This window comes from Manis javanica, chromosome 17 (assembly GCF_040802235.1).
Source record: "Manis javanica isolate MJ-LG chromosome 17, MJ_LKY, whole genome shotgun sequence".
Taxonomy (NCBI): domain Eukaryota; kingdom Metazoa; phylum Chordata; class Mammalia; order Pholidota; family Manidae; genus Manis; species Manis javanica.
This window is the reverse complement of record NC_133172.1, coordinates 16,155,791-16,284,344: the sequence shown is the minus strand read 5'-3', so window position 1 is coordinate 16,284,344 and position 128,554 is coordinate 16,155,791. Positions and strand designations below refer to the sequence as shown.

Genomic DNA, 128,554 nt, shown 5'->3' with positions numbered 1-128,554 from the left:
GCTTAACAATGTGCTCTTAAATAAACAATGGATCAACAACCAAATTAAAATGGAGATCCAGCAATATATGGAAACAAATGACAACAACAACACAAAGCCCCAACTTCTGTGGGATGCAGCAAAAGCAGTCTTAAGAGGAAAGTATATATAGCAATCTAGGCATACTTAAAGAAGGAAGAACAATCCCAAATGAATAGTTTAACATAACATTTATTGAAACTGGAAAAAGAAGAACAAATGAGGCCTAAGGTCAGCAGAAGGAGGGACATAATAAAGATCAGAGTAGATATGAATAAAATTGAGAAGAATAAAACAACAGAAAAAAATCAGTGAAACCAATTGCTGGTTCTTTGAGAAAATAAACAAAATAGATAAGCCTCTAGCCAGACTTCTAAGAGAAAAAGAGAATGAACATACATCAACAGAATCAGAAACAAGAAAGGAAAAATCACGAGACCCCAGAGAAGTACAAGGAATTATTAGAAACTACTATGAAAACCTATATGGTAACAAGCTGGAAAACCTAGAAGAAATGGACAACTTCTTAGAAAAATACAACCTTCCTAGACTGACCAAGGAAGAAACACAAAATCTAAACAAACCAATTACCAGCAACGATACTGAAGCGCTAATCAAAAAACTACCCAGAAACAAACCCCCCGGACCAGATTGATTTAACTCGGAATTTTATGAGACACACAGAGAAGACATAATACCCATTCTCCTTAAAGTTTTCCAAAAAATAGAAGAGGAAGGAATACTCCCAAACTCATTCTATGAAGCCAACATCACCTTAATACCAAAACCAGGCAAAGATGTCACCAAAAAAGAAAATTACAGACCAATATCCTTGATGAACGTACATGCAAAAGTACTCAACAAAATATTAGCAAACTGAATTCAAAAATACATCAAAAGGATCATATACCGTGACCAAGTGGGATTCATCCCAGGTATGCAAGGATGGTGAAACATTTGAAAATCCATCAACATCATCCACCATATTAGATGCTGGAAAAGCATTTGACAAAATTTAACATCCATTCATGATAAAAAACTCTCAGTAAAATGGGTATACAGGGCAAGTACTTCAACATAATAAAGGCCATATATGATAAGCCCACAGCCAACATTATACTGAACAGTGAGAAGCTGAAAGCCTTTCCTCTTCGATCGGGAACAAAACAGGGATGCCCACTCTCCCCACTGTTATTCAACATAGTACTGGAGGTCCTAGCCATGGCAATTAGACAAAACAAAGAAATACAAGGAATCCAGATTGTTAAAAAAGTTAAACAATCACTATTTGCACATGACATATTACTGTACATAAAAAACCCTAATGACTCCACTCCAAAACTATTAGAACCAATATCGGAATTCAGCAAAGTTGCAGGATACAAAACCCACAGAAATCTGTGGCATTCCTATACACTAACAATGAACTAATAGATATAGAAATCAGGAAAACAATTCCATTCACAATTGCATCAAAAAGAATAAAATACCTAGGAATAAACCTAACCAAGGTAGTGAAAGACCTATACCCTGAAAACTATAAGACACTCAAGAGAAATTAAAGACGACACTAGCAAATGGAAACTCATCCCATGCTCTTGGCTGGGAAGAATTAATATCGTCAAAATGGCCATCCTGCCCAAAGCAATATACAGATTTGATGCAATCACTATCAAATTACCAACAACATTCTTCAAAGAACTGGAACATATAGTTCAAAAATTCATATGGAAACACCAAAGACCCCAAATAGCCAAAACAATCCTGAGAAGGAAGAATAAAGTGGAAGGGATCTTGCTCCCCAACTTCAAGCTCTACTACAAAGCCGCAGTAATCAAGACAATTTGGTACTGGCACAAGAACAGAGCCACAGACCAGTGGAACAGATTAGAGACTCCAGACATTAACCCAAACATATATAGTCAATTAATATATGCTAAAGGAGCCTTGGACATACAATGGGGAAATTATAGTCTCTTCAATAGATGATGCTGGCAAAACCGCACAGCTACATGTAAGAGAATGAAACTGGATCACTGTCTAACCCCATACACAAAAGTAAATTCAAAATGGATCAAAGATCTGAATGTAAGTCGTGAAACCATAAAACTCCTAGAGAAAAACATAGGCAAAAATCTCTTGGACATAAACATGAGCGACTTCTTCATGAACATATCTCCCTGGGCAAGGGAAACAAAACCAAAAATAAGCAAGTGGGACTACATCAAGCTGAAAAGCTAATGTACAGCGAAGGACACCATCAATAGAACAAAAAGATATCCTACAGTATGGGAGAATATATTCATAAATGAAAGATCCAATAAAGGGTTGACATCCAAAATATAAGAAGAGCTCACACACCTCAACAAACAAAAAGCAAATAATCCAATTAAAAAATGGGCAGAGAAGCTGAACAGACACTTCTCCAAAGATGAAATTCAGATGGCCAACAGACACATGAAAAGATGCTCCACATCACTAGTCATCAGAGAGATACAAATTAAAACCACAATGAGATATCACCTCACAACAGTAAGGATGGCCACCATCCAAAAGACAAACGACAACACATGTTATCATGGTTGTGGAGAAAGGGGAACCCTCCTACACTGCTGGTGGGAATGTAAATTAGTTCAACCATTGTGGAAAGCAATAAGGAGGTTCCTCAAAAAGCTCAAAATAGACATACCATTTGACCCAAGAATTCCACTTCTAGGAATTTACCCTAAGAATGCAGCACTCCAGTTTGAAAAAGACAGATGCACCCCTATGTTTATCGCTGCACTATTTACAATAGCCAAGAAATGGAAGCAACCTAAATGTCCATCAGTAGATGAATGGATAAAGAAGATGTGGTACATATACACAATGGAATATTACTCAGCTATAAGAAAAAAACAGATCCTACCATTTGCGACAACATGGATGGAGCTAGAGGGTATTATGCTCAGTGAAATAAGCCAGGCAGAAAAAGACAAGTATATCAAATGATTTCACTCATCTGTGGAGTATAAGAACAAAGAAAAAAAAACAGCAGCAGATTCACAGAACCCAAGAATGGACTAACAGTTACCAAAGGGAAAGGGACTGGGGAGGATGGGTGGGAAGGGAGGGATAAGGGTGGGGAAAGAAAGGGGGTATTATTAGTAGAATGTATAATTAGCATGTAGGTTGTGCATGGGGAGGGCAGTGCAACACAGTGAGGACAAGTAGTGGTTCTACAGCATCTTACTATGCTGGACTGTAATGTGGTGGGGGGGGCACTTGGTGAAGGGGGGAGCCTAGTAAACATAATATTCTTCATGTAATTGTAGATTAATGACAAGAACAACAAAAAAAGCCAGCCCAGGAATAACACCTACATACCTGCATGACTGAGAATATCAACAGGAAATATGTTGGCAGAATAAAGGAGAGCACTTACTTGTCTACCCCACTCCAATACAATGGAATGAAAGTAAAAGCTGAAAATAAAAGTTAATACTTTTCTTCCCTATTACCTCAATAATGTCCTTTAGATTGAGATGTGTAAATGTACAGCACTATAGCTCAGTGCCTTATCATAGTAAAGGAAATAAATACTGAACTAAATAATGTCATAGGTTCCAAGGATCTGGAATATCACTGTTGCTTGAATCCTATGCTAATAAATGGCTCTGAGGTGGGCTATATTTTACCAGGCAGCCCGGTGTTGAACAGGAATATACCCAATATATTGGATACAGAGGAGAGACTTTCCAAATTTAAACTTCTCAGTTCTTAAAGCAATTCTCTCTTCATCTACCTCTATCCCTATTGGATAAAAAATATATATTGTATCACTAATTGTCAGAAAAATTAAATCTAAGTTTTTGCCTTCTTTTGTCTGGAGTCTGTCCAATCTCTGAATGGTTATTTCTCAGCTATACTCAACTAACTAGATCAGCACTGGCCCAACAGAAATGTAATATGAGCCACATATGTAACTTATTTTTCTAGTTGCCACATTAAAAAAGTAACAACAGTTGAACTTAATTTTCAGATATTCGATGAACTATATCTAAAATGTTATTTCAACAGGTAATCAATACAAAAAATACTGAAACATTTTATATTCTTTATTTCAGACTAACTGCATTTCAAGTGCTCAATAACCACCTGTGGCCAGTAGTTACCACATTGGACAGCTAGAACTAGGCCTTTATCAAAAGGAACAGAGAAAAATTGCTAAAAATATTAAAGTACTCCAGGAAAATCAAAGAAGGAGACCAATCAGAACAAATGATACCCATTGAAACAGAAGTCAAAGAAAAATAGAATTTTTCTAAAGTTCTAATTGTATGACCAGCACAATAAAAAGGGAGTGTTCTGGAGATTAAGAAGAAAAAGATAAAACTCAAGGAAAAAGAAAATTATTGGAATGGATGTGGTAGACACTTTTAATATCTATCTGAAAAATTAAAAGTCAAATAACAGCAGTTCCAATAACCTCATTTGAAGAAGTAAAATGTCATACTGTCAAGAAAAGGGGAGGGAAGAGGGACTCAGTGTTACCAGTAACAGTGCAGGACCCTTATATTTTTCTCTTTCAGTGTGGTTCTCTGGATGCCTTGCTATTGTGTGGGAAACCACTTAAAGAACTAAAACCAGGAACAGGTAAAGGAAGTCTCTCAAAGGTGAGAGTGTAAATACAATCTCTTTGGAGACAAATTTGGCAGTATCTTCAAAAATCTAAAATGCAAATGCCCCAATCCATGTCCATATGTGTATTTATCTTGTATATTATAAATAACGATAGGGATAAAATTGATCTTCAGTAGTGAAAATGAAATATAAATTGACATAAAAGGCATTCAAAGAAAGGTGGGTAGAAAACCAAATATAATACAATAAAAATAGTATTTTTAAAGTTTTTTCATAATTCATTTCTCAAAGAGGAAACCTCCAATCATTACTGCTTGCACTTCTGTTCTTGTCACTCTGAAATATTTGTCACCAAGGACCATTTATTTTGAAATTCTAAAGGTCTGACTATCCCTTGTACTCTTCAAAGTCTCTTGCATGTGACATTATCTTTCTTCCAAACAATTAAAACCTTGTCTTAGTTCTTCTATTTCCTTAGACATTCATAACTCTTTTCTGTCCATATTCTCTCTTCATAACTGATCTCATTACTTCCCAAGATGTCAACCAGCCCTTCTATATGGCTGATGCAAGTCATCCGTAGTCCTGAAGATCTCCTGATATTTAGTCTCATCTATCCACTTGGATTTTTCACCTGAATCTCAAATCTTAAATGTCCCAATCCAACTACATCATATATATGTATATGATGATATTTTTAATCAAACCAGCTCTGTGATTTCCCTTTATATGTAATTGGCACAGTTTCCCTTCAATTCAATCAAGCTCAAAACTAAAATTTCAAATATTCACTAGACTTTCATCTATAGTGTCCTCAAATTTTATTGTGGAACATTATGTGAATACTATGTGGGCACATTATTTTCATGCTTCTCAAATAAACATTATTTGAAGTTTTTGATCAAATTTGTTGTCCTCTGTAATGGTCAAGCACATTTTTTTGCTGGGTTTATTCCTAGGCACCTAATTTCTTCTTTGTTACTTCTATTGTAAATTGTGCTCTTTGATGTACATGTTCTCATTTTTCCTAATACATAAAAATACAATTGATTTTTGTTTCACATTACATCTCCTACCTTGCTTTAAATAATTTTTCTATAGATTTATATTCTCTTGGGTTTTCTGTATCCTCTAAATAATGACGTTAGTTCTTAGTTGTTTATTGTCTTCTGGCCTTCTCTCCTTCCTTCTTCCTTTTATACATCCATTTCATATGCCTTGCTAGAACCTCAGCATATATATATATATATATATATGCTGTGCACAAACACACCTACACCAATCACAAAATCACAAAACTGAGGGATTCTTTAGAGACTGAATGAATATAAAATTAAAGAGGTAAATGGCATCTCAGACTATCTGCCATCACAGTATAACAGCAACACAAAGGGCAGGACCTCATGAGTATTCCATAAGCAGAAGGAATGGAAGGTAAAGGAGGAGGTGGCTCAATCCAAAATCAAGGGATGGATAAACCTGTAGACACAATGGAATATTCTTCAGCCTTAAGGAAATCCAGCCTTTTATGAAAAAAATAGATGAACCTGGAGGACATCATGCTTAGTGAAATAAGCCAGATACAAATTCATATGATCTCACTTACATGTTAACTTTAAAAAAAAAAAAATAGCTGAACTCAGTAAAAGAATGTAGAATGGTGGTGACCAGAGGCTAGGGGGAGTTATGGGAGAAAGTAGAGATACTGATCAAAGCATATAAACTTTCAGTTATAAGATGAATAAATTCTGAAGTCCTAATACACAGCATGGTAACTAGTTGACAAAAATGTATACTTGTAATTTGTAGAAAGTAGATCTCAAGTGTTCTCACCACACATACAGACACACAAATGGTAACTATTTGAAATAATGGATGTTAAATTAGCTTGATAATCATTTCACAATGTATAAATATATCAAAACACATCTTAAATACGTACAATTTTGTCAAACCTCAATAAAGCAGAGGAGTAAAAATGGGGGAAATGTATAAGGCTATAAAACCCTCAGCATAAAAATGTAACTCTCAAAACATACATTGAAGAGTAGTCACCAAATAGTGATTACATCTGGAAGTAGATTATACATGAGCTTCTTTCTGAGGATAATGGTGAATATGAATGGGGACACCAATAGTATGCTTGAGGTATCTATTAAGGAAATAACTGACAAAGCAAACATTATCTAAATGTTTATTTTTTTCACCATGAAAATTTAAATATACAGAAGGAAACAGAGAATAAGAACCTTACCTATAAGCCCACAACCAGTTTAAGTTTTTAAGAATTGGCCATAATTGTTTAAGTGATTAAAGAAGTGATTAAAAGGTATCTCCCTTTGCATCCTTTCTCAATCTCATTTTTTCATCCCCAGAGGTCACCACTGTTCTGAATTTGATTATTTCCATGAGTGTTATTATACTATTTCCATATTGTATTTGGCTTTGGAAAATATACCTAGCATTGATTTGCATGTTTTCAGAATTTATATGAGTGGTACCATATTATACAAACTACTCACTAGTTCAGTTTCATTAATACTGTTTTTTGAGATATATCCATGTTGATAGAAGTATCTTGACTTCATTCATTTTAACTTAGGTTCTAACTTATATTCACCCTGGTTTTTTTGATTATCTTAAACTTTGCAATCACACAATGCTGAAATGGACCCTTCATATACAGTTCCCTGAATACATGAGACTCTATAGAGGTATTAAGTGTGGAACTGCTGGGTCATAGAGTATATCCACACCTTCAACTTCACTAGATATTGTTTAATTATCCTAAATACTACTTCCAGTAGCACTGTATGAACATTCCTATTGCTTTACATCTTCCCACTAATTGGCACTGTGATACTCTTACAAAAATGTGATTGATATACTTCATTATGGTTTCATTTACATTTCCTTTACTACAGTAATGTATATAGCCAATTATTCTAACACCCCCAAGTCCATCCTTTACTGGTATGAATTACATGCAAAATTCCTACAAATGGATCAGATTCGTTTTCTTGCTGTTCTTAAAAGTTCACAGTTCACATGAATTTCAGAACAAAGTTGTGAAAGGGCAAAAAGGTCTAATAAATAATTTTGGGTTTAACTGCATTGAATCCATGAATTAGTAGTAACTGAATACTGAGTCTCTTCAGCCTAGACTATATACTACTAAATATTTTATTAGTTGTTTTCTGGATCTAGAACATCTACTTTTTTATATGTTATTACCTATCTCATTAACTAACTCCATGGGGACAGTCTTTGTATTGATCACTGTTGTGTCGTGTCCAAAACAGTGTCTGGTCAATAGGAGCTACTCAATATTCACTGAATGAGGAAATAAATATGTATATAAATACATGTGTGCATATGTCTGTAGTTTTTCTCCCTTCAACCCCTTTGACTTTCAATTTTACCCACTGGATAAAAACTTTACAAACCCCATGATTTTTCTACGGTGTGGAAAAGTTTAAATGCTATTAAAATTATCTAGATTCACCTATACAATTACTTGAGATTGGTGTTTTATGGGACAGCATGAACGTCTATATTTTTTTGGAGTTGTGACTCTTTATTCTTTTCTATATCTAAATATAAGTTGTGTATTCTTCTTAGTGACTCATTTCTTTTAATTGATTCATTGAATTCTCTTTAGAAACTCCTTAAAACTGGTTTTAAATATCACAGTTCTACTACCTGTGTCTATATTGATTCCTCACCTACAGTCTCCCACTTATATTCTAAAATTCGTAGGTCTTCCCAATTCTGATCGTTTGCTTCCCAAGGATGTTTTACTTTGCCCAGGATTTTAAGGAATCCTGCTTCAGTTGTGAGGGTTATTTTTTTGTGTTTGTAAAACAGTGCCTGGTGCATAACACTCAGTGCATTTTAGCTATAACAATTTATTGAATATCAGCTATTTCTGATGCACTATGTAAAGTACTTTACATGCAAATTTCTTAATATGCTCATTCTACAAGACTTTCATTTAATATACACATTTCTACAATATAGTATCCTTTATTATCCCTATGTTAAGAATTAAAGAAAACCCTGAGGTTTAGATGAATCAAGCAAAGTACTCACTCAGTCACATAATGCCACCGTAGTTGTAGAACTATGATTTTCCAGAATCTAAGCTCCAAGGAAATACCTAGTATCCAAAGTGGGAGACTGGAATAAAATAAGGCTGAAAGGTATATAAGAACCAAATAATGAAGCACCTCATAGACAGTTTTAAAGACTGTAGATGTTAGCAAAACTAAGAACAATACAAAAACCCAAAAAAAGTTAACTGGAGGCAGTGATGTGCATATTCTCTATTTCAGAAAGATGAATTTGGGTGCATGATGGGAAATTAATTTAAGGGTACCAACAGTTGATGCTGGAAGACCTGTTGGAAATCTTACAGCAGTGCTTGATTGATCCAGGTGAGATGAATCTTTTACTAGGGTAACATTAGAGATGCAGAAAAAGTAGGAATTCTGGGAATATTTATGAGACAGGGTTTACAGGACTTGGTGATTGACTGGATTGGGTGGTGAGAGTGACTCCCCAAGATGAATTCTCTGATGATGAGCAAGGTGTGCATGCTGCCTGAAAGTTTTCTTGCATTCTTTACATTCATATGGTCTCTCTCCAGTATGAATTCGCTGATGTTGGGCAAGGGATCCACAGTAACTAAAAGCCTTTCCACAAACATTACATTCATATGGTTTCTCTCCAGTATGAACTCTCTGATGTTGAGTAAGGGATGAATCATTGCTAAAAGCCTTCCCACATTTAATACATTCATAGGGCTTTTCTCCAGTATGAACTCTTTGATGTTGAGCAAGGTAAGCAATCTGGCTGAATGCTTTCCTACATTCCTGACATTTATAAGGTTTTTCTCCAGTATGTATTCTCTGATGTTGAGCAAGGTGTGAATTCTGGCTGAAGGCCTTCCCACATTCCTTACATTCATAGGGTCTCTCTCCAGTATGTATCCTCTGATGTACAGTAAGGTATGCACGAAGGCTAAATGCTTTCCCACAGACACTACATTCATAAGGTTTCTCACCAGTATGAACTCTCTGGTGTTGAGCAATGGATGATCTATTGCTAAATGATTTCCCACATTCAATACACTCATAGGGTTTCTCTCCAGTATGAACTCTCTGATGCTGAGCAAGGTAGGCAAACTGGCTGAAGGCTTTCCTACATACCTTGCATTCATAAGGTTTTTCTCCAGTATGAACTCTCAGATGTTGAATTAGATGTGCATTCTGACTGAAAGCTTTCCTACATTCCTTACATTCATAGGGTTTCTCTCCAGTATGAATCCTCTGATGTTGAACAAGATTTGATCTCTGGCTGAAGGCTTTCCCACATTCTACACATTTATAAGGCTTCTCTCCAGTATGAATTCTTTGATGAAGAGTAAGAGATGAGCTCTGGCTGAAGACTTTTTCGCAGTCATTACATTTTAAAAGTTTCTTCTCTGTATAGATACTTTTGGGCTCAATGGCCACTAAATTTTTTTTGAAGCTCTTCTTATGTAGGTCATGTTTATGTACTTTCTCCTCTTTGGTGATTATCTGCTGTGCATGAAGCAGTGTGTTCAGATGGAAACTTCCCCAAGATTTGTTATACTGTTGTCCTCTTTTATCAACAGGGGCTTCCCCATGAGTGATTGTCTCTTCTTTGAAACATGCCTTCTGAGTCACTAGTTGCCTCTCAAAATGGGCCTCATATTTCCATTCGTCTCTCAAACTAGAGTACTCAAGATCACAGCTTCTAAGTTTTTCTATTATCTTCTGAGATGACTGTGCTTCATAAATGTCCTCCTTTGGGGTTAATTCTCCAGTCTCATCCATAGATTTCCAGCCTAAAAAAAATAAGAAAAAATGTCTCCTCTATTATGTACTAGAAGGTGTATTTATGAAAGCACATTCATAAATTAAATTATGTGAATTTAATTGTAAACAAAACCCATAAGAACACTGGCTTTCATAGTTCTGAAGTATGCAAGAAAAGAAACTGAAAATAGGTGACACAGAAACTTGAAGAGGCATGGTTAGTATTATTAGAAAATCATTAAGGTAAATCTCAGGTCAAGAAGGAATTATGAAGGTGGTTGGACTTGCTTATAAATGTATTTATGTATGAATGCTACAGGCACTGAAATAACCTCCACAGCTGCTTCTTTCAAGAACATTCATTGAACTCAATGCCAGCTACTGTTTTTGATGTTTCTGATACCACAGGAAACAAAAAACATCCTTACCTTCATGGACCTTATATTCTTGGGGGGGCAGGAAATAAACACTAAATAAGTAAATTTATTGTATATTATAAACTAATTAGTGCTACAGAAAAAAAAGCAGGGCAAAAGAGACCAAGGTTATTGGTGAAGTCATTAATAAGTTAACATTTAAGCAAAGATTTGAAAGAAGTGAGTAAGTTGCCTTACTAGATATTTGGAGAAAGAGCAGAAAAAACAGTATAGAACTAGAAGCATATGTTTGATATATTTGAGGTATAGCAAGAAGGCCAGTGTGGCTGGAGAGGAGTAGTAGCAACATGAATTCAGGAGATAAAGGATAAAAGAATAACCTTCAGAGGCCTCCTAAGGATTTGGCTTTTACTGTGAGTGGGATAGCCACTAAACAGTTTTGAGTAGAGGAATGATTATCTAGTTATAGTTTAATGAAAACATGGGGAGGGGAGGTGAAAGGGGAGAAGCAAGGGGACTTATTACTGTAGTAATCCAGGTGAAATGATGATTCAAACCTGAGAGATATGAATGGAGGTATAGAGAGGCAGTCAGATTTTTAGGAAAAGCCAAAAGGTTATCCTAACAGATTGAATATGGAATCTAACAGAAAATGATAAGACAAACATGCCTTCAAAGTTTACGGTCTGAGCAACGGAAAGATGGAACAGCTATCAACAGTGATAGGCAAGGCCTTGTGTTCAGCAAATTTATGTGGTGAGGTATGGAAGACCTGAAGTTCAGTTTTGAACATAATAGGCTTGAGGTGTCTTTTAGACTTTGAAATGAAAATGCTGTGAAGGCAGATGGACAAATGAGACTGAGTTTAAAATAGAGGTGCTGCACTAGAGATCTTAAATTGGGAGTTGCCAACATGTGATGGTATTTAAAGAGACTGTATTAAGAGAATGAATATAGATAAAGAGAAGAGGAAAGGAGCAAGGAATGAACCCTACAGCATTCCAACACTAAGATATTTGGGAAAAGAGAAGCAAAGGAGTTAAGAAGTAATGAGTGTAAATAAAAAGAAAAGCAGGACTGAACATTAATGCCATATGACATTAAAGATATAAAAATCAACTTGTTCAACAACACACTGAAAAAGAATAAAGTACATTAAAATAACACACATAGGAGTTGGAATATTAGTCAAAAAATGTCACAAAAATAAGAGCTAATAATAGTAACATTAAAAAGAATTATGTATATGTTGCGACTTACAAAACACACAAATGAATCACTAAATAAAAGATGCATGATAGAATTCAGAAGTTATGGGAGAGATTGCTATAATACTTTATACTTTATTTTTTCAAATAAGAACGTATTCATAATTTTAGAATCCATTTTAAAAAGCAATAGAAGAAAGCATACAGAAAATAACCTCAGAAGACACATTTAACATTAACAACAAAGAGGGAAAATACCTAGAAATAAAAGTACAAGAAATGAGCAAAAGCTTTACAATTCTAGTGAGACCCTCCCCAAAATTTTCTGAATGAAGGGAGAAGATGCAGACTTTTCTTTTGTATATGAAGAATCAACAGCATAGAGCCATGAATTTTCATGAAATTTAACTGTTATTCCGTTCAATTACAGAGCCCCACTGTGATTTTTTTTATAAGAATTGTATAATAAATAATTTGGCAGGTCTTTGCCACTAGTTCCCAGGAGGTAGCCTTTAAAACCTCTAAACTCCCAGAAGAGTGTCTTTGTTATTCATGTTGAGCCTCTTGGACAACTCATAGCTTTTACTAATAAGGTGACTCATGATACACCCCTCAATAGTTTTTGCTGAGATGAATCAGGATGGAAGCTAGTCATGCCTGAAAAACCAACCATGTGATTAGAGGGTTGGAGCTTTGAGCCACCAGGATATCAGCCTGACTTTTGGAAGGGGAAAAATGGGTGGAAGTTAACCTACACTGGGCAATAATTTGCTCAATCATGCCTACGTAATGAAACAAAAAGCAAAACCTCTGGACAACTGAAGCTCAAGAGACCTTCCCACATTGGCAATATTCTTTTGAAAACTGAAATGCCTAAAAGGGCCTCTGAAGACAACAGAAGGTTCATGTTTGCAGCCTTCCCAAATCTCACCCTTGCTGCCTTTCCTTTTGGCTTGTTCTGATTTGTGTCCTTTATTAAAATAAAACTGTATTCATAATATAGCTCTTTCCTGAGTTCTGTGACTCATTCTAGTGAATTATCAATTCTGAGGGGTGCATGTAGGCACCCCCAAGTTTGTAACCAGCTGGGCAGAAATGATGATGGCCCTGAGGACCCCCAAATTTGCACCTGGTGTCTGAAATGAGTAAGTAGTCTTGTGGAGCACCATTCTGTCAATTTTGCAGTTTGAGAGTCTCACTGCAATTTTTTTTTTTAATCCTAAAATTCATCATTAAAATAAACACATACCTAGATAGACTGTATGTTAGCCCATAAACAAGTATTAATCAATTTTAAAAGACTGAAATCATACAAATTGTCTCTTCTATTCATAATGCAATGAAGCTAAAAGTCAACAGCAAAATGTTATCTGGAAAATTAGATATGTAGAAATTACACAACACACACTTAACCAATAGGTCAAAAAAGAAATCACAAGGTAAGGTAAAATAATCTTTAGAAAAATGAGAATAAAAACACAACATACCAAAATATTTGAGATGCACCAAAACCAGTGCTAAAAGGGAAATTTGAACACAAATGATTAAAAGAGACAGCTGTCAAATCAACAACCTAACTTTCACCTTAAACTAGTAAAAGCAAACTAAAACTAAAGCTAAAAGATGAAAGAAAAGACAAACCAGAGAATACAAAAATAACAGAATATAATTTTAAAAATCAAGAGTTTTTCTTCAAAAAGATGAACAAAACTGACAAACCTTTAGTTAGAAACCTTTACTAAGAGAAAAAGACTCAAATAACTAAAATCAGAAATGAAAGTGGGATCATTAGTACCAATTTTACATAAATAAAAAGGATTATGAGACTACCAATAGAACACCTATATGCCAAATTTGTCCAACTAGATAAAATGACAAACTAAGAAATACAACATATGAAGACTAAAACATAAAGAAATAGAAAATCTGAAGTCCCAAAGCTAGTAAGGCAACGGATCCAACAAAGAAAAACCTAGGGCCAGATAGTATCACTGGTGAATTCTATCACACACACTTACAGAATTAACACCAATCCTCTTCAGACCCTTCCAAAAAATTGAAGGGAAAAGACTTGCAAACTCATTCTACGATGTCAGCATTACCCTGACACCAATGCCAGATTAAGACACTACATGAAAACTATAGACCAATATCCCTTATGAATATATATGTAAAAATCCTCAACAAAATACTAGCAAACTCAATTCAACAGCATATTATAAGGACTATATACCATGAACAAATGAAATTTATTCCTGGACTGTAAGGACGGTTCAACAAAAAAAACCAATGTAATATGCTATGAAGAAAAAAACCTCCACAATCATTTCAACTGATGCAGAAAAAGAATCTGACAAAATTCAACACCGTTTCATGATTAAAACACTCAACAAAGCAGAACACAAGGGAAGAATTTCAATGTAATTAAAAGCCATATATGAAAAGCCCACAGCTAACATTATATTCAACAGTAAGACTGAAAACTTTCCTGTAAGATTAGGAAAAAGATGAAGATGCCCACTTTCACCACTTCTAGTCAATATAGTACTAGATGTTCTAGCCAGAACAGCTATGCAAGAATAGAAAACAAATAAAAAACATCCTGATTAGAAAGAAGTAAAATTATCTCTGTAGATGACATGATCTTATATGTAGAAACCCTAAAGATGCCACACACACACACACACATACACACACACACAACCTGTAGAACTAATAAACAAATTCAGGAAAGTAGCACGATATAAAGCCAACACATACAAATCAGCAGCATTTCTATACACAAACAAGGAACAATATGAAAAGGGAATTAACAAAATGATTCCATTTACAATAGCATCAAAAAGAATAAAATACTTAGGAATTAACCAAAAATGTGAAACACAATGAACACTACAAAACATTGCTGAAAGAAATTTAAGGAGACATAAATAAATGGAGACACCCTATGTTCCTGGATTAGAAGACTGAATACTGTTAAGATGTCCTCATTACCTGAAGTTATGTACAGATTCAATGCAATTCTCATCAAAATCCCAATGTGAAAGAAAAATCAATTCATATGAAACCTCACTGGACCTTAAAAAGCCAAACAACCTTGAAAAGGAAGAGCAAAGCTGGAGGTATCAAACTTTCAATTTCAAAACTTTCCACAAAGCTACAATAATCAAAATAGTGTGGCACTGGCATAAGGATAGACTTGTAGACCAAAGGAATAGAACACAGAGAGCCCATAAATAAATTCTCATATATATGACCAAATGATTTTTGACAACGATGTCAAGACCATTCACTGGGGAAAGGACAGGCTTTTCAACAAATTGTGCTGGGAAAACTGCATACCCACGTGCAAAACAATTAAGTTGGATATTTACTTTACCTCATATACAAAAATTAACCCCAAAGTGATCAATGTAAGACCTAAAACTAAAATAAACTAAATGTAAGACCCAACACTAAAATACTCTTAGAAGCAAACATAGGGAAAATTCTTTATGACAGTGTACTTGGTGATTACTTCTTGGTTATAAAACCACAAGAATAAGCAACAAAAGAAAACCATATATATTTTTGAAAATACAACAAATACAACTATTCCTAAAAGAGAGACCAGAAGATAAAGTACAACAGCCAGGCTACATCTACATATGCGAGAACTCAGCATCTCACAAAAAGGATAAGATACAAAGCCGTGACCCAGGGGGACCTAGCTCACTGGCAGGAAGAAAAGAATCAGAGTGGGGAGGGAGTGGAAGCACAGGTCTGCTAAATAACAAGCCCTAGTAATCTGATCCGGGAGCACAGACACACATCACATGGTGTACTTGATATTAGAGACATGGCAAAGTAAAATCCAAGATGGAGAATGCAAGTGGGTCCCCACAGCAGCTCCCCTAGGACAAAAGAAAAGCGGGCACTTTTTTAAAGTCTTAAAGGGACAAGGGTTCAACAGCTGGGCAGAATCGTCCCAGCATACTCAGCCCAGCAGGCTGGGAATCTTGAGAAACTTCAGGCTCCCTAAACCTCTGGGGGTTAATGCAGACCCGAAGACCCTCATGGCATTAAGCAGACTGCTGTTCATTACCCCCAGCCAGCACTGCAAGCAAACCAGCTGACCCGCCACAGCTGCAAAGCAGCCATAGAAGAACCCTGCCCACAGCAACCACAGAGTCTTCTCCCAGCGTGCAGCTAACCGAGACAGACAGCAGAAGCCAGAGCAAGTTCCGGAAGGCACAAAGGGGCGCTGTTCTCGCAGGAGCACACACACAGCAGGCTGTGATCCCCTGCAGTGCGCTAGACTATCCCAAGGGCCGCACTGCCCACAGCAGCTCAGGAAACTAACCCAGAGACTGCACCCAGTGTGCGGATAAACAGCCCAGACAGCGGAAGCTGGAGCAAGGTCTGGAAGGCACAAAGTGGCGCAGTTTACAGGAGTACACACCCGGCATGGCTGCAACACCCTGCAGAGTGCTAGGCTATCCCGAGGGCCACCTGGCCCATGGCAGCTGAGGAGATTATCCCAGAGACTTCTTTTGGTGTGCGGGTAGATGGCAAAGGCAGCAGAGAAGGGCAATGCAACCAACAAGCAGGAAGGGACTTTGTTCTCCCAGCTGACACACACGCCACCTGCCTGCGACCACTTCTATCACCATGAAAAGGCAGAAGAATCTGGTCTAATCAAAAATCACTCAGACAACCCAAGAGAGAGGGCCTGTTGACATAGATATAACCAATCTTCCTGAAAAAGAATTCAAAATAAAAGTCATAACCATACTGATGGACCTGCAGAGAATTATGCAAGAGCTAAGGGATAAAGTCCGGAGGAACATAACAGAAATAAAAAAATCTGTAGAAGGTCTGAAGAGCACACGCAACAAAGTGCAAGAGACTGTTCATGGAATAGAAATCAGAGAACAGGAATACATAGAAGCTGAGGCAGAGAGAGATAAAAAATCTCTAGAAACGAAAGAATATGAAGAGAAATGTGTGACCAATCCAAATGGAACAATATTTGCATTACAGGGGTACCGGAAGAAGAGAGAGAAAAAAGGATAGCAAGTGTCTTTGAATAATTGCTGAAAACTTCCTCAAGCTGGGGAAGGAAATAGTCTCTCAGACCATGGAAGCCCACAGATCTCCCAACACAAGGGACCCAAGGAGGACAACACCAAGAAATATAATAATTAAAATGGCAAAGATCAAAGACAAGGAGAGAGTATTAAAGTCAGCCAGAGAGAGAAAAAAGGTCACCTACAAAGGAGAACCCATCAGGCTATCATCAGACTTCTCAACAGAAACCTTACAGGCCAGAAGAGAATGGCATGATATATTTAATGCAATGAAACAGAAGGGCCTTGAACCAAGAATACTTGTATCCAGCACGATCATCATTTAAATTTGAAGGAGATATTAAACAATTTCCAGAGAAACAAAAGTTGAGGGAATTTGCCTCCCAAGAACCACCACTACAGGAATTTTAAAGGGACTACTCTAGATAGAAGCACTCCTAAGGCTAAATAGATGTCATCAGAGAAAATAGAATCACAGCAAAGAAAGCAGACCAACCAAATACTACCTAACATCAAAAAATAAAATCAACTATCCAAAAAAAAAATGTATAAACGACAAGTATTCAAAGGATAGGAAAGCAGAAGCTTCCAAAAAGCAGTCAAAGGAAACACAAAAGAGTATAGAATAAAATATCTAACATACAAAGAATAGAGGAGGAAGAATAAGAAGCGAGAGAAATAAAGAATCATCGGACTGTGTTTATCATAGCTTAATAAGAGAGTTAAGTTAGATGGTTAGATAGTAAAGAAGCTAACCTTGAACCTTTGGTAACCACGAATCCAAAGCCTGCAATGGCAATAAGTACATATCTATCGATAATCACCCTAAATGCAAATGGCCTGAATGCACCAATCAAAAGACACACAGTAACAGAATGGATAAAAAAGCAAGACCCATCTATATGCTGCTTACAAGAGATTCACCTCAAACCCAAAGACATACACAGACTAAAAGAGAAGACTGGAAAAAGATATTTCATGAAAACAATAGAGAGAAAAAAGCAGTATTGCAGTACTTGTATCAGACAAAATAGACTTCAGAACAAAGAAAGTGACAAGAGATAAATAAGGACATTACATAATGATAAAGGGGTCAGTCCAACAAGAGGATATAACCATTATAAATATCTATGCACCCAACACCTACATACGTGAAACAAATACTAACAGAACTAAAGGAGGAAATAGAATGCAATGCCTTCATTTTAGGCGACTTCAACACACCACTCATTCCAAAGGAGAGATCAGCCAGAGAGAAAATAAGGACACAGAGGCACTGAACACCACACTAGAACAGATGGACCTAATAGACATCTACAGAACTCTACACCCAAAAGCAGCAGGATAAACTTTCTTCTCAAGTGCACACGGAACATATTCCAGAATAGACCACATAAAGAGCCTCAGTAAATTCAAAAAGATTGAAATTCTACAAACCAACTTCTCAGATCAAATAGGTATAAAACTAGAAAGAAATAGTGCAGTGATAAACATAGGGGTGCATCTGTCTTTTTCAAACTGGACTGCTGCATTCTTAGGGTAAATTCCGAGGAATGGAATTTCTGGGTCAAAAGGTATTTCTATTTTGAGCATTTTGAGGAACCTCCATACTGCTTTCCACAATGGTTGTACTAATTTACATTCCTACCAGCAGTGTAGGAGGGTTCCCCTTTCTCCACAACCCCGCCAACATTTGTTGTTGTTCGTATTTTCGATGATGGCGATCCTTACTGGCGTGAGGTGATATCTCATTGTGGTTTTAATTTGCATTTCTCTGATGACAAGCGATGTGGAGCATCTTTTCATGTGTCTGTTGGCCATCTGAATTTCTTCTTTGGAGAACTGTTCAGCTCCTCTGCCCATTTTTTAATTGGATTTAATTGGAGAAAGAGGAAGGAAGGAAGGGAGGAAGGAGTAAAACATTGGGCAGAGGTAGCAGGTGGGAGGTGCGTTAGGGAGTGGTATTGACAGAGATGTTTACAATGACCCTAATTTTCTTTGGAACTTTACTCCTCCATTGTACCTTTATGTTTCCTATGTCAATCTGAAAATCCTTTCTATATCACAAAGCCTCTTAATGTCCTCTTCTCCAAATATTTTCTAGCTTCTTACTTGTATTTTTGTTAAAGACCATCATCTTCCCAGTTACCCAGAGTCCCTGGCCTCTCACCTTTCTCTGAGCTTCCTTTATGTCAACTTTCTTTTCATATATGCCTTTTGTATTGTACCTCTGCTACTAGCCCATTGATTATTTATATAAATGAATAACACCCTAGCGTCATGCAAGTACCCTGTGTTAAAGTACAAATTCAATAAATGTCCATTAAAAGAATGAAGGAATGTATGAACTGAATATTAGGAGAAAAGCGCTGCATTTGGAGGTATACTACTATTATAATAAAAGCAGCAAACAGCTTTTGAGTTCATAATATGAGACAGGAACTGTTCAAAGCAGTTTAAAACTATTATCCCATTTTATAGATGACAAAACAAAAGCACAAAAAGGTTAAATAACTCGCCTGAAATTTACTGCATGTAAGTGTCAAAATCTGAGACTATACTTCAGTTACAGCTATCTGTAGAGCTCAAAAATTTATCAGATTAGGAAAAAGTTATTTAAAGACTAGAAGTGGCTTATGAAACTCAGAAGAAATTGGACTCAGAGAATAGATAAATGAGTCATTAGAAAGGAGATTCGAATTGTGAAAGGAGAAACAATTAAGAATAACAAATTTGGGAGAACACTGAAAGTCCCAAGTTTCTACTCAGACCTAGAACATTTGAGAAGAATATGCTAACAAAGAAAGAATGCAGAAGAGGTGATAGCTTTGGGTGGAGCTGCAAAGGTTGTCTGTTTCCTCTTCACTCACCTGGGCACAAGCCTTTTGCCAGCTCTCTCCTCACCATCCAGGGCTCTTTTCCTTGTTCCAACAATAATATCACACTTGGCTTGGAAAAGCAAAGTCCTGCATATATGAAAGGAAACAGAATTTGGGCATGCTGTGGATATTCTAGAATGTACATCCAATCTTTTAATCACCAAGAAAGAGGAAGCTTAAAGTCAGCCAGAGAAAAATGTATAAATGACAAGTATTCAAAGGATAGGAAAGCAGAAGCTTCCATTACATTAACAGACCCGTTCACTGCCAACTCCACAGATATTGTTAGTTTGGCACAGGCAGCAGACACTCAGCCAAGCAGTGCAGTTGCTACGCAAAAATTCACAGTGGTAGTGGCAAAGAGTCCCCTGTGACCAGAAGCTATTTTGCACAATATTCTTACCCAGTGACACCAAGAGCCTGTAGTTCTCCAACATCACACTACTATACAGATGTCTCTGAGAAGAATTTAGACAATCCCACTCCTCTCGGGAGAAGTCTACAGACACATCTGTGAAGGTCACCAACTCCTAAAATGAAATAAATAAATAAGGTGAGATAACCTCATCTCTTATCATACTCCCCTGGTTCATTCTGCCCCAGGCATACTGGGCTCTCCCAGATATTACATCCTCGAGTCAAGGTTTTTGTACTATTCAAATCATTCTGTATAAAAATAACAATGCTCTTCCATTAACCCTGTTTCATTGTTCCCCATGGCACTTAATTATTTTGTTATTTATTGTCTGTCCCCCACCTCCACCAAAGTATGTTTTCATTTTGGTCATTACTATATCCCCAGTTTACAGAACAGCATCTGGCACACACAAGGCATTCAGATATTTGCTGAATAAACTGAATTAATGGAGGAGTGGTCTGGAAAGTTCAAGAAGCTATAAAAGGATCAAAAGTGAGAACAAAAATTGCTATAGCTCTGAAAATTGTACTAGACCAAGAAGAGCAAATAATTAATTCCATTAAAATTCAAATACTTTAATCCAGCACTTAAAATTTTGTGTAGAGAAATAGGTGTTCCACTCATAATACTGCTTTTGCCTATAGGGGCTGGGCAAAGTTCTTAACAAGTTGGGAGTTAAGCTGTGATTCAGCTGGGTTCTAGTTTTGTATAATGTGACCACCTGCTGATGGAAATATACATGTTTGTGTTTATGTGTATGTATGTGTATATACACATATGTGTATGTGTATATATACATGTGTATGTGTATATACATATATATATGTATATTTTCTTTTTACAAAAATAGAGGTGAATCTGTCCTGGCAAGAAAAAATTATTTACTGGGTATTTGATACAATTTCTGTCATAGTTAAGAGAAACTCTATAGAATAAAAATTCTTGAAGGGTTTTTCAACACTCAGTAACTTTTTTTCTTATTTCATTATATGAAGTAGTTTGTGAATTTCTTCACCTCTGCCACCTAGCAATAACACCCCTCATATGTTGCAGAAATGTTCCTGTTAACAGTTGAGTTTGCATGGCATATGCTTCCAAAAATGTTTCTCTTAGCATATATAAATGTATATAATAAATGTATGAATATTTATATACATGACATACACATTTTTCCACTGACTGAGCTAATTACAATGTCAATATAAGGAGTTTCAATTCTAACCTTAAATATTTGACTTCTAACAAATGACCACTTAAAATATTTGACCTCTAATCAAATACCTGGTTTCAAAACCATTCATATTATAATCAAACCCAGGCTGAAGTCAACAGTTCCCTTCACCTTATTGCACTTAAAGAAAAATGACTTCCAGCTGAGAGGATAGTTCCCCTAAAACCTGTCACACAGTGACTCTTATTTCCCACATCCCATGTATCACAGCACCTGGAGGTGAGCCTGGTAACCTCTTTGCTCCTTAAACTTGTTTCCAAACCATTATCTCCTTCTCCTCCCTAAAAGACACCTAGCTTTAAATCTCATAAAATCAGACTATATCAGTCACCATCCCTCCTTGTTCCAGATACCAATTCTCTTGTCTTTCTTTGAACACTCCAGCACCTGGCTCGTTGACACTCTTATGTACTCTTATCATACATAATTTTTGGTCATTTCAATATCCATATAAATAATCCTCCCAACAACCTGGCCTCTCAGTTCTCTGTTCCCTCTCCTCCAATAATCCTGTCCTCCACACTTATACCATTAAGTCATGGTCATGCCCCAGACCTTGTCATTACTATTTAGTACCAAACCCTCCATAATACCAACTCTCCCACTTGGATTTTCACCTCCTATATTCCAACTTTGGCCTCTGGCACCCCAATTAGGGTAACTTTGACCCCACTGGAACCTCAAATCATTGATCTTACTACCTTTTCACTGTTCCTCATACCCACATACCCTCTCTTCTAGCACAACTGTCTGTTAAAATCACCCCCATGCATACACTCTCAACTTTCCTGTTCCTCTCTCTTTAAAGTGTATTCCCCTGGTTAAACCAAAACCATCTCTCAGCATACTGTTTTTGTACCCTGCACAGATGAACTCTGTTGGAGAAAATCATACCAACCGTGCTAATTTATCTCACTTTAAACTCACGATATCACTATCCTCCAGTGAGCCAAAATGTACTGGATACATTTCTCCTTTCTCTAGTATATTCATTCCTCCTCTCTCCCAAATGACCATTCAGTATTTCCCCTCTCCTCAATCTTAATACCTCCTTCCCATCCTTATTCTTGGCTAATGATCTTGCTTTCTGTTTCACTGAAAAAACCAAAGCTATTCTAGGAGAATTTCCACAAACTCTCACATCTACATATCTACCTGCACCTGTGCCCATATGCTGTAACTTGTTTATTACTTAAATGAACAGCTCACTTTCCCAGCAAAGGCACCCCCTCCACTTGTACTCTAGACTGAGCTCCTCTCTCCTATTCAAGCACAGTGTTCCAGCAATTCCCTCCTCCCCTTTTCAAGTTTCATTTTCTACTGAATCTCTAACATCAGCCTGCAAACGTATACCCATCTTTAAAAAACCTTGTCAACCACAATTTCTCTTTCAGTTACCACCCATTTCTCTTTTTCCCTTACAACTAAGTTATTTAAAAGTTGTCCACACTTTCTATTATTCCTGTCCCTGCCGTGAAGAGGAACGACACAGTAGTACATGCGTGTGTGACATTATCACTTCGGCTGATCTGCTGAGAACAGACTAAGGGAAAGTGAGGGTGGAGGTACAGAGACGAGGTAGGAGAGCACAGCATATACTCTGGATAAGAGCGGATGGTTCAGACCAGAACAGAAGCAACGATGGTAGAAAAAATTGGTCAGATGTTGGATATATCTTGAAGGCAGAAGAAACTGCTGTCATCAAAGTGGAGGCTCACACAAAAAAAAGTGAACCCAGGTATTAGGGAAATGGCCTAGCTGATGTTCATGGAAAGACAACAATAGAATCTATAAAAACTCTGGCATATATGAATAAAGTCCATTCTGCTTCTACTAAAAACAAAAGAAAACAAAATAAAAACAGCCTTTGTCGCTAGACTTTTGCTATCTGATGTCCTTGAAACATGGTAGCAGTCTGCTCCTAAATCAGAGAAATGAAAATGGGCTAATAAATGAAAAGTGGCTGAACGATAATAGAAAGGGCTAGGGGGAACCCAAGATGGCCACTTGGCTCTTCCTGGCTCCCTGGCAAATTCTGTTTTTACCTCTTCCCTTTGGACACCTGCAGTTGGACTTCATTCTACTGCTACTTAGTATAGGTTATCAGCAAGTTCTTGTAATTCTATGTTTTCTGGATGGGTAGAAGCTTTACCTATTTGCCATGCCACCATCTCATCTGTAGCTAAGATACTGATAGAGAAAATTATACCAACCTCTGGAATTCCTTCTCCCTACATAGTGATAGGGGATTTTTGACTCGACAAATTACCCAGCATGTATATGCCTTCTTGCCAATACCACAACATACCATCCACAATCCTCTGGATTAGTAAAAAGTATAAATGGAATTATAAAGACCTAGCCAAGTTTATGAAAGCCTTAAAAATTCCTTGGTCAAAAGTCTTACATACAGTCCTTTTGAATCTGAGTTACACTCCCTTTGGAAAACATAAGCTTTTCTCTTTTGAAAGTGTAACAGAACGACTTATGCATCTTTCCCCAGTGGCCTTACTCTTTAGTTATAAAAGGAGCAAATCCTTACTTATTGCCAAGAACTTATTAAAGCTGTTAATAAAAATCACTCTTTAGCAAAACAATAATTTTAAAAAAACAAGGAAAATGACCTCCACCTGACAGAATCCAATCTGCAGATTTTGTGTACTGAAAAAGACTTCTCCACAAAAGTTTTTTACAACCCTACTGTAAAGATCTCTTTCAAGTACTTCTTGTGAAGCCAAACTCCAGGGACTTGACTCCTGAATCCATGTTTCCTACCTAAAAAAAAGCTAATCCAACTGAATGGTCCAGCACTCCCTCCCATCTCTGATCTCAAACTCCACCTGATTAGGAAGAAAAGCCACTGGCATCTCCAAATGGATTGCTTCCACCCGGACCAGACTTGTATATTCTAAAATATTCAAAATCACCCTAATCTATATTTCTTCTGTTTCCTTTCCTGTCAGAAACCTAAAGTCCAAGCACCATCATAAATTTTTTAGAACTTCTTTACTGAGGCTATTACTATTACAAAAATAAGGGCCCTGAGTGACCCAACCCCAATTTAGGGGAGATAGTAAAATGATGGCTCAGGACATAGGGCTCATGATTTATGAGTGCACTTGTTGCTCTACTTTTAATTAAACTTTATACTTGTTGTTCTTCCCAATTATGTAAGTCTAGAAACCAGAGCCGAAATGACTGCTGGGCAGACTGAGTTAGCCACCTATGCCTTTCCAGAAAAACTTATCATTTTTAAGAAAACTGAAGATCCCCATGAGAGTTGACTGATAGTGTCTGTCTGTCTATCTGACTCTCTCTTTCTCTCCCCCTCTTGTTGCCCATTAATTGGCCTGGGATATCTCACTTCATCCAATGTTACCTTAAATTCTCTCCTCCGTGGGACATGACTTCTTAGGAATGAGCCTTCCTAGCAATGTAGGACAATGCCCTCAACATAAAAGGGCCATTTTAAAACATACTTAAATTCAAAACAGACATTCATCAGCAATGATTTCTATGAAATATTTTGATGAAAAGGGGGAAATAAGGAAAAATTCTGAAATGTCCTCAATTAGGCAATGTAAGGGCCAGAGAATGAGGGAGAGAGAAAAGGGAAGGTCATCAGTCAATAGCTGCGGGCTGTAGCTAACCAGGAACTCCACATGCCTGGATGAAGACATTTCAACAATCATCTAGAAGGTGCCCAGAATCTCCACATCACCCCTGTGTATGACCAGTAACTGGCCACCATCCACAACCAATCCAGGAGCCTTCTCTATGGACTAACTGCTTCTCCCCAGACTTTCCCCACTTCAGATTAGCCCACCTTCTTTATCTGCAGCCAATGTAATTTAAAGAACTTTTTTTCCTTGAGACTCTTCATAAATGTGCCCTGTTTCTTGAGTCTGGCAGACACGCTGGTTCCGTTAACTGGCCTTGCGGCTGGTGAAGCGGAAACTTCCTGTCCCAGCGAGGTGGGGCAGGGACATGGGACAAGCATCATGATTAATTTTTCCTGCCTATAATGAAAAATGCTGAGATATGAATAGTATAGTAAGAACAGGAGGGACTCCATCTTAAGGCTAAGGTTCCATTTTAAAAACCAGGGAGTTAGGAGGTGATATTCCTAATGTATTTTATGGTAATTAGACAATAACCAACCCTATCTTAAGGCAGGGCAAGCAGTCCTAAATGATGTCCCCACTGCTTGAGGGTAATCACTGTCTTGGAGAAGATAAATTTTTTTAGAACTTGTTTAATCAGGCCATTGCTATTACAAAAATACAGGCCTTGAGTGACCCAACCCCAATTTGGATCAAGAAATTCCTTGTGTTAAGTTTACCTGACAGAATATCTAGAGGACAGACTATGGACAGTGACATAATGAATCTCACTGGAGACAGACATCATAAGACCACACGTCAAGCCTATGCCTCACCCCCATCACCTTTTGCCCCATTCTTGAAAGCCTTAAAAGACAGAATCCTAAGTCCTTAAGCACACCTCCTCTCTGAGGTTGCCCGCACTCCCTTCTAAGTGTGTACTGTCTTATATCAAATAAACTTTGTTGCATAAGCTAACTGAACTTGTCTTTGAAATCTCCATGATAAAGACAAGAAATCTCCAAACTCCACCTCCAATGGTAAATGTGTAAGAATAGAAATAGGTTAGCATAAGCATAGCCACCTTAAAGGCCTAGAAGCCATTTTCTGAGTATGTGACTTAGAAAGAAAAACTGGAACTGGGTGAGGCCTTGAAAAACAAGTTAATCATGAACACCAGGTGGTGGGCAGCTGTGGCCTTTAGTCAGCTAACCTTGGTCAGCTAATCTTACATACCAAGCTTATCGTGCAGAACCTCCCTGACAATTGAGGAGTGGTCTTATCTTGCTCCTGCCTAACCCCAGGATGGATGTCTTGCAAGAATAATGTGCAGCTGTGGAAAATTACTATGAGTTAAGTGTTTTGAAAATGCTATATAAACCCTTGGCTTTGAGTGCTTGGGGTCCTTGTTGAGACCCGCTGCATCGGGCTGACACTTGGACCCCAGCTAGCTGGCTGAATAAAGACTTTGCTTGAATTTACATCTCTATGCCTGTGTAGTTTGTTCTCTGGAGAAGCCTCGGAAGCCCGGACCCTAACAAAATGCTTTTGTCATTTTGCTATTTCATTTAATTTTCTAGACTTAAGCACTAGTCTTCACTCTCTCTGTTCTACTTCAGAGAAGTAGGGAAGAGCTCCTGAGATCTGTGATTTGGGCTTGCAAGTTCCCATCACATGGGTAACCTGGACAGGACTGCAGCTGTATGATCGTGCTCATTAGTAGCCTGCCTGAAAATCTCCTTTCTTTGCCTTTAGCAAGTTTTCAGAACATAATTTCACTCCATCCAGTGCTCTGCGGCTCCCCCAAATCCTGGGTTGTTAAAGGCTTAGTCGCCATGCTCTGCAGATTCAAGCGGACACTGGATGCCAGGTAAGCCTGGCTTTAGCAGTTGGCAAGCAGTTTGCCCTATGCCAAGCAGGAGTTCAATGAGCTTTCCTTTCCTCCCTCAGTTCTTCCTTGCTCTGTATGTATGGCCTGTGCAGCTGCTGCCATTTGCTACTACTCTTGCTTTAATGAATTCTTTCCTTTCCTACAGTCCTCCCCCAATCCAGGTTGAGGTTTTATCTAGTGCACAGGGAGAGACCTCCCCAGACACAGCTGCCAGACACCACCAGGACTCAGCCCTTATCTGGCTAGATCTGTAAAGGCTCAATAAACCCTTTTATTTCAGAGATCGTTTGGTCTCTAGAGTTTTTTATTTGTCAGAGCTAGTGTGGCTAGAACTGAGTGAGTAATAGACAGGGTGGGGCAAGTTGGATGAGGACAGAGAGACAGTCAGGAACCATACTGAGATAGGCAAGGGCAGGGCTTGACCTATAAATCAGATCCAAGTTATACAAAGTTAAGTACTTGAGCTCCGGCTCCTCACCCTAACTGAAGAAAAGTGTTTCCTATTTCCATTAAAAAGGTTGGGCCATTATAGGATTGCAGAAGCAGGATTACCTAGAGAAAGAATTCAGCTGCTAATGACTACTAATGCTAGAGGCAAGGCCACACTAGTCTACACCAAGATGAACTCCAGCGGTGACCTTTCACAGACCTTCCCCTCATTATGATTCTAAAAATCTCTGCTCACACCCAGGAGCAGAGATGTAACATGCTAATAAGACACGTGATGATGTATGAGGAAGCATGTTCTGCCAAATGAGCCTGCGTGTCCAAATTTCTGAAATTCTTTGCCTCTGCACGCTTAGATGTCACCCTTTCACGCTGCAACTTAGTTAAGTCTTCCCCAACCCCTCCTCAGAGAGCCAGACTGAGAATTCTCCCCTTTGTGCTATCTCCCTTGTGTTCAAGCATAAGCCCCAGTAAAGCCTTGTCCAAGCCACATTTTGAGTCTGAGCTAATTGTTCTAGTGTGAGGAACTCAAGGACTCTAGGTGGGTAACAATACAATACAGGGCCCTGCAGACAGTGCAAAGACTTCAGCACTTATCCTGAATAAGATGGGAATCCACTGGAGTGTAGACCTGATAGGTCGGTTACCCAGAAGTGACAGGACTGGCCGTCCGGGAAAGTTTCACAGAAGGAAAGTTGATTTCCGCTTGTTTTGAAAAGCAGGAAAAGATTTCATTAAAGCAAAAACACGCACTCACCTGGTACGTGGCTTTAAGAAGGCCAACAGCCATTCTTTCCTCCGCCTGGCTCTTCCCGTGGGAAATGGCGGTGCCCTTAGATGACTGAGATGGGGAAGAGAACACGAGAAACTAGGCTTTCCTTGAGCATCCAGAATCACCAGCCTAGAATTTCTCCTCTTCTCTATCCTCCTGTTGCACCCTTCCCTCCAAGAGAGAAAGCATAATGGGGACCTAGGAGTTTGTCCACATACAATTTAACCCATGCCTAAATCACTCCCTAACTCTTTACTGTAACCACAGATTCATTTACATAAAGATACACACCTAATAAATAACAGCACCAAGATCAAATAAAGGTCTTCCTGACTCCAATCTTTCTCCTCTCCAAAAGATCAGTGGTTCTGAAACTTGGTGGCACTAAGGCATCATCTGGCTAACTTTATAAGGTATTGTGGCAGAGTCTCACTCAGTCCCTCCACATATTCAGATATTGTTAAAAACTACAGCGCCAACTACCCATCACAGTCAGTGGCCACGGGTATGAGCAGTCTCACACCGTCAGCCTCTCCCACAGCCCCAAGCCTCAAACACTTGGGCATAACCGACGGTCTCATTCACACACCCGTCGCAAAGAAGCCGAGGGAACTGGAACAGAGAGGGACAGAGAGTACCTTCCCACGCCCACTCACAGTCCCACGCTCTGTGGCACCAAGCGTAGACTCATTCGCACCCACAGTTACACAAGCACGATGTGTTCAGGCAAATCCGGTGGACAGTCTGACAGTACGGTACCAACACAGTCACGGCGGAGGGCCCGCTAGCCGACGTCCGGGTGACCCACAGGCCACTCAGCCCACTGCCTACCTGCAGAGCTGAGCTGCGGGAAGATCCGGCCCCCGCCCCAAAGGCTCGGGCAACCTCCATTCGGGCCCACCTCCTGCCCCGGGTCTGATGGAACCCAGCCCCCGCGGGCCCCGAGAGAAGCTCCTCGGCCTCCGGAGGACACAAAGGGGCCGCCCGCCCGGTGCTCGCTGTGGCCGCTGGGAAATGTAGTTCAGACCAGAAAGAGCCGCAGCGCGGCCAAGTTCCCCGCTCTGGACTCGTAACACCGCCCCTACTGCCGCCTTCCCCCCCCACCGGCCCCCTCCTGGCCCGACCCAAGAGCCCAGAAGCCCCGATTCTTCTCAGCTCCAAGCCCGGCTCCGTCCCGCTGGCTGGGCCGAGCCGCACTAGCGGTCAGGGACTGAAGTGCGCAGGCACCAGTGCTCGGCCCGCCTCCCTCAGCCACCTGGGCGGAGAGCTCGGAGGCGCCGGCGGCCGCCGAGCGCGGGGCTGTGTGTGAGCGCGCGCCCGAGCGTGTGTGCACGAAGCTGGTGGGAGTCTAGTTCCTAGAAGTGAACTAAGGAACCCGAGGAGCGAGGGAGAGGCAGAGGGACAGGGAGGAGAGTGCACAGGCGCATTATGCTTCTGCCCAGCCCCGCCTGCCCTAGCACGATCCCTCTCTAGGAGAGGTTTACCTTGAAAACCAGAGGGGTGGAGTCAGGTGGAGAGCCGTTACCCTGTGCGTGTGGTTGTATTTATGATTTGGGGGTCGTGGGTGTGAATGTGTCCCCTCCTCCTACAATGACTCTTCTGCCAGGTATCTTAAAGTTCCCTTATTCTCTACAAATGTCACATCTCCAAAGAGGCACCTCTTCCCCAGCGCTTCATGGTCCTTAACTCTATACCCCCTTAGAACAATAGTATATATATAAATTTTTTTTTATTGTCTCCCCATAAGTTCCGTCACCTGACTGTACTCTCGCGAGCTGGTGCAGGACCGTTTGATTCTGTCATTGTGTTTCCGTTGAGTATGTAAAACTGTTAGGGTGGGCATGCTGTGTTTCTGTGATCATGTGTGAAAATTGTGTTAGTGTGACACTACTGATGATACCTGTGAGAATGTGGTATGATAGAAAGGGACTGACTGGTGGAAAGTGCAGGAGTGCATGACAGATCATGAATGTGAGTTTGTGTGTGGCATTCTTCCCTGTGGTGTCTGATTGGGAATTACCTACTGTGTGCCAGATGCTCTTTGAGGTGCTGGGATAGAGAAAATGAACTTTAGAGAATAGCAAACAGAGGCTTAATATACATGTAAACGGATAACAAATTTGTATCTACGCGAGGGAATGAAGAGCACCAGAGGTAGTAACTCCAGGATAAAATGTAAGACTTTTTTCTTATAATTTAAATCTCACCGAAAGATAAAATACTGTTTAAAAAATAAAAACAATGTATCTTACATATATCTATCTATATATATACATCTTACATAAGATATATATACATCTTACATATATATATATACACACACACAGACAGATATATATCTATCTTACATACAGAGGCAAATAGATGACAATGATAGCACAAAGACCAGAGAAGTAAATGGAAATAAACTATTGTAAGGTACACACTGTAAGTGAAAGATGTACACTCTAAGCCCTAAAATTATCACTAAACTAACAAAACAAACAATTATAACTAATACTCCATCATGGTAAATAGAATGGAATCACAAAAAATACTCCAAAAGAAGTCAGAAAAAGAAGGAAACAAATTACAAAATGGAAGGCTCTTTTTTCTTTCAGAAAAGCAAGGCAGAGGCTTTTATTTAGAGAGAAAGCAAAAGGACAGAGTGTAAAGGAGTGCAGAGAGCATCAAGAGTCAGGAAAAAGAACTAATAAAACTTAGCTAAACCTTAACAGCAGACTATTCCGGAATAGTAAGAGATTCAATGTCTAAACTTAGAGAGAGGCTAGATCAAAGGAAGAGAGAGAGCGAGAGGCCAGCCAAGGGCTATTTGAATCCTGGTTTACTAAATCCCCATGGTTTACAACCCTGATATCCACCCTGGCAGGGCCCTTGCTTATTTTTATACTGCTTCTCACTTTAGGCCCTGTATCTTAAACCAGCTAATAGCCTTTGTTAGGGAAAGAGTGAGTGTTGTTCAGGTGCTAATGCTGAGCCACAGTATCATTCACTCACACAGCAGGAAGAAACAAACATTCCATGATTGGAATGGTCAAAAGAAAGTGGGGAAATGTAGAATCTAAGCATTAGTAAGATTAGTAAATTAGTTTAAGCATAGCCATCTTAGAAACCTAGAAACCATTTTCTGAGGGTGTGACTCAGGAAGAAGAAGAAAAAAAAAACCTGGGCCTGGGTAAGGCCTTGAAAAACAAGTTAATCATGAGCACCGGGTGGTGGGCAGCTGTGACCCTTGGTCAGCTAACCTTGGTCAGTTAATCTTACATACCAAGCTTATCGTGCAGAACCTCCCTAACCATTGAGGAGTAGTCTTATCCTGCCCTTGCTTAACCCCAGGATGTATGTCTTGCAAGAATAATGTATAGTTGTGGAAAATTACTATGAGTTAAGTGCTTTGAAAATGCTATATAAACCCTTGGCTCTGAGTGCTCGGGGTCCTTGTTGAGACCTGCTGCGTCGGGCTGACACTTGGACCCCAGCTAGCTGGCTGAATAAAGACTTTGCTTGAATTTACATCTCTATGCCTGTGTAGTTTGTTCTCTGGAGAAGCCTCGGAAGCCCGGACCCTAACAAGAGCACCTGGCTCACACCAGGAGGGGATAAGAGTCCCGGGGTGGTGCATTATCTAGGGGTTTTATAGGCGGTTGAGAGACAAAGGGCTAGGGATGTACACCTGCTAGGTGGTCCCAAAATGTTTATCTTTGAGGAGACATTAAGTTTCTTATTAGTCTTCCGGGTTATTTACAAGAAATTTACTGCTCTGATTTCCTCCCAGGATAGCAACTTCCTGGTCTGAGAGCATATCACTCAAGACTGCCTGCTTTGCTCCCAAGGTGGGCTGAGTTATTGTCTGTTAAAGAGTATGTTAAGAAACTTACTTTTTAACTTAATTACATTTTTAAAAACCATCTTATTTTCAAGACAGAATCCTTCCTGTTTTTATTACCTTGTTTTGGGCTTGCTTGTTAAATTGCCCAGGTTACAAATCACTTGATTAGAGCTAGAGGAAGAAAAGCAGCACCTAGGTAAAGTCAGAAAAATAAACTGGGACCCCAGCAGGTCAAAGCAAATCTCACAATGGATTATATTGCTTGGTTTTTTTCCAGAGACTCTCACCCTACTCTGTCCAAGTCGATGGTCCCTGTCTCATTTCCCCCTCTACAGATGGGGACCCTAGCTGCTGCTAGGCAAAGGGGGCGATGACCACTCTCCCTGCTTCGTGCTGAGAGGGGGCGCAGTAAAGGGTGCAGTCTCCATCCCTGGTCAGTCGAGAAGGCCTTGGAAGATGGGCATTTCTATCTTGGGTTCCATTTCCATCACCATTTGCAATTTTAAGGCCTTAAAAGGATTTAGAAAACCAGCTCCATATCATAGTAGTCCATGGGACTTCTGGGCCTGACATAGCTTGGACTTGCTTTCAGAGGTCCTGGAGTGAATCAGAGACATTTTGTGAATAATTTGGAATGTACACATAACACTGAACTTTAATTACAGCACAGGTTCCACTAAGACAGGGACTGTGGATGTAGTCAGAGTAGGGTGAGGGCCTCCAGAAAAGACCCCTACCAAAACTCCATATTAAACAATTAAACAAAGACAGAGTCACATTAATTCTCTAAAGTAAAATATCAAACTAGGAATATAAGCATTCTTCAGTGAAGATTAGTTAAAACTAAAAAGCCAGGAATAACCTGGCCAGGAATGTTTGAACATCCCCCAGGTAAGAAAATACCTCAGCATAGCCCATGTCTTGTTTGTGTCAATTAAATGAGGCTATTGTAAAATTTACTTTAGCCTGCTAAAAGGCCCAGTTTATCTTCAACTTTACCCAGATGCTGCTTTTCCTCCTCCAGCCCTAATCAAGTCAATAACTCAGCTCACTTTGAAAGCAAAGCAAGCAGCCTTGACTGATGTGCTCCCAAACCAAGAAACTGCTATTCTGAGAAAGGATCAAAACAGTAAATTTCTTATGTTAACTCCACAAAATAGTCTGGAAAACTGATAAGAAACTTAGTGTCTCTTTAAAAATAAACACTTAGAGACCATCTGGTGGATCCATCTCCCTAACTCTTGGTCTCTCAACTGCCTATAAATCCCCTAGACAACGCACCACCACCAACTCTCTTGTCCCCTCCTGACATGAGCCGGGAGCTCTGTTCTTTCACTTTATCTCTGAATAAAAGCCTGTACCTTGCTCTCCTACCTTGACTGTTTGTGAAGCTCATTCTTTGGCTTAGTGAACAAGAACCCCGGCATCACCACCCTGTGCTGCTGTTGAGATGTCTATTGTCATTTCATTTTGCATAACTGCTTGGAGCATTAGTTTTACTTTAGTATTAAAAGTTTGAGTAAAATTTTGAGTAAACCTTTTGAGTAAAATTGGTTAAGGATTTGATATGCCAAATTACATCTTCTAAACCAAGAGACGGTATACAAATAGAGGCTAAGTGATTATATCAATGAAAAATACTCCTAGTCCATTGATGTTGGAGGTGTGGGAATTTTGCAGGGTGTGGGATAAGATGGAAGGTTTGTATAATAATTAATTAATTATAAATTATCTGAACATTCAACTTAAGAGGACTCAGTGTCAAACTGGATAAAGAAGCACAACTCAACTGTGTGCTGCCTATAAGAAATCCATTTTAAACATAACTCTACCAATAGGATAAAAGTACAAGGATGGAAAAAGATACACCATGCTAATGCTGTAAAGAAAGCTGGGATGACCTTGGGTTTGGCAATGAATCTTTGATGTGACACCAAAAGCACAAGCAACCAAAGAAAATTGGACTTCATCAAAATTAATAATATTGTGTATCAAAGGACATGATCAAGAAAATGAAAAGATAACCTACAGAATAGATTAAAATATTTGTAAGCCACATATCTGATAAGGGTTTAATATCTAAAATACATAAAGAACTCTAATGTTCAACAACAGAAAGACAACCCAATTCAAAACTGACAAAGGACATGAATATGTATTTATCCAAAGATATACAAATGGCCAATAAATGCATATAAAGATACTCAACATCATTGGTAATTAAGGAAATGCAAATAAAAGTATGAAAACCCCTTTAGACCAACTAGGGTAGATTTTATCAAAATAACTGAAAATAACAATTGTTGGTGACATGCATAGAAGTTGGAACCCTTGTACACTGAGAGTGAAAATACAAAGTGCTGCAGTTGCTATGGAAAACAGTTTGGCAATTCTTCAAGAAGTTTGGCAAAGAATTACCATATGACCCAGCAACTCCACTCCTAGGTATATACCCAGAGGAATTAAAAGCCAGGACTTGAACAGATACGTGTATTCCAATGTTCATTGCAGCAGTATTGAAAGTAGTCAAAAGATGCAAACAATCCAAGCATCCATCAACAGGTGAATGGATGAATAAATATGGTATATGCATAAAAAAGAATATTCAGCCATAAAAAGGAATAAAGTTCTGATACATGCTGCAACATGGATAAACCTTGAAAAAAATATGCAAAGTGAAATAAGTTATACACAAAAGGACAAATATTCTACTTATATGTAATATTTGGATTAGGTTAATTCATAGAGAAAGAAATAGATCAGAGGTTACCAGGAGCTGGGGGAAGAAGGGAGGAATTGGAATTATTTAGTGTATGCTTAGTTACAAAGTTTCTGTTTGGAGTGATGAAAGTTTTGGAAACAGATAGTGGTGATTGCACAACATTGTGACTATAATGCCAATGAATTGTACACTTAAAAATGTTCAAATGGCAAATTTTATGTTACGTATTTTACAATAATATAAAAATTTAATGTAATACACCAAAAATAGTTGAATTGTACACTTTAAATGGGTAATTGTATGGCATGTGAATTATATCCCAATAAAGCTGTTTTTTTTAAAAAAGCTGGAGTAGCTGTATTAATATCTACAAAGAAGGTTTCAGAGCAAAAATATTACAGAGACAGATCACTTCATAATAATAAGGTGGCCCATCATCAAGAGGAAATAACAAACTTAAATGTGTATGAACCTAATAATGGCATCAAAATACATGAAACAAAAACAGCTAAAACTGGAAAGAGAAATGACATCAGAGATTCCAAGATCAATACTCAGTAATTGCTAGAACAAGTACACAGAAAATCAGTTAAAACATTTGAAACACTATCATTTGACCTAATTGATATTTATAGAGCACTGCAGCCAACAACAAAAAATACTCATTTTTTCCAAGAGCACATGGAACATTACAGATATAGAACATATTCTGGGCCACGAAACAGGACTCTTTCCACAATGCAATTAAATTAGAAATCAGTAACTGAAAGATACATGGATAATTTCCCAATATTTGGACACATACACATTTCTAAATAACTCACAGATTAAAGAAGACATAAAAAAGGAAGTTAAGCAGTATTTTGAACTGAAAGAAAATAAGAACATGTTACATAAAAATTATGGGATGCCACTGAAGCAGTAGTCAAGGGGAAATTTAGAGAACTAAATACCCATGTTAGCAAACAAGGTCTCAAATCAATTTTTTCAACTTCTACTTTAGGAAATTAGAAAAAGAAGAGCATATTAAATACAATGTAAGCAAAATAAAGGAGATAATAATAAGGATCAGAGCAGAATCAATTAAGTAGAAAACAGAAAAATAAAGAAAAATCATTGGAACCAAAAGCTAGGTCTTTGAGATTAATAAATATGATAAAACTTTAGCCAGACTGATCAGGAAAGGAAGGGAAATAACAAAAACTACTCATATCAGGAATGAGAGAGGTGACATCACTATAGATTCTGCAAATGTTAAAAGTACAACAAAGTATATCATAGCAACTTTAATCCAATACATTATGCAATGCAGATGAAATAGATTTCCTGACAGATACAACTATCAAACTTTACTAAAACAGAAGTAGTTGACCTGAATCTGAATAGCCCTATACCTATGAAATAAATCAAATTTATAATTAAAAATCTTCTTACAAAAAATGCCAGGCTAAGATATCTTCACTGATAAATTCTGTTAAACATTTTTATTTAATTTTAATTCCATTAAACATTTAAAATTCTCTCAAGCATTTAAGGAAGAAATGTTAACAATTCTGTACAATATTGAAGAGGGAAATTCTTCCCAACTCATTCTACGAGCTATTTAGACAAAAACATTACCCCCCAAAATTACAAACCAATATATTTCATGAACCTATTTGCAAAATATTAATAACATTTTAGCAAGCTGAACCCAAAAGTATATAAAAACAATAATGTACAATGGTCAAGTGGTGTTTATACCAGGAATGTAAAATTGTTTTAAGATTTGAAGCCCAGTGTAAGTCACCATATTACTAAAAGAAAAAGACAATACTATCATCTCAGTAGATTCAGGAAAAGCATTTGGCAAATTCAACGTCCAGTTTTCATAAAGACACATCAGAAAAAGAAAAAAATATCCTCAACTCAATGAAGGCCAACTACCAAAAATCTTCAGCTGACATCTCAATTAATAGTACAAAACTGAATACTTTCCCTCTAAAATTCAGTACATGGCAAAGAAATCCACTGTCCCCTCTTCTGTTCAATATTGTATTGAATGTCTTATTAAATGAAATTGGGAAAGAAAAATAAATAGCATATATTTGATAGTGCAATGAAGCATTCAATTTCATTTTTTGATGTTTGGTCATAACTTTTTTTTTCATATAAATATATATATATATATATATATACATGTGGTATCATTAATCTACAATTACATAAAAGACATTATGTTTACTAGGCTCCCCCCTTCACCAAGTCCCCCCCACATACCCCTTCACAGTCACTGTCCATCAGCATACCAAGATGCTGTAAAATCACTACTTGTCTTCTCTGTGTTGCACAGCCCTCCCCGTGCACCCCCACACACCATACATGCTAATCATAATGCCCCCTTTCTTTTTCCCCCGCCCTTGTCCCTCACTTCCCACGCATCCTCCCCAGTCCACTTCCCTTTGGTAACTGTTAGTCCATTCTTGGGTTCTGTGATTCTACTGCTGTTTTGTTCCTTCAGTTTTCCTTTGTTCTTATACTCCACATATGAGTGAAATCATTTGGTACTTGTCTTTCTCTGCCTGGCTTATTTCACTGAGCATAATACCCTCTAGCTCCATCCATGTTGTTGCGAATGGTAGGATCTGTTTTTTTCTTATGGCTGCATAATATTCCATTGTGTATATGTAGAGATATTCTTTATCCATTCATCTACTAATGGACATTTGTTTTCTTCCATATCTTGGCTATTGTAAATAGTGCAGCGATAAACATAGGGGTGCATCTGTCTTTTTTAAAACTGGAGTGCTGCATTCTTAGGGTAAATTCCTAGAAGTGGAATACCTGGGTCAAATGGTATTTCTATTTTCAGCATTTTGAGGAACCTCCATACTGCTTTCCACAATGGCTGAACTAATTTACATTCCCACCAGCAGTGTAGGAGGGTTCCCCTTTCTCCACAACCTCGACAACATTTGTTGTTGTCTGTCTTTTGGATGGTAGCCACCCTTACTGGTGTGAGGTGATATCTCATTGTGGTTTTAATTTGCATTTCTCTGATGACAAGCCTTTTCATGTATCTGTTGGCCATCTGAATTTCTTGATTGGAGAACTGTCTAATCAGCTCCTCTGCCCATTTTTTAATTGGATTATTTGCTTTTCGTTTGTTGAAGTGCATGAGCTCTTTATATATTTTGGATGTCAACCCTTTATCAGATCTGTCACTTATGAATATATTCTCCCATACTGTAGGATATCTTTTTGTTCTATTGATGGTGTCCTTTGCTGTACAGAAGCTTTTCAGCTTGATATAGTCCCACTTGTTCATTTTTGCTTTTGTTTCCCTTGACCAGGGAGATATGTTCAAGAAGAGGTCACTCATGTTTATGTCTAAGAGATTTTTCCCTCTGTGTTTTTCTAAGAGTTTAATGGTTTCATGACTTACTTTCAAGTCTTTGATCCATTTTGAATTTACTTTTGTTTATGGGGTTAGACAGTGATCCAGTTTCATTCTCTTACACGTAGCTGTCCAGTTTTGCCAGCACCATCTGTTGAAGAGAATGTCATTTCCCCACTGTATGTCCATGGCTCCTTTATCAAATATTAGTTGACCATATATGTTTGGGTTAAGTTTGGAGTCTCTATTCTGTTCCATTGGTCTGTGGCTCTGTTCTTGTGCCAGTACCAAATTGTCTTGATTACTGTGGCTTTGTAGTAGAGCTTGAAGTTGGGGAGCGAGATCCCCCCACACACACTTTATTCTTCTTTCTCAGGATTGCTTTCGCTATTCAGGGTCTTTGGTGTTTCCATATGAATTTTTGAACTATTTGTTCCAGTTCATTGAAGAATGCTGTTGGTAATTTGGTAGGGATTGCATCAAATTTGTATATTGTTTTGGGTAGGATGGCCATTTTGATGATATTAATTCCTCCTAGCCAGGAGCATGGGATGAGTTTCCATTTGTTAGTGACCTCTTTAATTTCTCTTAAGAGTGTCTTATAGTTTTCAGGGTATAGGTCTTTCACTTCCTTGGATAGGTTTATTCCTAGGTATTTGATTCTTTTTGATGCTATTGTGAATGGAATTGTTTTCCTGATTTCTCTTGCTATTAGTTCATTGTTAGTGTATAGAAAAGCCACAGATTTCTGTGTGTTAATTTTGTATCCTGCAACTTTGCTGAATTCTGATATTAGTTCTAGTAATTTTGGAGTGGAGTCTTTAGGGTTTGTTATGTACGATATCATGTCATCTGCAATTAGTGACAATTTAACTTCTTCTTTACCAATCTGGATTCCTTGTATTTCTTTGTTTTGTCTAAATGCAGTGGCTAGGACCTCCAGTACTATGTTGAATAACAGTGGGGAGAGTGGGCATCCCTGTCTTGTTCCTGATCTCAGAGGAAAAGCTTTCAGCTTCTCACTATTCAGTACGATGTTGGCTGTGGGTTTATCATATATGGCCTTTATTATGTTGAGATACTTGCCCTCTGTGCCCATTTTGTTGAGAGTTTTTATCATGAATGGATGTTGAATTTTGTCGAATGCTCTTTCTGCATCTATGGAGATGATCATGTGGTTTTTGTCTTTCTTTTTGTTGGTGTGGTGGATGATGTTGATGGATTTTCGAATGTTGTACCATCCTTGCATCCCTGGGTTGAATCCTACTTGGTCATGGTGTATGATCCTTTTGATGTATTTTTGAATTCAGTTTGCTTATATTTTGTTGAGTATTTTTGCATCTATGTTCACAAGGGATATTGGTTGTAGTTTTCCTTTTTGGTGGGGTCTTTGCCTGGTTTTGGTATTAGGCTGATGTTGGCTTCATAGAATGAGTTTGGGAGTATTCCCTCCTCTTCTATTTTTTGGAAAACTTCAAGGAGAATGGGTATTATGTCTTCTCTGTATGTCTGATAAAATTCTGAGGTAAATCCATCTGGCCCGGGGGTTTTGTTCTTGGGTAGTTTTTTGATTACCTATTCAATTTCATTGCTGGTAATTGGTCTGTTTAGATTTTCTGTTTCTTTCTGGGTCAGTCTTGGAAGGTTGTATTTTTCTAGGAAGTTGTCCATTTCTCCTAGGTTTTCCAGCTTGTTACATATAGGTTTTCATAGTATTCTCTAATAATTCTTTGTATTTCTGTGGGGTCCATCATGATGTTTCCTTTCTCGTTTCTGATTCTGTTGATGTGTGTTGATTCTCTTTTTCTCTTAATAAGTCTGGCTAGAGGCTTATCTATTTTTTTTCTCAGAGAATCAGCTCTTGGTTTCTTTTATTGTTTCTATTGTTTAATTCTTCTCAATTTTATTTCTTTCTTCTCTGATCTTTATTATGTCCCTCCTTCTGCTGACCTTAGGCCTCATTTGTTCTTCTTTTTCCAATTTCAATAATTGTGACATTAGACTATTCATTTGGGATTGTTTTTCCTTCTTTAAATATGCCTGGATTGCTATATACTTTCCTCCTAAGACTGCTTTTGCTGCATCCCACAGTAGTTGGGGCTTTGTGTTGTTGTTGTCATTCGTTTCTATATATTGCTGGCTCTCCATTTTAATTTGGTCATTGATCCATTGATTTTTTGGGAGGATGGTGTTAAGCCTCCATGTGTTTGTGAGCCTTTTTGCTTTCTTTGTACAATTTATTTCTAGTTCTATACCTTTGTGGTCTGAAAAGTTGGTTGGTAGAATTTCCATCTTTTTTAATTTACTGAGGCTCTTTTTGTGGCCTAGTATGTGGTCTATTCTGGAGAATGTTCCATGTGCACTTGAGAATAATGTGTATCCTGTTGCTTTTGGATGTAGAGTTCTAGAGATGTCTTTTAGGTCCATCTGTTCTAATGTGTTGTTCAGTGCCTCTGTGTCCTTACTTATTTTCTGCCCAGTGGATCTATCCTTTGGAGTGAGTGGTGTGTTGAAGTCTCCCAAAAATAAATGCATGACATTCTATTTCCTCCTTCAATTCTGTTAGTATTTGTTTCACATATGTTGGTGCTACTGTGTTGGGTGCATATATATTTATAATGGTTATATCCTCTTGTTGGACTGAGCCCTTTATCATTATGTAATATCCTTCTTTATCTCTTGTTACTTTCTTTGTTTTGAAGTCTATTTTGTCTGATATTAGTATTGCAACACCTGCTTTTTTCTCGCTGTTGTTTGCATGAAATATCTTTTTCCATCCCTTGACTTTTGAACTGTGTATGTCTTTGGGTTTGAGGTGAGTCTCTTGCAAGCAGCATATAGATGGGTCTTGCTTTTTTATCCATTCTATTACTCTGTGTCTTTTGATTGGTGCATTCAGTCCATTTACATTTAGGGTGATTACTGAAAGATATGTACTTATTGCCATTGCAGGCTTTAAGTTTGTGGTTACCAAGGGTTCAAGGTTAGCTTCTTTACTATCTTACTGTCTAATTTAACTCAGTTATTGAGTTATTATAAACACTGTCTGATGATTCTTTATTTCTCTCCCTTCTTATTCCTCCTCCTCCATTCTTCATATGTTGGGTGTTTTGTTCTGTGCTCTTTTTAGGAGTGCTCCCATCTAGAGCAGTCCCTCTAAGGTACCCTGTAGAGGTGGTGTGTGGGAGGCAAATTCCCTTATCTTTTGCTTCTCTGGGAATTGTTTCATTCCTCCTTCATATTTAAATTATAATCATGCTGGATACAGTATTCTTGGTTCAAGCCCCTTCTGTTTCATTGCATTAAATGTATCAATGCATTCTCTTCTGGCCTGTGAGGTTTCTGTTGAGAAGTCTGATGATCGCCTGATGGGTTTTCACTTGTAGGTGACCTTTTTTTTCCTCTCTGGCTGCCTTTAATACTCTGTCCTTGTCGTTGATCTTTGCCATTTTAATTATTATGTGTCTTGGTGTTGCCTTCTTGGGTCCCTTGTCATGGGAGTTCTGTGTGCTTCTGTAGTCTGAGAGGCCATTTCCTCCCCTAGTTTGGGGAAGTTTTCAGCAATTATTTCTTCAAAGACACTTTCTATCCCTTTTTCTCTCTCTTCTTCTTCTGGTATTCCTATGATGCGAATATTGTTCAATTTCAATTGGTCACAGAGTTCTCTTAATATTCTTTCATTCCTGGATATCCTTTTATCTCTCTCTGCAGCAGCTTCTCTGTGCTCCTGTTCTCTGTTTTCTAGTCCATTAATGGTCTCTTGCATCTCGTCCATTCTGCTTTGAAGTCCTTCCAGAGCTTGTTTTATTTCTTTATTCTCCCTCATTAGTTCTTGCATATTTCTCTGCAAGTCCATCAGCATGGTTATGACTTTTGTTTTGAATTCCTTTTTAGGAAGATTGGTTAAATCTACCTCCCCAGATTCCTTCTCAGGAGAGGATGTTTAAGGTGTCTGGGTTAGCCTGGTCTGCATCAAATTTTTTTGCCTTTTCATGTTGATAGATGCAGTGGTATGCTATTGACTGGTCTGTCAGCTGGGAGAGCCAAGACCTTTTCCACTTGCTCCTGTCTTTTGTTTACTGGGACAACGGCGACCCCTAGCGGCTTCTGTTGGGCAATTGCATGTACACTGGGTCTGTTTCTTGCCCAGCCCACTATGGAGGAAGCTCCCTTGCTGTGGGTGTGGCCAGCCTCAGGCAGCTACTCTGCTATGGTGGGACAACGGAGTCTGAACAGATGGGGTGGCTGTTTATCGCTATGAGGGGTCTCAGAGCTGCTGCCCAGGGGGTTTCGGTGCCCAGAGTTCCCCAGAATTCCCACCTGCTGTGCTGGGTGTCCCAGGATGCTTCCGTCCCACTGTGGGGTCCCTGTCCCTTTAAGACTTTCAAAAAGCACTTGCTTTTCTTTGTCCCAGAGGTCCCAGCTGCAGAGATCCGCTCACAGATCTTACTGTCCTGTTTCCCTAGTATCCAGCACCGCATGCACTGTGTGTCTGCACTCTGGGTGCGGATGGCTAGGGCTGGGTGTTTAGCAGTCCTGGGCTCCCTGTCCCTCCCTGCTTCAACTCCTCTCCTACCACCAGGAGCTGGGGTGAGGGGCGCTCGGGTCCCGCCAGGCTGCAGCTGGTGTCTTACCCCCTTTGCGAGGCGCTGGGTTCTCGCAGGTGTGGATGTGGTCTGGCTGTTGTCCTGTGTCTTCTGGTCTCTCTTTTAGGGAGAGTTGTATTTGTTGTATTTTTAAAAAGATATATGTTTTTGGGAGGAGATTCCCACTGTCCTACTCACGCTGCCATCTTGGTTCTGCCTCCTGGTCATAACTTTTTTTAAACAACAAAACACTTGAAGGGAAAACGATCTAGGATTCATTTTTTTAAGATAATTCATCCCTACTTAAAGACATATTGCCTTACAAGTAATATCTATATACAAAAAAGTTATTGCCCTTGGTTTAACAATGATAAATAAAAGTATTAAATTTCTTCAATTGAGCAAGGTATGCAAGGATTTTGTTGTTGTTGTTGTTATGTTGAGCACTGAGAGGAGGATAACCTACTGGAATATAAAGATAAGAGCTGAATGAGCAGACCACAAACAGAAAGGAGTTATTTTCATAGAACCGGTATTTTCCTCCATCCCATCTCCATTTCATGTCAGTAAAAAAACACCAATGACCATTTGGTTAAAAAAAAAGGGAATATGCTTATGCATATACACCAGTTATTTTATGTACAATAACAGAATGAGAAGGGAAAAATGAAACAATAGAGAAACTGTACTGTAGTAGTCAGTTCGTGATGAAACCAAATTGCAGTTTTCTAATTGAAAATGTCTACTTGTTCTGGAGAGACAGAGTTCTGGAGTAAAGTAACAGGTTCCCTTTTAGTAGATATGTCCTGTCTGCTGCTGGGACACATCAATTGTATCTTCAGTCTCAATTTCCAGAAGCACAGGTGTGTCTGCTTCATTGGCTGACTGCCTGTCGCACTGAAATCTGATCTGCCGAACTGAGGAACCCCATAGATAACAACAGGCTTTCAAAAGTTTACTAAGTGGTGTATGCCTCTTAATCTTCGACTGCACCACAGGACCATCCTGCTCCAGCATCTTCTAATTAATATTGTTGTTCTCACTCTTGACCCTTCTTTGGGCTTTCCATCAGGCTTGGTGAGCTCCAGAGTCTCCTAAGCAGCTGCTTCCCTAGGTCTGCACTGAAGGTTACTTACACATGTAACAACATGTATGAATCTCCAGGGAATTATGCAGAGTAAAAAAGCCAACCACTCAAATTACATACTTTAAGATTCCTTTACATTATATTCTTGAAAGGTAAAATACTAAAGATAGAGGGGACTGTAGTTGGCGGGGGGAGTGGTTGTGACTATTAAAGGACAAGGTGAAGAATTTTTGTGATGATGGGAATATTCTTAACCTTGACTGTACTAATGTCAGTATATAGTGATACTGTATATAGTTTTGGAAGATGTTATCATTGGGGAAAACTGCATAAAGGGCATATGAGATATCTCTGAATTATTTTTTACAACTGCATGCAAATCTAGAATTACTTCAAAATAAAAAGTTAGATTAAAAAAAAGCTAGGCCAAAAAGAAAACAAATTCTAAGGTAGTAGACCAAAACCCCACTACATTAAGTAAATTCACTAAATATGTCAAATTAGAGTAAGACGGTTTTTAAAATAATTTTTTAAATATTTTTAAAATAATGCTGTTTAATAAGAGATATTTTTAAAAATAAAACAGAGTACAAGCAAAAGGGTAGAAAAAGATGAACCATGTACTAGTCAAAAGGATGGTGAAGCTATCATAATATCAAAATAGACTAAGACAAAAAGCAATATTATAAACAAAGGGTAAATTCCATAACTTCCTGTTGGATCAACCCAATGAGAAGCTATCACAACTCTAGATATATATCATCCAAGTTTGACATAAATAAAAGGAGGAATAAACAAATCTACAAGTATAAAAAATGAAATCAGGAATCTAGATTGGACATAGGTTTTTCTTCTCATCTTTTAAAATGATTAGCAAAAATAATTCTACAATAGATCGAAAAAAATCTATTGTTGGTAAAGACACATGAGACAAATAAGCATGACTCATTTGGAGGGCATGTTCTGTCCGTGCAGTGTTTGACTGGGAATCTCTTGTCTCAGATACAGATTTACATTTCTCTGAAACACTGCCGATTTTCATGTAGCGATAGGAAGACTATCTTCTGCATCCTAGAGATAATATAGTCCTTTGGACTTTGTATGGTTTCATGGTAAGCTTAAGAGCCAGAAGCCTCTCTGGTACCTTCAACCACTACAAGTTCCTGATACCCAGCATGCTATAGTCTAAAGCATTTTGATTTCTTTGCCAACACACTATAGCAAAAAGTGTTGGCTAGTGTTTCCATAGATATTTCCTCCAGTTTTAGTCTCTACTGAAAAATTGCAGGGAATATTCGATTTTCATTGTCAATTTTATTTTAATTCTTCTGAAGTCTGAGTGGAACCCATATGAAATGCTGAAAAAATCAGATCTTTAGGGCAGGAGTGACATATAGTCTAGTTTACTAGATTTTTTTAGGTTTTGCTCCTCCTTACTTCCCTACCTTCCCACTTAAACTTTTCAGTTCTGATGTTGAGGCTGCTTTGAATTCTTGACATCAACTTCCATTTGATGGCTCAATGTCTTTGCCTTCTTCAACAGTTTTTTTCTAAATTACCTGTAATACCTTTGTCCATGTAACGCACACTGAATGTGGAGTAACAGGGAAAAAGAGCAGGGGTGTTTTAGTAATACAGACTCAAGAATCCGTATAATTTTGGTTATTGGTTTATTGACATAACTTTATAAATTTCAATACTGTAATGGGCCAACGGCAAAATTAGAAACACAAAGAAATTATCAAGCAGTCTCTGAAAAAACTGCAGGGTCAGAATCAAACGGTCACGGGAACGTGTAATGCGACTATGGCCATACAAATGGTCGCAAATTCGCAAGACCCCAAAAGTCACTGGACCTCAATGTTTTTCGACGCATAGACTCCGCATCCCATGTTCCACGGCCGCAATCTCCCGCACACTGTCACACAAAGCCACTCCTCCCTTTTCTGACTGCCGCCAGGAGCCTGAGGCGCACGCTGCTCAATCTCATCCCATCAGTGGCCCCTCATCTTTCCTCACCTTCACCCTGCTGAAGCCCAGTCTCGGGTGGGGCCTAAACCAACGGGACTAAGAGGACTCTGAGGTGCTTCTTTCACGGACGAGGCACCGTAACCCCGAGAACCCAAAGATGCAGCCAACTGTAAGGAGGAAGCGACTTTTTGCAGAGAACAAACTCGGGCTGCGAAGGCCTCTGGGAGATGTAGTCCGGGGCAGGAAAGCTGCGGACTTTTTCAGATCCTTCTGGGCACCAACTTGCACTCCTAAGACCCTAGTGGGGACCTCCAGGGAGGCCGCTGTCGCACAACTGAGGGGCCGAGCCTGCTCGGCAGATGTGGGCGCCCTTAGCCGCCGCCGATGGTTATTCCACTCCTCTAAACAGGAAGACCCGTCCCGCCAGGGCGAGCCGCGGGGGCCTCTGGGAAGTGCGGTCCTGCGTCTAACGGACCGAGGCTGTGCTGCCTCAGCACCACTGCTGCTGACCTTAGTGGCGCCCCTGCCTCAGCCCGCGCTGACTGTGCCTCTTGGGGGGCGTGGGGAGTTGGGCCTGTGTCCGCCGGCTCCGGGGTGAGTTCTCCGGAAGGCGCGAGCTGTTGGTCAGGGGCTCGTTATGCTGGGCGGGAGCAGGGGCCTGCGGGCTCGGTGCCTGTGTTGTCGGAGGGGGACGCGGGGCAGGGCTGCGCGGCTGGCGGTGGTGCCCTGAGGCCGGGGAAGCGGCGTGTGAAGGACTGTAGTGTGTGGCGTGATGGGACTGTATTTGCCAGTTATATGTGACAGTATTGGATCGTGGGTTATGGTAACTGGAAGTCTGTTTCTACAGGAGACTTCAGTAGTCTCAACGCTTGGAGTACTTATTTATTTTAAATTTTACTTTCGTGTATTAGCCACGTTTTGTATGCATATTAACTTTATGCTCCTTGCCCCTCCACTCCCCCGCGCCAATCGCAAAATACAGAAAAGCTCAAAGAACACAAAAATTATGCATAATTCTACCCACCATCAAAATGTACTTCCCTTCTTTTCACCTCTCTCTGAAAACATACACATGCATTCATATATCACGATATATGTGCAAAATAGCTTAAAATTTGCATTCACACTGTACATATAGTTCTGTAACCCATCTTTGTCACTTAACAAAACAGTATTAAGATCTTTCCATTTAAACAACTACAAAGTTGTGTCATTTTCAAGTTTTACATGGCATACATTTTAATGCATTGCCATTATAAACAATGTTTATCAGTAACTATTTGTCACATGTTATAATGCACTTAACTATTTTTTTGAGCGGGGAGGGACATTGTGCTCCTAGAAGTGGAACTGATACACAGGATGTATGTGCTTATTTACTAAGGTCAACCTAAATCTATCTAATTATTCTCCCTTAAGGTTCTAGTAAGCTATAGTATTGACATAGTATAAGATTCCCTATACTAATATGCCCTTGATAGCAATAGTTATCATTAATGATAATTTTGTTAACCTTATGGATCTAAAATATTTAATTTTCAGTTTGATTACGACTGAAGTCAAGCATTTAAAAAATCTTTTTGTCAATTATGTGTTTTCTGAAGTGTTTTTCTAAAGCAGTGTTCTATTCAAATTTAATTTTCAGATTCCTCAGGTATTAAAGATTCATTCATTCATCCACTCATCATTTATTGAATGCTGTCTATGTAACAGAACAATACTAGAGGCTTGGATTATAGCATTGAACAAAATATACTTTCTGCTATCATGGTGCTTATATTGTCGTGGATCAGTTAATTAGTGAGGTAAGTAAGTTAAATATACCCCACATGAAAGAGTGAAAAATACTAAGAGAAAAAGTAAAGTGGGAGAATATGTAGAATTTGGGATGGGAGTTAGAGTTTTAGTTGGGGTAGCCAGGGAAGGCATCTGGAAAGGTAATAATAAAGATATGAAGGAAGTCAAGGAGCTAGTTATGCATATAATAGAGGGAAGGTTATTCCAGGGAGAGAGAATAACAGTTATAAAGGCCCTGAGGTGGGAACATGCCTATGAAAATGAAGAGGCCAGTGTGGCTCAAACAGAGCAAATGAGAGGGAGAAGAGTGGGAGATGAGAGTAAAAAGGTAAGTGGAAGAAAGAAGGGCAGATCAGGGCGTTATGGGCCTTATTAATGATTTTGGCCTTTACTCTGAATGAGATGGGAAGTTATTAGAGGGTTTTGAGCATGTGGGTAGCTTTGACTGCTCTGGTTACAGGACTCCAGGTGGACCGACAGGGGAAAGCTGTGTGGGGTGGCAAGGGTAGAAGCAGACATCAATTACGAAATTACTGCAATAATCTAGGGAAAAGATGTTGGTGACCTAGATCAGAGCAGTCAAAATGGTGAGAAGTAGTCATGTACTGGTTGTAATTTAAAGATAGAGCTGACATAATTTGCCGACAGGACTGATGTGCACTGTAAACATGACAAGATGACATGATATATTTTTTAATTGATTAATTAATTATATTAAGGTATTATTGATATGCACTCTTATGAAGGTTTCACATGAATAAACAATGTGGATACTACATTCACCCCTGTTATCGTATCCCCCCCATACTCCATTGCAGTCACTGCCCATCAGTGTAGTAAGATGCCACAGAGTCACTATTTGCCTTCTCTGTGCTACACTGTCTTTCCCCTGATTCTGTGCCAATCATAATACCTCTGAATCCCCTTCTCCCTCCCTCCCCACCATCCCTCCCCCACCCCTGCCCTTTGGTAACAGCTTGTCCCTTCTTGGAGTCTGTGAGTCTGTTGCTGTTTTGTTCCTTCAGTTTTCCTTTGTTGTTACACTCCACAAATGAGGGAAATCATTTTGTACTTGTCTTTCTCTGCCTGATATTCTGAGCATATCCTCCAGCTCCATCCATATTGTTGCAAATTTCAGAATTTGTTTCTTCCTTTGACTAAGTACTATTCCATTGTGTATATGTACCACCTCTTCTTTATCCATTCATCTACAGATGGACAATTAGGTTGCTTCCATATCTTGACCTATTGTAAATAGTCCTGCAATAAACATAGGGGTGCATATGTCTTTTTGAATCTGAGAAATTATACTCTTTTGGTAAATTCCTAGGAGTGGAATTCCCAGGTCAAATGGTATTTCTATTTTTAGTTTTTTGAGGGACCTCCATATTGCTTTCCACAATGGTTGAATTGGCCTACATTCACACCAGCAGTGTAGGAGGGTTCCCCTTTCTCCACATCCTAACCAACATTTGTTGTTCTTAGTCTTTTCGATACTGGCCATCTTAACTGGTGTCAGGTGATATCTCTTGTGTTTTTTATTTGCATTTCCCTGATAATTAGTGATTTGGAGCATTTTTTCATGTGCCTGTCGGCCATCCGAATTTCTTCTTTGGAAAATTGTTCATATCCTCCACCCATTTTTTAATCGGGTTATTTGCTTTTTGGGTGTTGAGGTATGTGAGTTATTTATATATTTTGGATGTTAACCCCTTATCGGATATGTCATTAATGAATATATTCTCCCATACTGTAGGATGCCTGTTTGTTCGGCTGATGGTGTCCTTTGCTGTACAGAAGCTTTATAGCTTCATGTAGTTCCATGTGTTCATTTTTGCTTTTGTTTCCCTTGCTTGAGGTGATGCATTCAGAAAAAAAGTTGTTCATGTTTATATTCAGGAGATTTTTGCCTACGTTATCTTCTAAGAGTTTTATGGTTTCATGACTTAGATCCAAATGGTCTTTGATCCATTTCGAGTTTACATTTGTGTATGAGGATAAGCAATAATCCAGTTTCATTCTCTTGGATGTTGCTGTCCAGTTTTGCCAACACCAATTCCATTGTGTTGACAATGGAAAGTTGAAAACTTTAAGGAGGATGGGTATTAGATCTTCACTAAATGTTTGATAAAATTCAGCAGTGAAGCCATCTGGTACAGGAATTTTGTTCTTAGGTAGTTTTTTGATTACCAATTGTTGAAGAGGCTGTCATTTCCCCATTGTATGCCCATGGCTCCTTTATCATATATTAATTGAGCATATATACTTGGGTTTATATCTAGGCTCTCTAGTCTGTTCCATTGGTCTATGGGTCTGTTCTTGTACCAGTACCAAATTGTGTTGATTACTGTGGCTTTGTAGTAGAACTTGAAGTCAGGGAGCATAATTGCCCCAGTTTTATTCTTCCTTCTCAGGATTGCTTTGGCTATTTGGGGTCTTTTGTGGTTCCATATGAATTTTAGAACTATTTGCTCTATGTCGTTGAAGAATGCTGTTGGTATTTTGATAGGGATTGCATTGAATCTGTAGATTGCTTTAGGCAAGATGGCCATTTTGACAATATTAATTCTTCCTATCCATGAGCACGGAATGTGTTTCCATTTATTGGTATTTTCTTTAATTTCACTCATGAGTGTCTTGTAGTTTTCAGTGTATAGGTCTTTCACTTTCTTGGTTAGGTGTATTCCTAGGTATTTTATTCTTTTTGATGCAGTTGTGAATGGAATTGTTTTCCTGATTTCTCTTTCTGTTAGTTCATCATTAGTGTGTAAGACTGCAACACATTTCTGTGTAGTAATTTTGTATCCTACAACATTGCTGAATTCAGATATTAGATCTAGTAGTTTTGGAGTGGGTTCTTTAAGGTTTTTTATGTACAATATCATGTCATCTGCAAACAGTGATAGTTTAACTTCTTCTTTACCAATCTTTATGCCTTTTATTTCTTTGTGTTGTCTCATTGCTATGGCAAGAACATCCAGAAATACGTTGAATAAAAGTGGAAAGAGTGGGCATCCTTGTCTTGTTCCCGATCTTAAAGAAAAGGCTTTCAGTTTATCGCTGTTAAGTATCATGTTGGCTGTGGGTTTGTCATATATGGCCTTTATTCTGTTGAGGTACTTGCCCTCTATACCCATTTTGTTGAGAGTTTTTATCATGAATGGATGTTGAATTTTGTCAAATGCTTTTTTGGCATCTGTAGATATGATGTGGTGGATGATGTTGATGGATCTCCATCCTAAATTTGTTCCTGAGTTCTTGAACATTTTCATCTATAGCAGTCCCTCCAGAAGGCACTTGTTGGATTGACCCCTTTATCATTATGTAATGTCCTTCTTTATCTCTTGTGGCTTTCTTTGTTTCAAAGTCTGTACCATCCTTGCATCCCTGAGTTGAATTCCACTTGATCATGGTGTATGATCCTCTTGATGTATTTTTGAATTTGGTTTGCTAATATTGTGTTGACTGTTTTTGCATCTGTGTTCAGGGATATTGGTCTGTAATTTTCTTTTTTTGTGGTGTCTTTGCCTGGTTTTGGTATTAGGGTGATACTGGCCTCAGAATGAGTTTGAACGTATTCCTTCCTCTTCTACTTTTTGGAAAACTTTAAGGAGGATGGGTATTAGATCTTCACTAAATGTTTGATTAAATTCAGCAGTGAAGCCATCTGGTACAGGAATTTTGTTCTTAGGTAGTTTTTTGATTACCAATTCAATTTTGTTGCTAGAAATTCGTCTGTTCAGATTTTCTGTTTCTTTCTGGTCATCCTTGGAAGGTTGTATTTTTCTAGAAAGTTGTCCATTTCTTCTAGGTTATCCAGCTTGTTACCATATAGATTTTCATAGTATTCTCTCATAATTCTTTGTATTTCTGTGGTGTCTGTAGTGATTTTTCCTTTCTCATTTCTGATTCTGTTTATGAGTGTAGACTCTCTTTTTTTCTTGATAAGCCTGGCTAGGGGTTTATCTATTTTGTTTATTTTCTCAAAGAACCAGCTCCTGCTTTCATTGATAATTTCTATTGTTTTATTCTTCTTGGTTTTATTTATTTATGCTCTAGTCTTTATTATGTCCCTCTTCTACTGACTTTGGGCCTCATTTGTTCTTCTTTTTCTAGTTTCATTAATTATGAGTTTAGACTGTTCATATGGGATTGTTCTTCTTTCCTGAGGTGGGCTTGTATTGCAATATATTTCCCTCTTAGCACGGCCTTCACTGTGTTGCACAGATTTAGCATTGTTGAATTATTGTTGTCGTTTGTCTCCATATATTGCTTGATCTCTGTTTTTATTTGGTCATTGATCCATTGGTTATTTAGGAACATCTTGTTAAACCTCCATTTTTTTGCAGGCTTTTTCATTTTCTTTGCATAATTTATTTCTAGTTTCATACCCTTGTGGTCTGAGAAGCTGGTTGGTACAATTTCAATCTTTTTTAATTTACTGAGGCTCTTTTTGTGGCCTAGTATATGATCTATTTTTTTAAATGTTCCATGTGCACTTGTGAAGAATATGTATCCTGCTGCTTTTATGTGGAGAATTCTGTAGATATCTGTTAGGTCCATCTGTTCTAATATGTTGTTCAATGCCTCTAGAGTGTCCTTACTTATTTTCTGTCTGGTTGATCTGTCCTTTGGAGTGAGAGGAGTGTTGAAGTCTCCTAGAATGAATGCATTGCATTCTGTTTCCCCTTTTAATTCAGTTAGTATTTGTTTCACATATGTAGGTGCTCCTGTGTTGGGAGCATAGATATTTATAATGGTTATATCTTCTTGTTGGATTGACCCCTTTATCATTATGTAATGTCCTTCTTTGTCTCTTGTGGCTTTCTTTGTTTCAAAGTCTGTTTTGTCTGATACAAGTACTATAACACTTGTTTTTTCTCCCTATTAGTTGCATGAAATATCTTTTTCTATCCCTTCACTTTTAGTCTGTATATGTCTTTGGGTTTGAAGTGAGTCTCTTGTAGGTAGCATATAGTTGGGTCTTGTTTTTTTATCCATTCAGTAACTGTGTCTTTTGATTGGTACATTCAGACCATTTACATTAAGGGTGATTATCGACAGGTATGTACTTATTACTTATTTCCATTGCAGGCATTAGATTTGTAGTTACCAATGGTTCAGGGGTAACTTCCTTACTATCTAAGAGTCTAACTTAACTCAGTATGCTATTACAAACACAATCCACAGATTCTTTTTTTTTTCCCCTCCTTTTTTTCCTCCTCCATTCTTTATATATTAGGTATCATAGTCTGTACTTTTTGTCTATCCCTTTTTATTACCTCTGGTGACAGCTATTTAACCTTAGGAACATTTTCATCTATAGCAGTCCCTCCAGAAGGCACTGTAGAGATGGTTTGTGGGAGTAAATTCTCTCAGCTTTTGCTTATCCAGAAATTGTTTAATCCCTCCTTCAAATTTAAATGATAATCTTGTCAGATAAAGTATTCTTGGTTCCAGGCCCTTCCGCTTCATTGCATTGAATATATCATGCCACTCCCTTCTGGCCTGTAAGGTTTCTGCTGAGAAGTCTGGTAATATCCTGATGTGTTTTCCTTTGTATGTGATCTTATTTCTTCTCTGGCTGCTTTTAATAGTCTGTCCTTGTCCTTTATCTTTGCCATTTTAATTATTATATGTCTTGGTATTGTCTTCCTTGGTCCCTTGTGCTGGGAGATGTGTGCCCCTCCAAGGCCTGAGAGACTATCTTCTTCCCCAGATTGGGGAACTTTTCAGCAATTACTTCCTCAAAGATGCTTTCTATCCCTTTTTCTCTCTCCTTCTGTTACCCCTATAATACGAATATTGTTTCACTTGGATTGGTCACACAGTTCTCTCAGTATTCTTTCATTCCTAGAGATCCTTTTTTCTCTGTGTGCCTCAGCTTCTTTGTATTCCTCTTCTCTAGTTTCTATTTCATTTATCGTCCCCTCCACCATATCTAATCTGCTTTTAATACCCTCCATTGTGCTCTTTAACGATTGGATCTCTGTCCTAAATTTGTTCCTGAGTTCTTGAATATTTTTCTGTACCTCCATGAGCATGTTTATAATTTTTATTTTGAAATCTCTTTCAGTAAGATTTATTAACTCAGTCTCACTCAGTTCTTTCTCTGGTGTTGAGATTTTGCATTGAACCAGGTTTGTTTAACATTTCATACTTGTATATGGCACCCTCTAGTGCCCAGAAACTCTACTCTCAGCCCCTGGAGTGATGCCGGAGGTCACAGGGTTGGTGCTTGTGCCTGGGGGGAGGAAAGAGTTATTTCCTGCTTCCCAGCTGCAGTGCCTGTCTTCACTACCAGACCAGTGGGCCAAACACAGAGGTATAAGCCTCTCTCCTTTGTGTTTGTAGCTGCCATTTTCCACAACCAGCTAGAATCTCCATCTCTCCAGGTATTCACTTGTCTTAGCTTTCCAATCCCACTACTCACCAGAGCACCATGCAGTATAGGTTTGTGCTCCCACAGCAGATCTCCAGGGTTAGGTGTTCAGCAGTCCCAGGCCTCCTCTCCCTCCCTGCTCCATTTCTCTTCCCCCAACCAGTGAGCTGGGGTGGGGGAAGGGCTTGGGTCCCACTGGGTCACAGCTTTGATAGATTACCCTGTTCCGTGAGGTCTGCTTTTTTCTCCAGGTGTATGCAGTCTGGTGCAGCCTTCTTTCCTGTTGCTCTTCCAGGATTAGTTGTATTAATTATATTTATGTATTACATGTGGTTTTAGAAGGAGGTCTGTATCTTACCTCGCACAACATCTTTAATCAATTTTGTTTATTTGACATGCTATTTTTTGATCCCAGGAACTTGAAGAATGGAGTTATTATTAACTGAGAAGGGAAAGAAAGTAGGAAAAACTGATTTGGGGCATAGAGAGATAGATTTTAGTTTGGAATATGGCATAAAAAGTGTGAAATCCTCAGTGACTTCCATGGTGATATTAAGTTGGCAGTGTGACATACAAGTCTGAAGTTCAGAATAAAGATCTAAACTCTAGGCTGAAGGCATATATTTGGGAATTGTTAATATATAGATGATATTTAAAGTCAGCAGACTGAATGAGATCATTTAGAGGACAGGTTAAATAGAAAAAGGTAGAGGTAAAAGACTTATCTCTGGGTCACTCCAACATTACAACATCTGGGAAATGAGGAACTGTCGGCCTCCTCCCCATCTCTGACCAGTAGACAAAGGAGGTGACATGATTAGATATCAAAGACCTGAGTAGGCCAGCCAGGAGACTCAAGGCATACCAGCTCAAGAGTGGTGCTGGAAAGGCACCTCTCATATTTATTGATCAGGCATCACATTCTTGAGTGGGTTAACAAGTTTCTAGACACAATGATTAACATGCTTTACTACAGGAATGTAATTGCCTCCAGGTCACTGTGGCAAGTCATCCCTGGTGCCAGGCAATGAGGGGGTAGAGATAACAACAGATCTCGGTTTATATTTGTGAGCTGTGGCATGCACCACAGATAACAAGGAAGGCAAACAATTCCCATAGAAACAGAATGATCTCTGGGTGGCAACCCACATTTTCCTCATTTTTAAATCAAAAAGGAAGAGAAGTCCATTATTCCACCGCAGCTCGGTAAAGAAAAGGAGCGACAAGAAATGCCTCATCAGGGGGTGTGAGGTGCTAAGCCACGCCTCAGTTGACCCCCTCATCTCTCGACCTGTTGGCCCCTGCAACTGTGCCTGTCTTAGGTTGTTCCTCCCATGAGGAATCTTACCTTTCTCTGGCTAGCCAGCCATCTCTTGGGGCCATACAGGGAGTAAATGCAATAAGAGTAAAGAGGCATTCAAAAGATTTATGCAAACACTTTGTCATCTCCTTAATTGCTGCAGAATTTAAAATATACAGTGATCTGTCACATGGACTCAAGAATATAACATGCAATTATTAATTTTTTGCCATGACTTCTTAAAATATAGCATATGCATGAATCAACTTTATTAAGCCAGCAATCAGATAGTGCACCCATGTTACTAAAATGGGAAGGCAAATGCATAAAAGAAGTAGGCTTACAATTATTGGCCATAGCCAGTGAAACCAAAAGAACCAATCAAGTAATCCAGGTAATTGTGAAAACTTATCAATAATATGGTGAATATCATCCAACGGGTTTTGAATTGTCTGTGAAAAATCAGATATATTAAAACAACACATTCCAGGAAATTGTTCACAGCCCAAATGTTCTTTCAGCAACAAATAGTCTGTAGTAGCATGGTTCTGAAGCACAGCCACTCGAACTTCTCCAAGTTCCTGATTAAGTTCTGACAGTATGGAAGCAGTCAGATTTGTAGTCTTGCTGTAGGCACAGTCCAGCTTAGATATTTCCTTCTGCATTCCTACGAGTCCTGGTACAGGCAATACAAATGCAGCTGAGACTGCAACGGCAACAGGGTCCAACAATTTCAAGTTGTCACCACAATCTGGAGGAAGGGCTCGGGTCACTCTTCTGTGTTTAAATCCAGTATGATCTATAAGGGCTGGGAGAATACATCCTATACCACAAATGCCTTGATAATGTGAGGAAAAGGCTTGATAGGTTTTGTTATCACACAAAAACACCCAGCCATTTGGGAGTCTATATCCATATGGTCATTTTACATGAATAGTAGAATTACAGTAAGAAGGTATATTAGTACAATGGATACATATACAACTAGAAACTATAGTGGTGCTTACTGGTAAATTCAATTGAATTTCTTGAGTAAGAATCTTGGGAACTAAAGTAATATTTATTCCAGAAATATTAGTAAACACTGAGAAAGGGAGTCCTATGCCTATCAAATTCTTCCTTAAGATTCCACTAATAGAGGAATGACTTGCTACACAAAAAGATGTCTTGTTAAGCCCTTGATTAGCCAATTGCAACCACATATTGGGTGAAGAATATTCACTCTCTGGGGTTAGTGAAATGTCCAAATAAACATAACTACTTTTATGTATTTGATCAGGGCTTCTCTTCTAGAATTTTTCACAAGAATAATTGCCAATATCATTCTGGGTTAAAACTGTTTTATAAATATCATAGCGGGTATTGTCTCTTTTAGACTGATCAGTAGCATTATCCCAAACAAGTTTTCCTCTATCTTTCTGTCTATGTATTTCATTACCATCTTTTTTCCAAATCACTGGGCCTATAGGAGTTGAACAAGTGGAGATACAATGAAGTACTACTCCCCAGCCGAAGTACAGAGGACTGCTACTACTAGCAGTAATAGTACAGGCCTGGGTTATGTATATGTGTATAGAGATTAGAATCAAAAACTTCATTATCATGTAGGGATCATCACTCCAGTGATGGAACCAGTTGAGGGACATCGCCTGGGACAGCCGTCTCAGATGGCGATGTTGCTGGGAGTTCCTCTTTATAGCGTATCTTGATCTGCTTTCTAGGCGGCCAGATCAAGCGTTGGTCCTCTGTAATGACACAAACAAACCTTTTGCCCCACACCTTAATATGACCTTTATACCATTGTGAAGAACCTATTGGAGACCACCATACAGGAACTGCTGTTGTTTTAGAAAAAGAAATATTGTCAGAAAAATGCACTTCCATAGCTGATTGTCACCCTTTTAAAGACCAAAATTAGGGATATGTAAAGCATGTATTAATCGTTGATTTGCAGTTAATTTTATCATATTGGGCAGTAATCCTCCTTTTTGTTTTAATAAATAATGTTTAAGAGTAGGATGGCAATGTTCACTTAGAGCTTGGTCTGTAGAACTGTATGAAATACCTGTTTTATGAGTGATATTATATAGCTGAAAAAAATTTTTTTGGCATAGAGGAGAGGTAGACTGCAGCATTGTCAGTCACCTTAAGAGAAAAAGCTTAAAACATTTTGTCAGCAACATTTGAAACAAAAGCCACAAAATTGTCTTCTTTAGTTTACTTAATCCTATGTAACTAATACTTGTTTTGCTGAAATCTAGTTCTTTACTAGTTTAGGAGTAATAAAACAGTGACTTTAAATGACAAAAGACTTACAAATGACTATGGTTAAAGACTTGATGAGAGCTTACATAAGATAGTTGACATAAGAAATTTTGGATATTTTTGTACCACAAAACATTCAGTAACAAATACCTTTTGACAGTGCTTTCTAGGTAAATATATATCAGATAAATAAGCCAAATTAGCCAAATATTTTTCCTGATGAGAAAAAATTCTGATATGTTCCAGGGGCCCTCTGTAAAATATCAGAGTTAAGCAGAGGTAAAAGCACCTTTTTGAATTTGATTTGGAAAGTTGTCAAAAGAAAGTTTCTTTGGCATTTACTTAAATAAGATTATAGGTTGCCATGAAGCAATACTTATCTATTTAACTAGAATGACAACAAAATACTTCAAAGGCAGATATAGAAGTTTACACAGTTGTTAGCAAAGTTTAACATTTAGTCCTTTGATATTAGAATCTCATTTTCTTAAATACTCAGACAATTCATTGAGATTTTAAGCATGAGAAACTATTTTGATAAAACAATTAGAAAGCCTTTTGTAATCTTTCAACATTAAGAGCAGACTAACAGTTTAAGAAAACTTTGTCTTTTTTTAAAAAATTTATTTGAAGAGTAATGTTTAATTTTTTATTGAGGTACATACAATAAAATGCACAAATCTTTGTATACAGCTTGATAACTTTTGATATGCATATCACTCATGTAAAAATTTTTGTTATTTTAAAACTAATATTCTTTGATTATTTGAATTTTGTTACATTGAGTATGTATTCTTATTTATTTATTTTTTTGAGAGGGCATCTCTCATATTTATTGATCAAATGGTTGTTAACAACAATAAAATTCTGTATAGGGGACTCAATGCACAATCATTAATCAACCCCAAGCCTAATTCTCAACAGTCTACAATCTTCTGAAGCATAACGAACAAGTTCTTACATGGTGAACAAGTTCTTACATAGTGAATAAGTTCTTACATGGTGAACAGTGCAAGGGCAGTCATATCACAAACTTTCGGTTTGATCACACCTCATGAACTATGAGCAATCAAGTCAGATATGATTATTCATTTGATTTTTATACTTGATTTATATGTGAATCCCACATTTCTCCCTTATTATTATTATTATTATTTTGTAATAAAATGCTGAAGTGGTAGGTAGATGCAAGATAAAGGTAGAAAACATAATTTAGTGCTGTAAGAGGGCAAATGTAGATGATCAGGTCTGTGCCTATAGACTAAGTATTAATCCAAGCTAGACAAGGGCAACAAAATATCCACGGATGCAGAAGATTTCTCTCAAAACAGGGGGGGTGAGGTTCTAAGCCGCACCTCTGTTGATCCCCAATTTCTCACCTGATGGCCCCTTTGTGACTGTGCCTGTCTTAGGTTGTTCCTCCCTTGAGGAATCTTACCCGTCTCTGGCTAACCTGTCATCTTCCGGGGCCATACAGGGAAATGTAAAGTTGGTAAGTGAGAGAGAAGCAATATTGTTTGAAAAGGTTAGCTTTTTACTTCTTTGAAGATTTATGCCCTGTGGCTTCTATGCCCAGCATTGAAAACTTTGTCTTTTTAACTGAAAACAAAATTTTAATTTTGCTGTGTACTTGATATCAAGACTCACTTGCTTTAATTTCACATAGCATGACTATATCAATTTTTCCTCAAGCTTTCTACAACTTTCTCTTTACATTCAGTGTTCTCCCCCTTTAAATAAATAGCTGTATTTTAGAACAATTACCTTCTTTTACCCTCAACAAAATAAATTTCCATTCTTTATACTTTCTCTTATTAAAACACATATCTTTAGCACACTGAAATATTTTCCTTATTATGTTAAGTAGTTTTCATTAGAACTTAAAACCATTTGATACTTTAACTTTCAGTGAACACTGAAACATAGGCCACTGTAAACTGTTACACTAGCATTCTTCAGATTGATACATCTATGAATATATATTATCATTTTTGGAAATGTGCTTTATAGTACAATTTCTCATTAGGCACAAAATATGTCTATATAACTTAGCAAACTTTAAGAATTTTGGTTACCACAAAAATTCTCAGGCTGTTTGCATATATATATATATATATATATATATATATATATATATATACACTATTATACATTAATACAGTATTATTATTAAGATGTTTATTTGCTACACTTGTTTACTTATTTTTAGCAACCATGCGAGATTACTTACAAAATTTTTAACAAATATTAGACAAAGTCAAGCTTTTCTTCAAGCATCTTGAAATGTTTAATAGGTAACATCAACTTAAGTAACTAAGTAAACTTTGGCAGCTGATAACTATAAGGACATGTCTGTTTCAGTTAAACTTAAATTAGCATTAATGCTTAATATTTTTTATTAGATTTTCTGGAAGTTTTACAATGCCCAATTTTCAGAAGAAATATGAAGAGTTTAATTGAGAATCATAGCCAGGTATCATGGAGAAACTAGAATTCTGGATCGAGTTTACATCTCAATGACTAGTATTAGGATTTAGTATAGATAAGATTGCATTATTGAAACAATACTTTTCTCTAAAATCACCCTCATTTTTATTAGAAGTAACTAGGTTAAGAAAATAAGTAACACTTGGCTTGATCATTTGCATAAGTGCAGCAAGAAGAGCAATTGATTACATAGGCTCTTTTAAATATGCTTTGCTGGAACTTTTTGTAAGGAATTTCAGATTGAATTTTTAAGGGCTTCTTGAGGCCAGAAAGCCAAGGCAGACTTGCCATCAGGTTGTGCCTGCAGTACCTGTAGATTTGGGTAAATTCCTCTCTTCTTGAGGTTCCCAAGACATTCTTGAGGTTCCTGCCCCTGCCAGGAAGTGACCTTCCTTGCTCACCTAGTAAGGCTGCTGGGAACTCTGTAAGCAAGGTACCAGGCCAGTTCTTCTAAGGGGCTTTGTTGGCTTTATAAAGTCAATCTTAGTTCCTTAAAGCTGTCATATCTGAGTTTACACACGTGTCTCTCAGGTATGACGTTCCAGTCAAAGCCTTGGTAATATAACCAGTGTTTCTAATTGGTCTTTTTACAAGGAAAGCAGATTCTTATTGAACTTGTGCAAATAAACATACTGCCATGAAATATAAAAATAATCACTAAGAGTTTTTAATTCTGGAGGGATAAGGTAGAGAAAGAATGTCTCAATTCTGCTTATAAAGGCAGTCATTTACTAAACTGTTGTCAGCTTAAAAGAAAAAGCTTAAAACACTTTATCAGCAACATTTGAAACAAAAAGTCACAAAATCATCTTGTTTAGTTTACTTAATCTTATGTAACTAATACTTGTTCTGCTCAAATCTAGTTCTTTACTAGCTTAAGAGTAATAAAACAGTGACTATAAATAATAAGACTTACAAATGACAATGGTTAAAGATCTGATGAAAGCTTACTGTAAGACAGTTGACATAAGGAAATTCTGATATTTCTGTAACATAAAACATTCAGTAACAAAGTTTAGCCTTATTCTTTGTGACAGTGCTTTCAAGATAATTAAGCAGGTAATTATATATCCAATAAATAAGCTAAATTAGCCAAATACTTTCTCTAATGAGAAAAAGTTCCTCTGATATGTTCCAGGAGCCCTCTGGAACATATCAGAGTTAACTAGAGGTAAAAGTACCTTTTTGAATTTGATTTTGGGAAGCTGTTAAAAGTTTTAAGGCACTTGCTTAAATATGATTATAGGTTGCTATGAAGCAATACTTATCTATTTAACCAGAATGACAACAAAATACCTCAAAGGCAAATAAAGAAGGTTATACAGTTGTTAGCAAACTTTAGCTTTTAGTCCTTTTAATATTAAGATCTCATTTTCTTAAATACTTGAACAGCTTATTGAGACTTTAAGCATGAGAAACTGCTTTGATAAAACAGAGAACTTTTTGTAATTTTTCAGTATTAAGAACAGACTAACAGTTAAGAAAACTGTCTTTTTAACTGAAAACAAAAGTCTAATTTTACTGTGTAGTTGATACTGAGATTCATTTGCTTTAATTTTATATAGCATGACCATATTAAATTCTTCTACAAACTCTCTACAACTTTCTTTTTATATTTAGAGTTCTCTCTCTAAATAAACAGCTGTACTTTAGAACAATGTTACTTTCTTTTATCAAGACACATTCTTTAGTATGCAGAAATGTTTTCCTTATTACTTTAAGTAGTTTTAATTAGAACTTAAAACTATTAGGTACTTCAATTTTTAGTGAACACTGAGAGGCAGGCTATTGTAAACTGTTACACTAGCACTGTTTGGACTGAAATTTATGAACATTTTATAATTTCTGTTAACTATGAGCTTTACAACATAATCTCTCACTAAGCACAAAGTATATCTTTTTAACTTAGCAAAATTTTAAGGTTTTAGGTTACCACAAAGATTTTTAGGCTGTAGATAGGTATACACACTGTAACACAATTAAAAAGGTGTTCACTTGCCACACTTATTTAGTTCACTCATTAGTAACAACTATGCTAGATTACTTACAAGACCTTTACTGAATATTAGACAGAGCCAAGCCTTTAAGCATTTTATTCTTAAAAGTTTAGCAGATAATATCAACTTAAATGACCTTAGGTAAACTTAGGAAGCTGATAACCTCAAGGACATGCCCGCCTCAGCCAAACCCAAATTAGCATTAATGCTTAACATTTTTTATCAGATTTTCTGGAAGTTTTATAATGCCCAATTTTCACAAGTGCTTATTTTTAAATCAATTTTTATTAATACCATCTGGAGGTATGAAAATATTTTTCATTTACACACCTAGACATACAAACATACAAACTGAGACACGACTACAGTCAGCAACACCTCCCACACAAAAGCATATACACAGACAGACAAACTGATATAAAGACTTGAGTCACTGATATCCAATTGCTTTCCCTCTCCTCAGCTTCATGTCTGTGGCTTCTGGAACCAGAGGGCAGGGGAGCATGTTCCAGTGGGGGAAGAGGGTGGTGAAGGCAGAAGGAGAGGGGGAGGGGTTGGAGCAGCTACCGGAAGAGGAGAGCAGGACAACAGTATGGTTGAGAATGTAGGACTTTAAGATGGCAGTGACACGTGTGCAGACAGGACTTAAAGATGGTGGTGGAGAGAGGGGGAGGGGATTGCAAGCTGAGGGAGGCAGGCAACAGGTTTTCTGGCAGATCTGAAAAGGAAGAAGGACTGGGCAGACTAAGAGGCTGACAATCTTTAACTGGAGATCGGGCCAGGAGAACCTGAGTCATTGAACACAACATAAAGGACTGGGCGGAAGCACAAAGTCCAAAAAGCCTGCACATATGGGATTTCACTCTACTCTCCGCTCCAGTGGCAATAGTTAATCAAGTTGGTGAGGAAGCCAAAATTGAAAGTTTCCTCAGGGGGCCAGTGAGATTGATTGTCCATGGGATACTGAGGCCCGGCCTCAGAGCAAAGAAAGACTAGCTTCCGTTTGCAAACTTCCTGGGACAAATATAGAGCAGCCAAATTAGAAATGAGACACCGCAATGGAGTCAGCCTCTGCTTTCGAGGGCTGGTTCCCCATGTCTGTGTCACCCTCCCAACTAATCCCGCTGAGAGGAGTGCCCAGCATCCCAAGCACACCAAGTCAGGGGAGACGTCTTGGGAGCCTGGGTGAGGGATGTCTCCCACACTGCAGGGCCAGGGGCGGACCAGATGCCCGCAGACATCCTGGGGCCTGGGGTAGGGATGTCTCCCATACCACAGGGCCAGGGGTGGGCCGGATGCCCACAGAGGGTGGGCTGGATGCCCAAGGGGCCAGATGCCCTCACCTGGATGTACATATGATTTCTAATGGACCAGGTGAAATGGAGTTAGGGAGGGAAACAGACCAGGGGAAACTGAGGGACTCACTGGAAAATAGTCCATGCAGAGGAGAGCAGGCTGAGGTCCTGGGTTGGGGAAGGAGGGGGCGGGGCCACCGGTGGCCAGTTGGGGCCCCACGCTCATGCTCCTTCCCGGGTTTCGGCACCAAATGTAAGATAAATTTTAGCCAAAATAAGCAGGCGAAGAGAGGCAACAAAGGGCCAGGTAGTTTATTTGAGCGCAACTCCCGGGTGATGTTCCATGGTCTGGGTATTACAGGCCAGGGAAGTCACACCCGGTCAGGGAGGTTAGGGCTTATAAGGGGTTAGAAGGGGGAGGAGTGGGCAGGCTATCCTAGGGGGTGTGGAGAGGTATGATTGGCTAAAGGTGACATAATAGACAACTAGAAACTTTTTTCCTTCCAAGAGGGAGGAAGCTGACATCCGGGTCTTAGTTGGCACATCAGAAGGATGGAATTCAGGAAGAGCTGTCCTCTTTCCGTATAAGGCACAGACCTTGGGGTCTGGTCTGTTCTCCTTTTATGGTATCTCTCTGTTCTGTTTGCATGTCCTTATTTTTCCTTCCTCCAGCCTAACACAATTTTTATTAATACCATCCGGAGGTAGGAAAATATTTTTCATTTACACACTTAGACACACAAACATACAAATTGAGACATAATGACTACAGTTAGCAACACTTTTCATATAAAAACATATACACAGACAGACAAACTGATATAAAGATTTGAGTTACTAATATTTAATTGCTTTCTTTCTTTTTAGCTTACTTGATTAAAAGTACTTCAGTTTTCAAGAATACACTCTAAGGGCAAGCAGTTTACATAACTGGGTTAAGGTTTAGATGGCCCCAGACTAACAGGGCCGATGAAGGCTCTGAACTGATGATAGGGACTGTGTGTGTAAAGCCAGGCTGCATTGCAGAAGATAAATTTCTTCTATTTCAGGGAGTTTAGTTTAAGACTTCTCAATTTTCAAAGATAATGATGAACCCAATAAGTAAAATAGATGTTCATTAAGGGAATTTAGAAAACCAGCTCCATATTGTAGTAGTTCATGGGACTTTTGACTATTTTCTTCCCTTGTGACAAAATATATTTAGCTGCATGCATACTTCTTTCAGGGGCCAAGCCTTTCTAATCAGAGTTTGTACTGGGGACAGGTTTGTATGCAGAAGATAGGATACTTCTTTTTTAGAATTTAGGGATCGAATTGCTCCCAGTTAGTTTTCCTAGTTTTTCTGCCCGAGCTTCAGTCATTCCTCGAGAGGCCCTGCCTGTCTGATAAATGCAGGGACTGTGTGACTTTTTGCTACTAAAACCCTGATCTGAGTTACAAGCTTGTTTTGCTTCCCTGGGGCTGCAGACAAGGAAATGCTTAGCTCCAGGATGACTGCCTTTAAGGAAAGCAGTTAATAGAATAGAGCTATTTACATGTTGATCTGAGGGTTCAGCTTGATTACTTTACAGGCTCTATTTACATTCACAGGAGAAAGTAAAGCAGGCCTAAGAGGACTGCTTTGAATGGGGTGCAAGGTAAGAAAGCAATCTTTAAGGTCAATGATAGCCATATTTCAGTCTTTTGGAATCAAAGCTGGAAAAGGGAGGCCTTGTTGTAAAGGTCCCATAGGTTTAAGAACCGCATTAATTTGCCTTAAGTCATGTAAGAGTCTCTAATTTCCTGACTTCTTTTTTATAACAAATACAGGGGAATTCCACAGGCTTGTGGAAAATTCTAATCTGTCTAGCTGAAGCTGTTCTTCACCTTGTGTAATAATGCCACTTTTTCTTTATTAAGGGGCTATTGATCCACCCAAACAGGCACAGGGATAGTGTTTGCCTGTCTGTGAGCCTCTTTGAAATCTCTTAATGCATTACTCCCATCAGCTTGTCTGAGGGTTCCCTGTGGAGGCAACTGATAACAATACTTTTTAATATATTTATGAGGTTGAGCAAAGCTCTTTTTAGAAGTTTTCACTCCTGGTGTTTTCAGGAAGGCACGGAGTAATTTTAAGTAATCCTCTGGTTTATCTTCTTTGGTTTCATGTTGGCCCATTATAGTGTCCCTAACTTCTCAATCCTGTTCCCTATTTACGCTTTCCTGGGAATCTTACCTGATCGATGATCTTTGGAGCTTTTTGCCACCCTTGAATTGCAAGTGCCACCAGCGGAGGTTCTCTACCCTGAGTTTTGACCGTCTTTCAGGTCCCTATTCGGGCGCCACTTGTTGGCCTCCTCCCCGTCTCTGACCCGCAGACAAAGGAGGCGACGCGATGAGATATCTAAGACCTGAGTAGGCCAGCCAGGGGACTCAAGGCATACCAGCTCAAGAGTGGTGCTGGAAAGGCACCTCTCATATTTATTGATCAGGCATCACATTCTTGAGTGAGTTAACAAGTTTCTAGACACAATGATTAACATGCTTTACTACAGGAATGTAATTGCCTCCAGGTCTCTGGGGCAAGTCGTCCCTGGCGCCAGGCAGTGAGGGGGTAGAGATAACAAGAAACAGATCTCGGTTTAGATTTAGTGAGCTGTGGCATGCACCACAGATAACAAGGAAGGCAAACAATTCCCATAGAAACAGAATGATCTATGGGTGGCAACCCACAAGGAATCAGCAAAAGAGACTGAAAGGGATTAACTAGAATGGTTGCAGGAAAACTAGGTGAGCATGACATCCTGTACATCAAAGGGAGGAATGTGTCTTAATGAGAGCTGTGTCAGATGCTGCTGATAGGCCAACTAAAATGAAGACTGAAAAAGGAATGTTGAATTTAGCAACACAAAAGTCACTGGTGACCCTGAAGAACAGTTTCAATGGAGTCTGAGGTTAAAGAGAGAAACGAGGAAGAAAAACTAAAGATTCCAATTATAGACAACTCTGAAGTTTTTCTCTAAATGAAGGGAGTGAAATGGAGTGTAAGATGGATTCAAGAGGTAAATAATAACTCTTTTTAATGTACTGACCAAAATGATTCAATAGAGAAACTTGATGCAGGAGCAAAAGGGGAGAAATGCTATAGACATGTCCTTATTTAGAAAGAGCAAATGTTAGGGTTTTTAGGAGAGTGGAAAATAATAAAATAAACACTTAGGAGAGTGGGACAGAGAATAGAGTAGAAAAATATTGTATGATTTACAGGTAGCATTGAACATCCACTTGATGTTAGTATTTGTGCATTTGAAGTGAGCCTATTCTGTGTAGTTACTTAATTTATCTCCTACAATGTTTATCTGCATGGTTGTAGCCACAAGTAGGGGAGGGTAGTTGGATTTAACCAGAGTATTGATTTCATGAACTAAGGAATTATGTGAGAGAGAGGCAAGAGAGTCTAAGTTGGGAATAATTAATAACCTTCATTGACCATGGATTTTAGGCCAGGTAAGTAGAAAAGTGAGGATAGGAATGGAAGGAGGGACATTGAGAAATTGGTAGAATGAAGGAATGGAACTTCCTGGTGGGGCTGAAAGACTTGGATTGAAATACTAGAGGATGTGAGATGGAGAGGTAGAAGGATATTTTCCCCTCTACTTGTCAGATGTTTTCAAAATAGAACAATTCCTCCTTTTACTACCATACTAGTTTTAGAAAACATGGGAGATTATTAGCTGTGTTTCACTGGGGGTAACAAAATAGTGATACTTGAATTCTTTTATTCCTTCTTTACTAGCTGGAATATTTTCCTAAAAGAAAAATTCCCCTCATCAACTCTTTGGTTACTTTGAGATCTAGTTTGTACAGGAAAGGCAGAATAAACTAATTCTTTCCTTTTATATGTTTTAGGCTATTGAATCCCCTAGCATTTCCCAGTAAGTTGCTATCATGTTACTGTTATATACTCATAGACTTTAACATATTTGCTGTATTTCAAACCATTGTGTTATTTTCTTTTTGAAAATCAAATTTTCCCATCTTTGGCTATGTCTTCAAGATGGTGTCTAAGTCTTTTTTAACACATTCCCAGAAGTCTTTGATAATGTCCTATATTTTTGGTATGATGGGTTATTCCAAGATAATTTTGTACACTTCTCACTCTAAGCATGGAATCAGGTGTTTTGTCATGGCTTCCTGATTTTTCTTTTTATTGGGAAGTGGTATCTTGAGCCCACAATTACAATGCTTATTACTGTTGGCATGGTCATTGTTTCTAGGCTGTAAAGAGGAGACAAAATGGAGTAAAATGATCAATGAAAAGCAAATTAGTCAAAAAAGGGAAAATAAACAAAAAGCAAGAATAGAAAATAGTTACAATGATGGTTAATATTAATCCAACTATATAAATAATCACATTGTGTGAATGGTCTAAACACACCAATTATAAAAAACAGATCATGTGTGGGGGGGCTAATTTTTCTCTAGAACTAATTTTTCTCTGAGTGGTTAAGCCACAGATATGATATATGATTAGGTCCATTTTTTAAATTTTGCTTTTGATATTTAGGTATAGCTTTTGTTTTGTAATTATGTAAGACATTTACATGATTGAAAAGTCAAGTACACACAAAAAAGTATATTAAACTGTATACAAAACAAATGTGCAGAACAGAGAAATCTTGTTTTTATTCTCTTTGTATCTCTACTGCTTTGGTTCTCTGTACTCCTGTTAATAACTGTTTTAATAACCTTATTTTTTGAGTTGTATTCCATTTTTAATGTAATCAAATATGTTTTTTATGTGTATATTCATGCCACCCCTCTTAGATAAATTGTGGCTTACTCTTAATGTTCTTTTTTCATCTCACTTCTTCAGCTCTTTCATCCTAAATAAATTTTAAGAGTGGCTGGACAAACTGAATGAAAAACCTTTTGGGAATTATGATTGGAATTATGTTAACTTTATGGATGATATTGAGAAAATTGTCATCTTTACCATGTTGAATTTTCCTGTTTTTAAGCATGGTATTTATTTAGGACCACTTTTATGAATTTCAATAAGTTGAATAAATTTTCTTGATTAGGCTCTTAGCTTTTGTTTGAATTATTCCTAGTACCTTAGAGTTTTGTTGCTTTTGTAATTGTGAAAATACCACTCAGATCTCTTACCATGTTTAAATTGCTTCTTTCCTGGCTAATCATTCCCTTGGCTGTAACCTTTGACGATCTCTCAGAGTTCCTATAAAGTTGATTCTGATAGGTCTTGCCAAATTTTTCAGAGAAATTGACTGCTAGAGTTCCCTACTCTTCCATTTTTGCTGATGTCACTCCTATTCCTTTGCTTTTAACCTATCTTAGTGTTTATATTTAAGATGTGTTTCTTATAGACACATATATTTGGGACTCTGTTTTTATCTATTCTGACAATCTCAGGGGTTTTTGTTCTGTTTTTTTTTTTTTAACATTTAGAGAACATTTTATACCAAAAAAAAAGTCATTTTATATTTAAAACACCAGCAAAAGGTTCTTCATTAAACATGCTTACAAGGAGAGGAAAGTTTACCTGAAATAAAAGAAACTATAATCCTGGGGTTCAATGGCTGTGCAATTAATTTTAAGTATAATCATATGATTCAATTTAACTGTCATGTTAAAAAAAGACACCTTGGAAAAAAAAGACATCTTGCATTCTGTGGATTTTCTAGTTTCAACTTTTAGCTTTAATATCTTCAGATCACCAGAGAATTTGATTATATTGGGTATTTCATCCAAATGGGAACACACCTGTTCTTGATCTATTACTGTTTTTATGATTCCAGCAGTCCTTGATTCAGCAAGTATATCCTGAAGTATACAGAGAAGTATTGACTAGTTTAATCCCCAGTGTTGTCCAAGGTTCACTGATTATTTTTTCTTAAAAATATTTGAACCCTCTTTGGGAATGCCTTTCATGGAAGGCTTTCCAAGGTATGAAGCTCCAGTCCTGATGTTATTGAGGTCAGACTGGTGGTTTTGCCTGAGATTTTGTTATCACGATCTCTGTTTTTTATTTATTTATTTATTTTGATATCATTAATGTACAATTACATGAGCAACATTATGGTTACTAGACTCCCCCCATTATCAAGTCCCCACCACATACCCCATTATAGTCACTGTCCATCAGCGTAGTAAGATCTATAGAATCACTACTCTGTGTTGTACTGCTTTCCCCGTGCCCCCCCGCCACATGATCTGTTTTTTATAATTGGTGTGTTTAGACCATTCACACAATGTGATTATTTATATAGTTGGATTAATATTAACCATCATTGTAACTATTTTCTATTCTTGCTTTTTGTTTATTTTCCCTTTTTTGACTAATTTGCTTTTCATTGATCATTTTACTCCATTTTGTCTCCTCTTTATCATAACATTTATACTTTAAAAATGTATTGTTCTATAGTTTACAATATGTATTTTTATATAGTATGTAAGTATATTTATATAGTATATAAGTATATATACATATTATATAATTATATAATATGTATATATACTTATATAATATAAGTATATTTATATAGTATGTTCCAAATCAACAGATACTGTTGCAGAGTGATAAATGGTGCAATTTGGGTAAGCTCCTGGGATATGGCAGTAAGTAAATCCAGATAGAGGAATATCCCAATCAAGGAATAAAGTAGTTCTTAATTTGACTTAAGGACAAGAAGCACTGGTCATATGAAAGATGGGCAGATCAGTAATCAGGAGATGGGTTCTACATAGGGGGAATGATATGCAGTGGGTTTTACAGGAGTGGAAGCTCTGTGTTTTTAAAGACACATAGTTATGTCCCCTCAACCCATGTGATTTAAACATGTATTGCCAAATAGGGTGGTAAAACCTGGAATCCAGGGACACATAGAATAATGGAGAGGAGACTAGGGAAGAGTTGGGGTGGTGGTGGAAACAAAATATTCAGTTATGCACCATGGAGCCATATCCCCAGTGTGTAAGTTAGCTCAGGCTATCTAAATACAGCCAGGGGTAGGGCTCTCAATGAATTTTTTGATTTTTGGCAAAATTTGGATTCAAGCAGGCAGAGAAGATCCTGCTGCCTAAATTGTTATATGTGTATTTTAACTGTGTCAGAGCTCATTTTAGGAGGGAATATGCATAGTTCTGAAACTGAACAAATCAATATACCTCACAGTAAGTTCTTTGTGAAAGGAAAAAATATAACATATGCTATGAATAGAGCATCTAGTCTTAGAGTTGTTTCTAAAGTATTTCCCCAATTAGACTGCTTAACTTTGAATTCCTCTAGTATATTTTTTTCCTGACTGCAATATATGTAGTTTACTTAGCTATAAGATATCATATTAACCTAACTTCAGGTGGGGGGTATTTTTGAACCCATGCCAAAATTAGCTGAGGGATTTTTGCTGTGTGCCTTCCCAGCATAGCACTTCTCAAAAGTTTATTGTAATGGAGGGACTTTGAGTTTCTGCTCAGGGACATACAGAGCTGGAACGAGCTTTGCTTGACTCTTACAATAAGGAAAAAATTGGACAAACTACAGATTAACTTTTTTTAACCATTAGAGAACTGAGGTCACAGGCCAACCAAGTAACCTGAACTCTGAAGAAAAACCGATACCTTCTAGGAGAAATAGGACTGGAACCTCTACCATCCTGGGGTGGATACAGCCAAATATCATACAAGCCAGTAGAAAGATAAAGCTAAACTTTTTAAGCAAACTGTTAAAGGTTGGATGTGGGCCAACAAGAATGTAAACTACTGAGGGAATTGCAAATTTGGGGACTTCAAAGCTCCTGTCTTAGTAAGTGATGAAAAAAGGAGGCAGAAAATAAGTAAGGCCATAGAAGACCCAAAAACATTAATCAACCAACATTCAGGAGTTCATTGTCAATTTTTTTTGGTGTTCAGAAATTAATGACATTTATAGACAGCAGAATATATGTCTTCCTCAAGTACACATGGACATTCACCAAGAAAGATCATATTCTGGGCCATAATACAAACCAATAATTTCAAAACAATACTCATTTAAAGTATGTTCTCAGACCATAGCAGAATAAAACTAGAAATCAAGAACAAAATTATCTGGAAAATCTTCAAATAATCGTAAATTCAACAGTATACTTTAAAAAAGCCCACGAGACAAAGAGAAAAATCTCATAGGTATTAAAAAATACATTGAAAATGTAACATACCACAATGTGTGAGATGCAGCTAAATCAGTACTTAGAAATTTATAGCACTAAATGTTATAAGTAATTAGAAAAATAAACTCAAATCACTACTAACTTCCACTTTAAGAAACTAGAGAAAAAAGACTATAAACGATTAGAGCAGAATTGAGTAAAATTGAAAAACAAATAAAAATAAATCAATGAGCCAAAAACTAGTCCTCTGTAAAGATCAGTAAAATGTTAAGTCTCTAGATAAACTGACCATGAAAAAAAGAGACAAGATGCAATATTAGGTTCGAAAGAGGGATCATCACACTTACCCACAAATCCTGCAAGGATAAAGAAATACTATAAACAACTATGCCAATTATTTCTCCATCTTAGATGAATAGACACATTTTTTGAAAGACACAACCAAAATTCACTTAAAATTCACTGAATAGTTGTGTATCTATTAATGGAATCAAATCAGTGGTTAGCAACCTCTGACTCCAATAGCAAAAGTAGCAAAATAAAAAATAAATGAGCAGAACTACATCAAACTAAAAAGCTGTACAGCAATGAAAATCAGTAAAATGAAAAGACAACCTACTAAATGAAGGAAAATATTTGTAAATCATATATCTGATAATGGGTTAATATCCAAAATATATAAAGCATTCATATAACTAATAGAGAAAAACCAATTAAAAAATAGGCAGAAGATCTGAATGGACATTTTCCCAAAGAAGACATACATATGGCCAAGAGGCACATGAAAAATACTCTTACATCACTATTCAGTAAAATGCAAATCAAAACTGAAATGAGATATTGCTTCACAACTGTTAGAATGAATATTATCAAAAAGACAAGAAATAACAAGTGTTGGTGAGAATGGAAAAAGAGAACCCTTTTGCACTGTTGGTGGGAATGTAAATTGGTACAACCACTATGAAAAACAGTATGGAGGTCCCTCAACAAAGAAAAATATGATCCAGCAATTCCACTTTTGGTATGTATTCAAGGAAAATGTGAACACTAACTTGAAAAGATACATGCATGCACCCCCCTCCCCCATGTTCATTGCAGCATTGTTTACAATAGCTAAGATATGGAAACAACTTAAGTGTCCACCAGCGGATGAATAGATAAAGGAAATGTGGATATCTATACAGTGTTATATGATTCAACCATAAAAAATGAAATTCGAGGTTGCATAAGTGTACACAAATGTCAAAATTCATCAAGCTGTACACCAAGATTTTAGCATTCTATAATTACCTTGATATAAAAAAAATTTTTTAAATGAAATATTCCCTTTTGCAACAACATGGATGGACTTTGGGAGCATTATGCTAAATGAAATAACTCAGAGAAAAACAAGTGCCATATGATCTTACTTGTCTGTGGAGTCTAGAAAACCAAAAACCAACACCCTCCACCCATCCACCCACTGGCCCCAGCAAAATACCAAGCTCATAGATAAGGAGAACAAATTGGTGATTGCCAGAGGTGGAAGGTGGTGGTGGAGTGGGCAAAATGGGTGAGGGAGTCAAAAGGTACAAACTTAGAATAAGTAAATTATGGGGATGTAATGTATGGTATGATGAACTGTAGTTAATACTGTACTGCATGTTTTATTAAAGTTGTGAAGAGTGGATCTTATAAGTTCTCATCACACAAAAAATTTTTGTAACTAAGGTGACAGATGCTAACAATTTATTTTTGTGATTATTTTGCAGTGTATCTAAATACTGAGTCATTATGGTGTATGTCTGAAAAGTAATAAAATATGTCAGTTACACCTCAGTTAAGAAAAAAACTAAAAACTGCACATCCAGATAATTTCACAGATGAAATAGAAAACATCTCATGAGGAAATTATAACAATTCTATATAAACTCTTCCAGAAAACAGAAGAGGGGAAATATTTTCCAACTCATTTTATGAGGCTAGCCTTACACTGATACCAAAACCACACAAAGACATTCCCAGAAAAGGAAACTATGGACCAATATTTTTCATGCATGTAGAAACAAAAATCCTCAACATTGAATTGAAAATTTTAATCTAACAATAACAAGTATAACATCATGACCAAATGAGTTCATTTTGGGAATATAAGATGAATTTCAAATTTATTATTTGAAAACCAATTACTGTAATTTACCATAATAAGAGTCTGAAGAAGAATTATATCAGCTCAATAGGTGTAGGAAAAAAATGCTTAAAATTCAACATTTATTCATGAAAAAATAATTCTTGGTAAACTGGTAATAGAAAGGAACAGCCTTTAGTAAATGTCCTCTAAAAAAAAAAAGGTGAGCTTACGCTGACCTGGAAGACTGGTAACAAGGCAAGAATGTCCTCTGTCACACCATTATTCACCATTGTGCAATAAAGCAAGAAAAAGACATAAAAGACATACAAATTGGAAAGAAGAAATACAATTGTTTATATTGGTAGACAACATGACTATCTAAGTTGAAAACCCTGAAGAATCTACAAAAAACTCCTGGAACTACTAAGTCAATTTAGCATGGTTGCAGGATACATAATCAGTATACAATGTCAATCATTTCTCTATTCCATTAGCAATGAACAACTGGAATTTGATATACAATTAAATGCTATTTTATAGCACCCCAAAATAAAATACTTAAAAATTAACCTCATTAAAGATGGTGGCATGAGAGGAGAGACAGAGGCTTCCTCCTAAAACTGGATACAATCAGAAAATTTAATTGGTGCAACTAATCCTGAGAGAGCAACAGGAAAGAGGATGGCATCAGAGGACTGCATACACTTGGAGAAAAGAGCAGACTTCACCAAACGGGGCTCCGCAGGACCCGAGCCCTTCCTCAACCCCATCTCACCAGTGGGAGGAAGAGAAATAGAGCAGGGAGGGAGTGGAAGGCTTGGGACTGCTGAATACCCAGCTCCCGAGATCAGCGGTGGGAACACAAACCTACATTTCATGGTGCTTTCATGAGACTCACATGACTATCGGGTTGAAAAGTTAATAAAGGCAGAGTTCCTGGGAGGACTGGGATTCCAGCCACTTGTGGAAAGCAGGGATCCATATCTGGCTGCTCTGGGACAAAAACATACCTGTGTGACCGGCCCACTGGCTCAGGCAGTGGAGACAGGCACAGCAGCTAGGAGGCAGGGAACAGCTCTTCCCCCCCCCCTACACCCAGGCACCAGTACCGCTCCTCTGCGACCCCCGACATTGCTTCAGGGGCTGAGCAGCTCCAGAATAGAGCTTCTGGACAACAGAGGGCGCCATATACAAACATAAAATGCAAAAGGAACCTTGTCCAGAGTAAAATTACTAATACAACTCCCAAGAAAGATTTAAATGATATGGACCTCATGACTCTTCCTGAAAGGGAGTTCAAAATAAAAATCATCAACATTCTAATGGAGGTGCGGAAAGACATCCAAGAACTCAGGAATGAATTCAGGTCAGAGATCCAATCGTTAAAGAACACGATGGAGGGTATTAAAAGCAGGCTGGATACAGTGGAGGAGACAATAAATGAAATAGGAACTAGAGAAGAGGAATACAAAGAAGCTGAGGCACAGATAGAAAAAAAGAATCTCTAAGAATGAAAGAATATTGAGAGAAGTGTGTGACCAATCCAAGAGGAACAATATTCGCATTATAGGGATACCAGAAGAAGAGAGAGAGAAAGGGATAGAAAGTGTCTTTGAGGAGGTAGTTGCTGAAAACTTCCCCAATCTGGGGAAGGAGATAGTCTCTCAGGCCATGGAGATCCAGAGATCTCCTAACACAAGGGACCCAACGAAGACAACACCAAGACACATAGTAATTAAAATCGGAAAGATCAAGGATAAGGACAGACTGTTAAAAGCAGCCAGAGGCAGAAATAAAATCACATACAAAGGAAGCCTCATCAGGCTAACATCAGACTTCTCAGCAGAAACCTTACAGGCCAGAAGGGAGTGGCATGATGTATTTAATGCCATGAAGCAGAGGGCCTGGAACCAAGATTACTTTATCCAGCAAGATTATCACTTAAATTTGAAGGAGGGATTAAACAATTTCCAGATAAGCAAAAGCTGAGAGAGTTTACCTCCCACAAACCATCTCTGCAGTCTATTTTGGAGGGACTGCTATAGATGGAAGTGTTCCTAGGGTTGGATAGCTGTCACCAGAGGTAGTAAAAGCACGTTAGGGAGGGTGGAGCAGCTGATTGCGAGGCGAATGCAAAATTAAAATGACTATCCCTAAAGTCAATAAAGGGATAGACAAAAAGTACTGAATTTGATACCAAATATATAAAGAATGAAGAATGAAGAAAAAGGAGGAGAAGTAGAAAAGAACCTTTAGATTGTGTTTGTAACAGCATACTAAGTGAGTTAAGTTAGACTCTTAGATAGTAAAGAAAGTAACCTGGAACCTTTCGTAACCACGAATCTAAAGCCTGAAATGGCAATATGTACGTACCTATCAATAATCACCCTAAATGTAAATGGATTGAATGCACCAATTAAAAGACATAGAGTCACTGAATGGATAAAAAAACAAGACCCATCTATATGCTGCTTACAAGAGACTCACCTCAAACCCAAAGACATGCACAGACTAAAAGTCAAGGGATGGAAAAAGATATTTCATGGAATCAATAGGGAGAAAAAAGCAGGTGTTGCAGTACTAGTATGAGACAAAATAGACTTCAAAACAAAGAAAGTAACAAGAGATAAAGAAGGACATTACATAATGATAAAGGGCTCAGTGCAACAAGAGGATATAACCATTATAAATATATATGCACCCAACACAGGAGCACCAGCATATGTGAAACAAATATTAACAGAAATAAAGGAGGAAATAGAATGCAATGCACACATTTTAGGAGACTTCAACACAACATTCACTCCGAAGGACAGATCCACCAGACAGAAAATAAGTAAGGAAACAGGCACTGAACAACACACTAGAACAGATGGACTTAACAGACATCCATAGAACTCTACACCCAAAGGCAATAGGATACACATTCTTCTCAAGTTCACATGGAACATTCTCCAGAATAGACCACATACTAGGCCACAAAAAGAGCCTCAGTAAATTCAAAAAGATGGAAATTCTACCAACCAACTTTTCAGACCACAAAGGTATAAAACTAGAAATAAATTGTACAAAGAAAGCAAAAAGGCTCACAAACACATGGAGGCTTAAGAACATGCTTCTAAATAGTCAGTGGATCAATGACCAAATTAAAATGGAGATCCAGCAATATATGGAAATAAATGACAACAACAACACAAAGCCCCAACTTCTGAGGGACCCAGCAAAAGCAGTCTTAAGAGGAAAGTATATAGCAGTCCAGGCATATTTAAAGAAGGAAGAACAAACCCAAATGAATAGTCTAACATCACAATTATCAAGATTGGAAAAAGAACAAATGAGGCCTAAGGTCAGCAGAAGGAGGGACATAATAAAGATCAGGGAAGAAATAAACAAAATTGAGAAGAATAAAACAATAGAAAAAATCAATGAAACCAAGAGCTGGTTCTTTGAGAAAATAAACAAAATAGATAAGCCTGTAGCCAGACTTACTAAGAGAAAAAGAGAATCAACACACATCAACAGAATCAGAACTGAGAAAGGAAACATCACGATGGACCCAACAGAAATACAAAGAATTATTACAGACTACTATGAAAATCTATATGCTAAGAATCTGGAAAACCTAGAAGAAATGGACAACTTCCTAGAAAAATACAAATTTCCAAGGCTGACCAAGGAAGAAACACAAAATCTAAACAAACCAATTACCAGCAAAGAAATTGAAGCAGTAATCAAAAAACTACCCAAGAAAAAAAACCCAGGGCCAGATGGATTTACCTCAGGATTTAATCAGACATACAGAGAAGATATAATACCCATTCTCCTTAAAGTTTTCCAAAAAATAGAAGAGGAGGGAATACTCCCAAACTCATTCTATGAAGCCAACATCACCCTAATACCAAAACCAGGCAAAGACTCCAACAAAAAAGAAAACTACAGACCAATATCCCTGATGAACATGGATGCAAAAATACTCAATAAAATATTAGCAAACCGAATTCAAAAATATATCAAAAGGATCATACATCACGACCAAGTGGGATTCATCCCAGGGTTGCAAGGATGGTACAACATTCAAAATTCCATCAACATCATCCACCACATAATCAAAAAGAAAGACAAAAACCACACGATCATCTCCATAGATGCTGAAAAAGCATTTGACAAAATTCAACATCCATTCATGATAAAAACTCTCAGCAAAATGGGTATAGAGGGCAAGTACCTCAACATAATAAAGGCCATATATGATAAACCCACAGCCAACATCATACTGAACAGCGAGAAGCTGAAAGCTTTTCCTCTGAGATCGGGAACAAGACAGGGATGCCCACTCTCCCCACTGTTATTTAACATAGTACTGGGGGTCCTAGCCACAGCAATAAGACAAAACAAAGAAATACAAGAAATCCAGATTGGTAAAGAAGTTAAACTGTCACTATTTGCAGATGACATGGTATTGTACATAAAAAAACCCTAAAGACTCCACTCCAAAACTCATAGAACTGACATCAGAATACAGCAAAGTTGCAGGATACAAAATTAACACGCAGAAATCTGTGGCTTTCCTATACACAAAGAATGAACCAATAGAAAGAGAAATCATGAAAACAATTCCATTCACAACTGCATCAAAAAGAATAAAATACCTAGGAATCAACCTAACCAAAGAAGTGAAAGACCTATACCCTGAAAACTATAAGACATTCTTAAGAGAAATGAAAGAGGACACGAACAAATGGAAACTCATCCCAAGCTCTTGGCTAGGAAGAATTAATATAGTCAAAATGACCATCCTGCCCAAAGCAATATACAGATTTGATGCAATCTCTATCAAATTACCAACAGCATTCTTCAATGAACTGGAACAAATAGTTCAAAAATTCATATGGAAACACCAAAGACCCCGAGTAGCCAAAGCAATCCTGAGAAAGAAGAATAAAGTGGGAGGGATCTTGCTCCCCAACTTCAAGTTCTACTACAAAGCCATAGTAATCAAGACAATTTGGTACTGGCACAAGAACAGCACCACAGACCAGTGGAACAGAATAGAGACTCCCAACTTTAATCCAAACATGTATGGTCAATTAATATATGATAAAGGAGCCATGGACATAAAATGGGGAAATGACAGTCTCTTCAACAGATGGTGCTGGCAAAACTGGACAGCTACATGTAAGAGAATGAAACTGGATCACTGTCTAATCCCATACACAAAAGTAAATTCGAAATGGATCAAAGACCTGAATGTAAGCCATGAAACCATAAAACTCTTAGAAACAAACATAGGCAAAAATCCCTTCGACATAAACATTAGCAACTTCTTCATGAACATATCTCCCCAGGCAAGGAAAACAAAAGCAAAAATGAACAAGTGGGACTATATCAAGCTGAAAAGCTTCTGTGCAGCAAAGGACACCATCAATAGAACAAAAAGGTACCCTACAGTGTGGGAGAATATATTCATAAATGACAGATCCGATAAATGATTGACATCCAAAACATATAAAGAGCTCACACACCTCAACAAACAAAAAGCAAATAACCCAATTAAAAAGTAAGCAGAGGAGCTGAAAAGACAATTCTCCAATGGCCAACAGACACATGAAAAGATGCTCCACATTGCTGGTTATCAGAGAAATGCAAATTGAAACCACAATAAGATATCACCTCACACCAGTAAGGATGGCTACCATCCAAAAGACAAACATCAAATGTTGGTGAGGTTGTGGAGAAAGGGGAACCCTCCTACACTGCTGGTGGGAATGTAAATTAGTTCAACCACTGTGGAAAGCAGTATGGAGGTTCCTCAAAATGCTCAAAATAGACTTACCATTTGACCCAGGAATTTGACTTCTAGGACTTTCCCCTAAGAATGCAGCACTCCAGTTTGAAAAAGACAGATGCACCCCTATGTTTATAGCAGCACTATTTACAATAGCCAAGAAATGGAAGCAACCTAAGTGTCCATCCGTAGATGAATGGATAAAGAATATCTGGTACATATACACAATGGAATATTATCCAGCCATAAGAAGAAAACATATCCTACTATTTGCAACAACATGGATGGAGCTAGAGGGTATTATGCTCGGTGAAATAAGCCAGGCAGAGAAAGACAAATACCAAATTATTTCATTCATCTGTGGAGTATAAGTACAAATGAAAAACTGAAGGAACAAAACAGCAGCAGAATCACAGAATCCAAGAATGAACTAATAGTTACCAAAGGGAAAGAGACTGGGGAGGATGGGTGGGTAGGCAGGGATAAGGGTGGGGAAGAAGGAACAAAGGGGGTATTATGATTAGCATGTATAATGTGGGGGTGGGTTAAAGAGGAGTGCTTTGCAACACAGAAGACTAGTAGTGATTCTACAACATCTTACTCTGCTGATGGACAGTGACTGTAATGGGGTTTGTGGGGGGACTTGGGGTAGGGGAGAGCCTAGTAAACATAATGTTCTTCATGTAATTGTAGATTAATGATAACAAAATAAAAAATATTAACATCACAGAATATATGCAGGCACTGTATATTGAAAATGAAGAAAACTGATGTAAAAATTAGGTTGTAAGACTGCGTTTATGGTTTGGAAGCCTCATAGTTTCATCTCTCCTCAATTTGATCTGTAGATTAAATACAAACCCAGTGAAATTCCCAGCAATCTTTTTTGTAGATATCAGTGACAATAAAGGTGGGGCCAGAAATGGAATGCAAGATGTGACAAGTGTATTTAATATACTACAAATGTATGAACCTCACTGATAGTGATGGGGAAGAAACCCTCTTTAAATGTGAACCCCCTTCTCATTTGTAAGACCTTAACCATATACAAAATTACTTGTATTAAATCAGTTTGCCAGTTTACATACCACTGCTACTAGAAATTCTATGATGAAACCCATCATGAAGTGCCTCAGTTATGCCATTCCCCCAACCCCCAGTTTTTATTTCTTGTCTATACTTGAAAAATCTGATGATTTAGGAAAAAAGAGTAGGGGAGCCCTCATTGATGTCAGCTGTGTGGCTAGTTAATGACTTCAGTAGACTTCAAGCAATTGCTTTTAATGCAGTAATTCTTTTCATCTCTGTCCAAATAGACCCAGGCCCACTTTTAGAGCTGGACAGTTGGCTCTTCCTTGACAGCAGGATGTACTGGTGTACACACTGAGGCCTACGGGTTGGCCTAAGGGTCTGCTGTGTGCAGGAGATACGTGCAGAAAATGAAATGGAAAGGAAACTACAAATAAGTTTTAGGAATCATCTGACATCTTGTTTCTGTAGCTGGACAGCTCTTAACATCTTTTTAAAACAAGAAAACTAATTTTTCCATAACACTTATGCCCTATTAAAAAATCTTCTTAACTCCTATTCGGCATTACTGTGCCACATGGTAACTCTAGATGCAAAGAATGCTGGGAAAGTGAGTAACTGGCAAAGGGGAATAGGATTACCCTCATTGACCTCAATGGATCATGATTCATCCTTGGGGGAAGGCATGTTGCCATTGTGGTGAAATCAGGGTTTAGTTTCCAAGGAATATGGTGAGGGCAATGGCTATTTTTAGGCAGTATCATCTGTCATATATGGCCTTTAGGAATACGCTGGTTCTCCACCCATAATAAGGCATCAACTTTTCTTTATAGAATTTTCAGTGCTGCTTCTGGTGAGCTACTGAGAGAGCATCTTATTCTGCTGTCCTCTTAAAGGTTGATTGTAAGAAACTTAGGGTTCTCAGGGTCATCCTGCTTATTAGTAGCAGAGAGACTAGAAGGCAAATCTCTGCTTCCAGGTTACTTTTCTTTCCCACTATAATTCATCTGGCCTGAAGTTTCCTTTAAAAGATCCTTCAGGAAAAAACTTCAAATGAGTGACAAAATATAAGCCAACCACCACACACACACACATACACACATACACACACACACACACACACACACACACACAAAATGCAGGACAGTAAAATAAAAAGTAAAAATAAAAAGCAAAGTAAAAAGGTGAAATATTTCTTCAAATTAATACAGAGAAAGAGGCTGGGTATGGGGATGGGGGAGGAAATCTATTCCTCACACATTATACTATTGTCTAAATCTATTGCAACAGTGTGTTTTGATTAAATTTGCATTTTGATGGAAATATTTGTGTATTTGGTTTTAAAAATTAAATAGTGCTACAATACTTATAATAATTCTAATGAGAAAAACTATACCCTGTTCCCAGAGAGAACCACTTTTAACTCTAAGTGTGACTTCTCATTTTTACTCCAGTCTTATAAACTACATGTTTATTCTGCTATTATTTACTTTTCAGATTTAGGGCATTTTCTGCTATAGAAAATAAGGCTTTAAAACTCTTGTACCACCAATATCTCTGATACATATATCACTCACACAAACTTCTTACTCCTTCCTTGAAATGTAATTATGTCACCATTTTGGTTAAATTTGTATTTAGTTGGTACTTAAATATATCTTTTCTTTTTGAATTTTTTTTGAACATTATATTTACTAGGCTCCCCCCTTCACCAAGTCCCCCACATGAACCCCATTACAGTAACTGTCCATCAGCGTAGTAACATGCTGAAGAATCACTACCTGTCTTCTCTGTGTTGCACAGCCTTCCCCGTGCCCCCCCCCCCACATTGTATATGCTAATCATAATGCCCCCTTTCTTTTTCCCTGCCCTTATCCCTCCCTTCCCACCCACCCTCCCCAGTCCCTTTCCCTTTGGTAACTGTTAGTCCATTCTTGGGTTCTGTGAGTCTGCTGCTGTTCTATTCCTTCAGTTTTTGTTTGTTCTTATACTCCACATATGAGTGAAATCCTTTGGTACTTGTCTTTCTCCACCTGGCTTATTTCACTGAGCATAATACCCTCTAGCTCCATCCATGTTGTTGCAAATGGTATGATTTATTTTCTTCTTATGGCTGAATACTATTCCATTGTGTATATGTACCACACTTCTTTATCCATTCATCTACTGATGGACACTTAGGTTTCTTCCATTTCTTGGCTATTGTGAATAGTGCTGCAATAAACATAGGGGTGCATCTGTCTTTTTCAAACTGGGCTGCTGTATTCTTAGGGTAAATTCCTAGAAGTGGAATTCCTGGGTCAAATGGTATTTCTATTTTGAGCTTTTTGAGGAACCTCCATATTACTTTCCACAGTGGTTGAACTAATTTACATTTCCACCAGCAGTGTAGGAGGGTTTCCCTTTCTCCACAACCTCGTCAACATTTTTTGTTTGTCTTTTGGATGGTGGCAATCCTTACTGGTGTGAGGTGATATCTCATTGTGGCTTTAATTTGCATTTCTCTGATGATTAGTGATGTGAAGCATCTTTTCATGTGCCTGTTGGCCATCTGGAGCTCCTCTGCCCATTTTTTTAATTGGATTATTTGCTTTTTGTTTGTTGAGGTGCCTGAGCTCTTTATATATTTTGGATGTCAACCCTTTATCGGATCTGTCATTTATAAATATATTGTCCCATACTGTAGGATATCTTTTTGTTCTATTGATGTTGTCTTTTGCTGTACAGAAGCTTTTCAGCTTGATGTAGTCCCACTTGTTCATTTTTGCTGTTGTTTCCCTTGCCCGGGGAGATATGTTCATGAAAAAGTCACTCATGTAAATATATCTTTTTAAATGCCTCAGTACACTAAAATACCTTAGGTATTTTGTGGTTTCATAATTTTCTTGGTTATGTGTTTTCATGAGGCTGTATATCTTCCTGCTCCATGTGAACTATTCTCTGATACAGAGCTATTGATAAATTCATGGGGCATCTACATATGCACACATCTTCCCATCCTCCTTATGCCTAAACCCCACAATACCAGTCATCTTTATACTTATCAACACCTATCTGTGGTATGAATATTCTTGGCCTTTCTGATGCATCTAAATCATTTTGCTAAAGGGTGACCTTTAATTTACCACGTGGATGCAGGTTCTGAAACCACAAAGAAAGCCTGGTTTAATGGCTTTTATTCTCTTTTCCAGCTCTGCCTTCTCAGGCCCTGGCCATTCCCAGAAAGAAGAAATGAATGAATCCCAGGTAAATTTGAAATAGTGTATTTGTTCCCTGCTTTATTCTGCAGTGCATTTTAAGGGGATTTCAGTAATCCATATGGTAAATTGGAAACTCCTGTAGAGATAAAATACATTCAGAGGAAATAGAATTGGAAGATCAGAAATAGGGAAAAATTACAATGTTTAAACCAATGGAAGACTACACAAAAAAATAGATCTCTGATACTCACATGAATAAATCTCACGTGTAGTTAAAGAGGCCCAAAACAAGAGTACTTTCTATATGGGTCCATTTATATGAAGTTTGAAAATGGAAAACTAACCTTTTATGATTGAAATCAGAATAGGCATTACCCCTGTGGGGCATTTACTGGGAAGGGACCTGAGGGAATCTTCTGGAGTGCTGAAAATATCCTGTATTTTGATGTGAGTGGTGGGTACACAAATATATAAATGTATAAAAATGTATCAGATTGTACACTTAAGATTGGTGCACATTATTCTATGCATTTTGTACCACATTAAAAAAAGCTAGATTATCTGAAGCTATATATGGGGTGTGTGTCTTTCAAATGACTCTACGTAATTATCTTTTTCAATGGTCATTTGTTATAGATTGGACCATGATCTAAAGTAATAATTTCTGGTTAATGATTATAATTTTAGTCCACTAGAATGTCAAAGGAGAGTGTATTTTATTTGATTTACTAGAAAATGCCTCATATACATAATTTTTGTGAATATTTGTGGTTTTAATGAATACAGGGTACCTTATTGCTTCTCTATTTTACTCTTAAAATAAGTGATGTCTGCCTCCTCTTCAAGGATAACTCCTTTCCCTCAGAACTTCATCCTTTTTCTTCACATTTCCTTGGGAGTGTTTCTTTTGTATTTATCATGACTCTTAGTTCTTTGACCTACCTCATTTTACTGCCTTTTCACCCTCAGTTCAAAACTTTGCTATATTGAGATATATCCTCTTTTGACCATGTTTCCATATCCAGCAGTTTCTCTATTTTTTTTCCTCAAACTCAGTTACTTTCAAAGTGAACACACTTGTGTAACCAGCATAAGCAATAGATGAAGAAACAGAACATTGCCCTAACTCCCATTAAGTTTTTCTGTACTTTCTAAGTCATTACCTCCATCTCAGGGGAAACACTGTTCAACTTCTATCACCATAGATTATACTTAAAATCATCTTTGAAGTTTACATAATCTATGTCTCGCTTCTTTTATGTAATATTATGTTTGTTAGATTCATGTTGAATTGTTGCATGTAGTTGTAGTTAATCTCATTGCTGTATATTATTCAATAAGGTGAATAAACCACAGTTTCATTTTTCCATTTTATTAATGATTTGTATTTAGGTAATTTTTATTTTGGGACCAGTAGTGTTGCTGTGAACTTTCTCGTAGATGTCTTTTTTTGCACATATATACACATTCCTCTGTAAATCTGCTAAGTGTAAATTGCTGAGGATAAGCCATGCATAAGGTCACCTTTTATTGATACTGCCAAAGTTTTAAAAGTGGTCATCTAATACTACACTTTAAAAAAGAGAAAAGTCTATGTGTTAATACCAGGTAAGATAAAATTTAAGACAGTAAGCTTTAAATTAACTAACAAAAAGAATAGTGCTTTAAAATGATGATGAGTACAGTAGATAAATGGTTAGGACTACTTTTGAATCAAATAACCTACAGCAAATTTACTATAAGGAACATTAAAAAATAAGATACATATCAGTATAAAACTTTCATTGATCTGTTTTAGCTCATAATAGATAAAGTACACAAAATGAATGTAGCTATCAAGAATAATTTGATAGACTAAATGATTAATATAGCTTATAACCTGGAAAAAGTAGCTGTCCGTGTAGCTATAGAATAACATAAAAATTGATCATATGTAGGCCTAAATAAAAATCAACAAATTTCAAAAATAGAAACTACATGTGATAGTTCTACAATGCAATTAAATATGGAATTAATAATAAAGTTTTCCAAAAACCCTTCTAAAATAGAACATTTTATTTTTTTTAATTGAAGTATAGTTGATATACAATATACATGGAAGATTTTAAACTAACATGTGCAATTCAGTTCAAGAAGGACATAAAAATTTCTGTTGCAGAGCATCTAAAAAGTAAAGCAATGCACAGAAGAAAATCTATAGTATGAAAAATAATGTTAATATACAAGAGAATGAGTAAGCAAATAAAATATATAGCTCTAGGAATTAGAAACAGTGAAAGCATAAAAAAAGTAATTGGTAGAAATAACAAGTACTGGAGAGGATGTGGAGAAAAGGAACCCTCCTGCACTGTTAGTGGGGGTGTAAAGTGGTACAGCCACTATGGAAAGCAGTATGGAGGTTCCTCAAAACCCTAAAAAGAGAAATACCATATGGCCAGTATCCACATCTAGGAATTTACCTGAAGAAAATAAAATCTCTGATTCAAAAAGATATACATGTGATAATTTTTTGCCACATTATTTACAATTCCCAAGATATAGAAGTAACTAGTGTCCATCAATAGATGAATGGATAAAGAAGACCTCATACATATACACATTAGAATATTATTCAGTTATAAAAAAGAAAGAAATCCTGCCATTTGCAAAAGCATGGATGGACCTAGAGGGTATTATGCTAAGGGAAATAAGCCAGGTGGAGAAAAAAACAAATACTACGTGATTTTGCTTGTTTGTGGAATCTAAGAACAAAACAAAACAAAATGGGACAAAATAGCCTTAGACTTCCAGACATGAGAAGCGACTGGTGGGTTAGCATGGGGAGGAAGCTGGGTTGGGTGGGTGGGGAAAGGGAGGGGGATAAAAGGGCACAGAAGTCTTCATCATGATATAAGTTGTTCATGGGATGGTAGTACAGGGTAGAGAATATAGCCAGTGATTCTTTTAACATCTTCCTGTGTTGATGGGTAATAACTGCACTCACTAGTTGGGGTTTGATAGATAGTAACTGCATTAGATGGGGTGAGGATTTAATAATGTGTATAATTGTTGAACCACTGTGTTATATACTTGAAACCAATATAAAATTGTATATCAACTATATTTCAGTTAAAAAAAATAATTGGTAAGAATAAAATTCAAGTCAGTGAGTTAGAAAAACAAAAAACAGTAGCACTAATGAGCTGCTGCTTCCTCCATCCCTCTCATGTCATTTCCTTTCTTTCTTATTTTAAAATTTAGGAAGAGAGAGGAAGTAGAATAAACAGCCACATGCCTAATACCCAGAATTAGCATATTTTAATATTTTTGCCTCAGAATTTTTTTCAATAAAATTAGAAAATTACAGAGATCCTGTGCCCAGAGGCAATCACTCTCATAAATGTTATGTATTAGAGTCCATGGTTTTATATTTTTACCACAGAGATTTGTGTATATAGACATTCTACAATCTTGCTCTGTGTTTTAGATTTTTAAATAGCTGGGAACATAATGGGCTTACAGTTCTGCAACTCACCTTTTTTCACTCCACATTATGTCTTTAAGACCTATTCATGTTCATATATGTATTACTGAATTTATGTCCTTTTCCCTTTTTTGTTTTTCCTTGTGTCAATTCTATTCCTTCTTACTTACCATATCTTTAATATAATAAATCTTGATATCTGATAATGCAAGTGAATCCTCCATCTTTGTTCTTCAAAATTGCCTTGGCTACTGTGGCTATTTATATTTCCTTATACATTTTACAATTAGTCTATTTCCACAATTAGAACTGCTGGGATTTTGATTTTGAATTATGTTTACCAATATATCATCTGCAAATAGTTTTCTTCATTCTGCATCCTCATGCTCCCTTTTTTGCTTGCCTTATTTCGATTGCTAAACTTTCAGTACAATATTGAATAGCTGTGGTGGCAGTCATCTTTGTCACATCCTCAGTCTCAGCGGTATACTTTCAGTGATTCACAAGGAAGTATGATAATGTTTGTAAGTTCCTTTGTAAATATTCTTCTAGATAAAGGAAATTTCCTTTGATTTCTAGTCTGCTAAGAGTTTATTATGAATTGGCGTTAAATTTTGTTCAAATACTTTTCTTGTATATATGATCTCAAAACAGCTTTCTACTTTTTTCTATATTTTTGGTAAAGTATAGTGATCAGTATTTGAATGTTAAACTAACTCTGTAACCCTGTAGCCATTTGGTATGTTTCTTTGCCTGGAAAGTTAATACATTAATTTAATTTATAATAAGGTTAAATAACCGACACCAGAACTTTCTTGAAAGCAGAATTTTGTAGGTTGACTTACAGTGTTAGAAAGTCAGGTGGAGCCAAGATATAAGTGCCTTGCAGGCCTGTTTTACTTAGCAGAGTTCCTACAGCACCTACCACAAGTGCTCAGCGAATGCTGTTTTGGACAAGATCCAGAACTATGAAGACAAATTTTGCTCAAGGCCAGTACTGTTTTATTAAAGTAAATTTTGTGCTTATAAATTAATTTAGAGAATTTGAGCATTGTCTGAAAGTCATTTACATCCTCACATCTATACCTTTTTGTCCCTTAACTTTATCCAGTGATTTCATATATATAAAAGCTATGAAAATACTCATAGTATGCTGAGATGTGCATTAAAAAGTTTATTTTTTATTTTTTAAATTTGTTCTGATGTCCCTTATGGCTTTTGATTAATAGAATTTTTAAGAAGCTAGTTTTATGCATTCTTGTTCAAAACTTAGTCCAGTCAGTAAATTGTTTCTTTGAATAATTGTTCAGTCTTTCAGATTCCCATCTATGCCCTTGTTATCTATTACGGCAGTGTCTCAGATACAGAAGAATATCTTCATAGTGTGGAAGGAAGGGGGTTCTCCCATGATTCTCCATGGATGTGTGCTGGCTGGTATCTGCTGATTCTGGTTTAGCTGATTTCTTTTTATGGGCATTCTGTAGCTGATGAATTTGTGGTATTTTTCTCTGCTCAGTCATGGTCCAAGGGCTATTCCTTTAAACTGGGCTCCTTCACATCTTGCTGCCTCTGTAGACTTCTCTCAGTTTCTGTCATGACTTCCAAAGATTTCCTGGGTTCCATATGCCTTCTGGAAGGGTCCTATTGATGCCGGGGTTCTTGTTCATGAAGCCAAAGAATGAGCTTCACAAACAGTCAAGGTAGGAGAGCAAGGTACAGGCTTTTATTTAGAGATAAAGTGAAAGGACAGAGCTCCCGGCTCACGCAGGGAGGGGACAAGAGAGTCCATAGTGGTGCGTTGTCTAGGGGGTTTTATAGGCAGTTGAGAATTTATCAAGAACATGAAGAAACTTAGGGGTGGGGACTTGTTAAGTGGTTCCTGAATATTAAAAATTAACTGTAAGGAATTTCCTGCCTTGATTTTTCCCTGGGATACCGGCGTCTTGGTCTGGGAGCACATCAAAAGGCTGCTTGCCCAGCCCCCAAGGTGGGCTGAGGTATTGTCTACTTGCTAAAGAATCTTGCCTCTTGAACTTCCTGGGTGTTAAAATGCAATCTTATCTTAAAGATGGAATTCTTCCTACCCTTTACTATGCCATTTACAGCTGGGACTGCATGCTAAGTTAGTTGTTCAGTTTGCAGAATCATCTTGTCAGATCTGAAGGAGGAAAGACAGCACATAGGCCTGGGCCTTTTAGTATGCTAAAGTGAATCTTACACGTGGTTACAAATGATTAGCATAATAAAACATGTGCTACCCTTCTTTATCTGGGGAACATTAACTGATCTCACTGAAGAATGATTCTAGAGCTCAATGTTTAACATAGAGTTTTAGCAGGGGGGGGTTCCTTGCATGTAGTTACATTGCTCTGACTGCAGATATCCTGCCCTGCCCCCTCCAGAGGCCCTCACCCTACTCTGACTACATCTATGGTCCCTGTCTCACTATCTATCTACTCTCTACTCAGGATGTATGCTACATGGGCACCAGTCTACTTAAAGTCCTTCTCCAAACTTGACCACGACATATTGCCCTCTTAACTCATCACCTCTGTCTCATTCCATGTTAATGTGCTGGAGTACAGGGATTTCTGAGCACATCTTTTTTTTGCAAAGAACAGATAAGCATTTTACTTTTCTATTCCTGACACTCAAATTCATATGAGGTGAAGATAACAGAACATAATCAAAATAACATACAAACACAATTTAAGAACATTTAACCATCTATTGTAGCAATTCTTCATAAAATACATAAAGGTAAACAGAAACATCTTTATATAAATTATGCTTAATAGTCTGAATACACTGTGAAACAATTGTTGAACTTCACACTAAGATGCTAGTGCAAGCAATGGAGTACAAAAGTACAAACAAGGTGAGTGATGAAAACCTTATCACCACCTTACCCCTTCAACAGACTCTGCATTCAGCCAAACACTGGAGGCCTTGCTATAGAAAACGCTCTGATCACTTTTAAAATTTCTTGACTACATTCACCTTGAGTGCTCTGGCCTCAGTACAGCAACTGACCATGAGTTCAGTTAGGAGCAGCACCAGGGGATACAGAAACCCACGCGACGGTGGCCATTCGGATGTGAATCTTTACACTTGATGATGAAAATAATTCCAAGGACAACTTATATGTCAAAAACTGTAGAACTGTCATTCTCACTTTACCCCAAAATATTTAAAACTAAAATTGAATCTACCCTTCCCTCTGCCTCATCTCAAAAACATGCTGAAGAAAAATTTATCCACTCCAGTGTAGCTTTCCCAAAAATAATTCTGCATGAAATGACTCAAAAGCCTTTTCCATTTCTGCTTCAAATTCTAATTGGGGGTGGTGGTGGTGATAACCCTGAAGCAAAATTTACTTTGGTAAGTGTTAGGATGGAGGAAGGAAAAACAAGGACATGCAAACAGAACAGAGAGATGCCACAGGGGGAGAACAGACCAGACCCCAAGGTCCGTGCCTTTTATGGAAAGGGGACAGCTCTTCCTGGATTACATCCTTCTGATGTGCCAACTAAGACCTAGATGTCAGCCTCCTCCTTCTTGGAAGGAAAAAAAGTTCTAGTTGTCTATTATGTCACCTTTAGCCAATCATACCTCTCCACACCCCCTAGGATAGCTTGCCCACTCCTCCCCCTCCTAATCCCTTATAAGCCCCCACCTCCCTGACCGGGTGTGACTTCCCTGGCCTTTAATACCCAGACCGCGGAACATCACCCGGGAGCCGCACTCAAATAAACTACCTGGTCCTTTGTTGCCTCTCTTTGCCTGCTTATTTTGGCTAAAATTTATCTTACAGTAAGTGTGTTCACCTTACTTTGCTTACTTTGGGTTATATTTAAGAGTGTGGTCAAAGCCCTGAATCGTCAGTCTTTGGTAATACATTAGCTATTTAATGTTCTAAACTATGAGGACACAAATTCACTCGTTCTGAACTACATCTTCATAGACTCTGTAGATCCTTTCATACTTGAGGATCTTTTCATCCAGGTGTGGTGAGGGATGTTGCGGAGGGGGGAGGGGGAGTTGGGGGATGGTTGCAGGGTTCAGGAGTGGAAACATGGTTTTAACAAAATCCCAATCACTTTAAACAGAGGCTCAGTCTCATATTCCAGGAGTTTGTTCTATTCTTTGTTTTCTTTTTTGGTTTAAATAGCACTAATTTGCATTTCAAAAAGAGAAGCACAGTGATAGAAATGACCACAAGTATCAAAATGTAGCTCTGACTATTCAGACCTCAATAGAAAATACCTCACTTTCTGAACTCTTATATTTATAGCAAGAAAATTAAAGGTGTATGTAAAAGCTTTAATTCCCTATTAATTTTGCATTAAGGAATTTATATTTGCTAATGAGACAGGGACTGTGAGTGTAGTCAGAGTAGGGTGAAGGCCTCTAGAAAAAGACCCCTACCAAAACTGCATATTAAACAATTAAACAAAGACAGAGTCACATTAATTCTCTAAAGTAAAATATCAAACTAGGAATATAAGCATTCTCCAGTGAAAATTAGTTAAAACTAAAAAGCCGAGAATAACTTAGCCTAGAATGTTTGAACATCTCCCAGATAAGAAAATACCTCAGCATAGCCCATGTCTTGTTTATATCAACTAAATGAAGCTATCATAAAATTTACGTCAGCCTACTAAAAAACCCAGTTTATCTTGAACTTTACCCAGATGCTGCTTTTCCTCCTCCAGCCCTAATCAAGTCAATAACTCAGCTCACCTTGAAAGCAAAATAAGCAGCCTTGACTGATGTGCTCCCAAACCAAAAAACTGTTACTCTGAGAAAAGATCAAAGCAGTAAATATCTTAGTTAACTCTGCAAAATAGTCTGGAAAACTGATAAGAAACTTAGTGTCTCTTTAAAGATAAACATTAGAGACCATCTGGTGGGTCTGCATCCCTAGCTCTTTGTCTCTCAACCACCTATAAATCCCCTAGACAATGTACCACTCTGGGCTCTCTTGTTCCCCTCCTGGCATGAGCCAGGATCTCTGTCTGTCCTCTCACTGTATCTCTCAATGAAAGTCTCCCTGGCTCCCCTGCCTTGATTGTTTGCTAAGTTCATTCTTCGGCTCCACAAACAAGAACCCTGGCATCATTTTTGGGGACTCATCCAGGATAACTTCAGAGGTGAGTGTCAGTATCCAAGCCTGCCTTTTCTTTCACAGTCCTTATAGAAGCAAGCCATCTATGTCACACATTGGGCGCTCGTCAGCCACTTAAATGGGACTAGCCCGGCTGTCGATCTCAAAGTCTTGAGCAACAGGTTCCCCTGCATCTCCCTCAGTGGATCCCCGTCTCCCTTGGGAGCCAGGGATGTCAGCTGAGTGGAGGCCAGGATTCCCCTTCAGAGGCATCTCCTCGGATGCGAGGGACTGAGGAACGCCGTCAGCACCTGCTAGAGTCTAGGCTGAGGCTACACTTCAGCGGCTCCTCAAAGGCCTACGTGTCTGGAATCAGACCCTGGCAGCCCGACTGGGTATCCATGAGAAGTGTCTCCCTTTCTATCTCTCTGACTTCCAGCCTGCTTCTTCAGGCCGCCCTGGCCTCTGACTGAGGCAGGGGGCATTCCTAACCCTCTCCTAACTTCATCAATCTCCCAGAACTGATGCTCACCACTGCAAGGTAGGAGATCCACACTTCACTCTTATTCCTGACAATACTGCACTTTTTAAATCTCATCAAAATGTGCCCGGTCACCCGTTAGCCTTTTAAAAGATGATTCGCGTCCACTACCAGTCTTAAGTCTCGGGTGAAAGGTTTCCAGGTGTCTGCCACTCCTTGATCCCCTGCCTCCAGATGGACAGGGAGTGTCAGGGAGTGGCTGAGCCAATTTCCTACTTTCCTATCCTAATCTGCAGACTCCGAGGGCTGACCAGGCTAGTAGACAGTGGTCCTTGGATCTCAGCTCTGGTTGATCAATCCGATGGCACTGAGTGAATCTCCAGCTAGGCTGCTGCCTATGCGAGAGTCACAGATGACCCCTGACCTCTTGTCTCACAGGTCAGATTTCTTACAGTGACTAGCAGGATAATTCCCAGGCAGTGGCAGAAACTGGTGTTTAAGTGTAGAGATTCCCCCACCACCCCATAAATGTTCCTGGCAGCCCCTGAATTTTATCTCTGGCCTTGGAAAAAGTTCCCCTGCTCCCCATTCAAAGCAGTTCTCTTAGTCCTGCTCCACTTTCTCCTGTGTAATGTAAATGAAGTCTGTAAAGTAATCAAACTGAAACCTGAGACCAACATGTAAATGGCTCTATTCTATTGATCTCCCTTCCTTAGAGGCAGTCATCCTGGGGCTAGGCATTTCCTTTCTGCAGCCCAAGAAGTGAAACAGGCTTGTGACTTGGATCAGGGCTCTGGCAGCAAGAGGTCACACAGTCCCTGCACTTATCGGACAGACAGGGGGCTCTCAAGAAATGACTAAAGTTTGTGCAGAGGAAACTAGGAAAACTCCCAAAAGGCATAAAATAAGAGCACACTGGTAAGGTCCCACTAAATCCAGAGCTCCGAGGTGACTCTTGCTTATTGGGAAGACAAGAGGGGAATCAAGGCAAGGTGCAGGTCGCACTGGTAAGGAGTGGTTATTTCCAGTAGGCCTGGCAGAGAAGGTGATTGACCACTGTCACCTAAGTTCCAAGGCAAGAGGACTCCCTCACAGAGAAAGGCTGATCAAGTGTCGCACACCTGTCTTTCTCTTCTGGATGGGAGCTTCCTCTTCAAAGTTAAAGCCAGACACACCTCTGGCATGCATTCTGAAGAACTGGGAGAAATTTGATCCCCAGACCCTGAAAAAGAAGTGCCTTATCTTCTGCACACGAGCCTGGCCTCAATACAAACTCTCTGATAGAGAGACTTGGCCCCTGAGAGAAGTATGCAATAGAATAAGGTTATGCAGCTAAATATATTTTGCCACAGGAAAATAGATAGTCAAAAGTCCCATGAACTACTATAATATGGAACTAGTTTTCTAAAAAATTTTTTAATGAAAATCTATTCTACTTATTGAGTTTATCATTATCCTCAAAAATTGGGAGGTTTTTCAACTAGACTCCCTAAGATGGAAGAATTTATCTTTTACAATACAGCCTGGCTTTAAATGACTGGTGCTAGAATTATACTTGCATTTCATTTCCAGCCCCCTGGACGCACACAGTCCCTGTCAGTTCATAGTCTTCATCAGCCCTTTTAGTCTGAAGCCATCTAGACCTTAACCCAGTTATATAAACTACTCACCGTTAGAGTGTATTCTTGAAAATTGAGATACTTTTATTCAAGTAAGCTAAAAAAGAAGGCAATCTTAGTAACTCAAATCTTTATATAAGTCTGTGTGTATGTTCTTTTATAAAAAGTGTTGCTAACTGTAGTCATTACGTCTCAATCTGTATGTTTATGTGTCTAAGTGTGTAAATGAAAAATATTTTTCTACCTCCACATGGTATTAACAAAAATTGATTTAAAGACAAGCGCTTGTGAAATTGGGCATTCTAAAATTTCCAGAAAATTCTAATAGAAAATATTAAGCATTAATGCTAATTTAAGTTAAACTGAAACACACATGTCTTTATGGTTATCAGCTGACTAAGTTTACCTAGTAATTTGAGTTCATGTTGTCTATTAAATCTTGCAAGAATAAAATGCTTAGAAGCTTGACTTTGTCTAATGTTCAGTAAAAGTTTTGTAAGTAATCTGGCATAGTTGTTAAGAATGAGTAAACTAAATGTAACAAGTGGACATCTTAATGATAGTGTGTTATAGTGTATATACCTACAAACAGCCTGAGAATCTTTGTGGTAACCTAAAACCTTAATGTTTTGCTAAGTAGACATATTTTGTGCTTAGAGATTGTGCTGTAAAGCACATGGTTCCAGAAATTATAAAGTGTATTCATAAACTTGTTAATCTAAAAGATGCTAATGTTACAGTTTACAATAGCCTACTTCTCAGTGTTCACTGAAAATTAAAGTTCATAATAGTTTTAAGGTCTAATTAAAGCTACTTAAAGTAATAAAGAAAACATCTCTGCTTCCTAAAAAAAGATGTGTTTTAATAAAAGAAGGTATAAGGAATAGAAATTCGTTCTGTTGAGAGTAAAAAGTACCTTCTAAAGTACAGCTGTTTATTTAAAAAAGAACACTGAATGTGAAAAGAAAATTGTAGAAAGTTTGTGGAAAAATTAATATAGTTACGTTATATGAAATTAAAACAAATAAGTTGATATCAAGTGTCATTCTAGTTAAATAGATAAGTATTTTTTCATAGTGACTTATAATTCTATTTAAGTTATTTAAACAAGTGCCTTAAAATTTTTTCTAACAGCTTCCCAAAATCAAATACAAAAAGGTGCTCTTTACCTCTAGTTCACTCTGATATTTTCCAGAGGGCCCCTGGAACATGTCAGAAGAATTATTTCCTCCTCATCAGAGAAAATATTTGGCTAATTTAGCTTATTTAACTGATACATATTTACTTGAAAAGCACTATCAAAAAGAATGATGCTAAACTTTGTTACTGAATGTTTTACATTACAGAAATATCTGAATTTCTTTATGTCAGCTGTCTTACAGTAAGCTCTCATCAGATCTTTAACCATTGTCATTTGTAAGTCTTTTATCATTTATAGTCACTGTTTTATTACTCTTAAACTAGTAAAGAACTAAATTCCAGCAGAACAAGTATCCTAAACTAGTAAAGAACTAGATTCTAACAGAGCAAGTATTAGTTACATAAGATTAAGTAAACTAAAGAAAATGATTTTGTGGCTTTTTGTTTCAAATGTTGTTGATAAAGTCTTTTAAACTTTTTCCCTTAAGCTGACAACAGTTTAGTAAATGACAATACTTTTATAAGCAGAATTGAAACATTTATCTTTCTACCTGACCCCTCCAGAATTTAATAACTTTCAGTGAGTATTTTTATATTTTATAGCAGTATGTTTATTTTTGCATAAGCTCAATAAGAATCTGCTTTCCTTGTAACAAGACCAATTAAAAACACTGGTTACATTACCAAAGCTTTGACTGGAATGTCATACCTGAAAGACATGTGCATAAACTCAGGTATGAACAGACAGCTTTAAAGAACTAAAGTTGACTTTATAAAGCCAACAAAGCCCCTTAGAAGAACTGGCCTGGTACCTTGCTTACAGGGTTCCCAGCAGCCTTACCTGGTGAGTAAAGAAGGTCACTTCCTGGCAAGTGCAAGAACCTCAGGAATGTCTTGGGAACCTCAAGAAGAGAGGAATTCACCCAGATCTACAGGTACTGCAGGCAAAACCTGATGGCAAGTCTGGCTTGGCTTTTTGGCCTCGAGAGGCCTTTGAAAGTCCAATCTACAGGGGTGGAGCCAAGATGGTAGCGTGAGTAGGACAGTGGGAATCTCCTCCCAAAAACATATATATTTTTGAAAATACAACAAATATAACTATCCCTAAAAGAGAGAAGAGAAGACACAGGACAACAGCCAGACTACATCCACACCTGTGAGAACCCAGTGCCTAGTGAAAGGGGTAAGATACAAGTCGCAGCCCAGCAGGACCCGAGGCCCCTCACCCCAGCTCCTGGTGGGAGGAGAGGAGTCAGAGCAGGGAGGGAGAGGGAGCCCAGGACTGCTGAACACCCAGCCCCAGCCATCCACACCAGAGTGCAAACACACAGTGCATGTGTGGGGTGCTGGAAACTAGGGAAGCATGACAGTAAGACCTGTGAGCGGGTCCTGCAGCCGGCACCCCTGGGACAAAGAAAAGCGAGTGCTTTTTGAAAGTCTTAAAGGGACAGGGACCCCACAGCTGGACAGAAGCATCCTGGGTCATATTCCAGCAGCTGGAAATTCCAGTGAACTCCAGGCACACTAACCCCTTGGGCAACAGCTCTGAGACCCCTCATGGAGGTAAACAGCCAAACAGCCCCCCGTCCATTACCCCTCTGGGGCCCCACCATAGCAGAGCAGCAGCCTGAGGCTGGCCACACCCACAGCAAGGGAGCTTCCTCCATACAAGCTGGGCAAGATACAGAGACCCAATCTACACACAATTGCCCACCACAAGCCACTAGGGGTCACAGTTGTCTCAGTAAAGAAAGGCCAGGAGCAAGTGGAAAGAGTCTTGACTCTCCCAGCTGACAGACGAGTCAATAGCATATCACTGCACCTATCAACATGAAAAGGCAAAAAAATTTGATCCAGACAAGACTAACCCAGACAGCTTCTACATCTTCCCCTGAGAAGGAACCTGGAAGATAGATTTAACCAATCTTCCTGAAAAACAATTCAAAACAAAAGTCATAACCATGTTGATGGACTTGCAGAGAAATATGCAAGAACTAAGGAGGGAGAATACAGAAATAAAACAATCTCTGGAAGGACTTCAAAGCAAAATGCATGAGATACAAGAGACCATTAATGGACTAGAAAAGAGAGAACAGGAGCACAGAGAAGCTGATGCAGAGGGAGAGAAAACAATCTCCGAGAATGAAAAATTTTTAAGAGAACTGTGTGACCAATGGAAACAGAACAACATCTGCATTATACGGGTACCAGAAGAAAAAGAGAGAGAAAAAGGGATAGAAAGTGTCTTTGAAGAAATAAATGCTGAAAACTTCCCCAAACTAGGGGAGGAAATGGCCTCTCAGACCACAGAGGTACACAGAACTCCCATGACAAGGGATCTAAGGAGGGCAACACCAAGACACATAATAATTAAAATGGCAAAGATCAAGGACAAGGACAAAGTATTAAAGGCAGCCAGAGAGAAAAAAAAAGGTCACCTACAAAGGAAAACCCATCAGGCTATCATCACACTTCTCAACAGAAACCTTACAGGCCAGAAGAGAATCCATTGATATACTTAATTTAATGAAACAGAAGGGCCTCGAACCAAGAATACTGTATCCAGCACGATTATCATTTAAATATGAAGGAGGGATTAAACAATTCCCAGACAAGCAAAAGTTAAGGGAATTTGCCTCCCACAAACTACCTCTACAGGGCGTCTTACAGGGAATGCTCTAGATGGGAGCACTCCTAAAAAGAGCACAGAACAAAACACCCAACATATGAAGAAGGGAGGAGGAGGAATAAGAAGGGAGAGAAATAATCATCAGACCGTGTTTATAATAGCTCAATAAGCGAGTTAAGTTAGACAGTAAGATAGCAAAGAAGCTAACTTTGAACCTTTGGTAACCACAAACTTAAAGCCTGCAATGGCAATAAGTACATACCTTTCAATAATCACCCTAAATGAAAATGGACTGAATGCACCAATCAAAAGACACAGAATAATAGAATGGATAAAAAAGCAAGACCCATCCATATGCTGCTTACAAGAGACTCACCTCAAACCCAAAGACATGCACAGACTTAAAGTCAGGGGATGGAAAAAGATATTTCATGCAAACAACAGCGAGAAAAAAGCAGGTGTTGCAATACTAGTATCAGACAAAATAGACTTCAAAACAAAGAAAGTAACAAGAGATAAAGAAGGACATTACATAATGATAAAGAGCTCAGTCCAACAAGAGGATATAACCATTATAAATATATATGCACCCAATACAGGAGCACCAACATATGTGAAACAAATACTAACAAAATTAAAGGAGGAAATAGAATGCTATCCATTCATTATGGGAGACTTCAACACACCACTCACTCCAAAGGACAGATCCACCAGGCAGAAAATAAGTAAGGACACAGAGGCACTGAACAACACACTAGAACAGATGGACCTAATAGACATCTATAGAACTTCACATCCAAAAGCAACAGGATACACATTCTTCTCAAGTGCACATGGAACATTCTCCAGAATAGACCACATACTAGGCCACAAAAAGAGCCTCAGTAAATTCCAAAAGATTGAAATCCTACCAACCAACTTTTTAGACCACAAAGGCATAAAACTAGAAATAAATTGTACAAAGAAAGCAAAAAGGCTCACAAACACATGGAAGCTTAACAACATGCTCCTAAATAATCAATGGATCAATGACCAAATCAAAATGGAAATCCAGCAATATATGGAAACGAACGATGACAACACAAAGCCCCAACTACTGTGGGATGCAGCGAAAGCAGTCTTAAGAGGAAAGTATATAGCAATCCAGGCATATTTAAAGAAGGAAGAAGAATCCCTAATGAATGGTCTAGTGTCACAATTATCGAAATTGGAAAAAGAAGAACAAATGAGGCCTAAGGTCAGCAGAAGGAGGGACATAATAAAGATCAGAGAAGAAATAAATAAAATTGAGAAGAATAAAACAGTAGCAAAAATCAATGAAACCAAGCACTGGTTCTTCGAGAAAATAAACAAAATAGATAAGCCTCTAGCCAGATTTATTAAGAGGTAAAGAGAGTCAACACACATCAACGGAATCAGAAATGAGAAAGGAAAAATCATGATGGACCCCACAGAAATACAAAGAATTATTAGAGAGTACTATGAAAACCTGTATGCTAACAAGCTGGGACACCTAGGAGAAATGGACAACTTTCTAGAAAAATACAACCTTCCAAGATTGACCCAGAAAGAAACAGAAAATCTAAACAGACCAATTACCAGCAAGGAAATTGAAGCGGTAATCAAAAAGCTACCCAGGAACAAACCCCCTGGGCCAGACTGATTTACCTCAGAATTTTATCAGACGTACAGAGAAGACATAATACCCATTCTCCTTAAAGTTTTCCAAAAAATAGAAGAGGAGGGGATACTCCCAAACTCATTCTATGAAGCCAACATCACCCTAATACCAAAACCAGGCAAAGACCCCACCAAAAAAGAAAACTACAGACCAATATCCCTGATGAATGTAGATGCAAAAATACTCAACAAAATATTAGCAAACCGAATTCAAATATACATCAAAAGGATCATACACCATGACCAAGTGGGATTCATCCCAGGGATGCAAGGATGGTAGAACATTCGAAAATCCATCAACATCATCTATCACATCAACAAAAAGAAAGACAAAAACCACATGATCATCTCCATAGTTGCTGGTGGGAATGTAAATTAGTTCAACCATTGTGGAAAGCAGTATGGAGGTTCCTCAAAATGCTCAAAATAGAAATACCATTTGACCCAGGAGTTCCACTTCTTGGAATTTACCCTAAGAATGGAATGCAGCACTCCAGTTTGAAAAAGACAGATGCACCCCTATGTTTATTGCAGCACTTTTTACAATAGCCAAGATATGGAAGCAACCTAAATGTCCATCAGTAGATGAATGGATAAAGAAGATGTGGTAGATATACACAATGGAATATTACTCAGCTATAAGAAAAATACAGATCCTACCATTTGCAACAACATGGATGGAGCTAGAGGGTATTATGCTCAGTGAAATAAGCCAGGTGGAGAAAGACAAGTACCAAATTATTTCACTCATATGTGGAGTATAAGAACAAAAGAAAACTGAAGGAACAAAACAGCAGCAGAAGCACAGAAGCCAAGAATGGACTAACAGTTACCAAAGGGAAAGGGACTGGGGAGGACGGGTGGGAAGGGAGGGATAAAGGTGGGGAAAAAGAAAGGGGCATTTCGATTAACATGTATAGTGTGGGGGGGTACAGGGAGGGCTGTGCAACACAGAGAAGACAAGTAGTGATTTTACAGCATCTTACTATGTTGATGGACAGTGACTGTGAACGGGTATGTGGCGGGGACTTGGTGAAGGGGGCAACCTAGTAAACATAAGGTCCTTCATGTAATTGGATGATACCAAAATAAAATTAATAAAAAAATAATAAAAGTCCAATCTAAAATTCCTTATAAAAAGTTCCAGCAAAGTGCATTTAAAAGATCCTATGTAATCAGTTGCTCTTCTTGCTGCACTTATGAAAATAATAAAGCCAAGTATTAATTATTTTCTTAATCTAGTTACTTCTAATAAAAATGAAGGTGATTTTAGAGAAAAGTATTGTTTCAATAATGTAGCCTTATCTATACTGAGTCCTAATACTAGTCATTAGGACATAGACTAAATACAGAATTCTAGTTTCCTCAAGATATCTAGCTATGATTCTCAATTAAAGTTTTACTATTTCTAATCCTCATATTCAGCTATGCATTCTTTAATCTCCTTGTCAGGTCTGTTCTTCCAGAATAGAAAATCCAACTCCAGATGTTGCTACTTAACCTCATAACACAATTTCTTCTATCTTGCCTAGAAGCCATAAAACATCAAATAGTAATAAAAAGAGAACCCAGAATAGAAGTGCCCATCTTCTGAGGCCCTCTTGACTGACCAGTGATGGAGACCTAGCTGTGCCCCTTACTGTGCCCACTCTCAGCATGAAGCAGCCAGAGGGGTCATCACCCCCTTCCCCTAGCAGCAGATAAAGTCTCTATCTGTAGAGGGGGGAATGAGACAGGGACTGTGAGTATAGTCAGAGTAGGGTGAAGGCCTCTAGAAAAAGACCCCTACCAAAACTGCATATTAAACAATTAAACAAAGACAGAGTCACATTAATTCTCTAAAGTAAAATATCAAACTAGGAATATAAGCATTCTCCAGTGAAAATTAGTTAAAACTAAAAAGCCGAGAATAACTTAGCCTAGAATGTTTGAACATCTCCCAGATAAGAAAATACCTCAGCATAGCCCATGTCTTGTTTATATCAACTAAATGAAGCTATCATAAAATTTACGTCAGCCTACTAAAAAACCCAGTTTATCTTGAACTTTACCCAGATGCTGCTTTTCCTCCTCCAGCCCTAATCAAGTCAATAACTCAGCTCACCTTGAAAGCAAAATAAGCAGCCTTGACTGATGTGCTCCCAAACCAAAAAACTGTTACTCTGAGAAAAGATCAAAGCAGTAAATATCTTAGTTAACTCTGCAAAATAGTCTGGAAAACTGATAAGAAACTTAGTGTCTCTTTAAAGATAAACATTAGAGACCATCTGGTGGGTCTGCATCCCTAGCTCTTTGTCTCTCAACCACCTATAAATCCCCTAGACAATGTACCACTCTGGGCTCTCTTGTTCCCCTCCTGGCATGAGCCAGGATCTCTGTCTGTCCTCTCACTGTATCTCTCAATGAAAGTCTCCCTGGCTCCCCTGCCTTGATTGTTTGCTAAGTTCATTCTTCGGCTCCACAAACAAGAACCCTGGCATCATTTTTGGGGACTCATCCAGGATAACTTCAGAGGTGAGTGTCAGTATCCAAGCCTGCCTTTTCTTTCACAGTCCTTATAGAAGCAAGCCATCTATGTCACACATTGGGCGCTCGTCAGCCACTTAAATGGGACTAGCCCGGCTGTCGATCTCAAAGTCTTGAGCAACAGGTTCCCCTGCATCTCCCTCAGTGGATCCCCGTCTCCCTTGGGAGCCAGGGATGTCAGCTGAGTGGAGGCCAGGATTCCCCTTCAGAGGCATCTCCTCGGATGCGAGGGACTGAGGAACGCCGTCAGCACCTGCTAGAGTCTAGGCTGAGGCTACACTTCAGCGGCTCCTCAAAGGCCTACGTGTCTGGAATCAGACCCTGGCAGCCCGACTGGGTATCCATGAGAAGTGTCTCCCTTTCTATCTCTCTGACTTCCAGCCTGCTTCTTCAGGCCGCCCTGGCCTCTGACTGAGGCAGGGGGCATTCCTAACCCTCTCCTAACTTCATCAATCTCCCAGAACTGATGCTCACCACTGCAAGGTAGGAGATCCACACTTCACTCTTATTCCTGACAATACTGCACTTTTTAAATCTCATCAAAATGTGCCCGGTCACCCGTTAGCCTTTTAAAAGATGATTCGCGTCCACTACCAGTCTTAAGTCTCGGGTGAAAGGTTTCCAGGTGTCTGCCACTCCTTGATCCCCTGCCTCCAGATGGACAGGGAGTGTCAGGGAGTGGCTGAGCCAATTTCCTACTTTCCTATCCTAATCTGCAGACTCCGAGGGCTGACCAGGCTAGTAGACAGTGGTCCTTGGATCTCAGCTCTGGTTGATCAATCCGATGGCACTGAGTGAATCTCCAGCTAGGCTGCTGCCTATGCGAGAGTCACAGATGACCCCTGACCTCTTGTCTCACAGGTCAGATTTCTTACAGTGACTAGCAGGATAATTCCCAGGCAGTGGCAGAAACTGGTATTTAAGTGTAGAGATTCCCCCCACCACCCCATAAATGTTCCTGGCAGCCCCTGAATTTTATCTCTGGCCTTGGAAAAAGTTCCCCTGCTCCCCATTCAAAGCAGTTCTCTTAGTCCTGCTCCACTTTCTCCTGTGTAATGTAAATGAAGTCTGTAAAGTAATCAAACTGAAACCTGAGACCAACATGTAAATGGCTCTATTCTATTGATCTCCCTTCCTTAGAGGCAGTCATCCTGGGGCTAGGCATTTCCTTTCTGCAGCCCAAGAAGTGAAACAGGCTTGTGACTTGGATCAGGGCTCTGGCAGCAAGAGGTCACACAGTCCCTGCACTTATCGGACAGACAGGGGGCTCTCAAGAAATGACTAAAGTTTGTGCAGAGGAAACTAGGAAAACTCCCAAAAGGCATAAAATAAGAGCACACTGGTAAGGTCCCACTAAATCCAGAGCTCCGAGGTGACTCTTGCTTATTGGGAAGACAAGAGGGGAATCAAGGCAAGGTGCAGGTCGCACTGGTAAGGAGTGGTTATTTCCAGTAGGCCTGGCAGAGGAGGTGATTGACCACTGTCACCTAAGTTCCAAGGCAAGAGGACTCCCTCACAGAGAAAGGCTGATCAAGTGTCGCACACCTGTCTTTCTCTTCTGGATGGGAGCTTCCTCTTCAAAGTTAAAGCCAGACACACCTCTGGCATGCATTCTGAAGAACTGGGAGAAATTTGATCCCCAGACCCTGAAAAAGAAGTGCCTTATCTTCTGCACACGAGCCTGGCCTCAATACAAACTCTCTATCAATGTAACCAGTTAACCAAAAGTGTAATTAACAGCAGTCAATGAAGCAGGTGTGGGATTAACAATCTCTTTAAAAATATAAAAGTAGGCTGAGACATTTTATTTTTAAGAGTTCTGGACTTAAGATTTTAAAACGTCTTTTCAGCAGTGCCTGATTTATATGGAATCCAGTCTCAACTTATATGTTTGTAATGCCATTTTCCCACCTTATAGTGGGAGGTACAGGCCAACCTGTGAGCCCAGTACTACCACTTACTTGCAATATAAACCACAGGTGCACATACTCCACAGCCGCATATGAAGTGCATGTCTTCCTCATGTGCTTCTACTCTGTCTTGCCATTCTGTTAATTTGCTTCTCTTGAAGAGGAGCAGTGACTCAGTGTATGTGCTCTGCAGGCTCTTGGAACTAAACGGTAAGCCCAATAGCTGCAGAACTCTGCAGGCCCAGCTCCCTGGAGCTGAGAGGGAAGCTGGTTGCTGCGAAGGGCAGCTTCATTTCTATAGCTTCAGGCTGTAAGAATCTTACATCCGTTGGAAAAATACCCACAACTTAGGTGTGGTCCACAAAGCCTTTGTTTCTTTGATCTCTGAACACATATTTAACTGCCTGTCTCCTTACCTCCATTGTCTTTCTTCTCTATCCCAGGCCTCCAAGGGGAAAGAGGGTTTTTCCCTGTCATCTTACCCTCTGTATTTCTTTTTTCAATAAAGCTAAAATGGAGAAAGGGTATAAGGGATAAGGAAACCTAATAAGGAAACATACATTAAAAAGCACATCATTAACTAGATACTGGTTACACATATTTAGAGTCTGTGAGTGCCAATGGAGGCTTGAGGTAGTATAAAGTAAGGCCTTGTAAGGTCTCAAGATAACTCTTGATGGCAAAGTACATCCATCCATTCAGAAGTCATAAACTTAGCCCTTAGAAGAATATCACATCGTTTTGTTCTTTGGTTACCCTGTTGTTTTCTTATGCAAATAAAAGTTTCAGTTCTTCAGAAACATAGAGTATAATGCCTAGGAAAATTAAATTAAATTGACAGGACTACTGAATTGAATTAATGTTTGGTGTTATTTCCTTTTAATCTGAGGAAATTCCATTATTATTTCTTGTGAGGTCAATCTGCTAGCAATGGATTCTCTTGTTTTGTTTTATCTGGGAGTACATTTCACTTTCATTTTTTTGAGGTGAAATTCACAGAACATATAATTAATCATTTTAACACGAACAATTCAGTGACATAAGCCATTCACAGTGCTGTGCAGCTGCCATCCCAGGACAGTCTCATCACTCCAAAGTGAAACCCCACACTCATTAAGCATTTGCTCACATTCCACTTTCCCTTTTAGCCCCTGGAAAACAACTATCTGCATCCTATCCCCATGGATTTACTTGTTCTATATATTTCATATAAATGGAATCATTAAAAATATGACCTTATGTGCCTGGCTTCTTTCACTTAGTTTTATCGTATTTTTGAAAGATTTTTTTACGAGATGTAAGATTATTAGTTGATAGTGTTTTTTCTTTCAATATGTTTCAATAACTTTGAATATGTTATCTCACTGCCATTTGGCCTCCACTATTTATGATGACAAGTCTGCTGTTAATTTTATTGTGGCTGCCTTGTAGACAGTGGGTATTTTTCTTTTGATACTTTTAAGATTTTCTCTTTACTTTCAGGATTTTGATTATGATATGTTTTAAGTTTGTATCTCTGTTTTCATCCTGTTGAGAGTTCATTGGGTACCTTGGATATGTATGATAGTAGTTTTAAAATTAAATTTAGGAAGTTTTTAACCATTATTTCTTTAAATTTTTTTCCTGTCCTTTCTCTCTTCTCCTGGTACTCACATGCAGATGCTCATGTATTTACTGCTGTCTTGCTTTTCTCTGAGTCTGTTTATTTTTTCTTCATTCTTTTTTCTTTCTCTTCTTTAGATTGCATAGTGTCTATTTAACTGATAATCTTTAAGCTTGACAATTCTTTCTTCTGCCAGCTCAGACCATTGTGCCTCTGTGAGAAAATCTCAGCCAGGACAACTCAGAGAGTTGCTGACCAAAGCTTTCCCATCAGAGGAATCCCACCTCAGATAGAAGTGGTCTAGGCTCTAATACCCTTACTGTGCTTAGTCTTTGGCTGGGAATAGCTTGGTAATCACATGGCCTCAGCGTGAATTCAGTAATAGAACCAAAGATGAAGCAGCTGGAGGGTGTTCACCAACTATGCTTTTCACAGCTTTTCTCTTGAAGGAGATCTAAGCACGTATCTCCATGGCTGCCACAAAGGTAGTACTTTGAAATGCTTGCTCTCTTTCTGACATGAGCATTTTTGTCTTTGTGGATTTGCCTAGTATTATTGACTGCCTGTAACAAAAATCCTAGCCAACCATCGCTTAAACAGGACAGAATTGTATCTGTCTCTCATGTTGAAGTTCAGGTACCAACAAACAGGAGGTAGTCCTGTATCTCTAAGGCATGCAGAGTCAGAATCCTTCTATTTTATTGCTTTTCCTCATTATCTGTCATAGTTGACTTCTACCTCGTTATCCCAAATGACTGTATTGGCCCTAACCATCATATTTCCTTACCAGTCCAAAAGAAGGAGGAAGCCAGGGAGAAAAAGTATACCTCATCTCTTTAAATTCGCTTACCAATGGTTCCACATAATACTCTTAATTTAATCTCTTTATTTGTTTTTTGTTTGCTTTTTGCAAGGACTGTCCTGTGTATTTTTTTATTAAAGTATCATTGATATACAATTTTATATTGGTTTCAAGTATACAATACAGTGTTTCAGCAGTTCCCCATATTATTAAATCCTCACCCCCGCTAGGGCAGTTACTATCTGTCGACGTAGGAAGATGTTACAGAATCATTGGCTATATTCTCCATGCTGTACTACTATCCCAGTGACCAAGTTAAATTCCGATTGAGAATTTTTGTGCCCTTTTATCCCCCTCAATCTCACCTCAGGGTTTTTTAATCTGACACTTTGCTTTTGGTTCCTTTTTTTTTTCTCTAGCTTTATTGAGATATAATTTACATGTCACACTGTGTAAGTGAACAGCATGTTGAACTGATACGTATATTACAATTTGATTACCAGAGCATTAGCTAACACCATTCCACCAACAATTATTCTAAAGCTTTCTTTATACTGTTTTCTCATAGTTCGGGTTGTAATTCTAGCTCAATTTTTAAAAATTGATTGATTAATGAATATTTTTTGTTTATTCGTATTTGTGTATTTCTGTCTTTAGCCCTATTTTTTTTCAATATATGTGAATTCTTTGAGCAAATCATATCCCACTTTCATGGCTGCAGACACCTTTTAAAGGCTATGAACACTAAATTATCCTTTTTCATTCTAGATTTTTCCTAATCAATAATGAACAATATGTTCAATGTTAAATCAATGTATATCTCTAGTTGGATGTCCCACTACAAATTTCACTTGCCATTTTCTCCTTTCTTCTGCTTCCATCCAAATGCTGTTTTCATTTTTTCCTGCTTCGGTGAGTCACAGACGCCTTGTGGGTTCCCAAGCCATTAACTTGAGTGAAGTTTCATCTTCTCCCATTTTCCATAGTCAGTATAAATTAGTGGCAAAGATCTCTTTAACTCACAGTAATAACTAAAGATATGTGCTTGCTACTTCAGTGAATGAACATAAATTGACAGGATGTTGCTATTATGTTTTTTCTTTGAGAAAAATAACAATAACAGGTAAATTTTTTATAACCTCTTATCTTTTCATAACATGAAAATGCAGTTCAATATGATTTGTCCACATCATCTAAGATGGATGACTTCGGATTGAGTAGGAGTATGTTGTTACAGGGAACAGTGACATTCAAAGATGTGGCTATTGACTTCACCCAGGAGGAGTGGCAACAATTGGATCCTGCTCAAAGGAACCTATACCGGAATGTGATGCTAGAAAACTATAACAACTTAATCACAGTGGGTAAGTGTAATTTCCTGTGGATCTCAGATTTTAGAAGTAAAGTACCTTTTTTCCCCCAATTTTCTGAAATGTATGGAACCTTTGAATCTTAGAGTTAAGTTTGGCCTTTAGATGCCTTTGCTTACATGAATGTGCATGCTACAGCTTTCAAAACAAAAGGTCGTGCACGGTTTTGTTTCAGGGGGCTGTGTCCCCAGAAACCATACTTTTCTTCTTCAGAAAGCCTGGTCTCCCTGGGCCAGCCTCAATTCTCGAATGATCTTTGTTCCTGATGTTTATGCCCAAATCTTATGTCACTTTCCTTTGACAGGCTGTCCGTTCACCAAACCTGATGTGATTTTCAAGTTGGAGCAAGAAGAAGAACCATGGGTAGTAGAAGAAGAAGAGTTAAGGAGATACTGTCCAGGTTAGTGAGAGGGAGCCAGACCGGTGAGGAGGGGCCAGGACCTTTTAATGGTTAATCTGTGAGTAGTGGATCCCTCTGAATCTTCGAGGATATTTTCCTAAAGACTAGACTTTTGTAGTAACAATTTGTGTGAATGCTTTATAAATCAATGATGTCAATTCTAGATAACATTTTTAACTACTTTCCACAGAATTTGAGGGACTAGTTGGTGTTTTATCTGTGTGCTAGACATCAACATTTCCTAATTGATTTCCAGCTTTACTTTGATAATCATTGTTACCAGTGTCTTCAGTTTCTCTGCCCTCTGTTTTACATAGGATCCTTTCCTTTTGCATTCATGTGTTCGCAGAATTGTAGTTGTTCAAATAAACCTATTGGCATTTATAATCCTTTTCTTTCTATTTTGGTTTTTTCCTTCTAATACAAATGCCTTAGCATTATGTTTTGTATGCATAGTCACAATTCCCATTGTATTTTTAGCTTTTACTGTCATACTTTAATAGAAGCTACAACCCTTTTACTTCAATAAAAGTTTTAAACTCCCAGAGATACATCAGAATTTCTGTTTTACCCATTATCTTGTTGTTTTGCAATATGAGGTTACCCTACCATAATCTCAATACTAAAAGGAACGTCTAATCTCTGTCTCTTCTTTCCCCCCATTTGCATGGTGGTCTTCCTTTCGAGTGGTTTTGTTTTTTCTCTTCCGTTTCTTTCCTTGGTTCTGACAATTAATTTTTTGTTTTCTCATTGTTTCTTCCTCATATATTAATATTTTGAGCTCTTGATTTATAGATACTACTTTCAGTTTCTTTCTTCCTTTTGTAATACTTGTGTAGATTTGATTCTAGCACTTTCTCATTTTTAAGTGAAGAGAGCCCTTCTTTGACCTGCTTTTTAAAGAATAATGTTGAGGAAAGAAAATGAATACTGTAATCTAGAGCAGGGATCAGCCTCTGAGCCACCCATTTGTTTTTGTAAATATAGAGTTTCATTGGAACAGGCACACCCAATCACTCATATCTTCTCCAGAACTGCTTTCACATTACAACAGCAAAGTTGCATCAAAGACTGTGTGACCCACAAAGGCTAATCACTATCTGACCCTTTAAGAAAACATTTGCCAGCTTAATGTATGCAAATGCATCTGTGCTTCATATTGAAGCCCTTAATTCATATATATTTAGGCTTTATTTTTTCTCATCCAAAAGGGAACTGCAGCAGCATTTTCTCATAACTCTGAATTTTTGCTTTTAATTGAAATATTGTTGATATACAATATTATATTGGTTTCAAATATACAACACAGTGAGTGGTTCAGCAGTTACCCATTCTATTAAATACTCACCCTGACTAGTGCAGTTACTATCCATCAGCATAGAAAGATGTTACACTTTATTATGTTATAGACATTGGCTATATTCTCCATGCCATACTGCTATCCCCATAGCCAATTTAAATTATGATTGAGAATTTTTGTGCCCCCTTATCCCCCTCACCTTCCCCACCTACCTGCCCAAACCCCTCCCCCATGGTAACCACTAGTCACTTCTCAGTGTCTGTGAGTCTGCTGCTGTTTTGTCATAACTCTGACTCTTACACTCTCACCCAACAGATTTTTTCCTGAAAAAATAACATATCAGAATTTTGATTTGTTTGGTCCTGGCTTCCCTGACATACAGGCAAGTCTCCTGAAACCAGTCTACACTCCCAGATTTCAGAGTTGTAAATCATCGGGTAATTAATTCTGCCCAAGTTATGATATCCATCTTGATACTGTCAACTGCTTACCCTGCCCAAGGTCAGCATGAACAGCTGTCTTCTTTTAAAATCTTTCTTCCCCTGTTCCAGCCTTTACTGTATTTGTCACTGCCAACTGTATTATAATTAGGGTTACAGCCGCCCCCCGGGATCACTGAAGAATCAACTACTTTTCATTCTTGTTTCTAGAGAGGAAGAGGTCAGATGCTTTTTCATTCAGCCATCTTAAAACATGAAATAATTGCTGCCACATTTGATATTTTGACCTTGCGCTTGGAATTCTTTTTCACTTCTGCTTGGATAGTACCTCGATGACCTCATGTTACCTTCTACCTCAATATCTTTTGTTTAGCTGAGCTTCTCTTTTTCCCCTGAAATGACCCAAAAGCTTAGTATTCTGACTTCCTTTCTACATTTATAATCTGCAACCAAGTCTAGTTTTACCAGCTTTACAGCTTTACAGGATTTTTCTCTTTCATTATTATTTTCAGTCTGGCAGAGAGGGAGAAAAGTCTCCATTTTCCCCTCTTGGAGCTAAGTAGCAACAAGGGACTGAATGTCACCCTTCGGTATATAGATTTCCACTTTCTCTGTGCTTGAGCCTCCAATTCCCTTTCTCTCTATTCCTTTGCCTGTTGTCCCTGACTTTAGAGCCTTTCTTTTTACCATTTTTCTTGAGAGTGATCTTCCATCTTCTCTAGGGTAGAGGAACGGACTTTGTCTCTGTTAGTTTATACCTTTTAAAAAAAGTTTTGGGTGGAATCAGAGACAAATTTGTGTATTTATAAACAATACTGAAGTTCAGTTTCTCACTCTGTTTTCCCCTGCCCTCATTATACTTAACTCCCTGTCCAGTCATGCTAGGTAGTCTTTTCCAGTTTTATGTTCCACCTCTTTCATCCAGTTTTTACATTCCCATTGTTTGTCCTCATTTTATTAATTACTGCAGAGTTCAGAGCATTTTATTTATTTACTTGCAAAGATACATAATACATGAGTGTCACATTTTTTAAAGTACAAAAGGATATATATTAAAAAGTAATTCTTTTTCTCTTACCCCTCCCCCCTCTACGGTGGCAACCCCTAACATCATTTTCCTTGGAGCTATTAGTTGTAGTTTCAAACACTGTTATTGAAATTACTTTAAGCTAGCTTGTGAGTAATTGTCATCCTTGCTATTGAATGTTCTTTTTCAAGAATGTGATATGCCTTTTGTCTTAGTTTCTTAGGGCTGTAACAAAGTACACACTGGGTGGCTTAATATAACAGAAATTTATCCTCATAGTTCCAGAGGTCAGAAAAACTAAATCAAAATGTTGGCAACGCCATGCTCCCTCTGAACCCTATAGGAAAAGGACTATTCCGCTTCTTTCAGCTTCTGGTAGCCCCAGACATTCCTTGGCTTTGGCGACATACATCCAGTCTGTATCTTTATCTTTACATGGTATTCTCTCTGTGTGTTGTCTCTTTATGTGGCCTTCTTTTTATAAGAACACCAATCAGATTAGATTGGGGGTTATGCTACTCCAGAATGACCTCATCTTAACTAATTACATCTGCAATGACCATATTTCCAAATAACTTTTGAGGTACTAGAGGTTAGGACTTCAGCATATCATTTTTGCCGGGGGGCACACAATTCAACCCATAATATGTCCCATTTGTTCAAATATGTGTGTGCATTTTAAGGTTTTATTACAATTTTGGAACATTTCTTATTAGATTAATTCCCAGATTTTTCATTTTTTTCTTGCCATTATAAGTATAGTCTTCTATTATATTTCCTAAATAGTTGTTTATATGTATGAAGGTCATTGAAAGTAAATATTATATATAGTGAATTTTAAAAATTTCTTTTTATAATAATTTTGTAGGTTACTTGATTTTGCAGGTAGTTTTATTATTGACAAATAATGTTTATTTTACTTTTCCAGATTTTTTGTGCCTCTGATTTCTTTCTTTCCTAACACTATCCAGTACTATAATAATAGTGGTAATAGTACCCATCTTCTGATCCCTGACTTTAATGTGAGTGCTTTGGGATTTTTCCCATTAAGTATGGTGCTGCTGTTTAAGTTCTGCTGTACTTCTTCTCAAGTTAAAAAAGTGTTTATTCTCATTTGATAAAGATTGTTTTTGGAAAATAGATGTTGAGTTTTATCACTTGTTAATATGTTTTGGAATGGTTACTTGACTTTGCACTTTTGACTTAGAGTACAGATTTTCCTGTACTGAAATATACTTATATTCCTGGAAAAAAATACCTTCAGGTATGATGTATCTTATATTAATGTGCTTCTGAGCCATTCTGACATTTTATGTAGAATTTTTACATTGATATTCATAAGTGAAATTGGTGTCTAGTTTGCTTTTTTGGTTGTCATCTTTGTCAGGTTTTAGTATTAATATTTTGTTTCACTTACAAAAAATTGAGAAGTTTCCTTTTTTTCTTATGTAACATTTTACACATGAGCTTCATCCCTTAAAATGTTTGTTATTATTCCCATGTGAATCTCTCTGGGCCATTTCTATTAGTTTTATTTTTAGGGGATTGCTTTTCATATTTTCTCTGTTTATTTTGTGGGAATTGGTCTATGTAGGTTTTCTACATCTTACTGTGAGTTTTGATATTTTGCATTTTCCAGAGAAATTACTCATTTCAAAGCTTATAGAAGTGTTTTTCAATAGAATCTTGCATATAGTTTTACAGATTTTAACTTCTTTTTTTCTCTATTATTATTTCTTCTTACTTTAATTTTATATTCTACATTCTCCCTTTTCTTAAACCAACAGTTCATCTATTTTCTTTCAGATCCTATTTAAAAGCAACAAAAGCTATGTGTATTCATGAATATCTATCTCTACTCATATTTCCTTTACTGGAATTTCCTAAAGCTTAGGAAATTGGAAATATGTACACCTGAAATTTGCTTAACAGTGAGAACCTAAGCCTTAGACCACCAATTAATCCCACAGTTACATACTTAAAGAAGTTTTCTTGATATTATAATATTAGAAAAACTTACAAGTGATATTTATTTGCAATCTATTTCAGGAGAAATATGGGGAATTGATGAACATCAGAAAATCCCGGAGAGACTTTTGACACAGTTTGAAAATAAATTCATAAAAACAATGACTGAAGAAAAAGTCAATGACTGTCACAGGATATTTGCAAGAAGTGCATTTCCTCTGAACTCAGGCTTTTTTCCTTCCAGTCACAATCTCTATGAATATGATTTGTTTAAAGAGTATTTAGAACATAATAATTTAAGCTATCAAAATAATGAGAGAATCCTTATAAGAAAGGAATACTATGAATATAATGAACCTATGAAATCATTTGGCAATAGCTTATCACATCTTGTAGTAACACCCTTTAAATGTAATCATTGTGGGAAGGGATTTACTCAAACCTTGGACCTCATCAGACACCTGAGAATTCATACTGGAGAGAAACCCTATGAATGTAAAAAATGTAGAAAAGCCTTCAGTCAAAAAGAAAAACTCACTAAACATCATAAAATTCACAGTAGGGAGCAGACTTATGAATGTAATGAATGTAGAAAAACTTTCATTAAAATGTCAAATCTCATTAGACATCAAAGAATTCATACTGGAGAGAAACCCTATGCATGTAAGGAATGTGGGAAATCCTTCAGCCAGAAATCAAATCTCATTGATCATGAAAAAATTCATACTGGAGAGAAACCTTATGAATGTAGTGAGTGTGGAAAAGCATTCAGTCAGAAGCAAAGCCTCACTGCACATCAGAAAGTTCATACTGGGGAGAAACCTTATGCATGCAATGAATGTGGTAAAGCTTTCCCTCGAATTGCATCCCTTGCTCTTCATATGAGAAGTCATACAGGAGAAAAACCATATAAATGTGATAAATGTGGAAAAGCCTTTTCTCAGTTTTCCATGCTTATTATACATGTGAGAATTCATACAGGTGAGAAACCCTATGAATGTAATGAATGTGGAAAATCCTTCTCTCAAAGCTCAGCCCTTACTGTACATATGAGAAGTCATACTGGTGAAAAACCCTATGAATGTAAGGAGTGTAGAAAAGCCTTCAGCCACAAGAAAAACTTCATTACACATCAAAAGATTCATACCAGAGAGAAACCTTATGAATGTAATGAGTGTGGGAAAGCTTTCATTCAGATGTCAAATCTGGTTAGACACCAGAGAATTCACACTGGAGAAAAACCCTATATATGTAAAGAATGTGGCAAAGCCTTTAGCCAGAAATCAAATCTCATTGCTCATGAAAAAATTCATTCTGGAGAGAAACCCTATGAATGTAATGAATGTGGTAAAGCCTTCAGCCAAAAGCAAAACTTTATTACACATCAGAAAGTTCACACTGGAGAGAAACCTTATGATTGTAATGAATGTGGTAAAGCCTTCTCTCAAATTGCATCCCTTACTCTTCATCTGAGAAGTCACACAGGGGAAAAGCCTTATGAATGTGATAAATGTGGAAAAGCCTTCTCTCAGTGTTCTTTGCTTAATTTACATATGAGAAGTCATACAGGTGAGAAGCCCTATGTATGTAATGAATGTGGAAAAGCCTTCTCTCAAAGAACTTCCCTTATTGTGCACATGAGAGGTCATACAGGTGAGAAACCCTATGAATGTAATAAATGTGGAAAAGCATTTTCTCAAAGCTCATCCCTTACTATACATATACGAGGTCATACAGGTGAGAAACCCTTTGACTGTAGTAGATGTGGAAAAGCCTTCTCTCAAATCTCATCTCTTACACTTCATATGAGAAAACACACAGGTGAGAAGCCTTATCATTGTAATGAGTGTGGTAAGGCTTTCAGCCAGAAGTCACACCTTGTTCGACACCAGAGAATTCATACACATTAGTATAAAACTCTATATATTGTGAGTATGGAAAAGCCTTCAGAAGGAATTAGCATCCTTGTACTTTATGTAATAGGTTCTAGAGCAGGAAACTATGAATGTGGGAAAGGCTTTTGAAGAAGTCACACACTTGTGAAACATGACAATTCTTACCAAAGTGACAAATTATATAGTGAAAAAGTTGAACATCAAAAACCTTCAGCAGTTATCTATTGTTAATACTTATTCAGCATTCTCATTAAAATATGAAATATCTCTGTCACTAGCATATACCAACATGATATTTGATCTCTTAGCCAATGTATTAAGCAAGAAAGAGACTGGGGGGAAAAGAAACTATAAAAATAACCTTTTACATGAGAAAAATAGTAAGAAAACATGTTGATATAAAATACCTAATAAATACAAAATGAATTGCAAGAATTTTGTGTAAAACGATAAAGCATTTTGAAAGGCACAAAACACCCAAAAATTTGAGAAAAATAACATTATCTGAAAAGACGTTTATAAAACAAATTCTCTTACAAATTTCAAAGTTGAAAATATTTCCACTCAGTTCTTACCAGTTAGTTATATTTTAAGAATTTCACAAACTGATTAAAAAATGTAAGAATGCAAAGGACCCACAAATAGCTGAAATGTGAAAAATAGAAGATACAGTCTACTAGATAACACATACTGTATTTGAAGCTGGTATCATTTAAACAGTGTTTTTGTGAGTAGATAAATGAGTGAGAACAAACAAGTTTGGAGGAGAGAGAGACAGGAATTTTATGTGATAGTGCTATTAAAATCACTATGGAAAGGATGTCCTATTCAATAAATGGAAGATCAATATGAACAAAAGATGTTAGCTCTTTATACCGTACACAAAGTAAAATCCAAATAGATTGAAAAGCAGAATATAAAAAGCAAAATTCTAAAACTATGATGAAAATAGGATATATTTATTACTTTAGAATAACAGAATTTCTCTAAAAATACATAGATATGGAATAATCAGTTCTATTTTGTTGTACTGGCTTCAGAGGCATATATGTGCCCAAAGAGATGTATATATCACTATGTTCACTGCATCATGATTTGTATTACTGTAAAGTGGACAAAACATGAATTTCCATTAGAGGGGATAGATCAATATGATGTAATTATTTTATGATAGTATACAGTATTTAGATAAAGTACAAATTTGACATATATGGATCACAATATATGAGAAAAATATACAATGAAAACATTTGTCTACATTTAATAAAATAATTCAAAGAACAGTACAGTGTATTGATCATGGGTCCATATATGATACTGGTTGCCTTTTAGGAAGTTGGAAATGTTTGGAGGGAGTCATATTTGTAGTATTTCTTAAATAAAATGATGAAAGAAAATATGACAGAACATCTGGTTGTCAAGATTATTTTGAGGCTTCTGTGTGTGTGTGTGTGTGTGTGTTTCTTTCCTTATTTTCCTATTTCTCTTAAAATAATAAAATAGGTGGAGGAAACCTGGACCTATGGAAATAATTTTAAAATGGATTTTTTATCAGATAATAACATTTATAGAAAATTCTCTTTAATATACAAACCAAAACAATACTTTGCTTATTACCCTATACTCATATTAATAAGACAATGAAAGTCAATAGTATACATCATTTGTGTGAGTTAAATTTTTAAGTTTTTTGTTGAAATGTAGTTGTACAATATTGGTTTCAGATGTACAACAGTGATCTGACAGTGATGCACATTAATAAGTGTAGTTACCATCTGTCAAAATAAAAAGAATGACAATGTTATTGACTATACTCCCTTAGCTGTACTTCCGTCCCTGTGAATACTTTATAATTTGAAGTTTGTACCTCTTTATCCTCATCAACTCTTTCACCCATCCCCCATCTCCCTAACTTATGGTAAGTAGCAGTACATTATCTGTTTATGAACATATTTGTTCATTGTTTTTTAGATTCCTCTATAAAAGAATATGGTTTTTCTCTTTGAACTATTTCACTTATCATAATGCCCTCTAAGTGCATCCATGTCACAAATGGCAAGATTTAATTTGTTTATGGCTGAGTAATATTCCATTTTATATATGTACCACATTTCCTTTATCCATTCATCTATTGATGGACATTTGGGTTGCTTACATATCTTGGCTATTGCAAACTATACTGCAGTAAACATACTGTTCCCTGTATCTTTTTGAAGTAGTGATTTTTTCTTTTTCTTTATTGTTTTTTACTAACTAAAGTAGAGACTTTATTTGCATTTAACCTGTCTCAACACAAATGTCTTTTGCTATTCCAGGATTCAATCCGGGATACTAAACTGTATTTAATCACTTACTTTTATAAACAGTTGACTCTGTATGAAAGTATCTCAAAAACAGAAAAGTGCTTTGTAACATATTTTTCCCCCCAGTACTATAGCATAGTTTTAAAATTTAGACTCTGGAAACAAACAGATGGATTTGTATCCTGGTTCTGCCATATGTTAGCTGTGTGGTCTCTTTAAACTTCTCAGTATCCTCATTTCCAAATTGAAAATTATAAACAGTGCTTCTGTCATGGAATTGTGAGCATTCAAGAACAGGGGAATTGCTGAGCACTTAATACCAAACCTGGTAAAGGTAAACTGGTAAGCCCTTAAAAATAACAAACATTTATATTCTATATTGTACAGTGACTATGGTGCTGGATATTAATGAATTTAGAAGTACTAATCTTTCAATGGTAAATGTATTTGTAAAAGATATCGAATTCTTTTGTGTATGTTATTTAAGGCCAGCCATATTTTTTTAGGGTAACACTGAGGGCAGTTTGCCCACAAATGAAGCTACATCTATTTATAATATTACTGCATCATTGTAGAATAACTTTTAAAAGGTTAGTGTTCAAGGATGTACCTTTTGTGTGTGTGTGTGTGTGTGTGTGTGTGTCTGTGTGTCTTGCTGGAACTTTTTTTAAATTAAGGTATCATTGATATACATTCTTATAAAGGTTTCATATGAGAAACAATGTGGTTACTGCATTCACCCATACTATTGAGTACCCCCTCCCCATACCCCATTGCAGGCACTGTCCATCAGTGTAGTAAGATGCAACAGAGTCTACTTGTCTTCTCTGTGCAACATTGTATTCCCCATGACCCCCCCACACCGTGTGCACTAGTCAAAATACCCCTTAATCCCTTCTCCCTCCATCCAAACCCACCCTCCCTCACCCCTGCCGTTCGGTAACTGCTAGTCCCTTATTGGAGTTTGTCAGTCTGCTGCTGTTTTGTTCTGACAGTTTTGCTTCATTGTTATAGTACGAAAATGAGAAATCATTTGGTATTTGTCTTTCTCTGCCTGACTTCTTTCATTGAGCATAATACCCTCTAGCTCAATCCATGTTGTTGCAAATGGTAGGATTTGTTTCTTATGGCTGAATAAAAAGTCCCATTTGTTCACTTTTGCTTTTGTTTCCTTTGCCTGAGGAGATGGGTTCAGGAAAAAATTGCTCATGTTTATATTCAGGAGATTTTTGCCTATGTTATCTTCTAAGAGTTTCATAGTTTCATGAGTTATATTCAGGTCTTTGATCCATTTCAAGTTTACTTTTGTGTATGGGGTTAGACAATAATCCAGTTTCATTCTCTTGCATGTAGCTGTCCAGTTTTGCCAGCACCACTTGTTGAAGAGGCTATTGCCCCATTGTATGTCCATGGCTCCTTTATCATATATTAATTGGCCATATATGCTTGGGTTTATATCTTGGATCTCTACTTTGTTCCACTGGTCTTTGTGTCTGTTTTTGTGCCAGTACCAATTTGTCTTTATTATTGTGTCTTTGTAGTAGAGCTTGAAGTTGGGGAGCACAATCTCCCAGCTTTATTCTTCCTTCTCAGGGTTGCTTTGGCTATTTCGGGTCTTTTATGGTTCCATATGAATTTCAGAAGTATTTGCTCCAGTTCGTTGAAGAATGCTGTTGGTATTTTGATAGGGATTGCATTGAATCTGTAGATTGCTTTAGGCAGGATGGCCATTTTGACAATATTAATTCTTCCTATCCATGAACAAAGGATTTATTTCCATTTATTTGTATCTTCCTTAATTTCTCTCATGAGTGTCTTGTAGTCTTCAGGGTATATATAGGTCTTTCACCTCATTTGTTAGGTTTATTCCTAGGTATTTTATTCTTTTTGATACAATTGTGAATGGAATTGTTTTCCTGATTTCTCTGCTAGTTCATTGTTAGTGTATAGGAATGCAACAGATTTCTGGGTATTAATTTTGTATCCTGCAACTGCTGAATTCAGATATTCTAGTAGTTTTGGAGTGGATTCTTTAGGGTTTTTTATGTACAATATCATATCATCTGCAAATAGTGACAGTTTCACTTCTTCCTTACCAATCTCGATGCCTTTTATTTCTTTGTGTTGTCTGATTGCTGTGGCTAGGACCTCCAGTACTATGTTGAATACAAGTGGGAAGAGTGGGCATCTTTGTCTTGTTCCCAATCTTAAAGGAAAAGCTTTGACAATATTTTCATGGGAAGACATAATACCCATTCTCCTTAAAGTTTTCCCCAAAATAGAAGAGGAGGGAATACTTCCAAACTCATTCTATCAGGCCAGCATCACTCTAATACCAAAACCAGGCAAAGACACCACAAAGAAAACTAAAGACCAATATCAATATCCCTGATGAAGATAGATGAAAAATATTCAACAAAATATTCCCAAAACAAATTTAAAAATATATCAAGGGGATCATACATCATGATCAAGTTGGGTCCAGCCCAGGGACCCAATATTTAAAAATCCATCAACATCATCCACCACATCAGCAAAAAGGACAAAAACCACATGAGCATCTCTACAGAGGCTGAAAAAACATTCGACGAAATTCAACATCCATTCATGATAAAAACTTTCAACAAAATGGGTATAGAGGGCAAGTACCTCAACATAATAAAGGCCATATATGACAAACCCACAGCCAACATCATACTTAACAGCAAGAAGCTTTTCCATTTCTTCTAGGTTATCCAGTTTGTTAGCATATAATTTATCATAGTATTCTCTAATAATTCTTTGTATTTCTGTGGTGTCCATAGTGATTTTTCTATTCTCATTTCTGATTCTGTTAATGTTTGTAGACTCTTTTTTTCTTGATAAGCCTGGCTAGGGGGTTATCTATTTTTTTTATTTTCTCAAAGAACCAGCTCCCGCTTTCATTGATTCTTTCGATTGTTTTATTCTCATCGATTTTATTTATTTTTGCTCTAATCTTTATTATGTCCGTCCTTCTACTGACTTTGGGTCTCATTTGTTCTGCTTTTTCTAATTTCATTAATTGTGAGTTCAGGCAGTTCATATGGGATTGTTCTTTCTTGAGGTAGGCCTTCGCTGTGTCCCACTGATTTTGCATTGTTGAAATATTGTAGTCATTTGTCTCCAAATATTGTAGTCACTTGTCAAGCCAAACAGGCTTGACCTCTGGTTTTTTTTTTTTTGGTCATTGATCCATTGGTTATTTAGGAGCATGTTGTTAAGCTTCCATGTGTTTGTGGGCTTAGAGATTTTGTTTCTTCCGGAAAATTCTGAAGAAATTTTGTTAGGTTGTATGGTATTTCTAATTTTACTTTTTTGAGAAACCTCCATACTGCTTTCCATAATGGCTGCACCAATTTACATTCTCAACATTGTGCAAGACTTCCTTTTGCTCAAAGTGCTCACCAACATCTGTTGTGTCCTCTTTTCTTGACATTAGCCATTCTGACTGGGGTGAGGTGGTATCAATGGGGTCTTGTTTTTCATCTCCCTGATGATTAGTGATCACCTTTTCATGTGTCTCTTGGCTATGGGTATCTCTTCTTTAGAGAAATGACTTTTCAGTTCCTCTGAAAGCTTTTAAAATCAGATTATGTGGGGTTTCTTTGTTTTTGTTTTTTACCATTGGCTTCTATGAGTTCTTCATGTTTTGGATTTAAGCCTCATCAGATATATCATTTGCAGATATATTTTCCCATACAGTGGGATATCTTTTCATTTTGTTCATAGACTCCTTTTCTTGTAGAACCTTTATAGTTTGATGTAGTCCTACTTGATTATTTTTGTTTTTGTTCATCTTGCTTGGGAAGACATAGCCAGAAAAATATTTCTAATGGCAATATTCAAGAATTCATTGTCTGTATTTCACAGTTTTATGGGTTCAGATCTTATATTTAAATCTTTAATCCATTCTGAGTTAATTTTGTGTGTATGATGTGAGACAATTGTCGGCCTCCTCCCCGTTGCTGACCCACAGACAAAGGAGGAGACGCGATGAGATATCAAAGACCTGAGTAGGCCAGCCAGGGGACTCAAGGCATACCAGCTCAAGAGTGGTGCTGGAAAGGCACCTCTCATATTTATTGATCAGGCATCACATTCTTGAGTGGGTTAACGAGTTTCTAGACACAATGATTAACATGCTTTACTACAGGAATGGAACTGCCTCCAGGTCGCTGGGGCAAGTCATCTCTGACGCCAGGCAATGAGGGGTTAGAGATAACAAGAAACAGATCTTGGTTTAGATTTAGTGAGCTGTGGCATGCACCACAGATAACAAGGAAGGCAAACATTCCCATGGAAACAGAATCATCTATGGATGGCAACCCACATTTCCCCCATTTTTAAATTAAAAAAGGAAGAGAAGTCCGTTATTCCACTGCAGCTTGGTAAAGAAAAAGGGGCCAGAAGAAATGCCTCATCTGGGGGAGCGAGGTGCTAAGCCACGCCTCAGTTGACCCCCTCATCTCTCGACCTGTTGGCCCCCACGACGGTTCCTGTCTTAGGTTGTTCCTCCCATGAGGAATCTTACCCATCTCTGGCTAGCCAGCCATCTCTTGGGGCCATACAGGGAGTAAATGCCATAGAGCAAAGAGGCGTACAAAAGATTTATGCAAACACTTTGTCATCCCCTTAATTGCTGCGGAATTTTAAAATATACAGTGATCTGTCACACGGACTCTCAAGAAAATAACATGCAATTAATAATTTTTTGCCATGACTTCTTGAAATATAGCATATGCTTGAATTGGCTTTATTAAACCAGCAATCAGACGGCACACCCATGCTACCAAAACGGGAAGGCAAATGCATAAAAAGTAGGCCTACAAGTATTGGCCGTAGCCAGTGAAACCAAGAGAACCAATCAAGTAATTCAGGTAATTGTGAAAACTTATCAATAATATGGAGACTATCATCCAACTGGTTTTGAATTGTCTGTGAAAAATCAGATATATTAAAACAACACATTCCAGGACATTGTTCACAGCCCAAATGTTCTTTCAGCAACAAATAGTCTATGGTAGCACAATTTGAAGCACTGCCACTCGAACTTCTCCAAGTTCCTGATTAAGTTCTGACGGTAAGGAAGCAGTCAGATTTGTAGTCTTGCTGTAGGCACAGGCCAGCTTAGATATTTCCTTCTGCATTCCTACAACGAGTCCTGGTACAGGCAATACAAATGCAGCTGAGACTGCAACAGCAACGGGGTCCAACAATTTCAAGTTGTCGTCACAATCTGGAGGCAGGGCTCGGGTCACTCTTCAGTGTTTTGAATGCAGGATGTTCTATAAGGACTGGGAGAATACATCCAATATACAAACCCCTTGATAATGTGAGGAAAAGGCTTGATAGGTTTTGTTATCACACAAAAACACGCAGCCATTTGAGAGTCTATATCCATATGGTCATTTTACATGAGTAGTAGAATTACAGGAAGAAGGTATATTAGTACAATTCATACATATACAACTAGAAACTATAGTAGTGCTAACTGGTAAATTCAATTGAATTTCTTGAGTAAGAATCTTGGGGGCTAAAATAATATTTATTCCAGAAATATTAGTAAACCCTGAAAAGGGGAGTCCTATGCCTATCAAATTCTTCCTTAAGATTCCACTAATAGAGGAATCACTTGCTACACAAAAAGATGTCTTGTTAAGCCCTTGATTAGCCAATTGCAACCACATATTGGGTAAAGAATACTCATTCTCTGGGGTTAGTGACATATCCAAATAAACATAACTACTTTTATATATTTGATCAGGGCTTCTCTTCTGGAATTTTTCACAAGAATAATTGCCAATATCATTCCAGGTTAAAACTGTTTTATAAATATCATAGCGGATATTGTCTCTTTAGACTGATCAGTAGCATTATCCCAACCAAGTTTTCCTGTATCTTTCTGTCTATGTATTTCATTACCATCTTTTTACCAAATCACTGGGCCTATAGGAGTTGAACAAGTGGAGATACAATGAAGTACTACTCCCCGGCCGAAGTACGGAGGACTGCTAATACTAGCAGTAATTGTACAGGCCTGGGTTATGTATATGTGTATAGAGATTAGAATCAAAAACTTCATTATCATGTAGGGATCCTCACTCCAGTGACGGACCCGATTGAGGTACATCACCTGGGACAGCCATCTCAGATGGTGATGTTGCTGGGAGTTCCTCTTTATAGCGTATCTTGATCCGCTTTCTAGGCAGCCAGATCAAGTGTTGGTCCTCTGTAATGACACAAACCCTTTGCCCCACAGCTTAATATGACCTTTATACCACTGTGAAGAATGTATTGGAGACCACCATACAGGAACTGCTGTTGTTTTAGAAAAAGAAATATTGTCAAAAAAATGCATTTCCATAGCTGAATGTCACCCTTTAAAAGACCAAAATTAAGGATATGTAAAGCATGTATTAGTCATTAATTTGCAGTTAATTTTATCATATCAGGCAGTAATCCCCCTTTTTGTTTTAATAAATAATGCTTAAGAGTAGGATGGCCATGTTCAATTAGAGCTTGGCCTGTAGAAATACCTGTTTTATGAGTGATATTATATGACTGAAAAAAATTTTTTTAGCATAGAGGAGAGGTAAACTGGAGCATTGTCAGTCAGCTTAAGAGAAAAGCTTAAAACATTTTGTCAGCAACATTTGAAACAAAACGCCACAAAATCGTCTTTTTTAGTTTACTTAATCCTATGTAACTAATACCTGTTCTGCTGAAATCTAGTTCTTTACTAGTTTAGGAGTAATAAAACAGTGACTTTAATTGACAAAAGACTTACAAATGACAACGGTTAAAGACTTGGTGAGAGCTTACATAGGAGAGTTGACAAGAAAATTTGGATATTTCTGTACCACAAAACATTCAGTAACAAAGTTTAGCATCATTCCTTTTGACAGTGCTTTCTAGGTAAATATATATCAGATAAATAAGCCAAATTAGCCAAATATTTTTCCCGATGAGGAGAAAAAATTCTTCTGACATGTTCCAGGGGCCCTCTGGAAAATATCAGAGTTAACCAGAGGTAAAAGCACCTTTTGAATTTGATTTTGAAAAGTTGTCAAAAGAAAGTTTCTTTGTCATTTGATTAAATAAGATTATAGGTTGTCATGAAGCAATACTTATCTATTTAACTAGAATGACAACAAAATACTTCAAAGGCAGATACAGAAGTTTACACAGTTACAGTTGTTCACAAAGTTCAACTTTTAGTTCTTTGATATTAGAATCTCATTTTTTTAAATACTCAGACAATTCATTGAGACTTTAAGCATGAGAAACTATTTTGATAAAACAATTAGAAAACCTTTTGCAATCTTTCAACATCAAGAGCAGACTAACAGTTTAAGAAAACTTTGTCTTTTTAACTGAAAACAAAATTCGAATTTTGCTGTGTATCAAGACTCACTTGCTTTAATTTCACATAGCATGACTATATCAACTTTTCTACAAGCTTTCTACAACTTTCTCTTTACATTCAGTGTTCTTCCCCTTTAAATAAATAGCTGGACTTTAGAACAATTACCTTCTTTTACCCTCAACAAAATGAATTTCCATTCTTTATACTTTCTCTTATTAAAACACACATCTTTAGCAAATGGAAATATTTTCCTTATTATATTAAGTAGTTTTCATAAGAACTTAAAACCATTTGATACTTTAACTTTCAGTGAACACTGAAAAATAGGCCACTACAAACTGTTACATTAGCATTCTTCAGATTGATACATCTATGAGCATATATTATCATTTTTCGAAATGTGCTTTACAGCACAATTTCTCATTAGGCACAAAATATGTCTATATAACTTAGCAAACTTTAAGAACTTTGGTTACTGAAGGGTCCCCACCAGTAAGATGGCAAACTTCCGGCTTCTCTTCGGGGTCCTTGGTTCCCGCTGGCGCCACCTGAAGCCCAATCACCTCTCGCCCCCCTCCCAATCCCAGCACCTAGCCAACAGCCAACAGCCCCGTAGAAGTAACACCACAATCACCCCATGCCCCTTCCTATATAACCCAGCACCTTTCCCTAATAAAGTGGAATTCTCCGGTGAATTGCTGCTGTGTGTCGCTCCTTTCCTTTCATTGGTGCCGAAACCCGGGAGATGGGACACCCCAACTGGGCCCTATCTTTCCCCCGACACCAGCAGCAGCTTGCCCTTGTCCTCTTTTTCCGGCGCTGGCTCATCACACTCAACACTCCTCTCTGGCCTTTAGGTAAGTTTTCCCCCAGAGTGGGCCACTCTTCCCCGAGCTATCGCAGTGCCATTGACCGTGATTGTCCGGCAAGGCCCTGACACTCGGGGACGAGGAGGGAACTCTCCCCGCCTCAGGCCTTCACGGCTGCGGCGGACCCTCAGGCCCCTCCTCCGACAGTCATAAATCCCCGCCTCAAGCCTTCACGGCTGCGGCGAACCCTCAGGCCCCCCTCCAACAGCCATAAACGAGGTCACTCCTTTGCAGATGAGAACGCTCCCTTCCCTCCCCCACCTCCTTCTGTTCCGTCCGCCGAAATCTGTTCTGTCTGCCAAAAACTCCTAGCGCTAGGTACCTCGTGACTCCAGCACTCTGCCTTCATAGGGAAGTCTGGGTGACGACCCACACTTCCTAAGAAATTCCGACTCATGTACGAGTTTCCGCAGACCACCAAGGATCATCGGGGACGCCCTTTGTCTCCTTGTGGTCTGCTTCCAGTCCGAGGATCTCTGTTCATCTTCCCCTGTTTGTCTCCTTCTCTGTTCTTTAGCCATGGGAGCCTCCTCATCCCTCCCTGAAAGTTCACCTCTTCAATGCCTGCTTAAGCATCTGGCTACCCTCTCCCTGACGCCTGATATAAAACCAAAACTTCTCCGTAAATACTGCTCCCAAGATCGGCTGACATACCCCCTAGACAATAACAACCAATCGCCCACAGGGGGAACTCTTGATCCCAACATCACTCGCAATCTCTTTAACTACTGCCAGCACCTCAAAAAATGGAAGGAGATTCCCTATATCGAAGCTTTTCACCTCCTAGCTCAAAATCCCAGCCTCTGCACCACCTGCTCCCTGCCCCAAGTTCTCCTAGCCTGCAAGTCGTCTCCCTCCCCTCCACACACTCCCAGTCCCTCTTTGATTACCTTTCACCCGGCTGATGAGCCTCCACCATACAGACTTCCCCCTTTGGCCCCTCCCCCTCCTACAACCCCTCCACCCTCCACCACCGCCACCGCTGTCTTTTTCCCCGGGGTGGAAGCCTCCCGTGCTCTCCCTTCCCCTTCTTCTCCTACAACAGCCCCTCCCCCTTCCTCTGCTGCTGCAGCCACAGCTGCCACCTCTTTCCCCACAGAAGCCTCCCGTCCTCTCCCTTCCCCTTCTTATCCTACAATAGACCCTCCCCCTTCCTCTACCACCGCCGCCGCTGCTGCCTCCACCCCTGCAGAAGCCTCCCGTCCTCTCCCTTCACTTCCCCCTGCTCCCCTCCCTCCACCACCATCTCCTCCCCCACCTCCACCCTCCTCCTCCATCCCCCTCACCTCCCCCTCTCCCGCAGATCGAGCCTGAGCCTTTCAGCCCCCCTCTAACTAAGTTCCAGGAGCCTCCTCCGTCTTTGCCCCCGCAGACTCAGTCCTGAGGGCCTCCCAAAATTATCACGGCGTTGCCCCCATCACCTGTTTCCCCCACACAGACTGAGCCAGAAACCTTCAGTCCCCCTCAGACCTGGTCCCGAGGGGCTCCCAAAATTAACGCCCCCCTCCGGGAAGTAGCAGGATCCGAAGGCAATATGCACATTCACGTCCCTTTCTCCTTAGGAGATTTAGCCCAACTAGAGAAACGCCTAGGTTCCTTTTCCACTGATCCCACGACATACATCAGGGAGTTTCAATGGACCCTCCAGTCTTACAGCCTCATGCATCATGACATTTTCATGCTCCTGGCCAATACTCTCCTCATTGAAGAGCGTAGACGAATTTGGGACTTTGCCCAAACGCACGCTACCAAAACCCATAGGACTGACCCCACCTATCCCCCTGGCCCCACTGCTGTCCCCGAACAAGACCCACACTGGGATTATAACACCACCGTGGGTCTCCACTCTCGAGATGTTTTTGCCTCCAGCTTAATAGCAGGTCTAAAAAAGGCAGCTCGTAAAGTAGTCAATTTTCAAAAGCTCCAAGACATAATTCAAAAGAGAGACGAAACCCCCTCCGAGTTCTTAGACAGACTCACTCAAGCCCTATTACAGTATACCAGCCTGGACCCAAAAACACCTGAAGGAAGACATGTCCTTATGACATACTTCCTAGCTCAAAGCTACCCCGACATTAAAGCTAAACTCAAAAAGTTACAACAGGGCCCCGCTACCCCACAGACTGAGATCCTAACAGTGGCCTTTAAAGTCTTCCATAACTGGGAGGAGGAGAAAGAACACTGTAAACAAAAGGCTGATCAGGCCAATTTCCAGATGTTGGCCCAGCTGATAAAACCACAACCTGGGTGCCCCTCTACAAACAAGCCCCTCCCCCCCAGGAGCTTGTTTCAAGTGCAGAAAAGAGGGACATTGGTCAAGGGCGTGCCCCTCCCCCAGATCTCCTACCACCCCATGCCCCAAATGCCACAAAAAGGGCCACTGGGGGTCTGATTGCCCAACCACCCGAAGGGGAGGCTGGACGAACAATCCCCATCCTAAGCCCGCCGTACTGGGGCTGGCAGAAGAAGATTGATGGGGCCCAGGGACTTCTCGCCCGACCATTTCCATCACCAGACAGGAGCCCAGGGTTACTTTAACAGTAGACGGTTGCCCCATCTCCTTCCTCCTAGATACAGGAGCCACCTTCTCAGTCTTGCAAGAATACCGGGGCCCTACCATGCCAGCCATTACTCCTATAGTCGGGGTAAGAGGTAAACAGATTTTCCCATTAAACCCCCCCCCCTTTTATGCACAATCCTAGACAATCCCATACCTTTCTCCCACTCCTTCCTAGTTATGCCCCAGTGTCCCATCCCTTTACTAGGACAAGACATCCTTTCCCTCCTCCACGTTTCCATAACTATATCCACTCCCACAGCCCCCAGTACTCCCTTTCTGATTGCCCTCATAGCCAATGACCCCCCTCTACCCAATGAAAGCTCCGGTTC

General features: G+C 38.2%; 2 protein-coding genes across 2 annotated transcripts; one reads left to right on the top strand and one right to left on the bottom strand.

Moving 5' to 3' along the window:
- Positions 1-6,821: 6,821 nt before the first annotated feature.
- Positions 6,822-29,466, bottom strand: ZNF570 (zinc finger protein 570). Its single transcript, XM_017645506.3, has 5 exons — positions 29,210-29,466; positions 28,364-28,447; positions 20,421-20,547; positions 20,009-20,104; positions 6,822-10,513 (listed from the first exon to the last, which is right to left on the bottom strand). The coding sequence occupies exons 1-5, from the start codon at positions 29,267-29,269 to the stop codon at positions 9,156-9,158; spliced, it is 1,725 nt and encodes a 574-aa protein (XP_017500995.2). The 5' UTR covers positions 29,270-29,466; the 3' UTR covers positions 6,822-9,155.
- A 16,204-nt stretch (positions 29,467-45,670) lies between these two features.
- Positions 45,671-116,503, top strand: ZNF569 (zinc finger protein 569). Its single transcript, XM_037013799.2, has 5 exons — positions 45,671-46,543; positions 83,738-83,792; positions 107,944-108,070; positions 108,381-108,476; positions 113,293-116,503. The coding sequence occupies exons 1-5, from the start codon at positions 46,107-46,109 to the stop codon at positions 115,119-115,121; spliced, it is 2,544 nt and encodes an 847-aa protein (XP_036869694.1). The 5' UTR covers positions 45,671-46,106; the 3' UTR covers positions 115,122-116,503.
- Positions 116,504-128,554: the final 12,051 nt, after the last annotated feature.

What these genes read in the sequence shown, in the direction of transcription:
- ZNF570 (XM_017645506.3), bottom strand. Translation starts at nt 29,269, where the DNA reads ATGGAGGTTGCCCGAGCCTTTGGGGCGGGGGCCGGATCTTCCCGCAGC. An exon ending in CCCGCAGCTCAGCTCTGCAG is followed by an intron (nt 28,448 to 29,209) that starts GTAGGCAGTGGG and finishes TCCCCATCTCAG; the next exon opens with TCATCTAAGGGCACCGCCAT. An exon ending in GGCAAAAGGCTTGTGCCCAG is followed by an intron (nt 10,514 to 20,008) that starts GTGAGTGAAGAG and finishes TATTTTTTTTAG; the next exon opens with GCTGGAAATCTATGGATGAG.
- ZNF569 (XM_037013799.2), top strand. Translation starts at nt 46,107, where the DNA reads ATGCAGCCAACTGTAAGGAGGAAGCGACTTTTTGCAGAGAACAAACTC. An exon ending in AAGAAATGAATGAATCCCAG is followed by an intron (nt 83,793 to 107,943) that starts GTAAATTTGAAA and finishes ATGTTGTTACAG; the next exon opens with GGAACAGTGACATTCAAAGA. An exon ending in GTTAAGGAGATACTGTCCAG is followed by an intron (nt 108,477 to 113,292) that starts GTTAGTGAGAGG and finishes AATCTATTTCAG; the next exon opens with GAGAAATATGGGGAATTGAT.